The sequence below is a fragment of the Trichosurus vulpecula genome, chromosome 3 (assembly GCF_011100635.1).
Source record: "Trichosurus vulpecula isolate mTriVul1 chromosome 3, mTriVul1.pri, whole genome shotgun sequence".
Lineage (NCBI taxonomy): Eukaryota > Metazoa > Chordata > Mammalia > Diprotodontia > Phalangeridae > Trichosurus > Trichosurus vulpecula.
The window spans coordinates 202,759,200-202,902,022 of NC_050575.1; the positions used below are offsets into that span (position 1 = coordinate 202,759,200).

The following is a 142,823-nucleotide window of genomic DNA, read 5'->3' on the forward strand; positions in this document are numbered from 1 at the left end:
TATAAATGCAAAGAATTGTAATTAACATTATTCTTCCTGGAACAGTTCTTATGGTGGGGTCATTTTCTCTTCCACATTTATTTTTGGCTCTTACAGAAAGCTGGCAATTCTCTGTCTTTCCTTTTTGACTAGATTCATCATCTCCCTTTCCTCTAAGGTCCTCCCAGGTCCTTTTACCCCAAAGGTTATAAATTTAAAGCTATATGGGACTTTAGAGATCATCTAGCCCACCCCCTTGTTTTACAACTGAGGAAACTGAGGCCCAGAGAAGCTGTGACTTTCCCAAAGTCACTCATGTAGTAAGTGACAGAGCTGGGATTCAAACCCAACCCTCTGACTTCAAATCCAGTGTTTTTTCCCTTGCACTTGAATGCCTCTGAGGATCCCAGAATTTCTCATCTGATTAATTAGTCAATCAATCAATCAATCATTTAAGTGATTACTATATGCCAGGTACTATGTTAGGCATTAGGAGTACAAATACTAAGAATTTAACTATCCTTATTTGCAATGAACTTAATTCTAAAGGGGGCAGACAACTATATGTATGTATATATATATGTATATATATATCATATGTATACATATATATACATACACACACATAGCAATCCAACAATACATTTATACAGCAATGATAAATATATACAAAAATAAATATATATATAAAATATATATATATAATAACATAAAGTGAATAGATACAAATATATGCACACAAAGCAGTTAAATACCACATAGTTTGGGAGGTAGGGCACAAGCAGTCGAGAAGATCAGGAAATACTTCATTTAGAAGGCGGGACCTGAACTGAATATTAAAGGTGAAGAGGCATTGAATGAGGTCGAGGTAAGAAAGGACTGTATTCCAGACATGTGGAAATAGCTGGGGCAAAGAGGTGGAGTTAGGAGATGGAAGGCTGTGAGTGAGAGACAAAGAGAAAGCCAATTTGACTGGATGGCAGAACTTGGGAGGAGGAATAATGTCCAAGGAGGTTGGAAGGATAGTTTGGGGCCAGGTTGCTTGGTAGACAAAAGCTAAACAGATGGTCCTATTGACACCTTCCCTCACCCCGAACGTGGAAGATAAGCCTTTGGGGAGATAGGAATCTTCCCCTTCTCTTTTTCTTGCGGGAAGTCTGAAATTCTGTAAAGGCAATTTCACTGGAAGCCATGGAAAGATCTAGCAGGATCCCAAAGACTGTGATTTGTGTAACTCCCAATAGGTATTTCCCTCTCGGAATGATAATAATTTTCCATGAGATATATTGTAGAGATGACCCTGAATTCTAGAAAGTCATGCTGGTGGACTTTACTGGGAGAGCTAGCAGGCCTAAGCTAAGTTCCAGGGTGTTTTTTTTTTTTTTAAATTTCTCTCTCTCCATTCATTCATTCATTTTAAAAGCCTGAAGATCTCCCGTAGATGGAAGGCTTAGAGGGGTTGCGGTCTGGTACCAGCGACAACCCCTATCCTGGATGTCTTTGTTAAAGTTACAAAGCATTCTGGCCTATATCGTTTCATTTGATATTCAACAAACATCTAGTGAAGAAAGTACTAGTTCCGTTTTACAGATAAGAAAACTGAGTCTCAGAGAAGAGAAGTGACCTGCTCACAGTGTAAGACGAAGCAGTGTCAGAGCCGAGACTTGAACCCAGATCTCTGAACTGTAGGTCCAGGTCTATTTGGCGCCGCAACACCTGGCCACTCCAGTCCTAAGAGGTTCTTCGGCTCCAAGGGATCCTTGGGGATCCCATTGGGAGAGATGAGGAGCTCTATCTCCAGGGCCCTTCTCGCCAGGGACCTGCTGTCCCCGGAGTGGGTGGAGGGAAGGAGGGACGAGGGGGCGGGGAGATCCGGGGCTGCCCCGCAGCAGACCCCTCCTCCCCGCGGACCCTCCCCCTGGCCATAAAGCCGCTGCCCCGGCTGCAGCCCCACTCCCGCTGCTGGCCCCGCGCTCAGTCGGGCCCCCGGTCCGGATTCTGCCGGACTATGGCGGCGCTCGGGGCGCTGGCTACGAAGTTGTGGTGCATCCGGCGTCTGCTGGTGCTGGTGGCCACTCCGCTGGTGCTGCTGCCCATCCCCTTCAGTCTCCCGCCCCAGGTAACGCCGGTCCCCAAGCCCAGCTCCAGCCCGGGGCGCCAGAGCCTGAGTGCGTTCTGCCTGTCACCTACACAGGTGGCCCAACTTGCGTGTCCCTTCCCCGCGGGAAGCTTCGCCCCCGGCCCAGATCGAGAGCGCCAGACCCGCGGGCGAGCCGCCTCTCTCCCCCGCTGCTCAGGGTGCCCTCTCCAGAGTCCTCCCCCTTCCCGGTTCCTGCCCTCCCCATTGGGGAATCCCAGTACCGGCTACCGCGGGAGAACGTATACCTTTCTCTTCGACGATTTCCCCCATGCTCTTCTGTCAGTCAGTCAGTCAGTCAGTCAGTCAGTCAGTCAGTCAGTCAGCCTGTCTGTCTGTCTGCCTGTCTGTCTCTTTATCTTTCTGTCTTCTTGACATCTCTCTCCTCAGGTCTCTTATCAGGCTCTGACGTCTCCACAACCAAGGAGGTCTCTGGGTCTGGGTTTACTTTGTGGAGTTCTGGGGGAATCCTGGAACCTTGATGGGAGGTGAGGGTTTGGGGCTGTGGAAAAAGTGTTCTGCTGCGAAAGGTTCTTCTGGACAGATTTTCTTTAATGGGAAAGAGCCTCGGATTGATTGGGAGTCAGGAGAGCTGGGTTCTAGTCCCAGCTCTGCCTCTAATTATAGTTGTATGACCTTGGGCACTTCCCCTCCCTGGGCCTGTTTCCCCATTTATGAAATGAGGTTGTTGGACTAGGTGATCTTTAAAGACTTTTCCAGCTCTGATATAATCTGATTTCAGATCCCTTTCTTGTGCCCTGCCAACCCAGCTCCCACCTGCTGTGGGAAAATTACTCTCCTTACTCCTCTCCTTCCCAACTCAATGCCATGTCATATACTATTATTGGTTCCACTTGATAGGTCCTTTCACCTTCAGCTTCCCTTGCCCCCTGAAGAAATAACCCCCTGATCACACTAGTTTCCAGGGGTTCCTCCCACTCTATTCCATCAGTACCTCCCTCCAGTGCCCAGGGTTCACCCACCTAAACTTTCCTGGGAATGGAGTGCCTGTCTTCCCACATTTGGACTAACTAACCCCCAATTCTGTCTCCTTCCCTCTCTTCACATTTGAGTCTATTGTCTCCTAAGCCAACACCGCATTTAGACATCTTTGGACTTCAAAGTCAGAAACCACAGCACTCTTGTCTTCTGACTCCCATTTCCATCTTCTTGGTCCTCCTTGCTTCCCTGGAACAGATTTATTTGGATCCCAAAGGGATAGACTGACTTCCAGAGCTGGCTTAAAGACCACTATTTGGGAATGGCAAGGGGACTCTTGCTTGTCTGGGGAGATGCATTACAAATGCATATGTAAGTGGATTCAGGAGTGCCTCAGCAGAAGAAATTCCCCTTTGACTCTGTTGGGGGCTTGGAATGATACATAAGGAAAACAAAAATGAACAGACTTTATAAGACACCAGCGTTTTAACAGGGGCTTGTCTCATACTCAACAGCTGTGAGCAAATCATCTCACCTCTCTGAACCTCGGTTTTCTTATATGTAAAATGGTCATGACAATACTTGCAAAGAGAAAGAGCACAGAGTTGGGAAGACCAGGTCAAAGACTCACATCTGACACTTTCTGTCCAATTGTCCCTAGATGAGTCTTTTCATCTCTCCATGTCCCAGGCAACCAAGACTATAAATTATAGAATTGTCACTAATCTTTATTGGTGGAGGGAGCTCAGCAAGCAGGAACCCTCTGATACCAGTGAAATGACAGGTCTGGATCTCTGATTACCTTCCCCCCAACCCCCCACTCTAACAGCTCATCTTACAGAATTGTTGTGAGGAAAGCACTTTATAAAATGGGAAGAACTATTCAAAGGTGATCTAACATTTACCTCTGGGAAGCCATAAACACCATTTAAGCAGATAAGCTGAGTCCACTCACACTTTTTGCTTCAGTTCCTCATGGGGAAGAAAGACAATTGTTTTGAGTTCCAGAGCCTTTTATTTTCTCCACTAATGAATGAAGGGTGCAACTGAAAAATAAGTAGGCAGAATATTCAGAAAGGATTGATATAATACGTCTCAGTAATTTGCAGTACAGATAATCAATACATGGATGTTTTTTTTTTAAAGCAGATTTTCTTCTTTTCTCCTTTGTCCCTCTCCTCTCCTCCCCCTCCCTCTCCTTGTTTCCCTTGTCCTCTACTCTTCTCTTTTATTTCTCCTTTCTTATCCATTGTTCTTTTCTTTCTTCTCTTTTCTCTCCTCACTTCCCTCTCCTTCCTCTTCTAGTCTTCTCTATTTTTTTCTCTCCTTTCCTCTCACTTCTCTCTTCCTTCCTCTCCTCTCTTCATTTCTTCTCTCCTCCACTCCTCTCTTCCTCTTTCTTTCACTCCTCTTCTTTCTCTTCCTCTCTCTTCTCTCTCTTCCTTTCCTCTTATCTTTCTTTCTTCTTCTCCTCCTCCCTTCTTTTCTTCTTTCTGCCACTCCCCTACCCCTCCCCTCCTCAACTCCTCTCTCCTCTTCTCTCTCTGTCCCCTTTCTCTCCTCTTCTACTCCTCTCTTCCTCTTTCCTCCAGTTCTCTCTCTATCTTCCTCTTATCTCTTTTCCTTTTTTCTTCCCCTCTCCATTTCTCCTCTTTTCAACCTCTCTTCTCTTCTGATCTCTTCTCTCTGATCTCTTCTCTCCCTTCCTATCCACTACTCCTATCCCCCCACTTTTCTCCTTTCCTCCTCTCTTGTCTTTCATCCTCTCCTCTCTATCCCTCCTTCTCTCCTCTCCTGTACTCTTCTCTCCCTCTCCACTCTCTTCCCTTCTCTTCTCTCTGCCTTCCACTTTCTCTCTTTTCTCTTCCTCTCTTCTCTCCTCTCTACTTTCCTACTCTTCTCCTTTCCACTCCTCCTCTCCCTTCCTGTACTCCTCTCCCCTTTCTTCTCTCCTCCATTCTTCTTTTCCTCTTTCTCCCTTTCATTTCTTCTCTTTACTCTCTCACTTTCTTTTCCTCCCCCTACACTGTTTCAACCCAATCCCATCAAAGTAGTACTTTTCATTCCAAAGTTATGAAGATGGAAGCATTAAGCATTATTTTTTAAAGTCCCCATTTTTAAGACAAGAGAAGAGGCCTGGAGAGGAGTTTGTCTTCTCCCAGGTTAAGATGCACAATCTACGCAGAATTTAAGGAACCAATTGGCTCCATATGAAAGGATAGAATTACCTGAAGTCCGAGACTATACCTTAATATTTTTCAACATTAATTTCAAAAATATCCATCAAGAACCTACAATACAGAGTATTCAGGCAGCTAGGTGGTACAGTGGGTAGAGTGCCAGGCTTGGATACAGGAAGACTCATCTTCCTGAGTTCAAATCTGGACTCAGACACTGTTTGCCTCAGTTTCTTCATCTGTAAAATGATGTGGAGAAGAAAATGGCAAAGCACTCCATTATCTTTATTAAGAAAATCCCAAATGAGGTCACAGAGAATCAAATGCGACTGAATAACAACTCAACAACAACAACAAATACTGAAGTCTTGGTATGTTTTTTTTTTAAAGTCTGAAATTGCACTAGGACCTTGGTGTATAAGTACTGGGCTAGCTGTTATGAGAGATACAAGATATGCTGTGTTTCTTGCCTTTGAGGAACTCATAGGCATTATTTTTACTTGGGGGAGGGAGTTGGGACAAGGAGGGATAGATCTATGTACGTGTGTGTGTGTGTGTGTGTGTGTGTTTAGTGCTCTGAACTTGTCATTACATTGGCATGTAGGTAACTCTTCTGTACCTTATAGTCTTAGAGAGTTGTCCCAGGCACTGAAAGTTTAAATGAAGTTTAAATGACTTGCTCATGGTCACACAGCTAGTATATTCCAGAGGTAGGATCTGAACCCAGGTTATCCCTAAGTCAAGAGTTTCTATCTGCTATCACACATACTTATACCAACAAATCAGATAGAAATTAGACCATGATAAACAGGTGAGCAGAGTATAAAGTGCTATGAGTTCAAAGGAGATACAGAGCCCTTCTGGTTTGGGGCACCTGGGAAGGTTGATAGTTTATTCAGATGTCACTTGGGGTGTCTAGAGGGAAAAGTGAGTCAAGCAAGTGTTTCCTGAAGGCCTCCTCTATGTACCTTCTCGTGCAAGGCTAAATTGTGGGCAGTACAGAGAAAGAGAAGACAGTCGCTTCCCTCAGGGTATTTGCAATCTCGGTGGTAAGACAAGATAGATACTTGGGAAATAGCGAAAAGATTCTAGATTGGTTATAACTAATTAAATTAGAAAGCACAGACTCCAAGTACAGTGAAGGGAGAGGAAGAAAAATGTGGGCTGGGATGGTCAGGAAAGCTTCATGAAGAAGGTGGTGGCCATTGGCCCCTCTACGCAACTGCCAAATAGGATTTCCTTAAGCGCAGGTTTGACCTTGTCAGTCTGCTCATCAGACTTAAGTAGCTCCCTATTGCTTTGGGAAAGAAGAGTCCTATAAAATCCTTTGTTTGGCTTCTAAAGCCAATCTGGCCACAACCTACCTTTTCAGCCACAATGCTTTCCCTTACTCTACAATCCAACCAAACTGACCTTTGTGTTCTTCACACACAACACTACATCCCCCATTTCAGTGCCTTTGCTTTGGCAGTCTCCCATGCACTTCTTTCCCTCCACTTCCTAGAATCCTTTACTTTTCTTCAAGGCACAGTTCAGTAAAGTGGTGCTTCCTAAATGGTACAGGAAGCCTTTTCTGATTCCCTCTGTCCCCCTTCTCCCATCCAGCTATCACTACCTTCCTTCCCCAAGCTCTCTTGTATTCACTCTATCTATTCTTCTATATGTATATATTATCTCTTCTGATAGATTATAAACTTTTTGAGGGCAGGTGCTACTTTGATTTTGCCTTTGTATCTGCAGTACCTAGCACAATGCCAGGCACATAAGCACTGAATAAATGCTTATTGATTGATTGAAGGATTTTGATTGATAGGCTCTATATGGGTGATGTCTACAGAACCAAAGAGAAGTCAAGATGATGGAAAGAAGGTGGCCCAGGCTTGAGAGTGGAGCTCACGGGGCCGCTCTTCTTGGGACACAGCTATGATAGTGGTGGAAAACCCCCCCACACAACTTTAGGGGTCATAGGTACCAGGTTCAAATCTTGACGCTGCTACTGATTCTCTGGATGGCTTTGGGTAAGTCATTTTCCCTTCTTGAGCTTCAGTTTCTTCACCTGTAGAACGAAACTAATGATACTTGCTTTGCTAACTTCACAAAAGTTATCGTACAAGGAATGAAGGAGAAAATAGGCACCAAAGTGCCTGAACAAACAAAACTATCCTGGAGATGTATGAGGCCATGGTGTCAGAAAAGGTGCTGGGTTTGGCACCAGATGACTTGGGTTCCAACCCTGATTCTGTTATTACTCATGTGGTCGTGTCACTTCCCTGAGCCTCAGTTTCTTTATCTGTAAAATGAAGGGCTAGAGCAAGCAATTTTCATCAGGAGTCTATGAACTTGGTTTTAAAAAATATTTTCATAATGATATTTCAATACATTTTTTCTTTTTTAATCCTAAGTATTTAATTTTACTCATTTAAAAGACATTATTCTGAGAAAGGGTCCATGGGCCTCATCTGATTGCTGAAGGGGTCCACGACACACACACACACACACACACACACACACACACACACACACAACTTAAGAAGCCCTCTTAGATCTTGGTTAATTCCAACGTGCCAAGGTTGTAGACTCCTGAATCCATACACAAGGAGTGAATCTCATTTTTGACAAATCTCTCTGTACTCAAACTTGGGATGGTCATGAGTCTACAAAACGATCCTCCCAACCTCCCATCCTACCAGGGGCATTTACTAGTGAGTGCCTTTTAGGCAATGTCAGGTATACCACATTGTCCACTGCCATTCAAAGAATAATCATAGCAATAGCTCAAGTTTTTATGCTCACCTACAGGTAACAAAACACTGTCCTCACGTCTTCCTTAAATGTAGATTAGATCATATCACATACCCTTGCCCCCTCACTAACCTCCAGTGGCTCCCTATTACTTCCAGGATCAAATATAAAATCCTTTGTTTGGTTTTAAAGTCCTCCACAACCTGGTCCCTTCCTACCTTTCCTGTCTTCTTATACCTTAGCTCCTACTATGTACTCTGTGATCCAGTGACATTGACCTTACTGTTACTTGAACAAGACACTCCATCTGATTCTAGGCATTGACATGGTCTCCCTCCCCTTCTCTGCCTCTGGCTTAAGTCCCACTTTCTGCAATAAAACTTTCCTGATCTCCCTTAAGTCTAGTGCCTTGTCTCTGAGATTATTTCCAGTGTATCTTGTATGTGTCTTGTTTGCTCATGGTAGATTGCATTAGACTGTGAGCTCCTTGAGAACAGGGATGTTTCCCCTCCTTTTTGTGTATCCCCAGTGCTTAGCACAGTGCCTAGTACATAGAAGGTGCTTAATAAACACTCATTGCTGACCGACTGATCCCCCGAGGTTGTTACAAAGGTATATTGTTCCTGTTTTACAAAGGAGGAAATAGATTCACAGAGGGGGATTTGACTTGCCCAAGGTCACTTGGCAGAGCTAAGGCTAGTTGATGTTGAATGTAATTGACTGTCTCTCTTAGACAGTAGCCTAAGCTGGAAACATAAATAGGTTCAGAGAAATCCCCAGATGACAAGCCTCAGCGAGGCCACTGAAGGGAAGTTTAGGATATGTTACGAAAGCTTTTGAGGTAGGTGGCACTGAGGGCAGCTCTACCTTCCTGTACCCTGCCGCCCCCTGCCCCAGCAGTCCCACCACAGACAGAACTCAGGACTATGAGAGCAGAGACTGACCCAGGGGGAACAATTCTTACATTATGTCCTAGCTTGGGAATGTTGTCAGCAGGGATGGAGAGAGAGTGGGATGCCGAGTTGGAATGCTGAGATCACAAGTTTCCATCTCACCAGGAGAGCCTGCTTTCATTACAAAGAGTGCCTTAACTCTGCCTGGAAGGGGTGAAGCCAGTTCGGCTGGAGGGTAGAGTGTGTGATAGGAGTGTGTGATGTGAAGCACTTGTAAGCCTGGGAAATTCTGGAAGATATGAGTTGGGGAATTGGCCTTGGGTGGATAATAAGATCAAGTAAATTACACCCTTGCAAATAAGGAACCCAAGTTTACCAGCCTGCATTTCCAAAGCAGCTTAATTGCCCTCTAGAAAATCCACAGAGAGCAAAATAACTCAAACTGAATATCTTTATTACGAGTCTGGCTGAGTCATGTATTTGTCAGAGGTGTATGGGCAGCTCTAGGTGATATAGTGGATAGAGTGCTGGGCCTGGAGTTGGGAAGACCTGAGTTCAAATTTGACATCAGATGCCAGCAATGTGACTGGGACAAATAGTCTAATCTCAGTCTCCCTCAGTTTCCTCATCTGTAAAATGGAGCTAAAAATGGTACCTACTTCCCAGGGTTGCTGTGAGGATCAAATAAGATAATATTTGTAAAGCACTTAGCACAGCGTCCAGCACATAGTAGGTGCTTTATAAATGCTGGTTGCCTTCCTAGAGAGATAAGGGTATGCTGTAGTAGGAAGAAGGCTGAGCCTGAGTTTGAATCCTGACTTTGTCACTTATAGGCAGGGGTCCTTTGGAAATCTAAGCCACCTTCCTGGTTCTCAGTTTTCTCCGCTACAAAGTGGGCCCAATGATACTTGTACTGCCTATCTCAGGGTTGTGAGGAAAGTGTTTTGTAAATTGTAAAGTGCCTTTGCAGAGGCCATGTAGTACAATGGAAAGAGCGCTAGATGTGAAGTGAGAGGACCTGGGTTCAAAACCAGCCACTGTCGCTTAGGACTCATGTGATCTTGGGGATATGACTTAACTTCTTGAGACTTCAGTTTCCTTATCTGCAAAACAAAGGCGTTAGACTAAATGATGTCTGAGTTCCCTTCAAGCTCTTAAATCTACAATCGTATGGTCCGACGCTATAGAAATCTGCTGGGATTATCACAGATAAATTGCTACTTATGGCAGCTCTGAGGCTTAAAACAATAGGGGAAGGCAGGATTCCCCCTTTAACGGGGCTGACGGATCCATACAGTGGTAGGCTTTTCTTTCCATGCTAAATTGTTTATGGGACAAGAGGATGGACAAGGACAAGGGTCTTAGAGGGTCATGGTGTCAGAAGAGAGGTAGGTTTGAAACCCAACTCCAACACTTACCGGCTGTGTGACCATGGGTAACTTACACTGCCTCTCTAAGGCTCCACTTCCCTGTTCATAAAATGCGTCATAGGATTTAGAGCTTCAGGAGACCTCAGCGGTGGTGCAGAGGACCTTCTTATCTAGCAGGTGAAGAAAGCGCTGCCCAAAGAGGGTCACAGCTGGTCCAAGGCCCCACAGATGCTCACTGAGCTACGGACGTCTGGTCTTCCCTCTGACTGTAGATCTGGCCCTCTTTGGGGCTGAGGATAACATCCTTAGTGCAGTGCTCGGCACATAGTAGGTGTTTAATAAATGTTTATTGACTTGCTCTGCCATTGTCTAATGGTTGTAGGGGTAAAGGATCAGGATTCAAGTCCTCACTCTGTTTCTGACCCCCTGTACCATCTTAGGCAATCCATGTCCTTTCTCTGGCCCTCAGTTTCTCCATCTTTAAAATAAGAGAGTTGACAATTCTTGGTAAATTAGATTACAACACAAAGCATGTGATCCTACCAAAAAAAAGTTGGGAAGGAGGAGTTGAACTAAAACGATCTCAGAGATCCCTTCCCAGCTCTCAATCTTGTGATCTTACTTCTTAGAGCATTTTACAAACACTAATATACTAAACACTCATAGTGTGTTGAGGGGCACATCATAGGATTACAGGTCTCAAGACGGAAGGGACCTCATAAGCCATCCAGTCCAATGCCTTCATATTACAGATGGAGAAACTGAGGCCCAGGGAAGTCAAGGGATTTGCCCAAGGTCTCAAGTGTTGTAGGCATTCAAGGCAGGAGTCAAACCCTGGTCTTCTGGCCTTTTCCACAGCACTATATCATTACTATTGTTGTAATTACATTTGGAGACTGTTTATTAGAAAAAAGATCATTTGAGACCATCTTCAGATATTCTCTTCTTTGGTGGAATCACTCCCAGGTTGAAAGCTTCTGGGACTGGTCCTCTCCCAGTTCTGTGTTTTGGCAGTGAGGTGGTTTGGGACTCTCATTCTCTCTTTCTGTGCAAACAGAAAAAAAAAGTCTGGCCTTAGCCCCAGGCTGCTGGGGGACTGGGCTCGAGGTAGACTGGGGGAAGGGAGGGCAGAAGCTGGCAACCCTAGGACTGCAATAGAAGAAGGTGCTAGGGGAGGTGGGGTGTAGAATTGTGTGTCCTGGCGCAGAGCGAGCTTGGGAGCTAGAATGGCAATGGGTTGGGGTGGGGGAAGGGAAGAAGTCCACGGAGGGGGGGCTTGGCAGGCCTGCGTGGGAGTTCAAGATCTGAATAGCAGAGGGTGCATAGTTTAGGATGCACGAGGCATGATCAGCACCACAAGTGAGAACGGGAGGGGGAGAAACCCACGGGGCTCCCTCCCACCATCCTTCCATCTTGAATGGGAGAAAGAAGTGCCAAGGCCAATGGGACTCATGGAAGCTGAACTTTGTTCAGCTGCCATGCCTTAGAGCTCTCTGCATTTCCTAAACATGGTGTTTACTTGGCGTATTGCAGAAATAGAATCACTGGGGCCACCAGTATCCAACTGCCAATAAGGAACCAAGAATGTTAGTAAGCTTCTTGAGAGCAGGGCCTGTGTCATTTTTGTCTTTGTGTGTGTGTGTGTGTGTGTGTGTGTGTGTATATATATATCTCAGGCCCCAGCACAGTGGCAGGTAGATAGTCGGTGCTTAATAAATGCTTATTGATTGATCGATTATCTGTTAGCCTTGGGTAGTGGGAAGCATCCTGGATTTGGAGGAGAACCTCGTACTGGTCCTGGCTCTGCTATCTGCTATAACAGGGCTAGCCACGCTTTCTCTTTTCATGTGACCTTGGGCATGTTGCTTCATCTCTCTTGGCCTCTGCCCCCTCCTTTATAAAATGAGGGGGTTGGACCAGAGCAAGAGTTCTTAACCAGGGAGTGTGGATAGATTTTGGAGATCTGTGAACTTGGAAGGGAAAAAAATAACATCTATATTTTCACTGACCTACTATAGAAATTTAGCATTTCTTTCCATTTTGAATGAAACAGCAATAACAAAAACAAACCAAGCATGTTCTGAGAAGGGATCCCTAGGCTTCCCCAGACTACCAAAGGGATTCCTGACACAATAAAGGTTAAGAAGCCTTGGACTAAAGTATCCAGCTCTAACGTCCTATGGCAATTAATGGTTAGATAGGTGAATGCATTGGTGAACCACAGTATTAACATACATAGAAACAGATCCTGTTTCTTCTACTTGGATTCTTTTATGTTCAAACCACAGTATTAACATGCATAGAAACAGATCCTGCCTCTTCTATTTGGATTCTTTAACACTCAAATGCAAAACTAGGGAAGGGTAACTGGGGCCTTATGCCAGGGCACTGAAATTTAGAGGGTGCTGTTTGTACTTGCAGTCCTTCAGAAGTATATAAACAACCAAGTTTAGTGCCTAATGCCAAGAATAAGAGGATAAATTAGGAGGCTGCTATATGGCATACTCCCTCCTCCATATAGCCCCAACCATTTGTTCCTGTTTTCCATTCCCCGCTCCCCCCACTTTGAAATAGGCTCCTCAGTGGTGACTGCACAGTGACACTCCCTCATGGTGGATCAATTTGTCTTTAAAAATTGATTTAAGTGGATAGAGCACTGGTCCTGGAGTCAGGAGGACCGGAGTTCAAATCTGATCTCAGACACTTACTAGCTATATGACCCTGGGCAAGTCACTTACCCCTGATTGCCTTAAAAAAATTGATTTAAGGGCATATTTTGGGCTACTTGTCCTAGGTGCAAAAATTTGTTCATTATAGCTCCCTGGGAGACCTTGCTTCTAGTCCTGATTTAGGCTTTAACTTGTTATGTAAGCTTAGGTGAATAACTTCCTTTTGTATACGGACCTTCATTTTCCCATCTATAAAATTGGAAAGTTGAGGTAAATCATCTTGAAGGTCCCTTTCACCCTGGACATCTGATGATTCTAAGTCAGAGTCTATTTAGGTCAAAGGCTTAACCTCGATCTGATCAAAATCAGACCTGTGCTTCCAGGAGAGGGTTTGGTAGCTCAGTCCCACACCCAGTCGCAAAGCCACCTTTGGGTGTGAGTTCTCCAGCCTGCTTCTGCTTTCTCCTTTTTCACACTGAGTTTTATCATTTGGGACCCTAGGCAAATCACTTTCCTTGTCTGGGCTTCAGTTTCCTCCTCAGAAAGGCAGGAACTAAATGATCTCCATGCGCTCTGACACTCCATGTTCTAAGATATGGACTTATTGGTGTTGGGATAGAAAATAGCGGGGTTTGTTCTTGTTGTTAGTAACATGTGTTTCACAATGGACCCTTTGACTCCAGCTCTGATGGAACCCCATGTCCTGCTGGGGATGAAAACTAAAATAACTTCCCCGGGGATCAGAGTACATTGAGTTGGATTTATCTCCTGCTATCCCTTAGGTCCTAGAGCTCTCAGCTCCATACTGAGCTTATTTAACAGAATGTTAGAGGTTAGAGAACAGTTTGGAGGAAGCCCCTTCTTTTAAACAAATGGGTAGCCCGAAGACAGGGAGAGACTTGTCCAAAGTCACTCAGTGGAATGCAGAGCAAGGCTTAAAGTCAGGTTGCCTGATTCCCTATCCTGGCCTCTTTCCCCTTTGCAGAGATGTTGGTTTCAGCCACAAAACTCTTGTAATTGAGAAATGTTTGACAAAATAAATAAAAATACAATATAATATAATGTTAATTTGTGATTTTTCAAGTCAATATATCCCCTCCAACAGAAATCGTTTCTATTTGAGTTTGATACTACTGCCCACAGAATAGTGTCCTTTCTTCCTAGTAAATGGTTATCTAAGTAAATGGAGCCTAATTTTTATCACTAGATGTCCCCAACATACCCAAACTGATGAAAAAACCCCTATTCATCCTAATTCCTGTACATGACTGTCTCAAATTCAATCAGATACTGGGCATGGACTGGCACTCAGTCTTCTACTCAACTATATGGGAAAAACAAAAACATATAAAAAAATCTCTGCCCTCGGGGAGCTCCCTCTCTAGCTGGAAAGATAATGTTTACCCACAAAACAATTAGAATTGTGATATAAGGTGGAATAACACCATTTACTTGTTAAACCCACAAGGTACAATGGAAAGAACACTCATTCTCAAGTCAGAGGGCCTGGGTTCAAATGTCACCTTTGGTGTTTGCTCCCTGTGTGACTGGGTAAGTCATTTCATTAGTCTAGATCTGTGAACAAAATGGGTCGGACAAGATAGGCTCCAAGGTTTGTCCCTGCTCCAAGTCTACGGTCCCAAGTTCGGAGGTCTATGTTAGGTGCTAGGGAAGATACAATTTAGAAATGCACAGTAATTGTCTCATGGAATTTATAATTTAGGATCACCGTAAGATACCAAACACAGATGATTCTGTTGTCTTTTGCATATTGTAGTTAAGTGTCAGAGGAGTATTGGGAAGTGGGAGGTCAGAAAAAATTGAACAAAATATCTGTGGCCTAGTGTGGTCACTTTGAAAGTGTGACTGAGCATAGCCTTGAAGGATGAGAAAGGCTTGTGAAGGAAGAATGCAGAGAGGTCAGTCAATAAACATTTATTAAGTACCTACTACCTGCGAGGTGCTTCATAGGATATGGGCTTACCAATGCCAGTGTTTGCTCTTGTTAATAAAATCTGATTCACAATGGACCCTTTTGACTCTGGCTCTGATGGAACCTCATGGCCTGCTGGGGATGAAAACTAAAATAACTCGCCCAGGGGATCAGAGTACATTGAGTTGCATTTATTTCCTGCTGCCCCTTAGGTCCTAGGGCTATCAGCTCCATTCTGAGCCTTAAATAATAGAATATTAGAAGTTAGAGAACAATTTGGTGAAAGCCCCTTCTTTTAAACAAATGGACAATAATCCCCGGGGATACAAAGAAAGGCAAAATACAGTCCTTGCCCTCAAGGAGCGTACAGCCTAATGGGGGAATGGAGAGAACAGAGTGGATAGAAGGATGGAGATGAGAACTAGCCTGTTTGAGGTTGGATAGCAAGGCAGATGATAGAAACACAGGCTGAGGGGAGGTGACCCTGGAGGGCATCTACTAGCTGGCGGGAGAGTTTGTCTCTTTTCACACCAGATCCCTGGGGCCAGGAAGGGAAGGAGCTTCAACCTTCCCAGACTCTGAAAGATACTGTTGAAACTCTTTGCCCCTTGATCTTGACTGCCCTTTCTGGCTGAACAGTTTTTGTTCTGTAGCTCCATGCACTTTCTTAAACAATCCCCTACTTTCTTCATGGGCCCTGGCCAGATGGGTAAATAGACTGGCTTAATTCATGGGGACACCTGACTGTTTAGCAAGTGGCTGCTTGCTGTTTCCACTGCAGGAAGTAAGATCACATTTCATAATCGAGCCAGCAAGACACTATGCACAAAATTGCCTGGGAACATGCTTCGCATCCAGGATTCAATCTGCGGGGATCCGTATGCAGCACACAAAGTCAAGGCCCAGCTATCCGTCAAACAGTGGAATCATAGAATGACTGAGCTAGAAGGGAGGATGTGGAATGTTAGAGCTGGGAGGGATCTCACTCTTTCAACAGAGTGCTCACTTTAGCAAAGATGTGGCCCCTGGCCTCATGGAGTTTACAGTCTAGTACAGGGATAAAACACAAACACGGGTAACTATAATCTACAATATTGCATAATAAAGGTATCAGAAAAATGCAAAACAAATGTTTGTGAGGAACAAGAAAGAAGGTTGTTATTGATTAGGCAAGAATTTCTGAAAGGGGTGGTATCTGAGTTGGGCTTTAAAGAAAGTATAGGAATTCAACAGGGAAAAAAGGGAGGGAGGACATTTCTGGTATTAGGAACAGCCTGAGCAAAGATGTGGAGGTGGGAGATCCTAGTGCACTTTTTGGGGCTGGAGAATGGCTTAGTTTCACTGGACTATAGAATTCAAGGAAAGGCAGAACAGTGACTTGCAATTCTAATGCCTAGTTTGAGCTTGGGGTCAGGGAGACTACTGGGAGAGACTTTTTTTTCGAATATTTTATGTTCTTTCTAATAACTTGTAAATTTTTTTAAACATTCATTTTTAAAAAGTTTTGAGTTACAAATTCTCTCACTCCCTCCTTTCCCTCCCCTCCTCATTGGGAAGACAAGCAATTTGATATAGGTTATACATTTGCAGTCATGTAAGACATTTATATTAGATCAAAAAAAAAAAAACCCAAGTAAAAGAAAGAAAGTTTAAAACAAGGATGCTTCAATCTGCATTCAGACTTCATCAGTTTTTCCTCTGGAGGATGACAGCATTTTTCATCATGATTCTTTTGGAAGTGTCTTAGATCATTGTATTACTGAGATTAGCTAAGTCATTCACAGGTGATCATTGTATGATATTACTGTTACTGTATACAAAATTCTCCTGGTTCTGCTCACTTCATTTTGCATCTGTTCATCTAAGTCAAGGCATCTACTCATCATTTCTTGTAGCACAATAGTATTCCATTACAGTCATATATTACAACTTGTTCGGCCACTCCCTAATTCATGGGCATCCTCTCAATTTCCAGTTCTTTACTATCACAGAAAGACTGCTATAAATATTTTTGTATATGTAGGTCCTTTTCCTTTTTTTAAATCTCTTTGGGATACAGACCTAGTAATGGCATTGTTGGGTCAAAGGGTATGCACAGCTTGATTACCCTTTGGGCTAAATTCCAAATTGCTCTCCAGAATGGTTGGATCAGTTCACAACTCTACACCAACAGTCCATTAGTGTCCCAATTTTCCCACATCCCTTCCAACATTTGTCATTTTCCTTTTCTATCATATTAGCCAACCTGATAGGTATGAGATGGTACCTCAGAGTTGTTTTAATTTGTATTTCTCTAATCAACAATTATTTAGAACATTTTTTCATATAACTATAGATGGCTTTGATTTCTTCATCTGACAACTGCCTGTTCATATCCCTTGACCACTGATCGATTGGGGAATGACTTTTATTCTTATAAATTTGACTCAGTTCTCTATATATTTGAGAAATAAGGCCTTGTAGACACTTGCTATAAAAATTGTTTTCCAGTTTTCTTCTTTCCTTCTAATCTTGGTTGCATTGGTGTTGTTTGAGAAAACACTTGTTAATTTAAAGTAATCAAAATGATCCATTTCATATCCTGTAATTCTCTCTATTTCCTGTTTGGTCATAAAATTCTTCTTTTCTTCATAGATCTGATAGGTAAACTATTACTTGCTCTCCTAATTTTCTTGTAGTATCACCCTTTATGTTTAAATCACATACCCATTTTGATCTTATCTTGGTATACAGTGTGAGATGTTGGTCTAGACCTAGTTTCTTCCAAACTGTTTTCCAGTTTTCCTCTGGGAGAGATCTTAGAAAGCTCAGTGCTAGGAGGGTGGGATCCTGGAGGGGAGGGGAGGGGAGACAGAGGCTCCAAGAACCCCAAGGCTGCTTCTGGAGGGGTTGCCACTGAGGGAGAAATCAAAGGCCAGTCAAGGAGGAGCTCACCTGCAATCCATGAAGGCTTCAGGATCCCACCTTGGCTGGTGTCCACTGACTTTACCTTTATTGAATCACAGGTGGCTTCATGTAAGCAACTCACCGTTGGGTGCAGTTATACCAAGAAAAGGGTGGCTCATTCCACAGAGAGTCTTATCTGTATCTCTGCACTACAGCCAATGACCCCTAGATCCCATAAGAATCACAAAGAATGAAAGGAAGGCAGCAAGGTGGGAGAGGGGTCCAGCAGTGAAGCTGGGGAAGGAGGGGGCAGGGAGAAAGGTATAGCTGAGCACCTGTTTCCCTGGACTCTAGAATTCCTTGAAAACAAGCTTTGGTTGGCCTCTAGACCCAGGACAGTGGTGGTCTAGGGCAGGATGAGGGAGTGGTGATGTTTGGGTCACAAGTATGGAGGACTGAGCAGCGGAAGGAGAATTGTGGGGCTAGGAAGTGTGCCCTCTCTCGGACAGAGCACTTGCCACCCTTCTCTGGTTACAATCAATCAATCAACAAGCATTTATTATAACAGTACCTACCTCCTAGGATTGTTATGAGGATCAGATGAGATAATAACTGTAAAGCTCTTAGCATAGTGCCTGGCACATGGTAAGCACTATATAAATGTTGTTATAATAATTATAATAATAATAAGTATCATTATTTATATATTTTGTGGAAGATGCTGTGCTAAGCACTGGAGATGCAAAAAAATGAAAAATCTCTCAAGGAATTTACAATCTAATGGGAAAGATAATATATATGTAAATGGAAGATACATGCAGTGTAGTTATAGGTATACAGAGGGGGATAATATGGATACATAATACATACATATATAGATATATTTATATATAATAACACGCGCGTGCACACACACACACACTCACACACACACACACAGAATGTTAAGAGTTGCCTAGATTGTGAAGGGACTGGTAAAACAGGGAGAGGAACCCTTGAGCAGGAGAGTAACATGATGAGATCTGCAGAGATATAAAAAATCTACTGAAGTAGAGAGCAAAGGTGGAAAGACTTGTTAAGAGGCTACTGTAGAAGTCTACATCAGGAGTACGGAATCTCTGGCCTTGAGGCCACATATGGCCTTCTCAATCCTTAGGTGGGGCCTTTTGACTGAGTCCAAGTTTTACAGAACAAATCCTTTTATTAAGGAGATTTGTTCTGTGAAGTTTGGATTCAGTCAAAAGGCTGCACCTGAGGACCTAGAGGGCCATATGTGGCCTCCAGGCAACAGGTTCCCCACCCTTAGTTGGTTATAAGGGCTGGCACTAGGCTGATATTGGCTAGAATAGAGGAGATGGATATGAGGGATGTTGGAGTAGTGGAAATGATGGGACCTGGTAACTGATTAGATTGAGAAATGAGGAAGAAGAAAGATGAGCCCAACTTGAATATTAAAAATCATATCATGGAAGAATTAGAAGAGAAACATCAAGAACCTTTCATAGCTATGACTAGAAGGTGATTTCTTGACTAAACAAGAGATAGATGCTATAACAAGAGACAAAGTATGAACAACATTGATGCAACAGAATAAGAAGAGAAGCAATCAACTGGAAAAATATTTATTTCAAATATCTCTGATATCTAGTCTATACAGACAACTAGCAAATATATGAAAAAACCATTTTATGAAAGATAAATGGTCTATGGATATGAACAGATAGTTCTTAAAAGAATTTCAAACTATTAACAACCATGTGGAAGAATGCTCCAAATCACTGATTAGAAGAGAAATTAAAAACCTCTGAGGTTTCACCTTATGCTCAAGAAATTAACAAAGCTGATAAAAGATAGGAATCGGCAATAGTGGGGGGCATTATGGGAAAATGGGCACACTATCAAAGAAGTTAACAAAAATAAACAGTTTTTTTTTAAATTTAGTAGTTTGATTCTTAATGGGAGTAGAGATATAGGACAAAGCTTGAGGGGGTGTTTGGGTCTAGAGAGATCTCTTTAAATATGAAGGAGAGTTGAGTGTATTTGTAGGTAACAGGAAAGGAAAAATTAGATAAGGAGGGATTTAAGATAAGGAGAGAGGGAATAATTACAGGTTCAATTTTCTAGAGAATACAGGAAAGGATATGTTCAAGGGTTAGCATGTAGAGCAGCTGGCCTTGGCAAGAAAGGTCACTTCATCAGAGTGTAAAGGAAAAGAGAATGAGTGATGATGTGAAATGGAGATATGTGTGATGCTGTGTTTCATCAACTGTATTCAGTACGGGAGCAGGCAGAGTACTCACCTGCGTGGGATAGTGTGGGGGGCTTGAGGAGAGAAGGAAAGGTTTGGAACAATTGTTAGGAGTAATGGGATAGAGAATCAATTAGGAAGGGGCGAAAGGATTGTTTTGCTGCAGTGATACCGCAGTGCTCCCAATCAAGTTCGTAGTACGTAAATTTGTAGTGGGCCCAGTGAGTTCATTTACATGACTTCCTCCAACTCTGATTAGCAATGGAAGGGACCTTAGTTAGAACATTGAATTCCATCATCAAGATCAACCTTAGAACATTAGAGCAAAAAGAGAGATTCAGAACAAAGAATATTGGTTGGAAGGATCCTTAGAAGAGTAAACATAAGAACTGGAAGAGACTTTCTTATGTAGACTGTCAGAAATAGAAGCAACCTTACAAATGCCCTAGTCCAGCAGCTCTCAAAGTCTGGTCTCTGAGACCTCTCAGGGGGTCTATGAGCTCAAATCTGTTTTCACAATAATGCTAAGACCATTTGATTTCTACTATGGCTAATATTGATAGAAACAACACACATGAACCAAAGTTCTCTAGGGAGTCTTCAATAATATTTAAGAATTTAAAATGCTTTTGAGACCAAAAAGTTTGGAATGGCCCACCTAGTCTATCCCTTTCATTTCCAAAGAGCCCAACTTTTTGAAAAAGACCCAAAGAGGGGAAGTTATTTGTTCAAGGTTCCACAAGAAGTCAGTAGCAGAGCTGGGACTGGAACCCAGGGCTTCAGATTTTTAGGCCAGTGACCTTTTCCTTGTTCAAGGCCACCTCAACACTCTAATATTAAGGGATCCAAGTTAGAATGAGCAACATCAGTTTTCTCATTCAGGCAAGCCCTGTGGGTACATCAAAGACTTGACCTTTGCCCCTATTTTGTCTTGTATTATAGGGCCCTTATCAGCAATGGGACACTGGTAGCCCTGAGGATTCAGTTTCTGCAGCATTAAATGCTACCACCTGAATTAGTGGTTAAAGTAATACAAGAACCTTAGCCCATTTGGGGACCACGACACCTGAGCCCAGAAGGTGTGAGGGTGGGTGCCAATCTTTCCTTCTTCCTCTTTCCAGGTTTAATGAGAAAGCACAGTATTTTTCTTCTCTAGGTCAGGGACAGGTCATATCTTACCTTTTATTTCTGGCCAACTTTTTTTTTTTAAATAGGACCTGGAGTTTGAAACTCGATCAATATATCAGCAGCTGTTTTTATCCAGCGCCTGCTATTTCTTTTGCCCCCATGCTGGGCACCATGAGTATATAAGAATTGTAGACTGCTAGATCAAATTTGCAGTGGGACCATTTGGGAGAAGTAAGTCATTTACCCTCTCTGGGTCCCTGTTTCCTCATTTGCATTATGATGGCTTAGATTAGATCATTGTTAAGGTCCCTGCCGTAGACTCATTGAATGTTGAACGTTTAGAGTTTTTGTTTCAAGTCTCTCCCCACCTCTAGTCCATTTTCCACTTAGTTGTCAAATTAGTCTTCCTAAAGCCCGAGTCTTACCATTTCACACTCTGTGTCCCAAATAAGTAAACTCCCATGGCTCCCAATCACCTCTAGAATCAAGTATAAAACCTTCTGTGTGGCCTTTGAATAGGCCTTCATAATCTTGCCCCTTCCCACCTTTCCAGGTTTCTTATGCCTTCCACTCCTTCTCTCCACAATCCAGTGACAATGGCCTCTGCTGTTCTTCATACAAGACACTCCATCTTCTGACTCCAGACATTTTCCCTGGCTGATCCCCATGCCTGGAATCTTCTCTCTCCTCATTTTTGCCTCCTGACTTCCCTAGATTCCTTCCCATTCCAGCTAAAATCCCATCTCCAACAGGAAGCTTTGCTCAAACCCCCTTAGTGCTTGTGACTTTTCTCTCCAGTTAATACTGTATATAGTTTGGTTGTAAATAGTTGTCATCAAGTGGTTTCCCTCATTAGTCTTCGAGTTTCTTGAGGACAGAGACTGTCTTTTGCCTTTTTTGTATCCTCAGAGCTTAGCACATTGCCAAGCACATAGTAGGCTCTTAATAAATGCCTGTTGACTTGTTGACTAAGAGCCCCTTGCGATCTTGCTTGGGCTCATCTTTCCAGAGTGATTTCAGGTTGCCTTTCCTCCTGGACTTGACATTGTAGGAAAGGTGGCCTACTCACTGAGTCCTGTACAAGACAGCTCACCTCTGGCCTCCATGCCTTTTCCTTCAATGTCCTCATTGCCTGGAATACAATAAGAAGAATTTTTGAGTCAACAATCATTTATTAAGCACCTAATATATCCCAGGAACTGTATTAAGCCCTGAAAATTCCAAGAAAGGCAAAAGATAGTCCCTGTACTCAAGAAACTCACAGCCTAATGGTACAATGCAAATAACTATACATTCAAGTTATAGACAGGATAAATGTGCTCCATTTGGCTTGGGCGCCATGCCTCTGCCCCATCCCCACCCCCAATTACTTTGCATTTATTTTAGATATATTTTGGCTTATCTGTGTACTTATTATTTCTCCCGAGTAGACTGTAAGCCTGTCAAAGGCAGGAACTATTTACATTTTGGCTTTCTATTCATAAAATCTAGCACACTGCCCCATTGGGTTTTTTTTTTTGGCAAAAATACTGGAGTGGTTTGCCATTTCCTTCTCCAGATCATCTTACAGGTGAAGAAACTGAGGCAAACAGGGTCAAGTGACTTGCCCATGGTCACACAGCTAGTGACTGAAGCTGGATTTTAACTCAGGTCCTCCTGACTCCAAGCTTAGTGCTGTATCCACTGTACCACCTAGCTGCCACTTGACATATAGTAAATGTTTAATAAATGTTTATTGAATAAATTAATCTTAGTGCTAAAGAGAGCTCAGAACAAGAGCCAGAAGGAACCTCAGAATGTAGAATGCCAGGCCTAGAAGGGACCTTCCAGGTTGTTTGACCTTACCTTTTATAGGTGAAGACACTAAGGCCCAGAAATGCCCAAGGTCACACAGCTAATTGAGAAAGAGAATATGGAGTCACTGCCCTTAATAATAAGCTTGCAGCATCATTAGGAAGGCAGGACTCAGTCTTTTACAGGTGAAGACGCTAAGTCCCAGAGATGCCCAAGGTCGCAAAAGCCAATCGAGAAAGAGTAGATGGAGTTTCTGCCCTTAATAATAAGCTTGCAGTGTCATTGGGATGGTAAGACTCAACATGTATGAAGCACAACTATGTGTGATACCAAATACTAAATTCTGAGGGGACAATTGTAAATGCCATCTGAGTCCTCATGAAAGGGGAGCTCAATGAAGGCTCAAACAGGGAAGGCAGACTGACTAGAGGAGGTTGGCCTTGAAGGATGGGGAGGACTGGTGCTATACAAAGGAAGTTAAACCTACTGATGTTAGTGTTCTAATGATGTTGAATATGTAGTAAGGTAGAAAACCAGGTTAAATTCTTTCTGAGTGTATGAATAAGAATAAAAGATTTCAAATAACCTCATTTCCATGCAGCATTTTTGGGGGAAAACAAAATAGATGCCTTTGCTGATTTTAAGGCATGAAAAGCTACATAGCTCAAACAACATAGTACAATAGAATGAAGGCTGGATTTAGAGGAACTGAGTTGTCTACCTACTATCAATTTAATTATGGGTTAGTCATTTATTCTCTTTGTGCCTCAGTTGCTTCATCTGTAAAATAAGGAGGGCAGACTAGTTTATCTGCTAGGTCCTTTCCAGCTCTAAATCTATGGATGGACAGGGAATTTCAGTAAGAAAATAACAACTTCCGTCCCTCACTTTCTCTACCAGAAGCATCTGTGTTCTGTCTCTGATGGAGGATGGATGGAGTTGAGTGCTTCCCGTCTCAATTCTGCTTTGGCTCCTGAGGGACAAGATTCTAGAATTTCCCCCTTTCTCAAATGAATAAGAGAGATCCTTGTTAGGCTGTCCCTGTGGTCTTGAACACTCTGCTTACAACCTTAACAACTTTTAATAGGCTTTGCCTGCTTTTCTTGATCGCATTAAGAATGAAAGGCCATTCTCTTTCTTCTCCCAGCCATCCACTTTTCCAGAGGTCTTGGAGGATAAACTCCAGCTAGAGTGAGCCAGGATGGTTTAGATGCCATCTGGCTTGGAGGATGCTGGGGGCGGGGTGGGGAGCAGGGGTGGTAGGGAGGGTGGTGAATTGCAAGATCACTCAAGCTTCCTTAATAAGGAAGACTCACATTTTTATAGCCCTTTGAAGTTTACAAAGCACCCTCTTTGTAAGACCCCTATGAAACACAAAAGGGGGAACAGAGAGGGAACAAGCATTAAATGCCTTCTGTGTGCCAAGCACTGTGCTAAGTACTTTACAAATATTATCACATTTGATCCTCACAACAGCCCTGGGATATAGGTATTGTTTTAATCCCCATTTTACAGTTGAGGAAATTGAGGCAGACAGAAGTAAAGTGGTTTGCCTAGGGTCATACAGCTAGTAAGTGTATGAGGCTAGATTTGAACTCAAGTCTTTATGACTCTACATTCAGTGCTCTTATTCACTGCACCTCCTAGTTGCCTAGCTAGGAGAACAAAAATTATAATTTCTATTTAATAGATGAAGAAAACTGAAGCACAGAGAAGTCAGATGACTGGCCTGTAGGTGTCAGATCCAGAATGTCATTGATTCATTCAATAGTATTTACTAAGCACCTACTATATGTAAAGCACTCCGCTAGGTACTAAGTATCTAAAGATATCTTTGACATGGTCCTTGTTCCCAAGAAGCTTACAGTTGCATAATAAGAGCAGTAATAATAAATGACATTGACTCTTTTAATTTTGCAAAGTACTTAACATACATTATCTCAGTTCATCCTCATCATGACCCTTTTAACTAAGTACTACAGGTATCATTACCCTATTTTACTGATGAGGAAACTGAGGTTCTCAGAGCTCAAGTTCTCAAGAGTTCATGGCTACACAGCTAAAAAGCATCAGTGGCAGAATTCGAATCCAGATCTTCTTGTCTTAAAGTCCTATACGCTATATCCACTATAAGACACTGCCTCTGATAGAGAGGAAAGACTTATGTTCAGATAGTTATGATACAAGGGAGAATGAGACGTATATAGTGGCAAGGTCTATGCAAAGGGCTATGGGAAATTTTAGGAGGGAGGGATCATCTTTTTTATATATTCAATAAACATTTATTAAGTAACTACATTGTGTGAGGCACCGTGCTTAAGCATTGGGGTTGTTGTTTGTCCTTTGTTTTCAAAGAGGACCATGACATCAGGGAGGTGATGCCATGACATGTCAGTAAATTGGATTTAAGTGAGGAAGGGCTGTGCAAAGTCACCAGCCTCACTCTGTCCTCTGGAGCCATCTGGGTACAGTGGCAAGATATAGATCAGGATGACTAGAGATGGCCCCCAAGCACTGGGATACAAATAAGAAAAAGAAAGACAGCCCCTGCCTCTAAGGAGCTTACAGTCTAAGAGGGGAAGATAACACACAAAAGGAAGGTGAAAGGGGGAGGGGAGTTACCTTGGGGAGTGAGGATGTTTGGGGGCATGTTGTCAGTGGAATAGCATCCAAAGTGAGCAGCTAGTAGGAAGTGAAGAGTTGGCTGGCCTGAGAGTCCTTTTAATTTTTTTAAAATAAATTTATTTACTTTTAGTTTTCAACATTCACTTCCATTAGTTTTAAATTTCTCCACCTTCCTCCCTCCACAGGAGGGGTCATCTTTACCTGGGGCTTTCTGCGAAGGTTTCATGGAGGAGTTAGGACCTCAGCTGGGTCTCGATGGAAGGCAGGCAGATCAATAGATAGAAGGGAGAATCTGTTCCAGATATGAAAAATGGCGAAGACACATAGAGAGGATAAGGCAGATCAAGAACGTAGGGATAGGGATTCATCCAGCTGAGTTGGCGTGCTGGGTATGTGAAGGAAAATAATATGAAATATAACTAGGAAGGTAAGTTGGGCACCGATTGTGGAAGACTTTAAATGCCCAAATCATGAATTTACACTATTTGATGCTCAATGAGAAGTCTATGTCTCCATAGTATAATGGAAAGATTTCAGGATCTGGAACCAGAGAGTCTAGGTTTGAATCCTGGCTTTATTACTTACTCCTTAAGTACATCAACCTCTCTGGGGCCCAGTTTCCTAACCTAAAACCTGAAGGTATTGAACTTACTAGACAATTTTTTTAGCACTATATTTTATATAAAATTTTGATTTCCAAATTCTCTCCCTCCTTGCCTTCCCTTCCCTTCCCCCTTCCCCGCAAGACAGTAAACAATTTGATATAGGTTATATATGTACAATCATGTAAAATATATTTCCATAAAGTCATGTTGTGAAAAAACCAACAGAACAAAAGGAAAAAACCATGAAAAACCGAAGAAAGTGAAAATAGTATGTTTCAATATGTATTTAGATGCATGCCATCAGTTCTTTCTCTGGATGTAGATAGCATTTTCCATCAAGAGTCTTTTGGACTTGTCTTGGATCTTGTATTGTTGAGAATAGCTAAGTAATTCATAATCAATCATCGTATAATATTGTGTTATTGTATACAATATTCTCCTGGTTCTGCTCACTTCACTTTGTATCAGTTTGTACACCTCTTTCCAAGTTTTTTTGAAATCTTCCTGTTCATCATTTCTTATGGCACAATAGTATTCCATTACATTTGTATATGACAGCTTATTTAGCTATTCCCCAACTGATGGGCATCCCTCCAATTTTTAATTCTTTGTCATCACAGAAAGAGCTGCTATAAATATTTTGTACATGTGGGTCCTTTTCCCTTTTTTATGATCTCCTTGGGTTACAGAACTAGTAGTAGTATTGCTGGATCAAAGGGTATGCACAGTTTGGTTGCCCTTTGGGCATTAAACTAGACAATTTCCATGGTCCTTTCGAATTCTGGAGCGTATGTCTCCTGTCTTATTCTATTATTTGTCTTTGTGACCTGTCCCTGGGTGATTCTAAGTCTCCAGTTCCTCTGACTTTGCAGGAGTAGATGCAGCTTACTCAGAGGGGATCATGCCACTACGAGAATGTTCTTAGATCCATGGGGTCTTCAAGATGGGCAAAGCTTGCATTTTTTTTTACCTTGGAGCAGAGGCCCCCAAGAGTCTGAGGAATGAAGATTTGAAGACCACAGCTCCACATGCGGCTAGATCTCTGCCATGGTCACCAGTGAGGTCCCTCTCATCCTCCAGGATCATCAGGGAAGAGACACGAGATTCATTTTTGATACTGACTCCAATAAGGGAACCAGCTGAAGTAGTGAAACTTCAGTGGTGGACTGGTGAGGGTTCCTGAACAGGCTTAAAACATTCCAGGGACTGTGTCTCCTTGTCACTTACCTTCCCAAAGAAGCCATATATCTTGGCCAGGTGGCACAGTTAGAAGGCATCAGAAGCAGTACTTGAACTCAAGTCTCACTTGACTTCCTATCCAGCTTCCTTCCAACTTCACCCCTCTCATACTGCTTCTACAGATGGGGGCTGAGCAGTTTAGTCTGAGTAAACAGTGTGATGTGGCAGCCAAGGAGCAAACACTAACCTGGCTTCATTAAGAGTCCAGAACAGTGTCCAGAACAAGGAAGTTACTATGTCCACCAAATAAAAACTACCTGGGTCTGACCCTACTGAAAGTAGTGTGTCCAGTTCTGAACACTCTGTCTTAGGAATCTTAGGACAAAGAAAGATGCAACCAAGATGATGAGTGTCCCTGTCCAATGGTTGTGATACTTATCTGTATATAGGGCTTTGTAAAAGAATCCAATTTGTCTCAACAGCTTAGGCTGCAAAGTTGATAGAGTGCTGGGCCTGGAGTTAGGAAGATCTGAGTGCAAATTCAGCCTGTGATACTTTGTGTGTGACCTCAGGCAAGTCATTTAACCTCTATTTGCCTCAGTTTGCTTGGATGTAAAATTAGGATAATAATAGCACCTACCTTGAAGGGTTGTTGTAAAGATTAAATGAGATAATATTTGTAAAAAATATGTGGCACAGTTCTTGGGCACATACTAGGTGCTATGGAACTCCTTGCATCCCCTGGCTATGCTTCTGGGAAATGGTCTTGAAGTAGGCCATCCCATGGGCTTTTCAGAAAATAGTCAGATGTGAATATTCTGTTCCAGGAAGAATTTTTAAGAATGGGAAAGAGCTGGCAGCGAGCACTCATTAAGCTGTGATGAAACTTTTCCTGGGCTTGCCCCTTGCCCTGGCTTTTCCTGGCAGACTTATACATATACCTCCTCCCCCTCCCACATACTGTCAGTGTAGGGGCAGCAGCTCTAAATCAGGCTCCTAGGCTGGGAGCCAAACAACATGACCCTCCCTGATTTCTGGTCACTTGTGAATGATTTGTAAAGGCTGTGGCAGGGCTGTGGGCATCCAGGGCAGAAGTGCTGGTCATAACATCTGCTAATGAGTCTGGTTGGTCATGCTCTCTCTTGGCAACACTGGCTTGAACCAGACTGGATCCTTGGTTAGTTGGAAAAGTCCTTGGGGACTTATTTTACCTGCTACAGTATAGAATGATCCTATTGGGTTTGTTTTCTACATACTATGTTCTAAGCTCCCTCCCAGCTCTGACATTCTGTGTTCTAAGGACCCTCCCAGCTCTGACGTTCTGTGTTTTAAGGACTCTCCCAACTCTGACATTCTGTGTTCTTAGCACCCTCTCAGCTCTGACATTCTGTATTCTAAACATCCTCTCAGCTGAGAGTCAGTGCCCCTCCCCACTCTTGACATTCTATGTTCTAAGGACCCTCCCAGCTCTGACATTATGTTCTAAGCACTCTCCCAGTTGACAGTCTATGTTTTAAGGGCCTTCCCAGCTGACAGTCTGTGTCCTAAGGGCCCTCCTAGCTCTTACATGCTGGCAGTCCACTAGACTAGAATGTAGAAATGTCCCCAGTCTCTTATAGACAAGATATATTCTTAGAGCTCTACTTTCCACAAATGAATCCTCATCTGGAGCTGTCTTCAGACTCTCTTCGAGGCAGAATTTCTCTACTTCTGTCATCTGCCAGGACAGGGGTTTTTGGCCTCTACCCCTTATTAATCACTATCATCATCAAACACTTCTTTCCTATAGCAAGCTCACCTCCTATTTTTCTCTTTGGAGGATATTTTCCCTTCTTACTATTTAGAAACATAAGACCATATAGAATGTTAGAGCTGGAAGTAACCACAGAACATAGAGTCTAGATGGTCAGTGCTGGAAGGCACCTTAGAAATGATCTAGCTCAACCTCCTCTAAAGGGTGAGTCCCTTCTTCCTTGCCTCTGTTTCCCTTACTATGCAGTGGAGCCTCTGAATGTGCCCTCTGCCAGTGGGAAAGCTGGTACCAGGTCCTGATACCCTGCTCATAATCCTTCAGCTCAAACAAAGCTCTCACCACAGGCTTGGGAACATGCAGGAAGAGGAAAGGTTTAGGACAGGTTGATGTGGGGCAGGGGTGGATGAGAGGCAGTAGGATATGGGATTTGTTAGAGCTGGTTCAATCTTTGGACTTGTAGTTCAAGGAAAGCTGGGCTCATCTTACCATTTTCTCTTTTTCCAGGGAAGGGGCAACCTTGGGGGTATTGGAAAAACACCAAACTAGTCCTTGTGGCAGTCTGGCAATCATCTCTAAGCTCAAAAATTAACCACCTGACGTGGCATTTTCCCTTTTCCCCCCAGGTCTGCTTATTCTGCCCCTAAATACCTAGACTTTAATCTCTCTATAATTGTGTTTTTTAAATGACTGGAAGAGATTTAGGGTTCGGAAAATTGTAGACCTCCCTGGAAGAAATAGGGCATAGTGGAGAGTCAGGAGACCTGTGGTCAAAGTCTGGGGACCTTGTGCAAATGACTTCCCTTTTCAGTCCTCAGTTTTGCATTCTGTAAAATGGAGGAGTTAGATGAGACAACTTTTTTAAAAATTATTTATTTGTTTTTAGTTTTTGACATTTGCCTTTGTAAGACTTTGAGTTCTAAAATTTTCGCCCTTTCCTTCCCCCCCCTTCCCAAGACAGCATGCAATCTGATATAGGCTATACATGTACAATCATATTAAACATATTTCCACATTAGTCATGGTGTGATAGAAGAATCAGAACAAAAGGGAAAAACTATGGGAAACAACAAAAAACAAACAAACAAAAAAGAGAAAATAGTATGCTTCGATCTTCATTCAGACTCTGTAGTTCTTTCTCTGGATATGGATAGCATTTTCCATCATGAGTCTTTTGGAATTGTCTTAGATTATTGCAACGCTGAGAAGAGCTATATCCACCAAAGTTGGTCATCGAACAATGTTGCTGTTACTGTGTACAATGTTCTCCTGGTTCTGCTTACTTCACTCAGCATCAGTTCATGTGAATCTTGCCAGGTTTTTCTGAAATCCACCTGATAGATAAGACATCTTCTAAAGTCCCTTCAAACTTTGACATTCTGAGTTCTAACATCCCTCTTGGCTCTGGTGTTCTTCATTCTATGGTCCCTTCCAACTTGGACATTCTAGGTGCTAAGGTACCCTCTGTGTCTACTGTTCCTTCTTCTATGCTTTAAAGTTCCTTTCATGTCCAACATTCTAAGCTCTTTGTTCAAAAGTTCTTTCTAGCTCTGATAATCTCTGTTCTGTGTTCCAAAACTCTTCCAACTCTGATTTTCCATGATTCTAAGTGAGAACAGCTTTCTTTTTAAAAATTATCTTTTTATTGCAAATGTAGCAATATCAATAAACATAGATGTCAATGCTACAAAGAAGAAAAAATATTCTATATGAAACCGTGAACTTGTTACATAGTTTGTTTTTAAGTGTACATTAAATTTAAGGGAATAACAAAATTACCTTTTGTGTCCCCTTCTGGAATTCGTTTTGTTTTCCTTTCTCCTTTCTGCTTCCCTCACTCACTTCCCTTCCTTCCTTTCGTCCTCTCCTCTTCCTCCCTTCTCCCTTTCCTTCTCCTCTTCTTCTTCCCTCCCTCCCTCTTTTCCTCCCTCCCTCTCTTCCTTCTTTCCTTGCTTCCTTCTTTCTCTCTCCCTTCACATTTCTAACACTACTCACTAATTCATTCCTCACCAACAGAAACCTTCCCTTGTAACATATAAGTTTAAAATAAGTGTAGCTAAGCAAAACCACATGGGCCATGCCATGTCTGTAAATGTAGGTTTTATTTGGCACCTCTAGTCCATCATCTCTTTGTTAAGACATGGGAAGCTTGATTCTTTATCAGTCAGAACAACTTTCTAAACCACAACAGAACAAGCCTAGGGAAAATGAGTCAGTTCTCTGGGCCTCATCAAACTTTGTTTTCTTGAAACCTAACCTCTGGAAAGAAAATGGTAAAAACAAAACAAAACAAAAAACCTCCTGATTTGAAGATCACTTGAAAAGTGACTAAGTGACCAGTAGAGTTAAAATGAAAAGTGGAAACCTTCATTCTCACCACAGTCTAGACTACCACATAGGCTGCTGCCTGGGCTTCTCAGCACTTAGAAGTCCACCCTTGGATTCTCTTTTAGAATGTACCACTTGGGAAGGAGGCAGAGATTCCTAACTCTAATGATGAGCACTTTGAGCTTTGGATAGGTGAAGGAGCAGTAGCTAGTATTAGAGTACTAGAGTACTAGGGTCATCCAGTGAGTCAGCACAGAGCAAAGAATGGATAAGAAATTTAACAGAAGAATTTTAACAACCTTCACTTGTTCAGAGAGATTTCTTCTCAGTGAAGAGGCTAGATGATCCTGTCACTGAAAACCAGTGCCAGCCTCTGCCCAGGAGGGGCCTGGGAAAGTCTGAGGGACAGGAGGAGCTGACCAGGGTACAGCTCTTGTTAATTCCAGATTAGTTGCCTTGGACAGATTTCTGGCCTAAACCTTAAAACCCTCTGTGAGTCTGGATTCCCTTCTCCATGGGAAGCCCTGAGAGGGCTAGGAAGCTATGTGGGGGTCACTATGGCTGCACTCCAATTCCTAACCTGCTCATGTAGAAAATCTCTCCAGACTCACTCACTACAATAGCCTGAGTGTGAGCAAAAGGATCATCGGCACCAGCCACAGGGGCTAAGGATGTTGTGATGCTGTGGAAAGAGCCCTCGACTAGGAGTCAAGCAGCCTTGGTTCAAGTCTTGACTGTTCCTAACTGGTTGTGTGCTCTTGGGCATATCACCTCCTATCTATGGTCCTCAGTTTCCTCCTCTTTAAATTAAGGGGGTCAACTTTCTCATTATTAGGGTAGTTAGAAGCAGCATATATAGACAGAGGGCACGAGTGTGAGTTGAATATGAACGGATGATATCCAAAAATAAAATTAAGGGGTGAGAGAGGAATGTACCGGGAGAAAGAGAAAGGGAGAGGTAGAATGGGGTAAATTATCTCACATAAAAGAGGCAAGAAAAAGCTTTCACAGTGGAGGGGAAGAGGGAGGAGGTGAGGGGGAGTGAGTGAACCTTACTCAAGGTTTGGCTCAAAGAGGGAATAACGTACACACTCAGTTGGGTATAGAAATCTATCTTACGTTACAGGAAAGTAGGAGGGGAAGGGGATAAGAGGAGGGAGAGGAGTGATAGAAGGGAGGAGAGATTGGGGAAGGGGGTAGTGAGAAGCAAAACGCTTTTGAGGAGGGACAGGGTGAAAAGAGAGAGAGAATAGAATAAATGGGGGAAATAGAATGGAGGGAATTACAGTTAACAATAGTAACTGTGAAAAAAATTTGAAGCAAGTTACTCTGATAAAGGCCTCATTTCTCAAACATATAGAGAACTGAGTCAAATTTATAAAAATAAAAGCCATTCCCCAGTTGATAAATGATCAAAAGATATAGTCAGTTTTCAAATGAAGTAATCAAAGCTATCTATAGCCATATGAAAAATTCTCTAACTCACTATTGATTGGAGAAATGCAAATTAAAACAATTCTGAGGTGCTATCTCATACCTATTAGATTGGCTAATAGGACAGAAAAGGTAAATGACAAATTTTGGAGAGATGGTGGGAAAAATGACTTTAATGCACTGTTAGTGGAGTTGTGAATTGATCTAACCATTCTGTAGAGCAATTTGGAACTATGCCCAAAGGGCTATAAAACCATGCATAACCTTTGACCCAGCAATACCACTACATACCCTTTGATCTAGCAATACCACTACTAGGTCGGTATGCTAAAAGAAATAAAAAACAAAAAGGAAAAGGACCTATATATGCAAAAATATTTATAGCAGCTCTTTTCTGGGGGTAAAGAATTAGAAGTTGAGGGGATGCCCATCATTTGAGGAATGGCTGAACAAATTGTGGTATGTAATTATGATGGAATACTATTGTAATATAAGAAATGATGAGCAAGATGCTCTCAGAAAAAACCTGGAAAGACTTACATGAGCAGATGCCAAGTGAAATGTACTGTATACAGAGTAACAGCAATATTGTAAGATGATCAACCGTGAATGACTTAGCTATGCTTAGCCATACAATGACCCAAGACAAGTCTGAAGGACTTATGATGAAAAATGCTATCCATATCCAGAGAAAAGCTGTTGGTGTCTGAATACAGATTGAAGCATGCTTTTAAACTTCACATTTCTTGAGTTTTTTCTTGTATATGTTTCTTTCACAACATGACTATTATGAATATGTTTTGCATGACTACACATGTATATATGGAATATTTGGAATTGCTTTCCTTCTCAATGGGGGTGGGTGGGGAAAGAGGGAAGAGAGAGAATTTTGAACTTGAAGTTTTAAAAAACAAATGTTAAAAATTGTTTTTACACATAACTGGGGAAAAATAAAATAATAAATAGAAGCTTAAAAAAATAAGAGGTCAAACTGTATGACTTCTAAGGTCCTTTCCAGCTATAACATTCTTTGTTCTAACTCTCAACTAACTTTTTACGTTTTGAGATCCCCCTTAATTCCAAATTTTTATCTTTTAAAATCTCTTCCAGATCCAACATTCTCTATTCTAAAGTCCCTTCCAGTTTCAACATCCTATGTTCTATAGCTCCTTCAAGTTCCAACCTATATTCTAAGGTTCCTTATAGCTCCAACATTCTATGTTCTAAGATCTTTCATGTTCTAAGGTACTTCATAGCAACAACATTCCAAGATTCCTCCCAAATCTAACTGTTTATGTTCTAAGGTCTCTTCCTTCTCCAACATTCTATGTTCTATAGTTCCTTCAAGTTCTATGCCCTAAGATCCTTCATGTTCTAAGGTCCCTTATAGCTCCAACATTCTATGTTCTAAGGTTCCTTCAAATTCCAGCATTCTGTGTTCTAAGATCCCTCTCAATTCTAAGTGTCTATGGTTTTTTTTGGGGGGGGGACAGGGCAATTGGGGTTAAGTGACTTGCCCAAGGTCACACATCTAGTAAGTGTGTCAAGTGTCTGAGGCCAGATTTGAACTCAGGTCCTCCTGACTCCAGGGCCGGTGCTCTACTCACTGCACCACCTAGCTGCCCCCAGTGTCTATGTTTTAAAGTCCCTTTCAGCTCCAACATTCTGTGTTCTAAGGGACTTTCCCAATCTGACAAGAATTCTGTATTTTAAGGAAGTTTCCATCTCTAAATAGTCCATGTCTTCTGATCCACAACACCCTTTTCATCTGTTCTTTTCCTCTAGGAAGGAAAATGCCTCTTTGTCATCCTGCTGATGGCGCTCTACTGGTGTACAGAGGCCCTGCCTTTGTCGGTGACTGCTCTGCTCCCCATCATCCTCTTCCCCTTCATGGGCATCTTGCCCTCCAGCAAAGTCTGCCCCCAGTATTTCCTGGACACCAACTTTCTCTTCCTCAGTGGGCTAATCATGGCCTCTGCCATTGAGGAGTGGAACCTGCACCGGAGAATTGCCCTAAAGGTGCTGATGTTCGTTGGGGTCCAGCCAGCCAGGTAATAGGCCTTCCCCTCCTAGATACAAAACCTAGCTCATGGCCCTTCTGGGCAACACTGCCTGATGGAAGGAGCTCTAGCCTGGGAGTCTGCAGGACTGGGCTGTCATCCTGAGACCAAAAAGTTTGAGGAATGCTGCTTTAGAAAATATAACAATGACAACAAGTAACATTCACATGGAACTTTTAAGGTTTATGAAGCATTTTACATATATCATCTTATTTGATTCTTACATGAAAACTATGGATTAGATGCCATCGTTATCCTTTTCAAGTTGAGTGACTTGCCCAGGTCACAAATCCAGTATAGCTGGGTCCCGATTAGTGGGATTAGTACGTAAATGAATACTGTGAAGTGGGCACCGGTACTCAATTCACACTATTTGAAGGTATAGTTATGCAAAATATGGCCATCGGTTCCAGCTCAATGGAAATATGCAGTGCAACTTTGACTACGGTGACCACTTCAGGGGGTTGGCTATTCATACTTTTGGGGGACCTCACTTTTCTCAGGCTGTAGGTCCAATGCTCTATCTGTACTGTATCATACTATATTGCTGTCAGAGCTGGACTCAACCAGCCCATCAAGCAGCAAGTATTTAAGTACCTACTATGTTCCAGGCACTGTGCTAAGCACAAGGGTTACACAGAAAAATAGAGAGAAATAATCCTTTCTCTCAAGAAGCTTACATTGTAATGGGGGAGACAACAAGTACATGTATGTGTGTAGGTTTATTTATAGCATAAATGATATATATTTATAGTATATAATATTATATATGTTATCATAACAATTATTATAATAGTATATTATATAATTATAGTATTATGATATTATATATAGTATAATACATAGTATATATTTGTAGCCTAAATAGTATATATTTATAGTATATAATATATGCTATTATAACACAATTATTTTAATAGGATGTTATATAATTATAATATTGTGATATTTATTAATACATAGTTTGTATTTATGGCTGAAATAGTACATATTTATTGTATATAATGTTATACATAATATTATTATAATAAATAATTATGACATTATATAATTATGATGATGTCATACATAATATATAGCATATATTTATAGCATAAATAGTATATAAATAATAATAGTATATGTGTATATATAGCGTATAGTATATGGTTATTTGTAGCATAAAGTGAACAAATACAACTATATGCAAGGTAATTTGGGAAGGAAACCACCAGCAGTTGTGGGGATCAGGATTGACTTCCTGCAGTTGGGGTGCTTGAGCTATCTATTATAAGGAGAAAGGGACCCTATATTGCAGAAGTAACACAACCATAGAGATAATCCCACACAACCCTCTCAGTTTACATAGAAGGAAAGTGACTTGCCCAAAGTCATACAACTCAAATATATTTCCTGAATCATAATAACCACATGCAGAAACAGCCTGAAATAATATATTAATAATAGCTTGCATTTATATAGAACTTTAAGGTTTGAAAAGCACGGTATATAAATATTATAACATTTTATCCTCATAACAATTCTGGAAGGTAGGTGCTATAATTACCCTCATTTTATGGATGGGGAAACTGAGGCAGGCGGAGACTAAGTGACTTGTCTAAGGTCACACAGCTAATGAGTAAGGCTGGATTTGAATTCAGGTCCAGAGCTCTATTCACAGTGTCACCTAGCTCTCTCTGATAATAATAAATATAAAAATAATATATTGATTGTAGAATATGAATGCTAGCCCTGTTATAATTCCTATCTAAGGTAAAACTCTGGGCTAAATAGACTATGGCACTGACTCAGGGGACTTTTTTAGGCTCTTGGACATTAGTGATATCATTAGGGTTTACAGTACATATGAATTTTGCAAAAGAAGCAAGTCCTTTCCCCTCTCTAGGCCTTAGCATCACCATCTGTAAAAGGGTGATCTCCAAGGTCTTTCCAACTCTGACATTTTACGATTCTAGTCTCTAATTATTATTAATTCAACAAACATTTATTAAACACCTGTTGTATGTGGAGCACTGTTTTGTGATGGGAATAAAGAGATGAGTTAGATACAATCTGGATTCTTAACAAAATTAACAGTCAAGCAGAGATGCTCTAATGAATATGATGAATGCACGAGGAGTACAGAGTGCTTTGAGATAAGATGAGAGAGATCATTTCTAGCTGTGGGGATAAAGGAAGCCTTCATGAAAAATAGTGCCTGATGGGTTAGTAAGCTTTAGGATTCTCCATTTATTGCTGAGTAGAGACAACATTCTCTTACTTATGGATAGGGCATAGAGTTTATGGTGAGGGTGGGGGAAATAGGAAGAAGCAATAAAGCAATAACCGTTTTCTGAGCCTCCAGGGCCCATTCTCTGGTTCTTTGCCCACCAGACTCATCTTAGGAATGATGGTGACCACCTCGTTCCTGTCCATGTGGCTCAGCAACACAGCCTCCACTGCCATGATGCTCCCCATCGCCAATGCCATTCTGAAGAGTCTGTTTGGGGAGAAGGAGGTTGTCAGAGACCTTGGCCGGGAGAACGAAGAGAATATGGGTGAGATGGGCAAAAAAGGATGTGGCGGGCCCAGCCAGACTGTTGTTAATTCAAGTTGACAAACATTTATTCAGTATTCTACACGTGAGGGTCACTGTGCCAGCCAGTGACTCAAAGATAAGAAATAACACACAGTCCCTGCCCTCAAGAAGCATACATTCTATCTAAGGTAGAGTGGGGGAGGGGGAGAGGAGAGTCAAGTGGTGCGGGCAAAGGGAAAGAAATACAACACATTCACATATAAGTATATGTACAAAGTAGGGTGTGATAGGGACGAGAGCTCTGGAAAATTTCTGGAGGCTGAAAACACTTTTATTTGGAAGGGAGTCAGGGAAGATTAAGCAGAAGTGAAATTAGCTGAGCTGAGTCTTAGAGATAATAGAACTACAACTACTTCTATTGCTGCTGCTACTACTACTGTTACTATTTCTTCTTCTTCTTCTCCTTCTTCTTCTTCTTCTCCTTCTCCTTCTCCTCCTTCTCCTCCTTCTCCTTCTCCTTCTCCTTCTCCTTCTCCTTCTCCTTCTCCTTCTCCTTCTCCTTCTTCTCCTCCTTCTCCTTCTCCTTCTCCTTCTCCTTCTCCTTCTCCTTCTCCTTCTCCTTCTCCTTCTCCTTCTCCTTCTCCTTCTCCTTCTCCTTCTCCTTCTCCTTCTTCTTCTTCTTCTTCTTCTTCTTCTTCTTCTTCTTCTTCTTCTTCTTCTTCTTCTTCTTCTTCTTCTTCCACTACTACTACTACTACTACCACCACACCACCACCACCATCACTACTATTACTTCTTCTTCTACTATTACTACTACTACTACACTACTATTACAACACTACTACTAGTATTACTTCTACCACTACTACAGCTAACATTTATGTAGCCACTTTTAAGCTTAAGATGAGACATGGGGGGATAGCCTTCATGAGTACATGATTAGAAGTCAACATGCCATCTGTTCCCAGTCCAGTTTGGCTGGAATGGAGAATGGGTGAAGGGGAGCAACGTTACAAAGGCCTGGAAAGGGAGCCATGTTATGAGGACTCTTGAATGAAATGCCAAGGTGAGGAGTCTGAAGGGCTATGATGAGGAATTCTGGTGCATGGAGGAAGGAGGGGTCTTCAGGGAGAGATCTTCTGTGTGGTGAGAAACCCTAATGTGATGGGGAGACAGAGATTCCCCTCCCCCTCCCAGATATCTAAAGGCTACTGCTGGGGAGGTTGGCATGGTAGAGGGGATGGAATGGGTCTGGTCCAGGCCAGAAAGGAAGGCCTTAGGATTCTCCCTTTGTTGCTGAGTAGAGACAACATTCTCTTACTTATGTATAGGGCATAGAGTTAAGTTCTCTCCAGTCAGGTATAGTCATGCCAAGGAGGGATGGACCAGGCTCCCAGACCTCCCAACCACCTAGAAGAGGCAGAGGTAATGGAGGAAGATATATCAATAGGACCCTTGACCCTAGTGGGATTGTCAGAGGGTGGTGGCTGGGCTTAGTTGTAGGAGCAGAAGTTATGCCATGGATACAGAGGACTGTGGCATGAAGCTAGCAAAGGATTACAAGGTGTGTGATCTGCAGGATGGAAGCATGTTCCCTGAGGCAAAAGGCTGCCTTCATTATGGATCATAGGAGCATAGATAGAGAGCTGGAAGGGCCTTCAGAAGCCACCTTCCAGGCCCCTCATTTTACAGATGAAGACAACCGAGGTCCAGGAAGGTGAAGTAAGAATTCTTATTTTATCTTACATATAGTAGGAAGCCATTGAGTTTTTTGAACAAGAAAGTGACAGGGTCAGATCTGTGCCTTAGTAAGATTATTGGGGGGTGGGCAATGAGAGGGAGGAATAGATACTAATAGTAACCTCTCTCCCCAAAAAAGGAAGAGAATGTTAATGAAACATTTATAATCCACAGAAGAAAGCAGATGGAAGCTAAAAAAGAGACACATATAAGCAGGACAATATTGGAATAACTGCTGTACTTATCATATTGCATGTTATTACATATACTATATATAATATATAAAAATAATCTGTATAAAATTTAGTGTCATGATTTCATAATGCAATTCTTTTTCTCTGTTGTATGTGGGGATAATCATGCTTGTTGATATATGACAAATTCATAATAAAAAAGAAAATTGAGGTCTTTTTAAAAAGAATTATTTTGGCAGCTGGGTGGAATCTAGTTTGGAAAGAAGAGTCCCTATTTTTTTGAAATAAGTTTTTACTGATGTCTTTTTTTACGTCACCATAGTTTTGCCCAATGTGTTTCTCTCTTCCTATCAGAGAGCCATTCCGTATAACAAAGAGTATTTTTAAGGCCAAAAAAAGGAGGAACAAATGATCAACATAACTGATTAATTCTTTGAAAAAATCTGAAAATATGTGTAATGGGCAACACTTGCAGATCTCCTACTTCTGCCAAAGGGTGGGGTGGGAACATCTCCAGTCTGTTTTTCTTTTTGAGAATGCTTGTTCTTTATAATTTTGTGATATTGACCTTGGTTTTTGTGTGGGGAATATATAGGATTCTTTCCATTTACATTGTTGTTATCAGCGTGTATGTATTTTCTTGGTTCTGCTTACTTCACTATACATCAGTCCATGTAGCTCTTTCCATACTCTTCTGGATTAATACATTTATCATTTCTTATAGCCCGATAGTCTTCCATCCCATTCAGGTACCACAATGTGTTTAACCATTCCTTAGTCCATGGGTACCTACTTTGTTTCCATTTCTTTTGCTGTCGCAAAAAGTGAGCAGAGATGCAATTAAGGAAACTCTTAAAGCAGTCCAAGTAAATTTGAATGGGGGTGAGGGTAGGGAGATGGCAATTTGAGTGGAGAGGTAGGATGGATGGGAAAGGTGTGAAAATAGAATCAATAGGACTTGGCAAGTGATGGGGCATGGGGAATGAAGGAGAAGGAAAAGCCAAGAATCAAGGTCAAGAATCAAGAGTCAAGATGTCTAGGTTTCAAGTTTGAGTGCCTTCAAGGATGCTGATGCCATCAGCAGCATAGAGAAGTTTGAAGGGGACAAATTGAGAAGGGTAAGTTAACAAGCTCAGCTCTGCATGAATTGATTTTGGGATGCTGATGGGACATCCCCATGGAGACGTGCACTAGGCAGTTGGAAGTGGAAGACTGGCATTCAGGGAGAGGTTAGAGCTGGATCTATAGATCTGAGAGTCACCTGTATAGAAGTAATCATTAAATCCATGAGAGGTAGGTGACAGAGTGGAAAGAGAGATAAGAGGGCTAAGAACAGCAGCCTTGAGCACGCTTTAGGGGTGCAAGCAGGGGAGAAGGTAAAACCAATGAGAGATTTAGGATGACAGGTTAGAGAACCAGGAGAGTACATTTGGTAAGGGGAGCATCTCCAGGAGGAAGGAGTGATTGGCAGTGTCAAATGTGGCAGAAAGTTGGGAGGAGGATGAGGACTAAGAAAAAACCATTGGCTTTTACAACGAAGTTGTCAGCAATTTAGTCACCAACAAGCATTTATTAACTGTTTACTATGTGCCAGGCACTGTGCTAAGCCCTGGGAATACAAATACAAGGAGAAAGAAAGAATCATTGCCCTCAAGGAGCTTCCATTCTGATGGAGGAAGTCAATACATCAAAAGCAGTTGGAAAGTGAAGGGGGAGGTCAGGGAAGGGAGGTGCCCACTTGGGAACATGGCAAAGAAAGTTCAACTGTCAAAAGCAGCACCTGAAGAAGAATGAAGACATGGCTGGCCTGGTTATCCTCCTTAAAATGGAGATTTTGGGAAAAAACAACAACCAGTCAAGGGAAGAGGCTTCAGGGGACCTTTGAAAGAGCAGTTTTAGTAGAATCGTAAGGTAGGCTATCTGACTTCAAGCAGTTTAAGGGTGAATAGATGGTGAGGAACTGGAGATGGTCAAGGCTGTTTATTCTTTCTGGGAGTTTGGCAGTAAAAGGGAGGAGAGATGTGGCATGAAAATTTGAGGGCATAATAGGGTCAAGGGAAAGTTTTTTTTGTCTTTTTAAAAATTTATTTTTAGCTTTCAACATTCACTTTTATAAGATTTTGAGTTCTAAACTTCCCCCCCCACTTCTCTCCCTCCCCAAGATGGCATGCAATGTGACATAGGTTATACACATATAATCATAGTAAACATATTTCCACATTAGTTATGTTGTGAAAGAAGGATCAGAACAAAAGAGAAAAACCACGAGATAGAAAAAAAACAAAAAACAAAAAAAGAGAAAACAGTGTGCTTTGATCTGCATCCAGACTCTATAGTTCTTTCTCTGTATGTCGATAGCATTTTCCATCGAGTCTTTTGGAATTGTCTTAGATCTTTGCATTGCTCAGAAGAGCTAAGTCTATCAAAGTCGGTCACTGCACAATGCTGCCATTACTGTGGACAACGTTCTCTTGGTTCTGCTCACTTGGAGAGCATTTTTTTAAAGATGAGGGAGACTTGGGACTGTCTGTAGACAGTGCGTAAGGAGCCACATGAGAGAGATGGAGAATGATTAATGGGGCAAAGAGATAGGAAGGGATGAGATTGGGGGTACAAAGGCGGGCAACCAATCTGGGCAAGAAGAAGGGCCACTTCGTCCTCTGAGACTGGAGCAAAGGAGAAAAGAAGGGAGGAAAATGTAAAAGAAGTGTAGAGATGAGAGAGCTCAGAATGGGTGGTCTCAATCTCAGCAAAATGGGATGTGAGAAGTGTGGAGGAGTGTGGGGAGTGGGTAGGTAGACGGGTGTTTGTGTACATTTGGATGGTTGGTAACAGAATCAACAGAGTACTAAGATACCGTTTCAACAAGTGGTGGGATCATAGGGCAGTCTATGGATCTGGGTGTTATTAGGTCAAAGATAGGGCCAGGAAAAGAAGATTCATAGCTAATCCTATTGCAAAGAGAGACTGACTTTTACCCCATTTTTAAGGACAGGATGAGGCAACTGTAGTATAGATGGAAAAGAACTGGTTTGGGAGTCAGAGAAACCTAGCTTAAAGTCCTTGCTCCAATACTTACGTAGCTGCATGACCATAAGCAAGTTGCTCATAACTTCCCCAGCCTCAGTTTTCTCATCTGTAAAATGGAGATGATGATATTCAAACTACCTACCTTGCAAGGTTTTCATGAGGAAACGTTTTGTGAGCTGCAAAATGCTATGGAAATATGAGCCATAGTTCTTTTTAGGGAGCAGGTGGAGAATGCTGATGGTCTGAAATGAATAGGCTTTATAGGGTCACAGATCCAGAGCTGGAAGCGAACTTATGAGGCCATAGAGTGCTATCTTCTCATTTTACAGATAAGAAAACTGAGGCACAGAGAGGTTAAGTGATTTGTCCAGGGTCCCACAGACAATAAGTTTCTAAGGCAAGATTTGGACCCTGGTCTTCCTAACACCAAGCCTTGTGCACTAAGCTATATTGACTGTTCATTGGCTAGATCCAGAACTATGGCAAAAGGTAAGAATGAACCTCTGTGGGCATTCTTAAACCAATGAGTGGTGCAGTTAACCTCTCAGAGCGCAAGACTAGGAATCAGAAAGACCTAAGTTCAAACCCTGCCTCAGATAGTAGCTGTGTGATCCTAGGCAAGCCATTTAAACTCTGTTTGCCTCAGTTTCCTTATCTATAAAACAGAGATTATAATAGTACCTACCTCAAAAGGTTATTGTAAGGGAGCAAATGAGTCAACACAGATAAAATGCTTTGTGAACCTTAAAGTGCTTTATAAATTCTAACTATTATTATTCTTTTTTTTTTGGAGGGGGAGGGCAGGGCAATTGGGGTTAAGTGACTTGCCCAAGGTCACACAGTTACTAAGTGCGTCAAGTGTCTGAGGTTGGATTTGAACTCAGGTCCTCCAGACTCCAGGGCCAGCACTCTACTCACTGCACCACCTAGCTGCCCCTAATTGCTATTATTCTCGAAGTTCAGGGGCAGTAAGGTAACAACCTAAGAGTTCACTCAGCGGTAGTTCATTTGAAAAAAGATATGAAAGTGGAGGTTGATCAAGAAACTTCAGAAAAATCGACAGCAGGACAAGGCTTCTAGAAAAAGTTAGTGTAACCTTGGGCCACGTGAGCTGTCTGGTGTTCAGATAAAGGGATGGATTCACCTTATTGGGCTCTGCACAGACCTCCTATGTCTGCGTAGCATCATGGCCAGTCTTGGGTGCCACATTCAGCCGCAGGGGTATTGACAAGCTGAAGTGTGTCCAGAGAGCAACCGGCATCACGAAAGGTCAAGAAATCATATATGTTACACGGGGAACAGTAGACGGTACTAGACTATTGAACCTAGAAAGACAAGACCTAAGGAAGCCATTATCACAGTCTTCATGGAAACAGAATTTAAAGCTAAAAGCGATCTTAGCTATCACCTGATCCAAGGATTCTTCACTTTGTTTGTGTCATGGACCCTTTTGACTATGTGGTGAAGCCTATGGACCCCCTTCTCAGAATCAGGTCTTTAAAGAATGGTGAAAATAAAAATGTCATTTCCCCCTTATCTGAGTTCAGGGACCCCCTGCTTGTTAGAGAGTTCTTCCTTTGATTGGGGTGGAAATCTGCCTTTTTGTAACTCTCTCTCCCTCCCAACCCTCCTCCAAATTAGCAGCCACATACAAGCAGCATTTTGGATGCAGGGAGAAGAGAAGGTTAGGAGAGACTTTGTCCACTTCACCTTTTTCCTCGTGGTCCTTCCAAACCTGAGGGCAAAGGAGAGAAGCAGGGATGCGAGGCCGAGTAAATGGTTAAGAGAGGGCAACACCTTTGCTCTAGCCCAACTTGTTACAAAAGAAGGGTCATTTTGCAGAACGAGGAGCCTCTGATTTCTGGCTGTCAGCAAAGCACCCCATATACTCCCCTGCTCAGTAGAGTGTGACAAAGACTCAGTGAGCCTCTATCACAGACACTTCCAGTCCTAGCGACTCATTACTGCAACCCTCCCCCCCACCCCAAACCCATGGTTTCCACTGGCACCTTGCCACAATACCTTTTACATAGCTGGCTCCTGCTAATTGCTTGTTGGATTGAACTGAAAGCCAGTCCTCTGAGGAGAATCACAATAGCTTCCATTTTTATAGTGAACTATGTACATATAGATACATATACATTTATACATACACGTGTGCATATATGTGTGTGTATGTGTGTGTACATGTGTGTGTTTCTTTTCAAAATTTACAAAGTGCTTTCCAAATAGCAAACCTTTGAGGTAAGGTAGTGCAAGTGTTATGACCATTTTAAAGATGGGAAACGGAGGGAAACAGGATATCGGAGAGATGAAATGCTTTATCCCAGGTCATAAAACTAGGAAGTGTCACATTAGGACTTGAAACCAGATCTTCTCATTCCAAGTCCAGTGGAGAAATCTCTGCCCTACATCAAGTTTCTTCTCTAATAAGAGAGGGCTCCCTGGTGAGTAGACTTCAGTCTCCAGTTGATATCACCTCTCTCTAAGGCTCTCTAAGATACTCCTCTCTCTAAGGCTCATGGGCTTTCTTAGACTTAAAAGGAGCATGACTCATGGAGCACCTACCTACCGATCCCTTGGCCCTCACCTGGCCTCTATTGGCATATTTTACTCTGATCACCAGTCCCCTTTCCTCTACATATCAGTGATCATAAGACTTCGGGGAATTAAGCTTCTTCTCTTAGTCCCAATGTAGGCTGGCCCCTACACGTGAAAGGTGCTTAATAAATTATTGACTTAAATAGAGGCTGCTTTCCTAAAATGAGAGGCACCCATTTGGAAAGAACTCTGAACTCAAGTCAGAAGACCTCAGTACTGGGCTTATCATTGAAACTTCCTAGCTGTATGACTATGGGTATAGTCACTTCTAAACATTGTGAGGCCACGTATTTGACACTTTTGGTGTCAAATCGTTCTCAGTATCAGTCTCAGAGTGGGGATGACATGGGTTCAAATCCTGTCTATGAGAGGCTAGATGGATTTAACCTGTCAGAGTCTCCAGGCAACTCTCTTCTGTATCAGCGCCAGAAATATGCCTTACTAGGAACTCTTAAGTGGGAAAAAGTCCGATATGTATATGTTGATTATAGGGCATTGTCAGGTTTGGGGAAAGGATAGATTTGGTTGCGGGAAAAAAGTGAGCCCTGTATTTGGTCGTTCCTCACTGAGAAAAGACTGAGGATCCCTGAGCTATGGCATTGTTTTCTCCAAAAGGTACTTGTTGAAATCTCAGCCTACTACCTGGGACAGGAAGGCACAGGATAACGCCCATTTTCATAGAGTACTTTGTCAGATTGACTAGCTGTCATTCAATCAAAAGAGTCACTAAGCACATATTAGAGAATTACAATTGTGTAACCAGAAGAGGCCTTAGAGATCATCTCATCCAGTCCCTTCAGTTTGAAGCAGAGGAATCAAGTTGGTTCATAGGAGAGAAGCTATTCTCCCAAGGTTAGTAATTAGTAGCGTTTCAATCAATTCATCATGTGATTATTATGAGGCAGTTAGGTGGCATGGTGGATAGAGCGCTGGCCTAGGGTCAGGAAGACCAGAGTTCAAATCCAGCCTCAGACACTAGCTGTGTGACCTTGGGCAAGTCACTTAACCTCTGTATACCTCAATAATAATAGCATCTACCTTCCAGGGTTGTTGTGCTATCAAATGAGAAAATATCTGTAAAGCGCTTAGCACAATACTTGACACTTGTTTCCTTCTTCCCTTAAATGCCCTGTATGCACTGGGTATCAGGCCTTACTTACCCTGGGATTAGAGCCCAGAGCTCCTGATTCCTATTTTGGTGTTCTTTGTGTTACTCCATAAAATTCCAGCCCTCCCCTCCTCCTCCTTGTGGAGATACAAACATTAGTAAGATACAGGTCCCTGCACTCAGGGAACTTTTATTATAGTTTGGGAGACAGGATATATAGTAGAGGGTGGATAAAGTCTGCCACCAATCGATGCAATGGATGCATTTGATATCTAGTCTAGTTCTGAAAAAATTCTAGGACACAGTATTTAAAGGGTAGTCTGTGAGCACTTAGAAAGGGGAGCGATGATCACTGTGGTTTTTTTTTTTTCGTAAGACTTCTTAAAAAAAAAATCAGACTGTCAGTCGTGGCCAAAGAATAGATTAACTGGTTTTCTGGATTGTTTTTTTCCTCTTTCTTTTTTCATCTTTGCCTTGAGGGATGCTTTGCTGGATACAAGAGAGGGCAGGATACAGTCGGAAATGAATGAGATATAAAAATAAAGTCATCCACAAAAATAAAATTTTAAAAGATAAGAAAAACTGTAAAAAAATGTCAGATTAATCTCGTTTCCTCTTTTGACAGGATTACTAGACTAGTAGATGAAGGGGATGCTGAAAACATAACATACTTCAATTTCAGCATGGTACTCGACAGAATTTCATACTCTACATGCAGAGAAGATGGGGAGACAGGGGCCCAATGAGATATAATAACTAGGTGAATTGGAATCAGGTTGAATGACTGGACTCAAAGCCTAGCCACTTTCAAATGGGCTGAAAATCTCTAGTGGAGTGTCCCAGGGATCTGTCCTTGATCTTGTGCTGCACAACATTTTTCATGGCGTGCTTATTAATTTTGTAGATGAAATAGAGAGATCATTAGTATGTTAGATGACATAGGATTCAAAGGGATCTTGACTGGCTAGAATGGTGGGATGAATTAAATAAGATGAAATTATTACTAGCTAAGTGAAAGTCTAAATTTGAATTCCTAAAAATCACAAAACTGCTAGCTTTTGGAGTGCCTCGTCGCATCATTAACTCCTACTACACTTGCCATCCACTAAACACCCCCAGATCTTTCTCACATAAACAACAGTAGTTTCATTAGAGGTTTTAGTGGATTGCAAGCTTACCGTAAGTCAATACTGTGATGTGGCAACCAAAAACTAAGGCTTAGGAGAAATCCATATCGTCCCAAACAAGGGCAATTATCGTTCTGCCATACTCTCGCTGTCTTGTTCAAACAGTATCTGCCATTCTCTGCTTGGTTCTGGGCACATAGACATAGTCAACCAGGAGTACATGCTGTGAGGATCAGTTAGAAGAGCTGGGGATTCTTAGCTTAAAGAAGACTTGGGGAGATAGGATAACTGTCTTCAAGTATTTGGAGGGCTGTTGTATGAGAGAAGAATTAAACTTGCCCCAGGAAGGGAGAACTAAGAGCAACGTATGTGATTTAGGGTGAGGCAGATTTTGAATTAATATAAGAAAGAACTTTTTTTTTTTACCAATTAGGGCTGGCTGGAAGAATTCAAATGGAAACTAGAAGAATTGCTTTAAGGGGGATTCCTATCCCAATGAGCTTCCTTCCATCTCTAAGATTCTAAGATTCCCTGACTCAGAGGCGAAGAGGCTAATAGGTAGAGCTGTGGACTGTTACATGGAGGGAACAGGAGCCTCAGCTGATCTTGCTTCGCCTGCTACCAGGTCAGGCTGCTTGACTGACCTGACAGCCCAGAACAGGAAGAAGGACAGAGTTCTTTCTGCCCTGTGGTAGAGCTGAGGGGGTGACTTCAGCCACGCAAGGTGTGCTATTAACTCTCATTCCCTTGTGTACCAGTGAACTCAGGACTGTTCTCTTTCCTTGCCACGTAGACAAATCTCTTTGGAATTTAGCTAACCTCATCTTGCCCTCTTTCCTTCCTTTCTCTTCCCCCTCCCTTCCTGCTCCTGAGGGCTAGCTGACCCACTTAGCACCTCAGACCCTAGAGAATGAGGTCAAAGAGATTTTTTTCCTAGCAGGCTATCATACTCACTGACTCTATAATAATAATAACAGCATTTATGTGTTTTAAGTTTTACAAAGGTCTTTTCCCACCACAACCCTATGTGTAGGTAGATAACCTTGTAGTTGACTTTCAGAAGAAATGGAGCAGGATTGAAGGGTGTGATTGGATGCTTTCAGTGAATTCATCCTGTTTGACAGACTACATTCATATCTATGTGTAGAATAGGTGGCATCCTAGTCATCGTCATCTCAGGCACAATAGAAGCCCCCTGCAGGTCTCTTGCTGATCTCAGAAGTTCCTTTACAGGACACAGATTAGACTAAAACTGAAAATCCTCCTTGCAGATGGAAGTAAAGATTGAAATTCCTCCAGGCTAAAATTCAAACGATTAACTCCAGGCCCTCTTTGGAGAGTGGGCTTCGGTCATCACGAATGGAGAGCATTCTGGGATTTTGGGTTTGTACCAGTATTACAGTCTGATTGTTTCCAAAAGAACATGGGGCTGATGTCTTGTAATTCCCTTATTAATCTCCTATTCCCCTAAGTCTAGGATTTTTCTGGACAACCTTTCAAAGGAAAAGATTGCCTATGGCTTTTGTTCCCTGTTTCTATGTAGGACACTTTAGGTAGGTTTACAGATAACTACTGGCCTAGGGTCAGTTCTAATTCTAAACAGGCAGGTAAGGTGGAAGAGGGAGTGCTTCTATCTGATTTTGCACAGGACTGGCCAGAATCCTTGGTGGGAGGGCAAGTTGTCCTAACTCTGATAAGACAATTCAGTCTCTCTTGCTTAAACTGTCTTCAGTGATTGGAAGATGACCTTTTTATTTTCCAGCTGCTGTCCAGAGAAATGGCCTGCGCACCATCCCCACTGAGATGCAGTTTCTGGCCAGCACAGAGGAGTGAGTCCTTGATTAAACTTGCACTAGGGTCAGGGGTGGCTCCTTTACACAAGAAATAGTCCTCTAAAGGGATGGGATTTGATAGGGACAAGGAAGACTCTTCTTTTGCCCCCCAAATCTTCCCCTCTCCCACCATCCAGGATGTGTTAAGTAAAATTCCACCATAGAATGACGGGATGTCAGAGCTGGAAGGACCTTAGAACATAGTGTTAGAGCTTGATGGGGCCTTAGAACATAGAATGTGAGGGCTGGAGGGGACCTAAGTACATAAAATTTTGGAGCTGGAAGGGACCTTAGAACATAGAACCTCAGAGGTAGAAGGGAGCTTAGAACATAGAATGTCAGAGCTGAAAGAGACTTTAGAACATAGAATGTCAGAGGTGGAAGGGACCTTAGAACATAGAATGTCAGAGCTGGAAGGGACTTTAGAACATAGAATGTCAGAGGTGGAAGGGAGCTTAGAACATAGAATGTCAGAGGTGGAAGGGACCTTAGAACATAGAATGTCAGAGCTGGAAGGGACCTGAGAACATAGAATGTCAGAGCTGGAAGGGACTTTAGAACATAGAATGTCAGAGCTGGAAGGGACCTTAGAACATAGAATGTCAGAGGTGGAAGGGACTTTAGAGCATAGAATGTCAGAACTGGAAGGGACCTTAGAACATAGAATGTCAGAGCTGGAAGGGACCTTAGAACACAGAATGTCAGAGCTGGAAGGGGCTTTGAAGATTGTCTAGTCAAACTCCTTCACTTTACAGATGAATAAATTGCGGCCTGGAAAGGGGAAAGGATTTGTCTAAGAGTATGCCAAGTAGGCCCTTTAGTTAGCACAGCCTTGCCAGTACAGGCTGGATAAATTCCCAGGAGAGGGTTCAATTCAGCAACTATTTCTAGAGCTTCTACTTTTCACAAGGCCCTATGATAGGTTTGCAGAGATAGAAGATCAATAAGATCCAAAGTGAGCCCTCAAGTTGTTCACAGTTGAGTGAAGGAAAGTGGACCCTTAAGTAATTATAATTCAAGACAGAATGGTGTAAGTGCCTAGGAGAGGTGTCTCCAAAGTACTGCGAGAATTCCAAAGTAGAAGAGATCACTTCCAGTTAGGGGGAATCAGAGAAAACATGAAGGGGATTCAAATCGAGCCTTGAAGGATGAGATTTCAGTAGTCAGGCCAGGCCAGTGGCATGAGGGTAGGATATAGAGGGAAGAAAGGGAGCAAAGGGGGTTACAGGCCCTGGATGGCGGAGAGGATAATGGGTGATGTATAGAAGAAATCAGGGAAAGATGAAGCTAGAAAGGTCCAAGTTGTACAGGACCTTGAAAGTTAGGCTTCAGTATTTCCACTTAATCTATTAGAATGAAAGCACTTTGAGAGGAAATATATTTTTGTTCCTTGTATGTTTTTATCCCCAATACCTACAGTGCTTGGCATAGCATAGATGCTTAAAAAATATTTGTGGATTGTTACTTGAGAAGAAATTTGGAGTTATGGAAGGTATCTGAACAGAGGGATGACGTGATCAGAGCAGGGCATTAGGAAGATTAGCTTGTGTTCAGGATGAGTTGTGGGGGCACAGGCTGGAGGCAGGGAGACTCATGGGAGGCGATTGCAATGGCCCAGGGCTGAGCTGGGGTGGGGGTGGATGGGGGAAATTTTAATGTAAGTGGTAAGGACGGGATAAGCGCCAGAAATGTTGTGGTGACTAGGCTGCTAGCAGTTTACAGTTTCAAAGATGCTGCTCTCTTTACTCCTCTAAAAGTGGGAAAGAGTACAGGTTCTCTCTAGGGTCTAGGCTCTGATCCCAGTGAAGCCTGAGGGAGGTGCCTCCTAGAATGTAAACCAGCTCCAGGCTTGTCCTGCTTCAAGCCTGAGCCTCCCCTTTGCCCCAGCTCAGGACTGGTTTTGAGACTTTCCTCCTTCCTCCCCCTCTCCTTCTCTCCCTCCCTCCCTTCCTTCCTTGCTTCCTTCCTTCCCTCCCTTTCCTCCCTCTTTCCCTTCCTTTTTTCCTTCCCTTTCTTCCCTCCTTCCTTCCTTTTCTCCCTTTCTCTCTCCCTCCCTTCCTTCCTTCCTTCCGTCCTTTTCCCTTCCTTCCTTCCTTTTTTCTTCCTTCCTTCTTTCCTTCCTTCCCTTTTTTCACTTCTTTGTTCTTTCCTTCCTTCCTTCCTTCCTTGCCTTCCTCCCTCCCTTCCTTCTCATGACTTGGAAAGGCTTTTCAGGATTCTGATTGGGTGCACAAATTTCAGACAGCTTTGTGGGTTTCTAAAGAGGTGAACAGGGTTCTGAGCACCCCAACAGGGATCTGAACAGTTTCTCACTTGGCAATTTTTAAAGCAAAGTCCTACCAGAGGATGTGGAGGCCCTACCAGAGATAGCCCCTGCCACAAAGAAGGAGGAAGAGTACCAAAGAAACATCTGGAAGGGCTTTCTCATCTCCATCCCGTATGCAGCCAGCATTGGCGGTACAGCTACCCTCACTGGCACCGCCCCCAATCTCATCCTGCTGGGCCAGCTGAAGAGGTAAAGGGTAGGGATGCATGCCTAATTCTGGAATTTCTTGCCTTTCCCGCCTCCCAGGCCACACTGTGAGCTTTGGGGAACCTTTATAATAATATCCCAATGCAAAGGGTCAATTAGAGTTGTCCAGGAATATTCTTGACTCTCCCTATTATTTTCTACTGAGAAATGTGGGACCAGGGGATGGAAGGATGTAGATGAATTCTGTCTATAAGATTTGTCCTGCTCTATCCCAGAGAGCAGAACTGGGGACATGGCGGGGTGGGTGGTGAGAGGGAAGGGAGAAGGTATCTGGAGACAGATTTTGGCTCAGTAGAAAGTAGAACTTCATAATTAGAAATATCCCGACATGGAATGAGCTGCTTCAGTGAGTAGTGAGCTCCCCATCAGTGGAAGTTTTCAAGCAAAACTGGTGATCACTTTCTGGGCATGTTGTGAAGAGGATTCCTGTTCAGGTTCAGGTTGGACTAGATGCCCTCTGAGACCCTGTTTCAGCTCTGAGTTTCTATGATCCTATGACTTAAGTGACTAGACTAGCCGATTGTTCTTTCTCTCCCACTCTGAGCCTCAGTGTCCCCATCTATGAATTGGGACTAATAATCCATGCTCTGCCTATCTCACAGGGTCATATGAAGACCAAATCATAGGATCCTGGAAGTTCAGAGCTCAAAGGGACCCCAAACAACCCTAGTCCAAACTGCACCTGAATAGGAGTTCTTTGTATAAAGTCTCCAACAAGTGGCCATCCGGTCCAAAGACACTCATTGCTTCCCAGAGCAACCGGTTCCACTTAGGGGAATGCATGTTGCTAAGGCCTGAAGTGAAGAAATGAGGTCACAGATATGGATGAACCATCTAAACTGTAGAGTGCTGTATAAGTGTTAACAGAATCCTAGACTTCAGAACTGGAATGGAGGTCAGACAGCATCTAGACCAACCCCACTCCCACCCTACAGATAGGGAAACTGAGACAAAATGACCCCCCTAAAGTTAAATAACCACTGTCTGAACTGGGATTGGAACCTAGGTCCTATTTGGAAGAAATTTTAGTGGAGATCTAGCTTCTCATTTTGCAGGTAAGGAAAATGAAGCCCGGAATGGGGAAGATAGTTAATGGTTGTATTTTTGTCATTATTTACAGGCAAGAGTTTGGGGTCCCTTTCAGTTATACAGGGGTTCCCAACCTTTTTTGGTCCTCCTCCCCTTTGACTTTCAGTAAATCTTCCCATACCCCCTATTCAATATGAAAGGAAATAAATTCTAGCCTTTGCCATGATGTATACATGAGACATAAAATAAGAGATTAATAAATTTCAATAGGATAATACAGTTATTGACCAAATATTTCCTCTACCCCTTGGCAAGCTTTTTAAAAAAATTATTTATTTTATTTTATTTTTTGGAGGCAATGGGGTTAAGTGACTTGCCCAGGGTCACACAGCTAGTAAGTGTCTGAAGTCTCTTTGGCAACCTTCTTATACCTGATGGGAATATGTACACTCAGGATGGGAATCCTTACAGTACTGTAGGGAGTAATATAATAATTAAAATATATTATATTAGAATCCTATTATTAATAATATATGATACTAGAATAGAATATTATTATTAATAATATATAATAATAGCTGGCATTTATGTAGCACCTACTAAGCTCCTTACAAATACTGTCTCATTTGATCCTACAACAATCCTGGGAGGTAGGTGCTATTATCATGCCCACTTTACAGTTGAGGAAAATGAGGCACACAGAAATTAAGTGACCTACCCAGGGTCACACAGCTAGAAAGCTATGATAATAGCACCTACCTTCCAGGATTATTGGGTCTGAGGCTACATTTGAACTCAGGTCTTCCTGACTCCAGGTCCAGGGCTCTATACACTTCACCACCAAGGACAGATGAAGGTCCCACCATATAAAATGGGTAATCTGGACCTTCTAGAATAAGCTTGGGAGGAGACAGAACCCTTAGATTTCTGCTGAGAAGAGAGCAGGATGTTGGGGGTCAGGGCAGGACATCTTTCTTCCCAGATGCCCTCGGGGAACCTCCAATGTCTCTGCTCTGTCCTCCCTTATTTCCCTGGAGTTGGCTGCCTTGACCTCACTGATCTCTCCTCTCTCTCCCCTCTCCCTCTCCCTGGATCTGTCCCTCAAGCTTTTTCCCACAGTGTGACGTGGTGAACTTTGGGTCCTGGTTTGTATTCGCCTTCCCCCTCATGCTGCTTTTCCTGCTCACCGGCTGGCTGTGGATCTCCTTCCTGTACGGCGGCATCAATATAAGGTATCAATTCCTGGTTAAGGGGTTTTCTTTATTAAACACTGTATGGAACAGTGGTAAGAGCAATGGCTCTGGAGACAGAGGCCCTGGGTTCTAATCCTACCTATGCTGCTTCTTTCCTGAGTGATGCTGGGTAAGTCCTTTAGCCTCTGCTGGGGTGGGGGAGGGCAGTTTCTTCATCTTTAAAATAAGAGGGAGCACTAGAGGACCTTGTTTCTAGCCTTCAAGCTATGATCCTTTGATCCTGAGTTCGAATCCTTCCTCAGACATTTATATACACACATTACACACTTGTGTACTAATAGGCAAGTCACATGATCTCTGTGAGCCTCAGTTTCCTTGTCTGTAAAATGGGGATAATAATAACACCTACCTCTCAGGGCTGTTTTGAGGACCCAAATGAAGTCACGTGTGAAGCGCTTTGCAAAACTCGAAGCACTATATGAATGCTATAATTCTACCATCAAGCACCCTCTATGATAGATTGGGAGGCAGGAGGGTATGTGGTCGAAAGAACACAAGCCTGAGTGTCGTAAGGCCTGGGTTCAAGCCCTGGTTCTGCTGTTCCCTAATCATGCATTCCTGCACAAGTCACTTCTCCTCTAATCCTCGGGACCCCATATGTTAAATGAGGCTAGCTGTGTACTTGTGTATCTCACTAGGTTGATGAGACAAGAAGGATTTTGTAAATAAGCAACACCAGAAAATGGCCTGTTATGCCGTTTGGCATCCCAGAAGGAGCCCCTATTTCTCACCCTATATCGGCCCCTAACTTGCCGTGTGACCCTGGGCAAGTTTCGTTAACTTTGATGTTTAACCTCATGTGTAAAATGAGGGGGTTGAAGTTAATGATCTAAAAGGCACCATCCACATCTCCCACCATTTATGTTCTAAGGCTCCTTCTAGCTCTGACGTGTTGTGGTTTTAAGATAATTATTAATGGTCTATTAATTTTTTTACATTGTTATCACTTCCCAGTTCCAACATTCTGTGTTCTAAGGTCCTATTCTGTGACACCTCATGGACTCAATACATACCAGATGTTCAGACCAAGGAGATGCCTTTGTTTATGAGAGGCACCCACTTTTCAAGATGAGAAAGTGTGAGATGTCTTCTTCATTCATCAAAGTCCTAAGGCGTCTCTATGCTTTTCTTCAACAGGGTCTCTGCCTTAAGTCAAACTGATACATGATAGGGGAAATTCAGGTACTGTATAGAAGGCCAGTGAGGGAGAAATTTGGAGGTTATAGAGAGGGAGCTCTTTCTGTGACCTGTTGGCCATAAATATAGAAAGCTTCTTGCTTTCCCTACACACGTGGCCAGCTTTTCTAGACTCCTAACTTTATCCTGTTTTGTTTCAACAGGCGCTGGAGGACAAAAAAATCAGAAATCCGAGCAGACGCTGAAGCTCGAGCCCAAGCTGTGATAAGAGAAGATTACCAAAATCTGGGCCCAATCAAGTAAGGGTCTAGGTGTGCTGTGGCATGGGGGAAGGGGGAGACGACCAGAGATGAAGAAAGGGGTAGTGTATTCTTAGGAGGAGAACTCCAGCCTTACCCTAGGCTTAGCACAGTGCCTGGCACATAATAAGCCCTAAATAAATGTTTATTAATTGATTGATTGATGCCTCGATTGATCCTTGGACTTATTTCAGGCCTGGCTTTGTCTATGCTGGCATATGTCCCAGAGTCTCGGGATAGGTAAAATTATTGCAGATTTCCTTATGTTCCTCCTTTCCTTTGACCCTCTCTCAAGATATACCCTTTCCTCATCCTGTGGACTCCTCTCGTGGTGTCCAAATTGTCCTAAGCTGGGTAGGATTCCATATCTTGTGCTTAAGGGAATAGGGAGAGACTCTCAGCATGCCAGGCCAGTGACTGGAAGGTGGGCATTTTAATGATTGGATAGGATCCTCTGTGATGTCACTAAGACCTCATATCCCTTTTAGTTCAGAATATTCTATGTTATATAAGGTCCCTTCTAACCTGCTCTTCAGCCATCTTCCCTGGTCCCATCCATAGGCACCAGCCACCACAAAATGTCCCATCATCCTTTGGGGCTGCCTCCAGGACACCAGCAAATGTTTGCCAGGTCCCTTATCATTTTTCTCATAACGACCTCCTTTGCCCTATGTATGCATGTGTGTGTGTACAGCAGAGAAAGAGCACTAGATTAAAGTAAGAAGAGGGTCCCTAGTCCTGACTCCTCCACTACCTAGCTCTGTGATGATAGATAAGTGACTTCACCTTTCTGGGTCTCAGTTTTCCCATCTGTAAAATGGGGAGAATGATAACTTTCACTCCCTACCTCGATGGGGTGATGAGGCAAAGGTGACAAACCCTTTGTGATCTATAAAGTACCCTGGAAACTAGAAGCTGCTATCATCGTTAGGCAAGATGAGTTCCTTCCTGGGGAGATAGATAGATAGATAGATAGATAGATAGATAGATAGATAGTTTTCAACATTCACTTTTATAAGATTTTGAGTTCCCAATCTTTTCTCTCTCCCTCCCCCCTCTCCAAGACGGTGTGCAGTTTGATAGAGGCTATACATGTGCAATCACATTAGACATATTTGGTAGGTGTGTTTTAAGAAATATTGGGGTGATGAGAAAAGAAAGCAAGTGGAATTGGATGGATCACAATCCCCAGGTTATTCCTATTAGATGCTCCAGAGGCCATAGGAAAAGGAAGCTTCCAGTCCCTTCCTAAGCTGGGCCCAGGCTGGGCCCGCCCCTGCAGAGCTCCTTCGGGGGGGGCCAAGGGTACTTGTCATCACCATCTTTTGTGTGATCCGCAGGTTTGCAGAACAAGCGGTCTTGTTTCTCTTCTGTTTGTTCGCCATTCTTCTCTTCTCCAGGGACCCAAAGTTCATCCCCGGCTGGGCCAGCCTGTTTTCCCCTGGGTAAGATGACATGCATTGGTGCCTCTAGGGATGGGCCCTGGGCTAAGGCTACCAGGGGAAGGGGTACCCTGCTTCCCTGCTTTTGGAGCTTCATGACTGGGAAAGTCTATGTTCGTTCAGAGTGAGGTCACTCAAAAAGCTGTCCTCACTTTGAGGATATTCTGGTATTGTAGGAGAGAGACCTAGACTAGGAGTCAGAACATGGAGATTCTGATCATTAACTTACTTGCTGTGTTGCCTTGAGCAAATGACTTCCCTCTCTGTTCCTCAGTGGTATCAAGTGTACTAAATGATGTCAAAGTTCCTTTCCTTGGATTTGGAGTCAGAAAGACCCCAGTTCAAAATTAGTCTCAGACACTCACTAGTTGTGTGACCCTGGGCAAATCACTTAACCTTTATCTGACTCAGTTTCCTCAACTGCAAAAATGGGGATAAAAATAGCACCTAGGGTCAAATGAGATAATATTTGTAAAATGCATTGCACCATATAAACACTAGTTGTTGTCATTTTTGGAGCAGCTAGGTGGCAGAGTGGATAGAGTGCCAGGCCTAGAATCGGGAAGACTCATCTTCTTAAGTTCAAATCTGGCCTCGGACACTTCCTAGCTGGAGAAGGAAATGGCAAACCACTCCAGTATCTCTGCCAAGAAAACAGCAAAGGGGGTCACGAAGAGTCAGATATAACTCGACATCACTTAACAACAGCCTCATTACTATTTACCTCCTTACACTATGCGCTCTATATCCTAAGGCTTTTTCTAGCTCCCACCTTCTGTGCTCTGTGTTCTAATGGCCCCTTCCAACTCTTACGTGCTAAGCCTCCCATAACTCTCTGATTCTTTAGTGCCTCAAGGCTTGAGGCTGTAAGTTTGCTATAGGATCCTTAGAAACGAAGAAGGATGCAGACTTGGCACTGTTTTGCATGAAATTAAGAAGCATGCTTTCATTCCCTAGTGGAAGAGATTGGCCTACTGAAGTCCACCGGAAGGTTCAGAATGTCTCCTTCTCTCCTGGACAATTCAGACATGTTCAACCCAAAGCCTTCTCTGAACTGGGTTCTTGAATATTCAGTCCTCTGACCCTGACTGTAATATGGCAGGCAGACCTATCAACCAGGCCAAGGAAAGCCTCTACCTTCAGAATGATCTTTGGTTTTCTGCCCAGGAAATAGAAAAAAAAAGTTGGGGGAAAGTTTATCTTCAACTCCTCCATGTTTGTTATAGGCCCCAAGTGTTGGGGAGCAGACCTGGCAGTTGTTGCCTGTATCAGCCTGCTGTTCTCCCTCAGGAATCTTTATACAAAGGTGGACCTTGATCAGGGCCAAAAAGCTACAACTGCCCTTGTAGTGCAATCCAAGGGACCTAGAAAGACAGCCCTGGACAAAATATCTCTTGCCATTTCTAGCTTACTTTGAGAACCGAAATTCCCAAATGTCAGTCACATTGTGGGAAGTGTATTAGTGTGGTGGAAAATACATGAGACTTGAGTGAGGAGGACCTGGATTTGAATCCTGGGCCTGACACTAGCCATGTGACCCTGTATAAATCCTCTCTATGAGCTCCAGTTTCCATATCTGTAAAATGGGGTAATATTTTTACACTACCTACCTGTAAAACTTAAAACACTCTAGAAATATGAGTTGTAGTTATTTTTATTGTAATTGTAATTAAACTGTGTTGTAATTATATCGACAAGATGTTACCTAGAGAGCATTTCACATTAGGTCCCTGTGAGTACTAATTTTCAAATCAGCAGAGAGGTTTTATCCCTCTGTTTCCTAGCAGAGAGATGGCCTGGAGGAAGGACCTGGAAGAGGCTCTGGCCCTTTTCAGGCTTCTTTGTCAAAGGCTGACCCTGTATGTCATTGTTTTGGTGGAGGGGGTGGATTTGGCTCAGATTACTATCACTCTTTGTCAACAGCTCTCATGAAATAGGATAGAATTCATCTAGTCCAACCCCTTCATTCAACAGATGAAGAAATTAAGGCTCAGAGAGTTACTTGACTTCATTTGAGATTCTGAGCTGGGAGGGATCTCAGAGACCATCTAGTCCAGAGGTGGGGAATCTGTGACCTTGAGGCCACACACTTGGACTGAGTCCAAGTTTTACAGAACAAATCCTTTTTTTAAGGGGATTTGTTCTGTGAGGTTTGGATTCAGTCAGAAGGCAGCACTTGAGGACCTAGAGGACCCCATCTGGTCCAAACCCTTCATTTTACAGATGAGGAAACTGAGGCCCAGAGAGGTTATCTGACTCACCCAGAGTCACACAGCTAGTAAGTAGCAGAGCTGAGATTTGAACCCAGGACCCATGACTCTAAATTCAATGGTCTCTCCCCTATGCTATGATATCTCTCCAGTGAAGGATCAAAGTTCATCTTCTAGAGATGTAATTTCTCTTTCTTCATATTCTCCATCCAAGAAACCTACAGAAATATTTGCATGATATCCCAAAGTGGACTGAGACCTTTCCCAACCCTGCATTGCCATTTGAAAGAGAACAGTTCAGAATATTACAGGATAAAATTGTATTAAAATAAGGAGGAAAATGAGACCCTTGAGGAAGCAGCCATTAATCCCAAATATATATGTAAACCTCCAGAATCGTTTACGTCCTGAAGAGAAGGAGCTTTGTGGGAGACGTGCAGTGTTTCGGGGAGGGGAGAAGAGTGCTCCCTCCCTCCCCTTCCCCTTCTTGCCAGATCTTAGCACAATACTTTTCATATAGTGATAGCTTAAACGCTTTTTCATTCATTCATTGTCTGTCTCTCCCTTTCTCCCCTGTTCCCCCTCTTCTTTCCATCCCCCACTCCTCCCTCTCTCCTTCTCTCTGTCTTTGTCCCCCACCTCCACCCCCTCCCGCCGCCTTTCTCTACCCCCACCCCCCTGTCTCTAGTTTCTCACTCAAGGTGGAGATTATTCTCTAAACTTCTCCACTCTCCTGTTGATCTCTTCTCTGAAGCATAAGAGACAAAATGTTTAGCTTAAAAGACCTTTAGAGATTATCCAATCTAGTGTCTTCACTTAACAGATAAAGAAATTGAGGTCCCGAGGTTACATGATTTAACTAAGGTCACATAGCTGCTGATATGGCTGGGATTTAAATTCAGGTCCCAAACTCCAAACCTAGTGCTTCCCCCCTGCCCTGGCCCCCTCCCCCCCATTCATACAGTGCCTTTCCTAGATGTCCAAGGAAAGGGATGACGCATTCAGAGGCTTACTGCATAGCCCATCCCCACTCTCCAGCCCTTCCTGTCCTTTTCTGGTCCCCACAAGTTGGTTACCAGTCCCTTTCATTCCATGTCTGCGTCCTAGCAGACATCATTTCTTCTCCTGGGGTGGGGTGGGAGGAGGAGGGGAAAGGGACAAGGTCCCAGCACTGGGGACGTTATATTTCCGTCCCTGGCCTAGCACTGGGGATGTTTTATTTCCATCCCCAGCCTAGCACTGGGGACGTTATATTTCTGGCCTAGCACTGGAGACGTTATATTTCCATCCCTGGCCTAGCACTGGGGATGTTACATTTCCGTCCCTGACCTCGGGGCTGTTTCAGAGGAGGCGGCCAGTCAGTTCCCAGATTTTCTGGGGGGTTTCTGAGGCCAGCAGGCTGTGTGCTGCAGCAGCAGGAGGCGTGTATCCCAGAGCGCAGCCCAGAACCAGTTTCTGACAATGGCCCCTGTGCCTAGTGAATGGTCAGGAATGCCAAGTCTCCTTTCAGAAATCCTCATTTGCATACATCTCTGCACAATCGCTCCCTCGCCAGGCTTCCCCATGGTCCCTATGCCTTCTTCTTTTCTTTTTGATAGATATCTTTCTGATGCTGTCACAGGCATCTCTATTGTCACGGTACTGTTCTTCTTCCCATCCCAGAAGCCGGCTTTCAAATGGTGGTTTGATTTGAAAGGTAAGCCATTTGAGACTCGGGCCCCAACGGAGGCTGACAGTTACATTCACAGAGATTTTCATTCATACACAACCTTCTCTCCCCCCTTTAAGGTTTGTGTGAAGTGTGTTCCTCATATCAGCCCTGAGACTGTAGTTCCAACATTGTCATATCCATTTTAAAGGTGAAGGAACTGAGGCTCAGAGTAATTAAGTTGATTGGCCCACTTTCACATAGATTGATAGTGTCGAACCCAGTGCTTAAATCCAGATCTTTTAAGTTTAAGTTCTTCAGAGGTCCAGGACTCTTCATATGCTTCCCCTGGCCAGCCATAGATCTAGAGACTGGAAAGATTTTAGAGGCTATCTATGTCAACTACCTCATTTTACAGAAGAGGAAACTGAGGGCCACAGGGCAGGGGAGGAGGGGGAGAAGAAACTTGCAAAGCATCACACAGGCAGTAAATAGCAGAGAGGGATTTAAACCCAGACCCTTAAGACTCCAAAACCTGGTGTTCTTTCTACCACACCGATGAAGCCTTTGTAGGAGCTCAGCTCGCCTCCAGAGATAAAACAATAAACTAGTCATACAGCTTGTGCTATCCTAGCAGGGGTGTAGGGAGGGAGGCAGGTGCAATCAGAAGGAACCTTAGAACAGAGAATGGGCTGAATGGAACTTCAGGGCATAGAACATCAGAGTTGTAAGAGACCTTCAGCTTGGCTTATTCAGGCCATAGCATAAAAATATTCATCCCTGTCTGTCGCAACAAGACCAGAGAGAGTGACTGAGCTGGTACTGACAGGCACATGGCAAGACCAAAGGGCTAGGTAGTGGTACAGGACACGTTGGGAAGGTCAGAGCAGGTCAAGTCAAGAGCCCAGGAAGGTAGACAAAGGCTTAGGAGAAAGCAGGAAGAAGTTAACCAAGCGGGCAGTTACTCAGAAATAGGGGAGCCTGCCAAAGCATGCAAGGCTTAGATTCCTCCTAGATCCAGCCTGGGGAAGCTATGCCTATCCCTTCCTCATTTCTAGGGCCTGAGACTTGCTTGGGGTCACATAGCTAGTTAGCTACGCCATTCAAACACACAGATGGTGATGTCTCAGGACCGTGTCTCCTGACTGTAGGATGTGGTCAATTTTGGTATTTTGAAGGTCACAAGTAGAAAGAATTCAGGACTTGCATCCAGGAGACTTGAGTCTGAGTGTCATCTCTAGTACATCCTAGTTGGGACCGTGAGCAAGTCACTTCCCTCTCTGAGTCTCAGCTTCCTCATCTGTGAATTGGGGCTAATAATCCATCAATGATTTACCTTACAGGGTTGTAGGGAAATGAGCATTGTATTGTTACCATAGAATCTCCAAGTTGGAAATTACCCCAGAGGTCTCTAGTCCAACTTACCGCTGACAGGAGTCCTTTCTACAATATTCCAAGTGGTCAACCAGCTTACCCGAAGGCTTCTGGCGATGGGGATCCCACCACCCCCCAGGACAGCCCCAAATTCCCCTTAGGACAGTCAGTCAGTCAACCATGTCGTAAGCACAGGGTATACAAAGAAAGGCAAAAAACACTCCCCCTGACCTCAAGGGGCTCACATTAGAATGGAAATATATGTAAATGACATGCAAATATGCAAATAATATGTAAAACATGTACATAACTAGGCCCCAATAAAATTTATACAGAATAGATTGGGGGTGGTTTTGAAAAGGGAAAGCAGGAGCAGCAGAGGGCCCCAGGAAAGCCTCCTGCATGTATGAGCTGAGTCCTGAAAGAACCAGGAAGCTAAGACACAGGGCAGGGAGGGTGAGCCTGCCAGGAGATGAAGAGTCATATGCAAGGGACAGCAAGCAGGCCAGTGTCACTGGAGGGGGTATGCACAGGGCAGTAGAGGAGGACAATTGTCATCACTGGAAACTTTTCCATATGTTGAGTCTCAATCTGCCTCCCTACCACACCCATCCCTTGCTCCTTTCCCCTTTGGAGTCAAACAGAATAAATCAAATCCTTCCACATGGCAGTCCTTTAAATATTATTGTTAGCTAAGGATATTTAAGCTTGGCAGATCGTGGTTTCATCGCTTTGGAAAAGAGTTATCCTAACATCCTGACATATTCATGAAAAGTCAATGTTATTTGCTTGGTCCCTGACCCTAGCTGTGCATTGGGTTCTACCAAGCACAAGCTGCAGTCTTAGATTATGATTTCCTTGGGTGGGTGGGGTGTTGTTTTTCTGCCCAGCTCCCAACACGGAGATGGTGCCCCTGCTGTCTTGGAAGAAGGCCCAAGAGACAGTGCCTTGGAACATCATCCTCCTCCTGGGTGGGGGCTTTGCAATGGCCAAAGGATGCGAGGTAATGTCCTCCTCCCAGTGTTTGAGAGACCCCTAAACAGCCCCTAGAGCTGAGGCCTGACCTCAGGACAGACTGAAGAAAGGCAGCAATTTTTGGTTTGGTACTGGCTGCGGGAAGTTCTAGGGACAAGGATAAGGGGAAAATCTTTGGTAATTGTGTGGATTTCCCACTGCTTCCCTAAGGTGCATTGTTAAGCCAGGAGTCCTCAGCTGATTTCCAGAAGCTTGTTGGCTAAAGCCTCAGAACTGGTGCAGGGTGGGGTTCTGGCTTCTGAGGAGGGAAGGGAAGCCTCAGAACTGGTGGGGGGGTGGGGTTCCAGCTTCTGAGGAGGGAAGGGGTGATTTTTGGTTAAAAAGAGCCCTGGACTTGGGCATCAGGAGTCCTTGAGTTTGGGACTTGGTGCTGCCACTTAAAAACCATGTGACCTTGACCGAGTGATTTCCTCTTTCATGATCTGTTTCCTTGTTGAAAAATGGTAGAGGAGATTGGACAGCATCACCTCCAAAGTCACTTCCTGATGGACATTCTGTCTTTTATGTTCTACAATCTCTTTCGGTTCTAACATTCTATGTTTCTATGTTCTAAGATCCTTTCTAGTTTTGGCAATCTGTGATTAGAAGTCTGCAATAACCAGCCATGATCAGCAAAGGGTAGAATCAGAAGCCCTGGGTTCGTCATTTAGATACCTCTGTGGAAATCATTTAACCTCTCTAGGGTATAGTTTCTTCTTCTGCAGACAGGGCTAATTACACCTGTCCAGCCCCTGACGTAGAGTTGTCATTAGGATCAAATGACATAATGGATGTGAAAGGCTTTTGTAAACCGTAAAGGCCCCTATGTATGATTATAGATCACTTTTCTTTGACACTTTACAGTTTATGCAGCACCTTCCTTCCAACAGTCTTGCAAATTATCTCCCATTTTTGTTGTTGAAGAAGCTGAGACCCAGAGGGAAGAAGTGACTTACCCGTGGTCACCAAAGAATGAATAAGCATTTTTACTTGCTTACTCTCTGCCATGAAAAATGCTAAGTCCTTGGTATACAAACTCAAAATATAGGGGGATGGTGATCAGAAAAGGCTGTTTTGGTTGAGGGAGTCACAGAGATAGTGAGTTGATTGGCAAGCCTCTTAGAAGCAATAGGATCATGGATGATTGGGATGAAGCAGTGTGTGTGTGTGTGTGTGAGTGTGTGTGTGTCTTTGTGTGTGTCTGTGTGTGTGTGTGAGTGTGTGTGTCTGTGTGTGTATGTGTGTGTGAGTGTGTGTGTGTGTCTGTGTGTGTGTCTGTGTGTGTATGTGTGTGTGAGTGTGTGTGTGTGTCTGTGTGTGTGTCTGTGTGTGTGAGTGTGTGTCTGTGTGTGAGTGTGTGTATGTGTGTGTGAGTGTGTGTGTGTGTGAGTGTGTGTCTGTGTGTGTGTGTGTGTGTTGGGATTGGCTAGGTAGAGTGTGCTTTCACCAGTCAGGACATCATGGCCCCAGGGCCAGAGTCCCAAAGCTGTGGGCCTTAGCTCCTCTAGGGCATAGTCTCCAGAGACTCGGTTTTTGGGGCAAAGCAGTAGCAGGAGACAAAGGCAGGAACAAGACCAGAGTGAAGCTTGGTTGCCTGTCTGGGGCTGGCTAGATACAGTATGCTCTCACCAACTGGGACAGTGCAGCCTCAGGGCAGAAGTATGTCTGAGCAGAAGGGACACACAGCTCAAGTGGGCACTTCCATGCTCCCCAGATTAGGGGGAGATGTGGGCAGCCCAGCTCAGCTCAGCTATGGTAGAACTGACCCTGCCTCCCTAGTAGATGACTTGGCACCCAGCCCAGGAGGGAAGTAAGCCACAGGAAGCCTGATTTCAGCAAGTGATTGTGATTGGTAAGGCTCGGGGGTGGGGGTGGGGGGCACAACATGTCCTAGGAGAAGGACCTGCATGCTTGTCCCCATTCTTCCTCTGCTAGCCAAGGACCAGCCTCACCAGGAGCCCAATATCCAAACCTGCTTACCTCCCAGTGCATCCCTGAATCTCAGGGGCTTGCCCCAACCCCCGGGAGAGGAGAATTGAGAGCCAATGTGAAACAGGGTGAAGGGTATTAGAATCCTGTGTTTGAGGTCTGTCTCTGCCACTTGTGAGCTGTGTGACCTCAGGCAAGCCACTTTACTTCTCGATCTGTAAAATGAAGGACGGAAATATAGGTCTGAACAGGTGATCTCTACAACTCCTGCTATCTCTGAATCCCAGGATCACACCTTGTCTCTCCACTTCATATTCCTTTGAAAACCTTGTTCCCAGTTTCAGAGAAAATGAAAAATGACGGGAGGCAGTTCCTTTGGTCTCCCTTAGAGAAGTAGTGTGCCCTAAAAGGGAAAAGACCCCAGAGCTAGAGTCACAAGACCTGAGTTCAAGTCCCAGTTCTGATGCCTGGTGGCCATGTGACCCTAGGCAAATCTCTGGAAAATTTTTTCATCCGTAGATGAGGGGGTTAGAGACTCGAACTTGAAATCGGAAGACCTAAGTTCACATGCCAGCCCTGCCCTTAATTTCTTTATGATCCTGAGCAAGACATTTGACCTTTCTGAGCCTCAGTTTCCAAATCTGTCAAGTGGGGATAGCAATATTTGCATTGGCATCCCAGCAAGGTTGTGGTGAGGAAAGTTCTCTGTGTACTTTAAACTGCTACAGAAATATAAATCATCATTCAAATCAAACCAACATTTGTTAAGCACCTACCGTATGTAAGGCCCTGTGCCAGGCAAAGGAGGTCCTAAGGTTAGATCAGGGGTGGGGAACCTGCAGCCTCGAGGCCACGTGTCACATTGACTGAATGTCAAAGGGCTGCACTTGAGGACCTAGAGAGCCACATGTGGCCTCCAGGCTGCAGGTTCCCCATCCCTGGGTTAGATCAAACTTGGTCTCTGCCCTCACAGATCTCTAGTGGAGGAATAAGACAGAAGCATTACATGATAAGTACATTAGAAAGGTGGAATAGGAAAGAAGAGAGGCCTGGATTGAATGTTATCGTTGTTATGAGGAGCCCCGTCTTCTCTGTCACTTAAAGGCCTAACAGAACTATCATTCAGAGTCCCAGAGCTGCCAAACCTTTGTTCTCAGGGATGCCACATGTGGTTGTCAGCCATGATCCCATCTATTCTCTATGTGTAGAAATTGAGGCCTAGTGAGAGGTGGTGGTGGCGGTGAGCTGCCTCATCCCCAGGAAAATCAGCACATGGGATTGTGCACAGAGGGGTGCACTGGGAAAAGAAGCCCTCCTGTCCTAGGGTCTAGCTCCAGGGAAGATCTTTGGACTGATGCCCTCTCCTTGCCCTGTCATCCCCAAGGCATCAAAAGCCTTGGTCATTAACATTCTACTTTGGAACTTCTACTATTTAGTTAATTGGATGCCATGTTGGTCTCTTCTGGGCCAGAGCCAGGGGCTGACAGAGAGGGAGCAGAGGCCACATTCCTCATCCACCTCTCCCTGGGATCCGGAGTGGGGTGTGGGGTGGTGGAGAGAAGGCTTGTTCTCTCTCCATTCACTGACTATTTCCTTACTAACTCAGCAGTCAGACAGTGAATGAGTCATGGGAAGAACACTGAGCTCTGAGCCACAGGAGGTGATGGGCTCATAGGATTTTAGAGAAATCTGAAAGGGTCACAGAACCACAGAGCGACGATGCTGGAAGGGACCTTGGAGGGAATCTAGTCAAACACTGGCATTTTACGAATAAGGAAACGGAGACCCAGAGAAATCAGGTGGTTTGTGAAAAGTCCCAAAGGATCGAGGGAGATGTTATCTGCAAAGCACTTAGCACAGTGCCTGGCACATAGTAGGCATTTAATAAATGTTTGCCCCCTTCCCCTACCCCTGTCCCTACTGCCGAAGAAATTAATGGTAGAGCTGGGATGTGAACCTGCATTTTCTGATTCTATTTTTTTTTGCAGGGGGGAAGGCAGGGCAATTGGGGTTAAGTGACTTGCCCAAGGTCACACAACTAGTGAGTGTGTCAAGTGTCTGAGGTCACATTTGAACTCGGATCCTCCTGACTCCAGGGCCGGTGCTCTACTCACTGTCCCACCTAGCTGCCCCTGTGTCTTCCGATTGTAAGCCTGGTTCTCTAACCCCCTTCATTTTACAGATGAGGGGACTGAGGCCCGGAGAGAGAAATGGACCTCCTCAAAGTCACACAGGTAGCTAGCAGAAAATCCAAGACCAAAGCCTAGATTTCCCACACTCTTTCCACCAATCCATATTGTCATTCTATCCTCTCCTCCTCAGCCCTGTGGGAAGCCACAGGGAGCCAATACATTAAAGGGCAAGTGAGCCTTACCTTGTTAATTCTTGGAAGAGTCAGGATTTGAACCCAGGTCTTCCAGTGCCAAATAATTTTTCTTAGGTTTGAGTCCTGGCTAAGGCAGTCACAATGTGTGACTTTAGGCAAACAACTCTCAACTCTAAGTCTTCAGTTTCTTTACCTGTCAAATAAGTACAGTGCTATCTGCCAAACAACTTGGGGAAAGGGTACCTATGTGTGAAAAATACATAGCCCTCTATAAATAATAGATAGGGATGGGGACTAGACATGTGATTTCATTGATATAGGGAAGTCCAGGATAAGGAAACTCCCTCCACCAATGCAGGTGAGCACCTTCTTTGCTACTTAGAGACTTAGTGGTTTGCCCAGCGTTCTGAGAGATTGTGACTTTTCCTGGGGTCACACAGTCACTATGTGTCAGAGACAGGACTTGAACCCAGGTCTTCCTGGCAACAAAGCCAGCTCTCTACATTATACAAATGCAAAGAATTATCATGTGAATCAATAACCATATGAATCCATATAAGAAGTATTCAATTCTTTAGCACTTTAGTAAATTGCTCCCTTTGCCAATGAGGAAGCAGCCATATAGCCAGCGTAGAACCAGCCCAGTGCTTCTTCAGACCCGGTTAGTAGTGGGAACATCAGTGGAGGGGTGAATGTAAGGTCCTCTCTTCCCTTCCATGGCAGGAGTCAGGCCTGTCGGCATGGATCGGTGGGCGGCTGCATCCCTTGGAGAATATGCCACCTGCCATCGCAGTCCTGCTTATCTCTGTGGTCATCGCCTTCTTCACTGAGTTTGCCAGCAACACAGCCACCATCATCATCTTTCTCCCGGTCCTCGCTGAACTGGTAAGTGCCCCGAGAGGAGGTCTGAGAAGTCGTCATCCTCTGCCCCAGCCCCTGCTTCTGGAGCACAGTCAACGGGGTAGGAGGGTCTCTCCTCAAGGAAGACTGGCCTATTCCTCCAGAAAAGATATTAGGAGAAGCCAAGGCCACCCTTGCCCTCATGCAGACCCCAGGGTTTTGTTTATGATGATCTGGTTTGAAGAAGCATCAGGAAGTCCCCTCCAACCAAAAATGCTTTTCTATCTCTTGATGGGCAGCTAGGTGGTACCAGTGGATAGACTGCCAGGGCTAGAGTCAGGAAGACTCATCTTCCTGAGTTCAAATCTGGGCCTCAGATGCTTACTAGCTGTGGGACCCTAGGCAAGTCACTTAACCCTGTTTACCTCAGTTTCCTCATTTGTAAAATGAACTAGAGAAGGAAATGGCAAACCACTCCAGTATCTCTGCCAAGAAAAGAGAATTGCAGAGAATCCTACTTATGGTGTTAGTTTTGGGTTGTTTTTTGTTTTGGGGTATTTTTTTTCCTTTCATAACTTTGCTCCAGCTTGTTCATGTTAGGATCAAGGTAAAACACCATTCACTGGGGTCCAGAGAGAACAGAGAATAACATGAGAGAATAGAAATTGCATGGAACTTGGGTTTGGTAGCCCTGAATTATTAGAATTAGAATATCAGCCCCATTCACTGTTAACCAGCTTGGGCAAGTCAGTCCCCATCTCTAAGTTTTATTCCTTCCTCTGTAAAATGAGGGTGTGAGTTTTCAAAAGAAGAAACACAAATTGTTCATAACTGTGCCCCAAAATGCTCAGTTTCACTAATAACCAATGGGATACAAATCATGGGCTGTGTACTATCTCATGCATCAAATCAGTCCCTCAAAAGCAACAAAGATCACAACTGGAGTGAAGGAGAAGAAAGTGCACTCATACTTTGTCGATAGAATTGCAAACTTGAAGAATCTTTCAAGAGAGTAATCTGGTAGTGCACAGTAAAAGTTACAAAAATAATTGTTCCAGTCTTGGGATTATAACCAGAATGTGTTATCAAAAACAACCAAAAAAGAGCCATCTTTGCAGAGATTTTTTAGTAGCATTGTACATAAGTGAAAAAACAAAAAAGCAAATTATAAACAACCTAAATGTCTAAAAAATAGAGGAATAGTTAAAGAAGTTATGGTATGTTGGTGAAAGGGGAGACTATAACACAATTAAGACCACCAAATATGAGGAATGCAAAAAATTTAGAAAACCTTTATGAAATAATGCAAACTAATAAAAAACAGAACCAGCAAATGAAATTCACATTATCAACAACTAAGCAAGAGGAAAAGTCACTAAGAATTAATGATTATGTGAAGAAACGGAGCATAAAATATTAGTTAGTAAAAATAAAATAAAATAAAAAGGAGGGGGAGATTAATATGTCCATACCTTTCTGACCCAGAGATTCCATTGCTAGGCATATAGCCCAAGGAGGTCAAATGACAAAAAGGTCCCATAATCACTAGAATATTTATAGCAAAAAAGAACTGGAAACTAAGTAGAGACTCATCATGTGAGGAATGAATGAGCAAGTTGTGGTGGACTAATATAGTGGAATATTGTTGTGCTATAAGAAGTGATGAACAGGATAATGGCAGGGCATGGGAAAACTTAAAGGAATTATTGATGCAAAATAAAGGGAACAGCAACAGGAAAACTGTATGCACAATCCCTACAACAATGGAAATGAAATCAACAAGAAAACCTGAAAACTGAAAACTATGAGATGATAATGACCAGGCTTGGCCTCAGAGAAGAGATATGAGACGAGGAGAACTATGGGTGAGGAACACTACGGATAAATGTCAGACTTTCTGGCTAATTTTGAACTTTTAAAAAAATCTTCTCATTTTTTGCCGTAAGGGATGACTCTCCAGGAGGAGGAGGGGGAGGGATACACTGGAAACGCTGCCGATGTAGAAACAAAAGACAGCGGCCAATGTCGTGGCTCATTCCTGTAATCCCTGATACTGGGGCAGGCTGCGACTGGTGGCTTGATTGAGTTTAGGAGTTCTGAGCTGCACTGGCTACAGTCAATTTGGCACCCTCACTAAGTCTGACACTAAATATGGTGAGCCCCCTGGGGGAGAGTTCTGTCAGGCTGCCTAGGGAGGGGCAAACAAGCCTTTTCTGGAAAGACAGCAGTGGGTTCAAGGCTGTGGGTGACTGCTGATACTTCCAGCCAGGGTGAAATAGGGAGACCCAGTTTCCAAAAAAAGAAAAAAGAAAGAAAGAAAACCCAAAAAACAAAACAGTTTTTAAAAGAATAAATTGACAAAGAAAGAATCCTGATAAAGACTTGGGAATGGCTGAAAAGTGATAATACTATATCTGTTGGAATTAATTTAAATGCAGTTACTAAACAGGTTTAATTGACTATGGATGTTCAATGTTAAGGTTTTTAGAAAATATTTAATTAACAAAATAGAATAATCAAATGAGGAGGTTGTACTGGATGATCTCAAAGGTCTCTTCCAGCTCTGACATTCTGTTTGATGTGTGTTTCCTCCCTCCCTCTCTCCGCTCGGGTCAGGCCATTCGCCTTCGAGTCCATCCCCTGTATCTGATGATCCCAGGCACAGTTGGCTGCTCCTATGCTTTTATGCTTCCAGTGTCAACACCCCCCAACTCCATCGCCTTTGCTTCTGGACATCTGCTGGTCAAAGACATGGTAACTTCCTAGGAGACATTTGGGAGCTTCAGCAAGGAGGGAGAGGCGGGTTGCTTAGAGGAGCCTGTGAAGTCAATGCCACTTCAGTGATCTCCAGGGTTGGAGCCCAGAAAACTTAATTGCAGCTTAGTGAGCCTATGGAAGAGAGCCAGAAGAAACCCTGGCCTCGGAGTCAGAATACCTGAGTTCAAATTCCGGCTCTGCACTCAGTATCACCTGTAGGACCTTGGGCAAGCCCCTTCCTCTTTCTGGGACTCAGTTTCCCCATGTGTAAAATGAAGAGTTTATACTAGATCAGGGTTCTTAACCTTGGGTTCATAGACTCCCAAGGGGCAAGTGAATAGATTTCAAGGGATCTGTGAACTCCAACCTTTTAGTATTTTGATTTCCTGCATTTCTGTGTAATTGGTCTTCTTTGAATTTTGTGTAATTAATTTTCTGCATTTAAGATCATTCTTCTAAGAAGGATACCATAGGTTTTACCAATCTGGCCAAGGGGTCCATGCCACAAAAAAGCTTGAGAACTCCTAGTCTAGTGTAACTAGATGGTCTTCAAATTGCTCTGATGTTCTGTGTCCTAAGGGCCCTCCTCACTCTGACAGTCCGTGACTCTAGGACATCCCTGACTTCTTGAACAGAGCAAATAATATTATTTAAGACTAGATGTACTGGAATCTTTGGTGTGGTGTAATGGAAAGAGCACTGGGTGTGGAATCAGGGGATCTGAGCTCAAATCCAAGCTTTGCTGCTTACTACCTGGACAAGAAGGCTTGCCTCTCTGGGTCTCAGTTTCCTCATCTGTAAAATGGAGTTGGACCAGATGATGACCCCTGAGGAATCTTCTTGCTCTAAATCTATCATTCTCCTCTCTTCCTATCAAAAACACTTAACTTCCATCTGCCTCAGTTTCCTCATCTGTATGACGGGGTTAATAATAGCACCTACCTCCCAGCTTGTAAGGATGAAGTGAGATAATATTTGTGAAGTGCACTGCAAACCTTAGGGCACTATAAAAATGCTAGCTGTTATTATTGGTGGACATTTGGGGGCCATAGGTTTGTTTCAATATTCCCCTAAGTCTAAGAAGGTTGAAGAAGGCAGATTGTCTTTAAAAGCCCTCATCATGTGTAATATAAAGCCAAACATGAATGGTTTATTCTTAGCTGTGGCCCTATGCCCCTACCCTCTGTGCAAGAGTCTGATAAATGATTATACAGAAAGTCATCAAATGATGGACAGCAGAGAAAGCGTGCCTTAGTTTCCTTAGCTATAAAAGGGTGGGGGGCTGAACTATGGGGTCTTTAAGGTCCCTTCCAGAGACACAGATGACCAAAGGGAGAAAAGAGAGAAAGAGAAAAAAACCTCTGTTTGAATATCACATACCTCTGTCTGTTCTGTTTCTAGGCCTGACGTAGCTTATTTAAGTGCTAATTAGTGTCAGGCAAGGGCCAGGAGCCTGGGGAACACTCATTAGTGCCTTTCTCACTCTCTCCAGGGAGGCCTCTGTGCTGGAGTGTCCTCCCTGAATCTGGGCTGCATGTTCTAGGGATGGCCTTTCCTCTGGCAAGCACCTCGGGTCTCTGTACTGATCACCTCCACCTAGATCACCCCAAGAGCAGACAGGCTTCAGGCTTCCTGGATGACTTGTCTTTCAGATGTGGCTGCTGAAACAGTAAGGCAATGATAACAACATAGATAACAAGGGTCAAAATGCCTATGTAATTCTGTATCGCAAAGTATAGGAGACTCTCCACAGAGAAGGTAGAAGAAGCAAACCGTTTATTCAGACACCAGAGGACCATATCCCACAAGACATTTATCCAGTCTATCACAGCAGTAAAACATTCCATACACAATATCACAACCTGGAGCCTAAGCATCCCAAAACCTCTCTGACCCCCTGCTGGGGTCTTCCCAAAACAAACTCACAGTACAGCTAAGTCAGCCTGTTCAGTTCTAACAATCATGAGGGCGGGCGGCCATTAGCAGCCATAACATCTCTCTCTCTCTCTCAGCATTTCCTGTGACATAACTTCCTTTTCCTGTTAGGAAGAAGTTTCTCCCACCATGTAACTTAGGCTTTCAGCCGGTCACATGGCCTATTAATGGGCGGGAAAGATCTTCAGATCTAATTGCTACTACAGCAGCCCTCGAGCTTTGGAGCTGGAAGGACCCTACACAGTTTAAAATTCAGAGTTTCTGAGTGACTTTTAGAATGCACAGTGTTAAAGTTAAGAAGGGTTCCTAGGGGTCATGCCATTCAAACCCTTCAATTCATAGATAGTAATTGAGGGAAACTGAGGTCAAAGTCACAAAGGTAGTAAGTAAGCAAACTAGGGTTTGAACCCAGGTCTTCTGACTCCAGATCTCATGCTGTTTCCATTATGCTGGCCTACACGGCTAGTATCTAATGATCAGACTCTTTGGAACTTAAGGATTATGACTAGAGATACCATAGAAAGGATACCAATCAGAATGTAAGCTCCTTGAGGGCAGGGGACTGTCTCTCTTTTTGTTAATTGTATCCCCAGCAGTTGCCACAGTGCCTGGCACTTAGTTCATGAAGAGGACCATGACATCAGGGAAATGATGACGTGACTTGCAGTTGACTTTGATTTGAGTGAGGGAGGGCTGTGCAAGGTCTCCAGCCTCACTTTCTCCTCCAGAGCCATCTGGGGCCAGTGGCCTGATACTCACCAGAATGACTGGAGATGGCCCAGGATGTCTTGGGAGACCCTGGCCCTGTCAGGCTAAGGTCTTCTCATGTACTCAGAGTGAGGTAATAATGCCCATTCAGTGACTAGGCCTCTTTAAGAAGTGAGTCAAGGGATGGCCTGTTTAATTAGAAAAAAAAGGAAAAAAAGTCAACTCGGGAGGGGAAGACCCTCAGGGTTGCTGTTCTAAGGTGCTTAACAAATGTTTATTGGATTGGTTTGGACTTTCAAAGGTAGAGAGCAGAGAAGGAACTTAACTTTTTGAATAAGTTGTCTGGAGGTTCTAAATCTCTTAAAGTGAAAGTCATTCCACTATTTTGTTCCTACTGAAATCTTTTGTTCAGTGCTGTGTGGGTTCAGAAGTATTACAAGACTCCTGCCCTCAAGGGGGTTAGAGTCTAATGGGGAAGACAAGTTGTACCCAGGAGGGCTGGTTTGGGAGTCAAGAGACCTAAGTTTTGTTCCCAGCTCAGCTGCTAGGCTGCCATGTGATCTTGGAGAAGTCATTTCTGCTCTGTTTTCTCATCTATAGAATGAGAGGTGATCAGGGCTTCTTAACTTGAGGGCTGTGGACCCACAAGTGGTCAATGGATAGATTTTGGGCAGGGGTCTGTGAATTTAGTTTTAAAAAGTTTTGATATCTGTATTCTAATATAATTGGGGTTTTTTAAAATAATTTTTGTATATTATTTTATGCATTTAAAAAACACTATTCTGAGATGGGGTCCATAGGCTTCACCAGGCAGCTAAGGGAGTCCGTGTCACTAAAAATGAATCCTGTTGGTCTCCAAGAACTCTAACTCTGACACAGTCAGAGAGGGATTAAGTAATAAATTATATGGTGATGATGGTAAGGACAATAGGAATTCAGAGAAGGGCAGAGATCAGCATGGGCAGCAAAGTCAGGGAAGAAGGAAGGGATTTGAGCTGGGCCGGAAAGTTTTAAGCAGCTACCCAGGTTGAGACCTTCAGTGCATCTACCTTCATTCCCTGTAAACGCCTCTCTACTCTGACCGACAGAGAAAAAGGTTTGACTGACGACTAACTAACCCACAAAGGGGAAACTGAGGCCCAGAGAAGAAAGTAACTTTCTCAGATTCACAAAGATTCAGTAAATAGATGAAGCAGGATTTGAACGCAGAGGCAGCTAGATATTCAGTGGATAGAAGGCCGGGCCTGGAGTCAGGAAGACTCATTTTCCTGAGTTCGACTTTGGCCTCAGACATCTATTAACTGGGTTACTTGGGCAAGCCACTTAACCCTGTTTGCCTCAGTTTCTTCATCTGTAAAATGAGCTGGAGAAGGAAATGGCAAACCACTCCAGAAACCTCCAAATGGGGTCATGAAGAGTCAGACATGATGGTAACAACTGAACAACGGTAGTTTCTGATCCCAAATCTTGTGCTTTTTCCACTACACTGGGCTATGTTGCTAGAATCTAAAGATCTGGGGTCAAGCTTATTCAGCAGAATAAACTCTCAAGTCAAAATATTGACATTGGAAATATGTTTAACAAGATTGCACATGCATAACCTATATCAGATTGCTGGTTGTCTTGGGGAGGAGGAGGAAGGGGAGAGAGGGAGAAAAATTTGGAACTCAAAATCTTATAAAAATGAATGTTGAAAACTATCTTTACATGTAATTGAAAAAACAAAATACTATTAAGTGGAGAAGAGGAGGAGACCAAGTAGGCTGAGAGGCTCTGCAATCTTTCCTCATGCATTCAAAAGGGATTGTACCATAGGTATGGAAGTTCCAGCTCTAAGTCATGAGGTCTTGATTGTCAGCTGAGGCCCCCCTGATACATCTTCTGCTTAGCCCAGAAATGTTTAACTTGGGCAAAAACCACAGCTTGTCTTGTTGCTGTCATACTTTACAGTTTACAAAGTGCCTTTCCTGATATAGCCCATCGAGGTTCCCATAGAACAGATGAGAAAACTGAGGTTCATAGAAATGAAGGACTTGTCCACAGCCACACAAGTGACACACACTGGAGTTGTCCCTCAAACTTGGATTTTCTGATTCCTGGTCCAATATTCCTTACCTTATGCTAGGCTGCCACTCCAAGGACTGAGAGACATTTGATCACCAAACTCCCGCCTGACCTTCCACCCACTTTCCTCAGCCGTGGGTTCATCCCTTCTTGGGCCTGAGCAGCGGAGCAGAGCATCCTGTTTCACAAGACATCTCTGGCCCTCCACTACTTCAGTCTTGGGTACCTCTGTTTCAACCAGGGCCAAGTTCACATCTACCCTGGGATGAATGGAGTGAATACCTTTGCCCTCCTCCCAAAGGGTATTCAGAATATGTAGAGCAAAGTTTAACTGCAAATAAAGTTTGCCAGCTTGGAGATTCAGCCCCATGAGAGGCACTATTACATCATGGAAAAATACCTGGACTGGGGGTCAAGGGGCTTGGGTTCTAGATCCTGCCATTTATAAGCTGAGTGACCTTGTCATTTCCTCTCTGAACCTCAGTTTTTCAACCTGGAAAATGAGAAATCTAAGCTAGATCATCTCTAGAATCCCTTCCTGCAACCAAGCTCTGTGTTCTGAAGTCTTTTCCAGCCCTGCAAGCCTGCGTTCTAAGGCCCTTCCCAGCCTTGCTAGTCTATGTTCTAAGGCCCCTTCTGGCCCTGCTAGTGTGTGTTCTAATGTCTCTTCCAAGCCTTGCTAGTCTATATTTAAGGTCTCTTTCGGCCCTGCTAATTTGTGTTCTAAAATCTCTTCCAGCCTTGCTAGTCTATGTTCTAAGGCCCCTTCTAGCTTTGCTAGTTGGTGTTCTAAAGTTCCCTCCTTCATTCAGGTTCTACATTCTATGCTCCACGTTTCATTCTAGGTGACATTCCATTAGTATTAGGGATACATTTGTTTCATTCATTAAGCAAACAGCTTACTTACTTACTTACTTACTAAGAACCTGCTCTATGTAGGGGCCTGTGTTAGGAGCTTGGATGGAACAAAGACAAGGAAAAGGAAGAAGCATTAAGCACCCACTATCTTCCAGGCACTGTGCTAAGCATTTCTACCAATATTGTCTCATTTGATCTTTACAACAACCCTGGAAGATAGGTACTATTATTATCCCATTTTACAGACAAGAAAACTAAGGTTAAATGTCTTACCTGGGGTCACACAGCTAGTGCCTAAGGTCAGACTGAACTGCTGTCTTCCTTATTCCAGGCACAATGCTTTATCCACTGTGCCACCTTTAAATAAGATAAATAAGTCTTGGTTCTTGCCCTCAATGGGGCAATGCCCTTAAATGAGTCTAAGAGGGATGTTAAAGTTCTCATACTCTTTCCTATAAAAACAATCACAATTCTCTTTGTATATGTATGGACAGCACTTACCATTATATTTCTTCTCATATATTCATTCCCCTTAACCTGAAATCTGTGAACTTGGTTGGGTTTTTTTTTAATATTTTGATAAATGTATTTCAACACAAGTAGTTTCCTTCATAATCTTATGTATTTTATGTACTTATGTACTTACGTATTTTATGTACTTAAAAACATTCTTCTGAGAAATGGTCTGGGGGCATCACTAGACTGACTGCCCAAGGAGTCTATGATATAAACAATGTTAAGAACTCCTGTCTTACAGTCTTACTGTTAAGGAGGTAGGTCCAGGGTTATTATCCCCATTTGACTGATGGAAAAACTGAATGCTAGAAAATTTAAATGACCTAGCCATCAAGTTAATGGAAGAAGCAGGACTTTGCTTCAGATTTCCTAGGTTTGAACCTTGGTCTGAACACTAGCTGACTGTGGTGACTGCAGATGTCCCATAACATCTCCAGGTCTCAGTTTCCTCATCTCTAAGATGAGGGGTTTGTACCAGATGTCCTTTGCATCTCTCTGCCAACCGTATGACTTTTTCTGAACTCAATCCAGAGCTGTTGAGTGAACCTTTTGGTCTTTGGGGTTTTGTGTGTTTCAGGTACGGACAGGCCTCCTGATGAACCTTGCAGGTGTTTTGCTGCTTAACTTGGCCATGAATACATGGGCCCAGAGCATCTTCCAGCTGGGGACCTTCCCAGCGTGGGCAGAGGACCACTCAAGCAATGTCACGGCGCTGCTCCTTGACGAGTACAACAGTACCACCACCCTTCAGCCCCTCCTCAATGTCTGAGCCCCTCCCAATGGGGTTGCTCGAAGGACTCACTTGGGATAGGGCCCTTCCCATCCCAGCCAGGCCCTCCCAGAGGGCATCCCCCACACCTGGTGCTCATCTCCAACTGGCCAGCAAAGTGATTTTGTTTCTGATCAAATAACTGCCAGGTGAAGGAGACCTTCAGGACTCCTGCAGAGCCTCCTACAGAGGATACATTCCTCCTCTACCACCACCCTCCACTCCAGCCCCCAACTCCCACATGACAGAGCACAGCTATGCCTTGAACCAGATATTCCAGGAAGCTACTTCCTTTACCCCCAAGGTCTCCCATTAGTATTCAGTTGGGCCTTGTTTTTGTAGGCCTCAGCAGCTGTTGAAGGATTTGGGTTCCAAGAAGTCTTCTTTTTATGCCCCATGAAGGTTTACAAAGTATCACGACAAGTATCTCAAGTGTTATTATGCCTATTTTACAGATGGGGAAACTGAGGCCCTGAGATGGGAGGCTACTTGTCCATGGTCATAGTAAGTGTTAGATGCACTTGCTGGGGTTTTTTTTTGGAAGGGGGAAGGCAGGGCTATTGGGGATAAGTGATTTGCCCAAGGTCACACAGCTAGTAAGTGCATCAAGTGTCTGAGGCTGAATTTGAACTCAGGTCCTCCTGACTCCAGGGCCGGTGTTCTACTCACTGTGCCACCTAGCTGCCCCAGATGCAGGGCTCTTGACTCCACATCCTGTTCTCTGTCCGCTACACCATGTTGCCTTTCCAATGAGGCCCAAGAGCTCCTACAGATTTAGGTTAAGCTCATTAAAGATCAGTCAGTAGCTCTCCTGCCACAGCCACCTCTGCTCCTTCAGCTACAACAGACTTGAAAATATTATCTGACGGATAAGAATTTGCATTTCTTTTATAGGACATTTACCTCATTAGATTGTTTCAGTTCCTACAATGGCTTTTAGGACTATCGTTTTTATATCACAGTGCCATTGAATTTCAGAAAACCTTTTTATTTTGGAGCCAAATTAAATTCTAAGCACATAGGCACATGTATGTATATGCATACACAATGCACACACACACACACACACACACAGATTAAGTAGGCTTTTGTAGAATGCCCCATATTCCATGAGAATGCCCCATAGTCAATCAAGCATAGGGCCACAAAATCATAGACTTCAGCAGCCACCTAGTTTTACTCCCTCCTTTTACAGATCAGGAAATGGAGGCATGTCAAACAGACCAGTGTTTCAAGGGAACAAGGGGATAGTTAAAATGAAGTACGGTGATTTGGAAATCAAGGCTGTGGCATCTCTTGTGCAGAATCACACAGATGGCAGGAACCTTGGAGATTTCAAATACAGCCCTCCCTGAGCAAGAATCCCTTCTTCAGCATCTCACTGAGGGATATCTGGCTGTTGCTCGGAGCTTGCCAGTGACAGGGAACCCCCACCTCCCAAGGCAGCCCTTTCCCACTTTAAGACAACTCCAATTATTGAAAAGTTTTCCCTAACATGAAGCCAAAATCTGCCCAACTTCTCCCAAGTGCTCTTAGTTTTGTCCTCAGGAGCCAAAGTGAATGAGTCTCACTTCCTTTCCACGCAACAGACCTTCAAATGCTTCGAGGTGATAACTGTGCCCTATCCCCTAGGTTTTCCTTTCAGGCTCAACATCGTCTCTCTGGTTAGTGCTCCCGTGGCACAGTCTCTAATTTCCAGACCTTTTAAAAAGAGGATTAACAAGCAATCTAGAAGACCCACCCAAAGGGCTTGTCCCCCAAGCAGGAGATCATCTGAAGATTTGGTGACTAATTCCAAGTCCAAATTAGGCATTTTAGATGGGGCTGCCCTGCCATCTCTGGGATCCTCCTGAGCAGAAAAGGCTAAACCCTTAACTGAAGGACCAATCTGGTTCATTCTGATTTTCAGAACTTCAAGTCCTGAGTCAGAATTGTGACTTGGACACCCCCACCTCTCCCGGGGAATCACGTTTCATATTTTCGTGCAAAGCACTGTGATACTGGCAGATTTCTGGAACATATAATCAGGGAGGCAGCAGAAAACACATCTATAGTAGGCTTCTCACACCCAGAGCATCCAGGAGCAGAGGGTGAAAGAGACACAATGCAGCTTGGAATTCCCAGTCTGAGCCAGTGACTTTCTCTTTCCCCCTCAGACGTGCACACTGACTTCCCCCCTGGAGTGTTTTTGGAAAGGAGAGATGAGTTCTAACCTTTCTGGGTCATACCTTCCCCCTCCTAACATACTTCCTTCAATGGGATGCACCTTACTGGAAGTTAGCACATGCTATCCCAAACAATGTTATTTAAATTTATGAGAGGAAAAAAATTGCCGATCTACCACAAAGTCTCATCTGGTTGATTTTTTGTACTTTCAATGAAAGGACTTATAGGCACCAGTGATTTCCACTTATTCTTCATCTCCATTTATAAATCATTCTTTCTTTTTCACTCAGAATCATAGAGTCAGAGAATGTCAGAGCGGGGGTGACCTTAGAACAGAGAATGTCAGAGCTGGAAGGCGCCTTAGAGCATAGAATGTCAGAACTGAGTGTAATGACAGAAGTGGTTTTTCATTTTTTATGTCACAGGCCTTAGAACACAGATCGTCAGAGCTGGAAGGCCCCTTAGAACATAGAATGCCAGCTGTAAAGGACTTTCCATCACAGAACAGTAGAATTGGAAGAGCTCTTAGAACTGTGAGTTCAGAAGAGGGCTTTCCAGCAATTCCGTCTACTCCAACCCCTCTTGCACCCTATAGAAGAAGAAACTGAGGCCCACAGGAACTTCCCCAAGATACCATAGTTAGTAAGTGGCAGAGCCTGGATTTTAACCTTCGTTTCCTGGCCTGAAGCCTGGGGCTCTGTGTAGCACACCTTGCACTTTGTGTATGTTGGAAAAGACCAAGCTTTCAGGTCATGAGATCAGTGTAGAACTAGCAAGGCCTTAGCTTTATGCGGGCTGGTGGCAGCAGGAAATCACTGCAGGGGTTTATTTCTATTTTGCTTTAATATAAATATGCCTGTAGGGGGTGCCTACCCTCCCTCTCCTCAATTTACCCCACCTACTTGTTTACCAGTACCAGAAATTGTATAATGTGGGACAAGGCCTTCCCTCCTACAGTTAGAAAAGAGGCTAAAAATTGTCAATCTTCCTAGAAGGGGGAAACCAGGGACTAAAACTTAGTTATACTGTGGGATAAACGACTGCTATCGCAACCTTTCCAGGGGAAGGGAGAGGACAAGAGAGAACTAGGAGCCCTGCAACTGTACCGACAGACACTCAGTCTACGTTTAATTACAGTTACTGTTGATAAGGCAATTCCCTCGTGGTCTTCTTACATGTGAAGGGGTGGGAGCGTATCAACAATCTGCTCCAGAGCCCTTTTCTAGAGCCCGGGTGCAGGCATCTAGAGATGTCTTGACTTGCAGAGCATTCTTGATTATAAAACCTATATAATAAAAGACCTTAATTGGAACCTTACACTGCTGTGGTTGGATCTAACTGAAGTAGAATAAGCATAAAACGGTCTCCATTTCTACCGCATTTTATGGTTTACAAAGCAACTCCCCCCCAGGCCCCCCCATAACCTGAGCTGGGAACAGAGAAAACCACTAACTCGGGTAGTTAGAAGATCTTCATTCTATAGATGACGGAGCAGGCTAAGAAAGATAAAATGACTTTTCCAAGGTCATACAGCTAGTAAATGGCACAGATTCATGGATTCACCTTAGAGCTGGAATAAGCCTCAGAGGTTAAGTCCAGGAATCCATACTTTGCTATCCCTGACATATAATTAGCCTCTTCTTAAACATCTCCAGTGACAGGAAACTCACTGCCTACAGAGGCAACCTATTCCTTTGTCAGCCATTCTACTTGTTAGCAAGGTCTTCACTATGATGAGCTGAATTTCAATGTTCTGCTCCAGCTTTGTCCTTTGAGGCTAAGCAGACTGAGTCTAAGCCCTCATTCACTGGGATTATTTTCAGGTACTATTACGAGGACACCCACGGTGTTGTTCCCCTTCTCCTCACCCCAACTCTTCTCTTTTCCAGGCTAAACATCCCCAGTTCCTTCAGCTAAGACTCATACAACAGTCTCTCTCTCTCTCTCTCTCTCTCTCTCTCTCTCTCTCTCTCTCTCTCTCTGTTCCCGTATCTGTCTCTGTCTCTCTCTGTCTCTGCCTATCTGTCTCTCTGTCCCTGTCTCTCTCTGTCTCTGTCTCTCTGTCTCTGTCTCTGTCTCTGTCTCTCTCTCTCTCTCTCTCTCTCTCACACACACACACACACACACACACACACACACACACACACGCACACACATCTCCCTATCCTGGTGACCCTCCTCTGGTTGAATTCACTCCTTCTTAAACTTTGTTCCCCAGTTCCAGATACATTATTCCAAGTAGGCTCTGAGCAAGGCTCCCTGAAACCCCTGGGCTGGAATTTTCTCAATAGCCATGTCTGGGCTGCAGTGGCTGGTGAATGGGGGCAGCACAGGACCTCAGACTTGCAGCCAACAGCAGGCTCTATTTTGTATTTTAACACACTAACGGTCCCTGACACACTGGTGGCTTAAGGCCAATCCCAGTCCCTCTCTACAGCTCACATTTCCCTGGCTACGCTCATGCCAGGCAATAGCTATGTTTTCTGAAACTCACCTGCCTGCTGGGAGCCATTAGTGTGGGGTCTGTAAAGAGCTTTGAGGTTTGGGGGGAAAGCATTGCAAAGAGAGATGGCACTAACATTATTATAAGCCTGTTAATGGCAGCAGAGAGATGTGATTCCCTACTGAACCCCATCAGGAGACCCAGTGTCCTAGGTCACGCAATGCCTGGCAGGGGACTTTCCTTTTGAAACAGAAACCAGGAAGCAGCTCAGAAACCCCATAGCCAGATTTGTTGTGTTGGTCACAATGTAGTCTTACAGCCTTTCATCAGATCACACAGGGCAGGCAGGGGACTAGAAACTAGGTCATATCCTACCCCAATGGACATTCTTTACTGCACACCAACTCTCAAACCTCACTTAGATCTTATCCAACACTTACTTTTACTGATTTCACCCACATGTGGACCCAAAACAGTTCTGATTTTTCCTTCTATGATACCATGCTTACATCTCCTAGGCAGGTCTTCCAAACCACTTATCAACATACCCTTGCCCTGAGACTATGTCCAGATACTCCTGATATCAACCCCATCAATAGAATTACATACCCTTGTTTCTCCTGATAGTTGCCCTGATCCAGTGGGAGACTTGGAGGGAATCTTCTATGATGGGGTACACATTCCTTTTCTGCTTCAGGCCCAGAGCACCTTAAAATCTTGACAAACTCAAAACTATAGTTTTGCTCCCTCCTTTTCCTCTTCCCACGGGTAGAGATGCTGCTAATGAGCACAGTGGGTGGTGGGGGGAGAACCCAAAAGTTCAGAGAAGCCATACCTGCCCCCACAAGTTTCTGGCTTGTCCTGAGGTAAGGGCCCAGCTCTAGGCATGGGCAGGTTTGGCAGATGCTGCAAGATATGGGGTGAAAAGCCCTGGAATCTATGATCCAGCTTCATACATAGGCTCCGACTCTTTGTGACCCCATTTGGCATTTTTTTTTTGGCAAAGATACTGGAGTGCTTTGCCATTTCCTTCTCCAGCTTATTTTATAGATGAAAAAACTGAGGCAAATAGGATTAAGTAACTTTCCCAAGGTCACATAGCTTGTAAGTGTCCAAGGTCAGATTTGAATTTAGTAAAATGAGTCTTCCCAACTCCAGGACCAGCACTCTTTCCACTGTGCCACCTCCACTTACATACAGCTATCACAAAGCCTAAAATTCCACTGTTCCTTCTCGGTGGTAGGGCAGGAGTAGGGGGTGCTATAGAGGCTCTTCCAGTTGTCCAGAATCAGTTACTTATCAGTCACTCAGGAGGGCTCCTGAGAGGGAGGCATACATTCTAGCTTTTTCAGGCAACACTTTGGGTGGGGAGATCTGGGGTCGGGGTGGGGGTGGGAGAGATGATTGTGGTAACAATTGTTTACCATAGACTCATAGAATTTTTGCTAATATCCCACTTTCCAGATGTCTGATATCTGTCTAGTTCTCAAAGAAACTTTGGTCTTAGTAGATGAGTAACCTGACTAAAGACCCAGTATGATCACAGGATCAAAGATCTAGGGCCAGAATGGACTTCAGAGGTTATCTAGCCCAACCCTCCTTGAACAGAAGTCCCCTCAATAACGGCTTCATCAAGTAGCCATCCTACCTTTGTGAGTCTCCACAGGGGAGAAGCTCACAGCTGCTCAAGGCAGACCATTCCATTTTGGAACAGCTCTAATTGTTGGGAAATTTTCCATATATCAGACTGAGACTTGCCTCTCCACAGTGTCATCCTATTGGCCTTCTGAGGCCAAGCAGAATAAATCTAACCTCTCTTCCATATTTCTACATGAAAGTATTTACATACTTGAAGACTGCTCTCATGAACAGGACTCTCCCTCCCTCCCTCCCTTCCTTCCTTCCCACCTTCCTCCCTTCCTCACTCCCTTCCTCCCTTCCTCCCTTCTTCCCTTCCTTCCTTCCTTCCTTCCTTCCTTCCTTCCTTCCTTCCTTCCTTCCTTCCTTCCCCCTTCTATAAGTATTTATGAAGAGCTTATTATAGGCAAGGCTCTGTGCTGGGCACCATGCCTGCTTTCATAGAACCAGCCAGTTTGAATGAGACAAGTCTCACACACATGAAAAAATAATTAGCCGTCTTAGGTGGCATGTGGGTGGGACACAAAAGTCAGGTGCATAGGAGTTCATAGAAGAAAAAGATTATTGACAGTTCAGGTAGTCAGGGAAGACTTGCAGGAGCAGGTAAAAATTGAGTTTAGCCTTGAAGGATGTAACGGGTTTTCCTATATAGAGAGGATGAAAGGGCATTCTAGGTGGGGGAAATGGCATAAACCATGACTGCAATGAGAAGTGATATTTGGGGAACAAGAAAGCCAGTTTGATTGAAGAGGAGGGGATCAGTGGGAAATAGGAAAGGTATGTTGGGACCACACTGTGAATGGCCTCGAATGCCAGAATGAAGAATTTGGCCTTCATCTTCTAGGTCATTTGGAGGCATGGCAGTACTTTGAGCAGGGAAGGAATGTGATGGAAGTATAGGATTTTCAGAAGATGACTCCTACAATGTGTGCAGCATGGAAGGAAGGGAGACATCAGAGACTGAGAGACTGGTTAGGATGAGCTGTGATTATAGAAGGAACCAATGAAATCATTGGGTCTAACTGTCTCATATTACAGGTGGGAGAAATTAAGACTCAGAGAGGGACAGTGACTGGCCCAAGGTCACTCAGCAAATCAGTGGCAGATGAAAACTATGTCCATGATTATTGTAGCTAAGAATGCCTCTGTCTCAGGGCAGCTCCTTGTCTGGTTCACCAACCACAGCTTCTTTCTGCCTTGGATCTCGAGGCGGGTGACTGAGTGGGGAGTTTGAGAACAGACTGCTGAACAAGAATTTAAGATTTCATGGGATTTTTTAGGAGAAAAGGAGCTCAGGGGCCATCTAGTCCAATCTCAATCTAAACAAGCATCTCCTCTGCAATATCCAGTGGTATATTAGCACCTGCTTGAAGACCTCCGTTGACAGGGAGCTCATTACCTATTGAGGTAGCCTATTTCATTTTTAGATTCTTTTAAGGATTAGGAAGTTTTTTTTTCTTTCATCAAGTCAAAATCAGCATCTCTGTAATGTCTATCCATCGCTCCTAGTACTCCAGGAGCAATAAGCAGAACCAATAAACTCCCTCTTCTCCATAATAGACCTTCAAATGACAATGGCTATCATATCTTCCCAGGTCTTTTAGGAAGAAAAATCCATGCAGTGGTAGGCTTTCAGAGAGGGCAAGGAGGCAGCCTGTTACCTGTAGGGGGAGCCTGGGTCTGCCTGTTCATCAGCAGGGCTACTTCCCACCAAGCCTTCGCAGGAAACGGCCTGTTGAGGATGGAGGTGGGGTGGGGACTGTGAGCTGCCCCTCTTGCCCTGGGTTTCTGAGCAAAGGCTACACTGCAGGACTAGGCACTCTTCGCAAATACTAGTAGGAATGACTGGAAGAGGCTATTGCACTACGGAGTGTTCCTAAAGTCTGGACACATAGGCAAAAATGCATATTTTCAAGAAATGAAATGAAAGAAAGTTTCAACATTTTATTTAATTGGAATGTTAACGAATAACATCTTCAATATGATTTCCATCATTTGTGATGCAAAGGTTGATGCGCTTTGCAAAATTCACGTGAACTTGATGCAAAGCTCCACATGACCATCAATTTTAGCACATCCACTCTTTATGTGTTCAGTTAAGTGTGTTGCATTTGTGATTTTCATTGAGTACACCTTCTCCTTTAGCATACCTCAGAAAAAGAAGTCAGGGGGACTAAGGTCTGTTAATATTCCAAATATTGCCAAATATGTGTTTTTGCCTATGTGTCCAGACTTTAGGGACACCCTATGGAGGCAGGGGCTGTTTAACAACTGGCTCTCCAAAAAGCACAACACACTTTTAGGTTGAATTTGCATTATGAAAATTTTCTCCATCACTTTCTTTAAATGTAGACCATTCAAACAACAGCCCACGATTAGACTACACCTCAGAGCTGACGTTTGCTCAACCCTAGTCTAGACTAGAGATATCAGGCCCACCCAACATTCTAAAGAGTGCAGGAACCAGATTAAAATGTAATCAGGCTATGTTTAATAATAAATAAAAACACTACAAAACATAGATAATATCACATGTAAAAACCAAGCCAACATACACTCAAAGGGATACTTATGTATGGATTAAGTGGCCCCATTTCTATTTGAGTTTGACACCATTGGTCTAGGTAATCAACAAAAGAATATACCAAGCCCTGATTTGTAGCATCTGCCCATTTCTGAGGTACAGATGCTCACATGGAAAATTTAACTCTTGAAAGCTGGTTCCAGCCGGCTCCAGCACACTCCTGGGGCGGGGGGAACAGGGCTCAGTGGAAAGGGTGTTGGGAGGCAGAATGCTTGGTTGGGAGACCTCTTCCTATCACTGATTCACTGTGAGACCTCAAAGAAATAATTTTATTTCTCTGAGCTTTACGCTCTTCCACTGTAAAACAGGAGTAATAATATTTAAAGAATCATAGACTTAGAGATTGGCAAGGACCTTAGGGGTCATCTATCAAATCCAACCTTATTTTTAAAAAAAGATGAGGAAGAAGGGAAGGAAGAAGGAAGGAAAGCAGAAAGAAAAAGAAAGGAAGAGGGGGAGGGAGAGAGAGAGAAAGAAATGGAGGAAGAGAGGGAGGAAGGAAGGAAAGAAGGGAGGGAGGAAGAAAAGAAGGGAAGGAAAGAAAGAAGGGAGGGAAGGAGAAAGGGAAGAAGGAAGAGAAAGAGAAAGGAAAGAAAATAAGAAGGAAGGGAGAAAGAAAAGGAAGGAAAGAGAGGGGGAGGGAGGGAGGGAGAAAGGAAGGAAGGAAGGAAAAAGGAGAGGGGGAGGAAGAGAAAGAAAGAGAGAAAGAGAAAAGGAAAGAAAGAAAAAATGAAGGAAGGGAGAAAGAAAAGGAAAGAAAGAGAGGGGGAGGAAGAGAGAGAGAAAGAAAAGAAAGAAGGAGGGAGGAAGGAAGCAAGAAGGGAGGGAAGGAGGAAGGAAGGAAAGAGAAAGAGAAAGAAGGAAAGGAAAAAGTAAGAAGGAAAGAAGGGAGAAAGAAAAGGAAAGAAAGAAAAAGGGGGTAGGGAGGATAAGAGAAAGAAAAGAAGGAAGGAAAGAAGGGAGAGAGGAAGGCAGGAAGGAAGAGAAAGAGAAAGAAGGAAAGAAAGACTGGGTCTCCCTATATCACTCAGGTTGGAAGTACAATGACTACTCTTGGGTTGAGCCCACTACTGATCCACATGGAAGTTTTGACCTGTTCCATTTCCCCATTGCCCCTCCTTAGGCAGCCCAGTGACCCTCCACTCTCAAGGGTCACCATATTGTTCCTTCCTTGTTCAAAGTCCTGTCACGCCTCCCCGTGACCTAGAAGATGAAATCCATTCAGACTTAGTTCAGACACCTCATTGGCTCAGCCCTACTGCAGCTCAGAATCCTGAGTCTGGGAGATCCCCAGCCTGGGCCTCCCCAGCAGCATCCCCAGAGATATGGGTATTTTCATTAGGATCAAGTGTTCTCTGACAATCAAGTTACAGTCAAGTGCTACCATCTTGGCTTCCAATCTCTTTATTTTAAGCAGGCCTGAGAGTTAAGTGACTTGCCTGTGATCACACAGCAAGTGTAGGAAGGAGTCTTCCTGACTCCAAGTTCAGGGCTCCAGTCTCTACAGCCTGTTTGTCTCTTTTCACTTTTCCATGCTTCAGTTTCCTTCTCTGTCAAATGGGAATTACGGTGAAGATGATGATGATTTCGATGAAGAAGATGATGATGAAGATGACGATGATGATGATGACGATGATAATGCATGGAGAAATAACATCCTCCAACTCTTTCATGTTTACAGATTTGGAAAGTGAAAGCCTTCTGACTCTAAACCCAGTGTTCTTCTCATTGTACCACACTGCCTCTTCCTTTCACAAGTCAACCCACCTCAGTGGATCTCATTTTATTCCTCTGTAAAATGGAACTAATTATACTTGTGCTCTCTGGACTATCGTGAAGGAATAACGATGATGGTGGTGACGGTGATGATGATGATAGCTAGCATTTATAATGTCTATTTATAACGTTTGCAGAATGCTTTACAAATATTGTCTCACTATATCTTCATCACAACCCTGGGATGTAGATGCTGTTACTATCCCCATTTCACAGGTGAGGGAACGGAGGCAGACAAAGGTCTGGTGTCAGATTTGAGCTCAGGTCTTCCTGACTCCAGAGCCAGTGCTCTATCTATTGTAATGCCTAGCGGCCACAGAAAATAATGTGAAGAAAGTGCTTCATAAGCTGCAAAACTCCTAAGCAGAAGTTCTTAATCTTTTTTGGTGCATTACGGATTCATCTGGCAGTCTGGTGAAGCCTGCAGACCCTTTCTTGGAAGAAGATTTTTAAATGTATAAAGTAAAATACATAGGAATCTAAATATGGAAATAGTTACTGAAACATTAAAAAAAAATACAACCACAAGGTCATGGACCCCAGATTAAGAACTCGTGCTCTAGGGGCAGCTAGGTGGCGCAGTGAGTAGAGCACCGGCCCTGGAGTTGGGAGGACTTGAGTTCAAATCCAGCCTCAGATGCTTGACATGTTTACTAGCTGTGTGACCTTTGGCAAGTCACTTAACCCCAATTGCCCTGCCTTCCCCCCTGCAAAAAAAAAGAATCACAGAAAGAACTCTTGCTCTGAAGAAAGGTGAGCCTTGTTCGCAGCCTGTCATGTGAACTGATCTCTGTGACCTAGTCCACTCTAGCATAAAACTGGGGTGGCTGGAGCAGGTGCTAGCACCTCCAGGCAGATGTCACCATTGGCCTTTCCTCTTCCTCTATGCTCTATGCATGGCTGTACTCTAACGTCCCCCCCGGCTCTAAAGCCCAGGATCCTATTTCTGGAGAAGGCTCTTTTACCCCAAGTAGAATTTGATTTATTACTTTAAGATGTTTAATTATCCACTCAGGCTCAGCCCCACGGTAACTCCAAGCCAGAGGTCTAGGGGATGGGGAGGGTCAGGAGGCCCACAAGAGAGGGTATGGGCTATGAAAGGACCAGGTTGTGTTCCTCTGACATCATCCTCACAGGTCAACAACCATAACTTCCCTTCCAAACCAAGATACAGATGAGTACCCTGGGAGCTTAGCAAAACCTTCCTTGGCCCCTCACGTTCAACATCGAGGCTCTCTGCCTCATCGAATTTAGTCCTCCCTTGATGATTCAGAAGGCAATGAACAATCTCAAGGGCTCTCAGGGCCTAAACCAGCTTAGTCTATAAGTTGGGGGATGGCTACCTATCTGTCCTTACAAAGGAAGGGGAGGACATCCTGGAATTCTTAGCCTCAATATCCTTCTTTGGAGGACTTGTAGAGATATGGGTATTTTCATTAGGATCAAGTGTTCTCTTACTTAGGCCGGTGATGAACAGGTCGGCAGGAATTCCTTTGGCTTTCCCAACCCATCTCCTTTTCCAGTCACATCTCTCTGACGAGACTGGGAAGTTTTTCATTCCTAACATACTGTCCTGAAGCTGCCAAGGTCTCTAAAGAAGTGGAGAATTGGAAAACAACTTAAGACATTATTAACAAAAAATAGAGATACAAATGTTTCTAGAAATTTTTATAATAACAATAACAGAGAAATTTTTGTTCAATAAATCTGTGTTTATTAATATCAAATAAATCATAAAATAGAGATATGTATGCCGGCCTAAGGTATTTGCCACCTTCCTAGAAAGGGCACAGGGTGAACGAGACTTTACCCCAGGTTGCCAGCATGTTGTAATGTGCTTCTCCGTAAGTCATGGAATCTCGGTGTTTAACAAATCAGAGGTGAGGGTCATCCAAAAGATAACAGGAAGGTGAATGTGCTTCTCCATAAGTCATGGAATCTCAGTGTTTAACAAATTAGAGGTGAGGGTCATCCAAAAGACAACAGGAAGGTGAATTATGTGCACCATTCTTCAGTACAGTATGTTAGCAATGAAGAGCCTGTCTCATCCCTAAATTCACTTGTGATGTTTTTGATTGGTTGACTTTCTCACCAAGCCTTCTGTAAATCTGTTCTTCCATCTACTACTTCTTGCTGTTTTATAAGGTGATACTAGTCAATCATCTACCACCCTTCTCCCTAAGATTTGACAAACACATTTTCATTCTAAGCTGATAAGTGCCTTTGGCTGCCATATTTCTTAGAATCATCAAATCTTGGAATCTCATAATTTTATAGAATGTTCGAATCATAGAACCTTAAACAAGACAATCTTGAAATCTTTGACCCTTAGAATCATAGACTCTAGGAGTGAGTAGAAAGAGTTGTATAGTAGATGCAGATTAGGGGGTTCGATTTCATCTCTTCTGCACCTCCACGTCTTCTCCCCTTATTAACTCTGTGATTCTGGGCATTAGTTTTCCAGTGGGACACCATCAGACAATAACACTTAAAAGAGTGACAATAATACTTATACATCTTACTTCACAGAACCACTGGGAGGAAAGTGCTTTGTAAATTTTAGAGCAGATACGAAAAAAGAATCAATCAAGTATTTTAGTAGTTGATAATAATTTTTAAAAACCTCAAAGCATGATAAGAATTAGTTATAACATAACTCATAGAATGCTAGAAGCTCAGAGTTGGCAGGGCCCTCAGTTGTCTGTAATCCAACCTCCTTCTCAGAGTAGAAACCCCTTTTATAGCATTCCTTACAGCTTCTGCTTGAATACTTCCAGTGACAGGAAGCTCATCACCTTAGGCACAATCAGTCCCATTCTGAACAGGGCTAACTAGTGAGAGCAGACATTTGGAGTGTAAGGTGCTATCAGTGTCACCTAAAATAATTAATTTAGTAATATTATCATTAATAGTAATGTTCACAACTATAATTTTTGTATTTCTCTTGTGCCTTTAACTTTTTAAAGCACTTTTTCATCTTGTAAGCCAAGAATTATCATCATTTCCATTGGACAGATGAAAAAATTTAGGCCTCAAGAGGGATGCAAATTATACAGGGTCACACATGACAGCCTTTCAAATACTTGAAGACTGTTGTCATATGCTCCCTTAATCTTCTCTTCTCAGTGGATGGAACATAGTGGGCCCTTAATCAATGTTTGCTGAAGGGCCCCAGGCTTTTGCACCCAGTCCTCCTACAGCGTGATCTTCAGTCCTTTCACTAACCTTGTTGCTCTTGCCTTGCTCTGGACATTCCTGATTATTTGCTTGGGACGATGCCTACCCCACTACCTCGAGACTAACTAACCAAAGGGTTAAGTGTCTGGAGCAGGGGTGAGGAACCTTAGCATGTACCCCTCCTACCAGATTCAAGGCTACTTGACCAGTGGTATGTTGAGAGGCAGAGTGTTATATAAAGTCACATTAGGTGTCAGAATATTTAGGTTCAAATCTTGGCTCTCCTACTTAATACCTGGGTGACCTGAGAGAAGTCATTTTTAATCTCTCTGGGTCTCAGTTTCTTCCTCTGTAAAATGAGGAGGTTGGGCTAAATGATCTCTTCCCAACTCTAAATCCTATGTTCCAATTTGGAACTCTGCCCAAGAGACCATAAAACTGTGTATAAATACCACTACTAGGTCTGTATCTCAGAGATAAAAAAAAAAAAAGGAAAAGGACCTAGATGTCCAAAAATATTTATAGCAGCTCTTTTTGTGGTGACAAAGAATTGGAAATGGAATGGATGCCCACCAATTGGGGAATGGATGAATAAGTTATGGTATAGGAATGTGGTGGAGGACTATTGTGCCATAAGAAATGACGAGGGGGGTCTTGGGATGGGGTGAAAGGAAGGAGAGGGAGAAAATTTGGAACTTGAAATCTTATAGAAATGAATGTTGAAAACTAAAAATTAATAAATTGATATTTTAAAAAATGACTAGGGGAATGATTTCAGAAAAACCTGAGAAGACTTATATGAACTGATACGAAGTAAAATGAGCACAACCAGGAGAACATTGTAAACAGTAACAGCAATATTGTAATGATGTTCAACTGCGAAAGACTCATCTGATTAATACAATGATCCACAACACTTCAAAGGACTCATGATGAAAAATGCTGTCCACTTTCACACAGAGAACTCATGAACTCTTAATATAGATTAAAACATATTTTTTTCTTTTTTTGCAATGAAGCTAATTACAAAAATATGTTTTGCATGACTTCACATGTATAGGTGATATCCTATTGCTTGTCTTCTCAATGAGGAGGGGAGGGGATGGAGAGGGGGGAGAAAAAAATGAATGTTTAAAAGAATAATTTAAAAAACCCTATGGTCCCTGACAGAAGTCTTAAGAAGTTTTTAGTTTTTCATCCACACTGTTTCCCATCAAACCCCTTCCTCTTCCTACCCAATGCCTAGTGATGTCAAACAGGACATACAGGATAGGGTGGGGGAGGTAACCATTTTTAAAGGTCTGTAAAGCAGAAGTGGTTATTATTCCCACATCCTAGCTGATCAGTTCCACACACATATGTACTTCCTCTTCTGCTAAGGCACATACCGATCTTCTGTCTGATCTGTGGACAAGTATTTTTCTAGGAGTATGAGGAATCTCCAGGGGACTGAGGAGCAGCTGATCAGAATGGGGTAGGTTGGAGTATGGGAATGGGGAGGTTTGGACTACAGGATACTGGCCCAGCAGGTGCCCCTCTGGAGCTGGTCCTAGACAAAGGTGAAACCCACAGGTGCCTGCCTGGTGGTTTGTGGGATATCCCAAGGCCACAGTAGCCTAAAGTATCATTCCCTCAGCTGGCCAGGATATTGTCATCCTCTTCTGCCTGAACAAAAACAGCTATCCTCAGAGCCATCTGGAAAGCCTCTTATAAAATAAACATAGCTTACCTGGGGGATGAGGGAGTTCTGGGTGGGAAGTTCTCCTATCCATGACCACAATGACAAGAATTATCATATTGGTGTGAAAACACACTGTGACCTTAAAATGAAATCTCTTTGAAAAGAAAATGTGAGTGTGCGTGTGCTTGCGTGTGTGCATACCTGCATGTGTGTGTGTGTGTGTGTGTGTAAATATTAAAATGAGACCAATAATAGGCTACGGTTCAAATTTTATCTAAGCTATACTTGGGCAAAAGGACAGTCTGCATTTGGAGCCACAGGGTGTTTTAGCAGATTGGTTCCCTGTCCGCTTGGAAAGCTGAAAGCAGAACTGGGACCCTGGGGGGAGGCAGGGAAGGGGAGAAGACCTAGAGGGAGGACATTGTAGTATTGAGGATACCTGGCAAAAGGAGGCCATTCTTAGATGGGAGTAGACAGATGCATTAACTGGGTACTATGTGTCAATAGAACATTTGAAACTGGCCTTCAAGGGGAGTGGGGCTCCATGCCCTATTTTGAAGATGGGAACACTGAGGGCTGGCCAATGGAACGAAGGGTGGTTTATGGTGTGGGGTCAGAGTCAGAGATTCCCAGGTTCTGGGCTGCCCCTGAGAGAATTTCAGCTCCTTATGAACATGGGGGGAGATGAGGTCAGCATAGGTATAGTCATGAAGGACAGGTGGGTTCTGCTATTGGGACATAGTGACACTTCCCTGGACTGCAGGCTCCAGGTCTGGAAATTAAGGACAATAATCCCCACCCAGATGACCTCCCAAGGCAATTTGTAGAAAGGTTTAAATGAATCATAGAACTAGAAGAGACCTTGGACCTTAGAGCACAGAATGTCAGAGCTTGGAGGGACTTCAGAGCAGATACGATCAAAAGTGAGAAGTACTCCATTAGATCTTAGAACAAATATCAGAGCTGGGAGGAACCTCAGACTTTAGAGAAGAGATGATCAGAACCAAGGAAGACTTTAGTCCTTAGAATACTGAATATCAGATCTGGGAGGGACCTTAGACCTTGGGACTGAGATGATCAGAAGTGAGAAGGCCTCTAATAGATCTTAGAACATAGGATAGCAGAGCTGGGAAGGACTTCAGACGTTAGAGATGATCAGAACTGAGAAGGCCTTGAAACTTAGAACATACTATCATAGCTGGGAGAGACCTTAAACCATAGATCAGAGATAATCAAAGCTAAGAAAAACTTAGGCCTTTGAACATGGAATTAGGAGGGACTGTAAGTCTTTAAATATAAGTAAAAGCATTTTATAAACTGTAAAGCATTGTACCTATGTACAGCATTGCTATGATCATCTCCAATTCATAGTAAAAGCAGGCCTGTGACTGGTCCACCCACACAACACCCCACACCAATGGCATGCCCCCCTTCCCAGACCACAGGTCACTTCCACATCGCCTTATATGGTCATGTAGAGACATGCCTTTCTACTTCCAGTTAGGGCTCCTCTCTGGGTAGCAGCAGAGTCAGAGGGCCAGAGGATGAGGACAGAAAGTTAACCAGGGATGATGAGAATCACAGTTTCCCCACCCTGAGTATTCACAAAGCACTCTGTTTGTACTAGCTTTAGCAAATAGAAGAGGCTGCCTTCTGGTTGACTCTAAGGATAGTTGTTCTAGGTCGGGCAGAAGGGGACCGGGTCAGCTGAGGGGAGTGATATTTTAGTCTAGTTTTAGATAAAAAGAAATTGAGATTAAGACAGGGCATGCCTAAGGTAACACAATCATTAAATATTACAACCAAAATCAAATTCAGGTCTCTTGGGTAAGTGCTATGGGTTACCTCATTGGGATGAATGATGGAGAGGGGGAAGTTAGGGTCTGGAGACCTAAAGAAGGGGAGATTGGCTAGGGAACAGGGCTTTTCACTCACTCACTCACTCACTCATTTGTCCATTGATTTATGGGCTTCGAGGCTGGGCCTTTCCATGATGTGGTGGTTCCAGGCAAGGATTACCAATAAGCAAGAGGTCTCGGGATGCAGGCAGGTGGAAAGGTAGGGAAACCTAGAAAGATTGTTTGAGGTCAGGTTTCCTAGGGCCTTGAATTCTAGACTGTGGCACTAGAGGCAGAACATATATATATATATATATATATATATATATATATATATATATATATATATATATATATATATATCATCTTAGGAAATCCCAGTTCTGCTTTTTGTTACCTGTGTGCCTATGGTCAACCAACAAGCATTTATTAGGCACCTACTGTGTGCTAGGTGCTGGGGGTGGATAAAAAGACAATGAATGGCAAGACAGTGCTTGTTATCAAGGGGTTTATATTCTATCAGAGGAGAAAACATGTGCATATATAGTTAGGGTAACTCTGGGTGGGGGAAAGTACTAGCAGCTAGGTCACAATCTCTCTGGGCTTCAGTTTCTCCCTTTATAAAATGGGGGTAGGATCTCTAAGATTCCTCTTAGTCTTAAATTTCATGATTTTTTGTCTCTTCCTGAGCTCATGGAGGTTTCCTCCTGGTCTCCCCCATGCAGGAGGTGGCTTTGGCATTCGGGGCTCCCGAAGACCCAGGTGCTGTTGCTGGCGGCCTGGGAGGTGTATTCGAAGCCTGTCCCAGCCAGCTGCGGGCAGCTGTTCATTCAGCTTCTGCTGTGCGCTCTTATCGCTGGAGCTGCCGGTGGACTCGCCTACACCTGGTTGGCTGCTTCCCTGGCGTACCCAGTAAGGACCTCTGCGACAGGAGCCACGGCTTGCGGCTTCTTGCTTTTCCTGGCCCTGGGTCTAGTCCACCCAGCCCGGTGTCTGCTTGCCATCACTGTGCCCACATTAGGCACGAGGCAGGGCCGCCGCCTGCTGCTGTCATCTGCCTTTGCCGAGCTGGCCACCCACGTGGTACCCAACATTCTGGCCAATGTGGGTGCTACCACCCAGGTGCTGAGATGCGTGGCCCAGGGCTCTCTGGAGAGCCTACTCAATTCTACCCGCCAGTTAGAGGCAGCCACAGTGGCCCTGGACCGGGCAGCTGGGCGGGCAGGGGGCCAGGGACTGTCTCTTGAGACCCCCAGCAACTGCTCAGCCCTGTATATCCAGATGCTTGTGGCCACCCAGAGAGTCTACGAGGATGTCTCAGCCCTGGAAGCATTGGTCCAGGGATTGGCTCTGGGCACCAACAGGGTACTGGCTGGAGTCTTCATATTCTCGCTCCTGTCTGAGTCGATGTGCTACCTGAAGGGCTATCTGACTGACCTGCAGTTCGATAACCTTTATAACAGCAAACAGCTGGAGCAGCTGCTCAGAGAGAGCCAGGACAGTCCCCTGGCAGCCTCTCCTCCAGCTCTGGTCCTCAGGGTGACTGGCCTGAGGTTCTCCCGGGCTGAAATTTTCCGCTGCCTCTTCCGCCTGGCATTTCTGGGTATGCCCCTGGGGGCCATGGCTGTGATTGTGGCTGCAGATTATGTGGCCTTCCTTCTGGCAAGCACGGCTATAGACTGGGCCCAGAAGCTCCCCACACTGCCCATCCATCTGACCATCAAGTACGATGTGAGTGGAAGAGAAATTGGAGGGCAGGGGGCTGGGGGCAGAGGGCTGGGAGGGCCCTGGGTTCCTAATACAGTTTGGGAGGTGGGGCAGACCCAGTACTTGAGGGTGACCCTCAGGGTGATCATCTTCAATCTGCACACAAACTTGCACAGTTTCATAGACTGTCAGAGCTAAACAAGGAAGGTCTCAGAATTTTTTTTTTTTGAGCAATTGGGGTTAAGTGATTTGCCCAGGTGTCACACAGCTATTAAATGTCAGAGGCCAAATTTGGACTCAGGTCCTCCTGACTACAGGGCCAGTGCTCTATTCACTATCTGCCCCCTAGACAAGGTTTTAGAACGTGGTACATACACAGGACAGAGAATTGAAATGCTGGCATCGATAGAGTTGGTTCTTGAAATGAGGCAGACCTGGGTCTCTCCCAACTCTCAAATCTATGACCTCCATTTTATAGAGGCCATGTGTCATCCTAGAATGGAGGTGACCCTTGAGCTCCCAAAAACTGGGCTGGCAGAATGTAAGCTCTTGGGGCAGCTAGGTGGTGCAGTGAGTAGAGCACCAGACCTGGAGTCAGGTGGACCTGAGTTCAAATCCAGCCTCAGACACTTGACATGTTTACTAGCTGTATGACCTTGGGCGAGTCACTTAACCCCAATTGCCCTGCCTTCCCCCTCCAAAAAAAAAAAAAGAATGTAAGCTCTTGCCATGCTTAACAAGTGGTAAAGGCTTGAAATTTAGACCACCGGCCAAGCAAAGGACCTCAAAGAGCTCCCTCATCATGGAATTGGCCACCAAGGGAAAGGGTATCAAACTACCTTCAAGGAATCAGAGGATCATAGGTTTAGTGCTGGTAGATACTTTAGAATCCTGATATCAGAGCTAGGAGAAACCTTAGAATATAGAATGTCAGAGCTGGGAGGGACCTTAAAACACAGAATATTAGCCCTGGAATGGACTTTAGAACATACAGAATATCAGAAGTAGGAAGAACATTAGAACACAGAATGTCAGAGCTAGACGGAGCTTTAGAACATGAAACATGGAATTTTACAGCTTGTAGAACCATAGGAATCTTCTATTTCCCCTCACTTAAAAGAAAAGGAAACTGAGCAGAAAATGACTTAGTCAAGGTCACATAGCCAATTAGTGTCAGGGTCTCCTGAGAAATGCTTAAGAGAAATGGCTTCTATACTACACCCTCACCTTTGTTATCTCCTCCTGCCTTTCCAGGCCAAGTACACAGTCCTTGCCTTCATCTCCTTCATCTTCAATCAGCCTTCTGAAGAGAGATCCTTGGACACCTACCAAGACACATATAAGTGGGAGCTACGCTTCACCTCAGCCAGTTGCCAGTTGCACCCAGCTCACCCCCCACAATACACAGCTGCTTTGGCTGCTGGGACCCTCTTCCTCTTTGCTTCTGCCACAGTCTTCCTGGAGACCTATGCCCGCCGGCTGGGCCACAGAGTGGCTGCCTCCTTCTTCCAGGCTCAGGAGGAGCAGAGGGTCCGATACCTGTTTGCCCGGCTCCACCGAAAGCATCAGAAGAGGCAGGTAGAACCCATACATGCCCCAGTTTCCCTCTGCTTGTGTTCCCCCAGTCCTCTAGTCTGGGACCATTCAGACAAGCAAGGAGCTGGGGATCAAGGAGTACCTTAGAATACTGTGAGAATCTCAGGGATGCCCGCTTGGGTCACCCCCTCAGACCTTCTGGAGGACAGAGCTCTCTTTCTAGGATGTCAAATTCCTCCCAAGTAGGATTTGAACCCACCTGGAACACCCAAGAACACCCAAGCTGGAAGGCATCTCAGAATGAAAGTCGGAGCTGGAATGGACCTTGAAACAAACCAATTGATCAGCAAACTTTTAGTAAGCACCTACTATGTTCCGGGCTCAGTGCTAGTCAATAGGGTCATGATGACAAAAAATGAAGCAGGCCCTGCTCTCAAGAAATTTATGTTCTAATCCATCCTGCTCATTTTACAGAGGAGGAAACTGAAGATCAGAGAAGAAAAATTCATAGGTTCAAAGCTCTAGAACTGGAAAGTTCTAGCACCTCAAAGCCCAGCTAGGCCACCCCTGCCATTTTAGAAGTTGGGTTCCAGGTTCCATAGAGATTAATGGGCTTACCTTACCCAAGGTCACATAGATGACAAGTGATGGTGGCATGACTTGAACACAGATAGATACTCTGAGTCTAGAACCAATGCTCTTTCCCTCCTTGAGCAGATAGTAGCAGAGCTGGCATTGAAACCTGACCCCTTTGGCTCCAACACTGGGGCTCTTCTCCCTCCACCACACTGTCTTCCCATTGCCTATTTTAGACCTGCCTGAATTCTCAATGCTCTCTTGACTCTGTATTTTTCTGTTTTGTTGCCTTAGAGCACGTACCAAAGTTTACGGTTTGACAATCTCTTCTAGCTCTTCTGGCCAGTTTTAACCAGGGCTCTGAGCTTTTTTATTTTGCTCTTTGATCATTTCCTGATAGTGACTCATCCCCAAATCAGAGTTCCATGAGCACAAGGCCTGCACCCATTACTTCTGTCCCTACCTTACCTGCCCAGGATGGGGCTGAGCACTTAAAAAATATTTGTCAATAGATGTATTTATTAAACTATGTGTAAGTAGTTCTGGTTTTTATTTAAATTAAAACTGTATCTTTTAAACTTGGTATAGGGAAAGACTAATTCTAGTCTCTTGGAGAATGAGGAATGAGGAATGCTTAGCCTTGAGGAGAGAATGGTAGAGGGCATGATTATTGCCTTCCAATGTCTATCACAGGGAAGAGAAGTAAACTTGTTTTGCTTAGACATGGAACTTGGACTAATGGGGGGAAAACTATAAGGAGACCAATTATGGTATTTTATAAGGAATACTTTTTTAACAAATATAACTATTGGAAAATGAAATGGTTTATTCCATTAGTAGTGAATTCCCAATCATAGGAAGTATTCATTCAGACAGAGGCTGGATGACCTTGCTGGGGAGATGGTTCACGGAGTTCCTACATGGAATAGAAGGTTGGAACAGATGTCCTCTAAGGCCTCTTCCTATCACTCCAAGGTTTTGTGAGCCTCCGATTCTAGAATCCTAAGATTCTGGACTGTCTCTAATAATCAAAGTCTATCTAATGATCACAAAACAGATATCAGAAGTAGGACCTGGAAGGGAACTTAAAAGTCACAGAGTCAGACTATTTGAGAACTGGAAGGGCTTTCCACCCATGAAAGGAATATTTGCTCTAACATACCAAGAAAGTGGTCCTCCAGCCTCTAAGATCTCCAAGATAGGGAAAACCACCACTTCCTGAGCTAGCCCATTCTGCTTCCGGATAGCTCCAATTGTTAAAAAGTTTTGTTTTGTTTCTGATGTCAAGTCTTTATCGGCTTCTTTGCACCTTCCTGTCATTGCTGCTCCTGGTTCTGCCCTATGAGAAAAGACAGGACAATCTAGTTCCTCCTTTACATGACAGCCCTTTATTATATAAAGATAGTTCTCATGGTCCCCCAAATCTTTTCTTCTTTAGCATGAACTCAAGGCCCATCATTATCCTGGTTGCTTTCATCTCTGCTATCATTTTAAATTTGTGATACCCAGAACTCTCCATATAATATCCCAGGTGAGCTCTGGTGGGGCATTATCAACTTCCTGTTCCTAGAAGTTATATCATCTAGTCTAAAACACATATTTGACAGAGAAGGAAAACCGAGTCCCAAAGAGGTAAAAAGTGTCTGCCCAAAGTCACATAGATAGTAAATTACAGAGCCAGGATTTGAATTCAGGTCTGACTCTCAGCACAGTGCTGTTGTTGGCTTGTTTCTGTCATGTTAACTCTTTGTGATCCCATTTGAGGTTTTCTTGGCAAAGATACCGGAGTAGTTTGTCATTTCCTTCTCCAGCTTATTTTTAGAGATGAGGAAACTGAAGCAAATAAGGTTAAGTGACTTGCCCAGGGTCAGAGAGCCAGTAAGTGTCTGAGGCCAGATTCTAACTCATGAAGATAAGTCTTCCTGATTCTAGGCCCAGTGCTCTATCTACTACACCATCTATTTGCCCTTACTTACCCCAGTACTCTTCCCTTAAATACTACTAAAGGCTTTTGAAAGAACCCAACTCCAATGCAGCAGCTCACATAGGGGAAGGAAGGTGAGATTCTTCCTGGGCCAGTCAAAAAAAAAAGGACTGTGCTTTACAGCTTTGGGGGCCAATGAGGAAAGATCACATGTGGTGCAGGAGTAGATACAAGACAAAGGTCTCTTCCAGTGCTAAAGACTTATGATTCTTAATGAAACAGAAATCCCAGGTGGGATCAGAGCCTGGGCAGCCCCATTCACTGAGTGGGGTCCTTTCCTCACAGACTTCCTTCCTCAGCTGCTCACCGTTTATTCTGAGGACCCAAGAGAATGGGAGAGGGGGAGGGGAGGGGCACTGCAATGTAGTGGAATGAGTCCTTGACTTGTCAGGAGATCTGGGTCCATATCCTGGCTCCGATGCTACCGGTGTGATCCTGGATAAGTCAGTCAACATCTCTAAACTTCATTTTCTTCCTACCTAAAATGGGTCTAATAATAATAGCCAGCATTTAGAGAGAGCTTTAGGCTTTTCAAGGCACTTTCCATCTGTTCCCTTATTTTATTTTCACAATGATCCTGCAAGGTCAGTAATATGATTATGCCCATTTTACAGATGGTGAGGAAATTGAAGCTGAGAGAGGTTAAGTGACTTGACCAGGTAGGAGTGTGCTAGAGTCAACTCAAACTACCTCATGAGAAGGGATTTAAAAAATTTTTCAGTATGATCATTTATACCCAGAAAATTGGCAAACACTACAAATCAGAGCTTGTATATTGTTTTATAGATCATTTAGACAAAAGGAAGTAATGGAGAAAATGTTAATACAGGTTAAACTTCTTTTTTCTTTCAGGTTAAATTTAAGAGTGGGTCTTGTGTACATGCCCCACCCCAAGAGCTGGTTGTTAAACATTTACTATTGTACCCCAATGCCCAAGGTCTCCACGGCTATTAAGTGTCTGAGGCAGGATTCAGACTCAAGTCTTTCTGACTCCAAGTCTAACACTCCATCCATTTCACAAGCCAGTAGTCCTATGGAGTATATTCCTTATATTACCTACCTCATAGGGTTGTTATAAAAATGTGAGTTATTATTCTTAATGAATAGTGAGGAGGTTGATTATAGTTCCCTAGTCCCAGGGGAGAAGTGGAAGGATGATGGAAAGCAGAGGTGGATTCACCCTATTGATGAGTCAGGCCCATCAGGACTGACTGAGCAATGGAAACAAGGCTGACTGCATCTAGGGAAACTCCCTACTTAGGGGAAAAAGTTGATCCCAGGATCAATAAAGGGTGGGATCGAATGAGCTCTGGCCCCCAGAATAGTCTTGGTGCTTCCTCTGTAGTAGGGCTGGCCCCCACAAGGATTGTAGGGCCCAAGGTAGAAAGAAGTCCTTTCCATGGGATATTGGATATCATGGGACTTGGGATTCTATGGATTTGGAATCATGGGACCATGGGACCATGGGACCCATGGAATCCAGTTCCAACTCTTCCCCTCCCTTGCTGTGTGACCTTGGGCAAGTCACTTCATTGAACCTATTTCCTCATCTGAAAACTGAGGGAGTTGAATTAATGGACCTCTATGATCTTACCCAGCTCCAAAATTCCTGTGGAAATATGGAATCTCAGAGCTGAAAAAGATTTGAGAGGGCTCCCTCTACAAGATCTCTGACAAGTGGTCATCTAAAGTGAGCTTGAAGATTATTTCACAATGGAAAGCTCTCTATCTCCTGAAGCAATCCACATTGGAATAGTTCTCATTGTTAGCAAATTGTAAGACCTTGGGCAAGTCACTGAAACTTCTGCAGAGGCTTCTGCCTCTGGAGCCAATCCAGATGAGTCCAATTCCTCTTCCATGTGATAGTGCTTCAGATACTTGAAGGTAGCTATCGTATTTCTCATTCCTCCTCCCCCAGATCCCCACCAGGGGTATCTTTTCTTTTATTGGGTAAAATGATGCTAGTTTCTTCAACATATCCTTGTATGGCATGTCTATCCTCTAGGTACTCTCCAGTTCTGCCCAGAACTGGACATGATATTCCAGGTGTGATCTGACTAGGTCAGCATACAGGGAAATTATCATTTCCCTAGCTCTCAACCCAAGATCACATTCCATGGTCTTGTGTTTTGGCTTTGGTCTCCCAAATAGCCAGTGAGATCACAAAACACGGTACAGTGAAGGAAAAAAAACCTCACTGAATCACATGACCAGAGTGCAAATCATAGCTCTACCATTCACAACCTGTGTAACCTTAGTCAAGTAATTTAATCTCTCAGTTTCCTTAGCTGTAAAATGAGAGTGTTGGACTAGGTGACTTCTGGGCTCCCTTCCACCTCCAGAGTTACAGCCCTATGGTCCTACAGATTTTAGGCATCATCTCAGCCAACCCTGGTCCAGAGGGTGGAGGTGCAAGTGCTCTAGGTCACACAGCCAATAAGCAATAAAGTTGAGATTTGAATCCATCTACATTTTTTTCAAATACAGTAAGTGACATTTCCGTGACCCAGAGCTTTACTGAAAATACTACCAGGGATCAAAGTGAAGAAGGTCCCTGTTGATCGATCAGTTTATTGGACTCTTCATCTTGTCTCTTTCTCTCCCAAATTTCCCTTCTCTCCACCTACCCTCCTCCCTCTTCCCTCCTGCCTCTCCCAATCCCACCATTCTCTGACACCAGAAATAGCTTCCTTTGGATACACTTGGGATCTGTCCAGCTAGAAGGGAGAAAAGGGAATGGGGAGGGAACGTGAGGGGGAGGTGACATGTTGTGGAAAAAGTGACACAGTTTTCACTGAGCCTCTTCTCCAAAAGGCTTCTCACTCTTCTACTCCCACTCTCTCCCTGCTTCTTCCCTCCAGCTCCAAACTCACCTCTGGATCTGTCCTTGGTGTTCTTGGTGGTTCAGGCCAAGAAGACTCCATGCAGAAATAAGAATAACCAACCCGCCTTCGTGCAGTCTTTGGGTTTTCTTTATGATTATCATCCTGGTTTTAGCCATCAAGTTATTTTAGCAGAATCACATCTGTAAACCCCTCCTGGGAGCCATGAGATATTTTTGGGCCATGAATCACCAGCTGCTGATGAGCTGTGATCAGCCCTCCAGTCACTTTGCCACCCACTCCCCAAGGTGTTTGCTACTCATCTCTGTGTATTATATTCAGGGCTCCATAGCACACTTCTCTGTCTCCAAGATGGCAATAAGTCTGCCCTCCAACCCTTCAGGTCTAAGGCTTGATTGGCACATTGGTCCCCAGCTACCCACAGCTCTGCAGTAACAGTCCATTCTATCTATCCCTCATGCTGACAGTCGGAGGATGGGATCTGACTATTTCCCCAGGCTGGGCTAACCCAACCTAAGCCAGTAGGAGCCAAGAGAACAGAATGGAACAGAGAAAGTTTAGGGACATTTGGAGTCCAATTATATTGAAATAGTTATTAAAATATTGGCAGAAAAAAGTTTACTACTAACCACAGGTTAAGAACACCAAACACTAGATAGTCCCTAAGATTTCTCCTAGTTTTGACATTCTATGTTCTAAGTCTAATGTTTGTATGATGTGAGCAGCATTGGGAAGACTACTTTAGCCAAGAGACTCTTTTTCATCAATGCCTGAAATTGTGCCATTAGTATTTTATTCCCTCTCTTCCCATTCCTCACAACTAATTTAGGGAGAACACACAGAGAGAAGGTAGGTAGCCCCAAGGCCTAATGTTATCAAGTTCAGTCTTGCTGCCTAGAGGCTGCCTCTGGCTTTCTTCCTTCTGAGTATAAGCCCTTTGATTCAAAGACCTCATACCTTCTCTTCCTTGGATATTGTAACATCAAGCACCCTAGCATGGCTGTAATAGCAAGCAATATTGTAACAGCAAGCACCCAGGATGGGTGTTAGCACAGGTCCTTAGATCTGCTTTTCTAGGAAAGAATGCTCAAAAAGGGGTTAACAATCCTACTTTTAATGACATTCGCTAATTTAGGGGAAAAATCAGCACCCTGAACGTCAGAGAAAATACAAACAGAATACAGAGAAAATACAAGCAGAGAAATTAGCATAAAGACCAACAGACAGGGCTCTGACTGCCTGAATCAAAGCAATATTGCTATACACTTTACATACATCACTGGATTGAGAGTGCCTTTACATCTGAGCCGACAGAGGGTTCCGAACATATGGCTACTCAGAGTCTCAACCAGGAAAGCAAAAGATCCTTCTCATAAGCAAACCCCCAAAGCAAAATACCAACTCAGAGTATATATACGCTTCTCAGAGCCAGAAGGCATCACAACCCTCTAAGCAAGCTTCCCTTAATGGGCTCCACCTGAGGCCTATTAATGGTTGGGGAAGATCTTCATATCCCATTAATATTACAGATATCTCCCCATGACACCTATCGAAAGGTTGGGTGCAGTGCTGCTGGCCCACGGAGCATCTCAGGTTCCTTGCTTCCAGACTTTCACACTCTTTGCTACTGGAAATGCAATGGGACGACTTGCTTTGATGTCAAAAGACCTGGGTTCTAGTTCCAGGTCCTAGACTGGTTTTCTTGGGCAAGGTTATGAGGCAGTTTGAGATATAGTTTGCCCATTTGAAAAATGAGAAGGGAAATGACCTCTCTGCACTACTCCCTTCCTCAAACTACCAGAGCACTTTAGCTCTCTCTTAAGCGCTTAGTGTGTCTTTGTATACCTTAAAACACTAAATAAATGTGAATCGTTGGTATTATTCTTCATTTTAGTTATTTATACACATGCAGGAACCCTTCCTGAGAGGCAGTATGGTGGAGTAGATAGAAGGTTAGCTAACCCCTAGAGTCAGGGAGGCCAGGTTTCAAGTACAGCCATGACACATACTGGCCACATAGTCACTTGGTCATCGTGGGCATGGTGCTACAGAAAGGACATTGAATTTGAAGTCAGGGGATTTCAGTTCAATCTCAGTGTTGGTTGAAATCCCAGCTCTTCTACTTGGTACTTGTGTGACCTTGGGCAAGCCATTTAACTTCTCTGGTCCTCAGTTTCCTTATCTGTAAAATGAAGACTGATTAATTAAATGACTTCTAAGGCTCTTTCAGTTAAAAATCTGTGGTCTGAAGATCTTGAGTCATTCGACATTCAACCTCTCATTGTCTCATTCATCTCTCTAAGACTATAAATAATTATGGGGGAATTGCTGCTCTATATCGATGGAGTTTCTTTGACACCCAGAAGCTCCCTATATTGACAGAATCACAGATCTGGACAAAAACAAAACAACAAAGAACAAATCAACAAGAACATCCCCTTTCAGATTTCAAACTCCATGAGGACTTGTGTTATCTCTGTTTTTGTATTCCCTAGAACTAAGGATGGGCACTTACCTAAGGCAGATGCTTCTTAATGTTGACTCAGTAACCCTGGGCTTTGTGGCTAGTTAAACAGTAAGAGAAAGGAGGTCAACACCAGGAGGCAGGAGGGAAGACAGGGGAAGGAGTAGGTCCCAGAAGCCTCAGCCCAAATTTCAAAAAGAAAAACAATTACCTGTTTTTGCCTTGGGAGCTCCTTTGGCTGAGAACCTCCAGGTGTAACGTGTCAAATTTGTCTGGTCTGTTTATTCAGGAGCTAAGGCAGAGCTTTACAAAATTTATTCATTAATTATTGCCCATTAATTTTGTCCCTCTTCACACACAAACAGCTCCTGCTCTAGTCACACATGCAAACACACATACCCAGCCAAATGCTACACTGCACATTGTACTAAACACCCAGAGCTCAGGAGCCCCTGTCCCACCCTCCTCCTCCCCAACCTTTACCCCTGATCATTGTGATGGAATAAAAAGAGCCCTGATTAGAATACAGGGGTTCTAGTTCTGGCTCTGGCTGACTATCTGACCATGAGCAAGGCTCTTCCCACCCCCAGGCCTTATTCTTTCCCTTTCAAATAAGGGCTTGGGCTAGATCAGGTGTTCTTATCCCTTCTTTTGAGTGTTATCCAGGGGTGTGCTGGAATCGATTGCTAAATTTTCACTGGGAACATTAACACCTCGGAAATTATCAAACACTACAAATCAGATTTATTGTGTTGTTGATTGGCTAGACTTAAGAAAGTGTTAATAATGCAAATTATACTTAGAAGTGTGTTGTGCTTTTTGGAGTGCAGATTCTTAAACATTTGCCAGCACACCACTGCGTGGATCCCTTTGACAGTCTGGTGAAACTTACTAACCCCTTCTCAAAATAATGTTTTTTAAATGCGTAACATATATAGGATTACAAAAGAAATCAATTTTATTGAAATAGTTATCAAAATATTGAAAAAAGTCCATTACTAATCACAGGTTAGGGACACCAAGCATTAGATAGTCCCTAAGATTTCTTCTAGTTTTGACATCCTGTGTTCTAAGCTCCTTTCTAGTTCTAATATTCTGTGCCCTAGAATCCCAGATTCTTAAACATTTGCCAGCACATCACTGCATGGATCCTTTTGACAGTCTGGTGAAACCTACTGACCCCTTCTCAAAATAATGTTTTTTAAATGCATAACATATATAGGATTACAAAAGAAACCAATTATATTGAAATAGTCATCAAAGTATTGAAAAAAAGTCCACTATTAATCACAGGGTAAGAACACCAAACACTAGATAGTCCTTAAGATTTCTTCTAGTTTTGACATCCTATGTTCTAAGTTCCTTTCTAATATTCTACGTCCTAGAATCCCAGGTCCCGCAGTCCTTGTTCTAAGATTCTGGGCTCCTATATGATTCCTGTACAGGTTTATAGCTGAAAGACACGATAAATAGCTCCCTCTGCTGGTGACAGCTAGAATTGGGAGGGGTGAGGCTAAGATGAGCCAGATGTGCAGCCTCTGTGGTTATCACTGCTTAGAACTGGCCTGGGCAGGATCACCAGAGTTAGCACCTAATGTTCCCTTACCCTTCACCTCCCCACTAAGGGAAAGCCCACAAAGCAGATTGGCCCCCACTACCCACCCAGCTGCCAGCTGCTAGATTGTTACTGCTAGTACTGTTTGTTACCCAATGATAGCAGACACTTTCTCAGACACAGGCCTGGAGCACTCCGAATGTAGACAGATGCCTGCCAAGCCCATCTTCCCATATCATTTGGTTGGTAGCAAGATGTTTTGGCAGGGGGACAGAGTCAGGTGAAATTATTCCCAATGACTGGAGATGGAAGGGACCTTGGCATATTGAAACTGAAAGAGAATTCAGAAGACAGAATGTTAGAGCTGGAAGAAAACTTACCACCCTGTAGGATGTCAAGAAATCATCTGTTCCAACCCCTTCATTTTTACAAAACAGAATATTGGGTCCCAGAAAGGTTAAGGGGCTTGCGTATATCACAGCATTTTGTAGCTTCTCCTGGGTATCAGACAGCTCAGAGCAGGCTAACAGTCTAGGTCAGATTCCCCCTCGCCTTGAGCAGGGGCTCAGCTTTTAGTCTAGCTGGAGAAGGTGGAGCTCTCCAGAAGGTGGAGAGGCAGTTGGGACAGGGTGGGGGTGGTGCATTCAAGAAGCAGAGCTTCATCTCTCATATACATCCTCTTCTCTCTACTTACACAGCAACCGCTCTGGTGCAGGCCCTTAGCAGCTCACACCTGGGTTATTGCAATACACTGCTGGGTTGATCTCCCTTCCTCAAGTCTCTCCCTACTCCAAACCATCAGCTGTCATAGCGATCTTCCTAATGAATATATCTGACCATGTTGCTCCCCTCAGCCCCACTCAAAAAACTCCAAGGGCTTCCTGTTACCTCTAGAATTAAATATAAAGTCTTCTATTTGGCTGTTAAGGGCAGCTAGGTGTTGCAGTGGATAGAATGATGGGCCTGGAGTCAGGAAGACTCATCTTCCTGAGTTCGAATCTGGCCTCAGACACTTACTAGCTGTGTGACCCTGGGCAAGTCACTTAACCCTGTTCACCTCAGTTTCCTCTTCTGTAAAATGAGCTGGAGAAGGAAATGACAAACCACTCCAATATCTTTGCCAAGAAAACCCCAAATGGGGTCATGAAGAGTTGGACACAACTGAAAAAAGACTGAACAACAACATTTTGGAGTTTAAAGGCATTTAACAATCTGGCCCCTTCCTGCCTTTCCACTATTCTCACACTTGACTTCCCTCCATATACTCTAAGATCCAGTGACACTGACTTTCTTAGTGTTCCTCAAGCAAGATATTCCATTCTACCTCTCAAATCCATGCTTCTTTATTGACCGTCCATTGTACCTTAGTTAAATGACTCTCAATAGGATGTGGAAGGGAGCGTGTGTGACAGGTCACCCATCAGTCCCAGTGCTCAGTGGCTACTCTCTAAAGGCTGCTGGCTTTGGACTGGGCCTTCAGACAAAGCTGGGAGCTCCTTCATAACCATTCTCACCATCAAGGAACCTTCTTTCCCTCATTTAAAGGATGTGATGTCATCCTCATCACCAATCATGCTCATTCTCCCATCACCTGTCCTCATTCTACCTTGGCCACAGTGCTGGAGTGGGGACAAGACCTGTGATAGAACTGTGATAGGCTCATCAGATCAAAGCACTTTGCAGTGGAAGGGACTCTTGAAACTCTAGAGGAGGACTTTAGAAGGCATCTAGTCCACACGCCTCATTCCATAGATAAGAACATAGATTCAAGAAGAGACTTCAGAGAACATCCTGTCCAGCCCCTTCATTTTACAGAAGAAAAAGCTCAGAGAGGTTCTAAGTGAGTCCCAAGGCCACATAGGTGAGTTGGTGGTTGAGCTGAAATTTGAATCAACTCCAAATCCAGGATTCTTTCCACTGTACCAGCTGCCTCTTGATCCTTAGACAAAGGCTTGGAGGACCCATAGAATGTGAGTAGCAGAATTAGAATTCATCCCCAGGTCTTCTGATTCCAAATCCAGTGAGTTTTATTCTTGCTTCTCTATATACTCCCTTGACTGTCCAGAGCAGGGAGGATGATAAGTCTCAATGTCCTCTGCTTTGTTCAGAACACATCTGTGTGTGTGTAATGTTGGGCACCATATTTAGGAAAGATATTAAGAAGTTGAAGTACCTTGTGACAAAGTCACCTTGAAGGCAAGGACTGGGGATAATTTTTCTTGGTTATATCCCCAGAGTCTAGTAGAGTGCTTTGTGCATAGTAGGTACTTCGTATGGTTTCTTTAATTGGAGCTAGAAGAAACTGGAGGTGAGGAGATTTTGCTGCTTAGGTAGGAGGTGACAATGGGACAGGAGTAGAGTGATATTTGTAGTTATTACCAAAGCTAATTGAACCTAATTTGTGCAGAGTCATAGCAAAGTGGCTAGCTCCAACTCAGCAGGCTCGTCATGAAGCCTGGGGACTTAAAGGAGACATGATGGCCATTTTCAAACGTTTGGAGGGCTCTCATTCACATGGAAGAGGTAATGGATTTGTTTTGCTTGATACCAAAGGGAAGAACCAGAAGGTATGGGTAGAAGTTACAGAGAGCTCAATACATGAGTGCTGATAAATTTTTTTTAACAACAGACTCTCCAAGAAAAAAAAAGTATGGCACAATTTGAGCTTTATTAACATTTTCTTCATCATTTTCTTAAGGATAAGCAATGAACAAACATTAAACTAAGACCTCACTTGTATTGTTTACTGATTTCCCAGGTGTAAAGGCTAGCCGAGAAAATTTAGCAATATGCTCTTAGAGAACCAGTTGGAGCTGACTCCAGCAAACCTCTGAGTAGATGTCAGGTTGATATATACGTATACGTATACGTATACGTACATACACGTGTACATGTACACATACCTACATACTCACATATACATATGTGTGTATACACACATACATGTATGTATATTAACATATACATATATTTAATTTTTAAAACATTTTTATTTAAAGTTTTGAGTTCCAAATTCTATCCCTCCCTCCCCTCCCCCCTCCCGGAGATGGTAAGCATCCAATATAGTTTATATATGTGCAATCATGTAAAACATTCCCATGCTAGTCATTTTGTACAAGAAGACTTAAACAGAAAGAGAGAGAAATAGCATGCTTCAGTCTGTATTCAGACAATATCAGTTCTTTCTCTGGAGGTGGATAGCATGTTTTTATGAGTATTTTGGAATTGTCTGGGATTATTGTATTGCTGAGAATAGCTAAGTCATTCACAGTTCTTCGTCATAAAATATTGCTGTTACTCTGTGCAATATTCTCCTGGTTCCGTTCATTTCACTTTGTATCAGTTCATGTAAGTCTTTCCAGGTTTTTCTGAAATTAGCCCCTTTGTCATTTGTTAGGCAGGTCTCATCATATTCTGCCTTATTCTCAAAGACACTGCTCAAATGTTATTTCCTCCAGGAAACTTTCGCTGACTATTCCAGCAAACTGTCATCTCTCTTACCTTTGGATCCTCACATCACTTTGTACCCCACTTTGTGAAGTTGACCAAATTCCACCAATGTTATGCTTACTGGCATATGTGTCCCTTATTCAATTATAAGGCCCTTGGGGGCAAGGATTCCAGCTTATTTATTTTTGCATCCCCCTTCTTCCCCTCCTCCCCACCCCACAGAGCCTTGCACTCAGATGAACATCCAGTAGGGGCTTAATAAATGTCCTTTGAATTTCATTAAATGGGAGTAGGGGAATGAGTGGCTTAGAGGGTGATGTTTGATGTCCTAAGGTCTCACAAAGGTAGGGCATGTGACATGACAGAAAGAGCATTGGTTGTAGTCAGGAGATACGGGTTCAAGTCTTGGCTTTTTCACGTCCTATCTCGGTAATGATGGATATATCATTGGCTCTTTCTATGCCTCCATTTCCCCCTTCCTATTTAATCTAGATAATCTCTAAGGGCCCTTCCAACTTCATCCTCCTCCTATGTTCTATTTTCTAAGGTCCTTTCCAGCTTTATCATTCTATGCTCTAGCTCCCTTCCAACTCTGACACTCTCATTTCTAGGTTCTAAGCCTTAGTTCTAATGTCCTATGTTATGTTCTAAATCTTAATGGCCTTCTCAGCTCTGACAATTTATGTTTTTAAAGTTTCTTCTTGATTTAACTGTCTAGCTTGAGTGTTCATTCAAAGTATGACTTTCTAGGTTATATATTCTAAGTTGTGTCTGTCTTTTCCAAATTTATTCTCCTGTGATCCACATTTTAAGGTTCTTTCCAGCCTTTATCATTCTGTGCTCCAAGGTTCCTTCCAACGTGGACATTCAAGGTCCTAGATTCTAAGCCCTACCTCTAATATTCTATTTTCTGTGTTCTAATGTTCCTTCTAGCTCCAGAAGTCTAGGTTCTAAGGTTCTTCCAGCTCCAGCAGTCTAGGTTCTAAAGTTCCTTCCAGCTCTAAGAGTCTAGGTCCTAAGGTCCCTTCCAGCTCTAAAAGTCTAGGTTCTAAGGTCCCTTCCAGCTCCAGCAGTCTAGGTTCTAAAGTCCCTTCTGGCTCTAACAGTTTATGTTGTAAGGTGCCTTCTAGTTCTAGCAGTTTAGGTTCTAAGATCCCTTCCAGGTCTAAGGGTCTGGGTTCTAAGGTCCCTTCCAACTCTAAGAGTCTAGGTTCTAAGGTCCCTTCCAGCTCTAAGAATCTAGTTTCCAAGGTCCCTTCCAGCTCTAAGAATCTAGTTTCCAAGGTCCCTTCCAGGTCTAACGGTCTAGGTTCTAAGGTTCCTTCCAGCTCTAAGAGTCTAGGTTCTAAGGTCCCTTCCAGCTCTAAGAGTCTAGGTTCTAGGGCCCATTCAAATTCTGACATTTTATATCCTAGGTTCTATAGTCTAAGTTCCAGCTCTGACCTTCTATCTTCTATGTTCTAAAGGCCTCTCAGTTCTGATTAGTCATTAAGAATTTGTTAAGTATCTACTGTGTTCCAGGTCCTGTGCTAATCCTTGCAAAAGCAAAACTAGCTTTAACCACAGAAGAGCTTACATTCTAATGGGGGACAATATACATGTATCAGAACACAAAGACAAAGGCACAGTAGATAGAAGGTAGCCTTGGGGGGAAGGTGCTAGCAACAGTTCTGTGCACTAAGGAGGCCTCTAGCTCTCACATTCAATGGATCTACAGTCTCTGAGCTTCAGTGTCATTTCAGGAGAGTTTGGAGAGAGGAGGACTTGGCCGAGATTTTAGCCTGGGGTTGCAATTCAGGCTGCCCAGCTGCTTCCAAGTTCAGGATAGTGCCGGGGCCAACTGACACATTCAGTTTATTTATTGGCCATCAGCAGAAAAGAGCCCTTCAATGGGATATGGTTTTTCTAAATGACTTCCATTTGAAGCTATGCCTGAGGGAAAAATAGAAAATCAGGTTTTATGTGTTGGGTAAAAAAAAAAAAAGGAAAAGCAGCTTTGGGCTACCCCAAGTTCCTGCACAGGCTGCCAGTCCTGAAGTCTAGGTGGGGTGGGAATGAAGCCAAGGGCTCCAGGGCGAACAGTCTGCTTTCTCATTGGCTATGTGGAGATCCACACCGAAAGCAGGCCTGATGTAGGGGAGAGGATAGGGGACTTGGGAGTCACAAGCAACAGGAAAAGGCCGACTTCTCCCACTAACATGCTAGATGATCTTGGGCAAGTCATTTCCCCTCTCTGGGCCTCAGTTTCCTCATTAATAAATTAAGGAGTCAGGAGATCTAGTTTCCAGAACTACTCCCATTCATACACACACCATACACCACACACACACACACACACACACACACACACATACGCATAGCACATACACACACACCTCATTAACTGTGTGACCCTGGGCAAGTCCTTTAACTTCTCTGGGCTTCAATTTCTTCATCTGTAAAGGAAATAAATGAATGAAGAGGCATTTATTAGATGCCATATGTCAAGTACTATGCTACGTGCTGGTGACACAAATAATTAAAGCTAGCATTTATTGGGGGCTTTAAAGTTTTCAAAATGCTTTACAAATATCTTATCTGATGCTTTCAAAAACCCTGTGAGGTAGGTGCTATGGTTATCCTCATTTAACAGATAAAGAAACTGAGGCTAAGTTAAGTGACCTGCCCAGTGTCACACAGCCTAAAGGAGAGAATGCTAATAGCACATAAGCCAGGAGAGGAGAGGTGGGAGGCTGGAAAGCAAGGGTTAGGAGAGATGGCATAGGAGGTAGCATCTGAGCCATGAAGCACTGGAGAAAGGACGGCCAGGTGATGCCATAGTGCACAGTGCTGGGCCTGGAGTCAGGAAGACTCATCATCCTTAGTTCAAATCTGGCCTCAGACACTTACTAGCTGTGTGACCCTGGGCAAGTCACTTAACCCTGTTTGCCTCAGTTTCCTCATCTGTAAAATGAACTGGAGGAGGAAATGGCAAACCACTCCAGCATCTTTGCTAAGAAAACCCCAAATGGAGTCATGGAGAATCAGACATGACTGAACAACTGTTTCCCTCTGAAGGGAAAGAACAGTAGTATCATAGATAAGAGCTTGAACAGACCTCTGAGGCCACCTAGTTCAATTCCATCACTTTACATATGAGGATAATGAGGCCCAGAAATGATCTGCCCAAAGCTGCACAGGTAGTCAGTGACAGAGGCAGGATTCTAGCTCAGAGCCTGCGTCTCCAAGTTCAGCTCTCTTTCCATGAAAGACTGTCTACATCTAACATTCCATGAATCTCTGGCTTAAGACATTTGACATTGTCAGTCTCTCTCCAAGGACAGGGCCAAGTGCCTGGGGAGTTGGAGCCCACCCACTGTTGGGCAGGAATTCCCATTTGGGATTTTCTTGGCAAAGATCCCGGAGTGGTTTGCCATTTCCTTCTCCAGTTCATTTTACAGATGAGGAAACTGAGGCAAACAGGGTTAAGTGACTTGCCAAGGGTCACACAGCTAGTAAACATCTGAAGTCAGATTTGAACTCAGGAAGATTCCTGAGTCCAGGGCCAGTGCTTTGTGCACTATGCAATACCTAACTGCTTTTGACCTCAAATACAACACTTCATCTCCCCCTTTGCTTTGCATCTGCTCTCCAGCCTGGTTTCAACTCCTCAGAACAAGCTGTTTCTCCCAGGATAAGCCATCACTTCTAAACTTACCACCAAGCTGCTAATTCAGCCTTAATTGACATCACCTCCCTCAGCCTCCTCTCCCCTCTGACTGGAGGGCCGGAAGACAAAGTACCAAGGTCCTCCCAATGCCTTCCTTTATAGAGACAGAAACTGCATTCTCAACTCCCCCTACTTTGCATCTGCTGCCCGACCTGGTTTCAATTCCATGGAAAAAGATGTGCTGTGCCAATACTCCCTGGCATCCCTTCTCTCCCTGCCCCGCCCCCCACTTTCCTGCTTCCTTTTGTGTATTGTCTCTGCCTTTAGATTGTAAACTCATTGAGGGCAAGGACTGTCTCTCTTTTTATTAATTGTAAACCCAGCACTTACTCAATCAAATTACCAAATCCCACTTAAAATTTGGGATAAGATGTTCAATCTACCAGTCTCAGTGACAGGCTTTGGATTATATGTGAAGAGCTTTTGAAAGCATTGGATGAAGTGAAATGACTCCAGACAGGAAGTCTACTCTAGTTAGCCAACAGATGGTAATACTGCCTCTGGGCTCTGTATGTCTGAACACACAGGGTTACTGGAAGCTTGGAGTTCCTTGATCCCTGGTGAGACAGGAGTGAAAGCAAGCTCCAGCATATCCCTGAAGAAGAACCATCATGGGAAGGGGGGAGAATAATGGAGGTGTTGGCCTAGGTCTCTTTCCTACCTGCCCCCTCCTGCCTTGGCCAGACTCTGTAAGCTTTGCAGAGAATGAAGGGTGTTGGGCCTCCTATCTCCCCATCGGCCACATCCTCAGATCAGCTCATGGCAGTGTCTATATTGGAAGCCAAAGACAGACTGAATACAGGTCCAATGCTCCACAAAGGAGCCCAGTGAAGAAATGAAACCACACCCAAGGGGAAGTTCTTCAGCACCCCACAAACAGGAGAAAAGGACTCCCAGTAACTGAAGCTATGAGTCATCCCTTTTGCCATGTGTATTCTCTAAGTTTGATTCTATTTTCCCCTGGCTCCTTTATGTACTTGTGAGAGTACATCACAGACTTTGGGGAGAATGTTTTGGGCCAAGTGTTCTTAAAGCTGGCTGACTAAATGATTCTCAATGGATCATCTTGGGAGTGATGGAACCCACCAGTGGGGGCTCAAGCCAATGTCATTAGATAATCAACCCTAACTCCTTGGGGGTACTCCTAGAACTCTGATCAGGGAGTAGTAGCTTTGCTTTGGAACCCAAAGCTCATCTGTGAGAGTGAAATAAGGATACTCAAAGCTTACATGGGCTAAACTTGGAATGCACTACCTCTTCCTCTTTGACTCTCAGAATCCTTCAAAGCTCAATCCAAATTCTATCTCCTAGATTTCCCAGTTCTACCACCTATTAGTACCTCCCTTTCCAAAACATTACCATGTATTTATTTTGTGTGTGTGTGTGTATATATAGCATATATTTTCTATATATATATATATATACATTATAGATGCACATAGTATAATATATACATCTATTATAGATGTATACATGATGTATATATGATTATATAATATATATATATATATATAATAAACCTCATTTGATCCTCACAACAACCCTGAGAGGTAGGTGCTATTATTATCCCCATTTTACAGATGGGGAAACCTAGGCAAACAGATTAAAATGACTTGCCCAAGTTTACACAGCTAGTAAGCGTCTGAGGGCCAGATCTGAACTCAGGTCTTCCTGACTCTAGACACAGTACTCTGTGTGTACACTGTGCCACTACCTGCCCACATATCATATAGTCCATAGAATGTCAGAGCTGGAAAGAATCTTAGAATGTAAAGGCAGCTGGGTATCACCACGGATGGAGTGCTAGACTTCTTATTCAGGAGGGCTGAATTTAAATCCTGCCTCATCACCTTAGTACCTTTGTGACCCTAGGCAAGTCTCTTTATTTTTCTCAGCCTCATTTGCATTCTCTGTTAAATGGGGTAATAAAAACACCCACCTCAGCGGGTTGTTGTGAAGATCGAATGATACATAGAGTGCTTCACAAACTTGAAAGTGCTGTAGAAATGCTAGCGATCATCCTCCATCAACATTATTAAAGTGTCTCGGCTAGAAGAGACCTTGGAATATGGGACGTAGAATGCCAGAGCTGGAGGGGGTGGGACCTTAGAATGTAGAATTTGTTGTGTTGGAGAAGGAACCTTTGGAATACAAGATGTCAGGACTAGGAGAGAGCTCAGACTAGGTGTCATGGAAAGAACTCTGGACTCGGAGTCAAGAGAAAAGACCCATGTACTTACTAATCCTGCTTCTACCACTTACTAGCTTCACGTCCATGGGCAGATCTCTCCGAGCCTCAGCTTTCTCATCTGTAAAACAGGAATGTTAGTACCACCTTCCTCTAAGGGTTGTGGTGAGGAGCAAATGAAACATTCTATGTAAAGTGTGCTAGAAACCTTAGCTACAGAGGGTCAGCCATTATTATTATTATTATTGGGACAGAGAACACCAAAGCTAAACAGGATGTTAGAATTTAGAGCATAGACTATCAGAGCTGGAAGAACCTTGGAACATAGGTCATGGAATATCAGACCTAGACGAGATCTCAGATCATAAAATATCAGAATTGGAAATACCTTAGAGATCATCTAATCCACAGAAAAGGAGAGTGAAGCCCAGAGAAGGGAAGAGACTTGCTTGAGACAACAAAGCAAGTTAGTTGCAAAGCTGGACCTCGAACTTGGATCTTTTGACATTGGTGGGATTACAAGATCATAGATCTAGTTTTGAGGTCATCTAATCCAATGCTTTCATTTTACAAATAGGGAACTGAAACTGAGATGTTAAATGACTTGCCCAAGTTAACATGAGTAGAAAGCTGCAGTCAGGATTTGAACTCTGCTCCTCTGACTCCAAATTCAGTGCTCTTTCTATTGCACCAAGATTCATTAAAGTCTTCTTTCTCATACATTAGCCCAGGGCTTCCTGCTGGCCTATAGTCTTTCCCTAGGACCTTTGAGGTCACAGAGTTTGACAGTTATTTATCCTGCTTCTGGGTAAGGGAGGCCCTGCCGCATTGCCTCCTGGGCGGCTTTCAGGCCATTTATCGATTATTTAGATTATAGCTAATTCAGCCTGTGGGGTTTGGGGGGTAGAGGGATGGTCCTAGGTCACTTAACCTCCTCTCTGACTGCTGGCAGCTGGAGGTACCCAGAATTCCAATTATCTCTTTGGTTGTAGTGAGGCCCAGGGAACAATTTGTTTTTTATATCACTATGTGACCCTGGGCAAGTCACTTAACCCTGTTAGTTTCAGTTTCCTCATCTGAAAAATGACCTGGAGAAGGAAATGGCCAACCCCTCCATTATCTTTGCCAAGAAAGCCCCAAATGGGGTCACCAAGAGTCAGACTGAAACAACCAAACAGCAACAGCAATAGTTTAAAAGGTTAGCCTGGACAACTAGCCATTGAAATGACCATCAAAGCCTTAAAAGGTAGGGGATAGTGCCCCAGGCACAAATTTGTTGTTTGGTTGTTTCAGTCACGTCTCACTCTTCATGACCTCATATGGGGTTTTCTTGGCAGATACTGGAGTGGTTTGCCATTTCCTTCTCCAGCCCATTTACAGATGAGGCAACTGAAGCAAACAAGATAAAGTGACATACCCAGTCACAGCTAATAAGTATCTGAGGCTAGATTTGAACTCAGAAAGATGAGTTGTCCTCCTGACTCTAGGCTATCACTCTATGCACTTCACCACCTAGCTGTTCTCTATCCACAAACAGGGCCAGGAAAAGAGAACTAGTTTTAAAGGTTCAGGAATCCTGGTTTATAGTCCTGGCTCACCACTAATCACGTGACCTTGAGCAAGTAAGCCGCCGGGCTTCAGTCTCATCAGTTTAATAAGCATGGTAATATTTGAAAGGTGCTAGACAAACATCCTGGATGTTTAATTTCCAAAGGACTTTTCCACAGCTTCCCTTTGTTGGTGGTAGCTGACAAGGATTCCCCATGACACCAGTTTACTGGTGAGAGAGTCTCTGGCAAGGAGAGGAAGGGGTATGGGACAGGGAAGTATCAATGAGAAAGAATTAGAAGTGGTGGTGTGCTGAATCATTGTGAAAGCAGATTGTTAAATTTTCAGCGTGATCATTTACACCTATGAAATAAGCATACAAACAGGGCTTGATTTATTGTTTGCTTGGATTTTTAAATTGTCTAGACTTGAGAACAAGCTGTGGTGTATGAATGTAATGGAATACTAATTGTACAAAGAGAACTGATGAGCAGGCAGATTTCAGAAAAACCTGGAAAGACTTATATGAACTGATGCAAAGTGAAATGAGTAGCATTAAGAGAACATTGTACACAGTAACAGAAACATTGTTTGATGATTGGCTATGAATGACTTCGCTCTTCTCAGCAATAAGAATGATCCAATTACAAAGGACTCAGGATAGAAAATGCTATCCGGATCCAGAGAAAGAAGTGATGGACTCGGAATGCAGATCAAAGCATACCATTTTCACTTTATTTTTTTCGTGGTTTTTGTCCTTTTGATCTGTTCCTTCTTTCACAGCCATAACTAATATGGAAATATGTTTTACATGATTGCACACATGCAACCTTTATCAAATTGCTTACCGTTTTAGGAAGAGGGGAGGGAGAGAGGGAGAAAAATTCAGAACTCAAAATTTTGTTAAAAAATGAATGTTAAAAATTGTCTTCATGTATAATTGTAAAAAAATAAAGTACTATTAAAAAAGGTGATGACTAAAATGTTCACAATGCAGATTTAACTTAGAAGTGTGTCGTGCATACTTTTTTCCCCTAGAGAGCAGGTTGTTAAATATTTCTCAAAAAACTCCTAATTCTCCAATCATTCTCTAATTGACAATAGCCCAATAAGCCCTGGGTCCTGAAGAGCAGTATTAATGAGGGCTTTGGGGTAGAGTGAAGAGATGCTGAGAGACAGAAGACCCCAAGTGGGGCCAAGTACAGCAGAATATATTTCTCTCGGTAAGTGGAGAGACAATTAGATTTGTAATTAAGAACTGTGTTAAAAAGCCTACCTTCGTCACTATGTGATCAACGTGGACTAACTCGAATAAGCCTTGGTTTCCTCATTTGTAGAATAAGGATAATAACCCACTTACCTACAGACTGGTCATGAAGACAGCAATTTGTAAAATGGAAAGTTTGGAGGATGCTGGGATGAACTCAACTCCAAGCCATTAAAAGGTGATTTGATTCATAAAATGAACTGGGTGAGATGCAGAAACATCCTGGTAGTGGTCGAAGAAAAGGGTCAGAGATAAGCGCAGAGTACTTAGCTGGTTCATTAGGCCAGGGATATCAAACTCTTCCTCTACTGGGGTCCCCTGGGCTCTAAGCTTCTCTGGCTGGAGAGCTGAGGTTGGGGGAAGCTGGGGGAGGCGCTAGAACCCCAGCGGGGCGGACCCGCGCCAAGGCTATGAGGGGCGGAGTTGAGTAGGAGCCGGTCAAAGACTGAGGAGGCAGCCCAGCTCCCACCGTTAGCTCCAGTACCCTGCTTGTGGTGAAGTCCAGCTCCAGAGAAAGATCACAAACGGACCCGACGTCCTGCGGTGGGAAGGTAGAAAGGGAGAGAAGGTAGGCTCTAATCCTGCTTTAACTCGGGTCCTGAAAACTTGGGGAAGGGGGAAGCTAAGGGGCGCTAAGGGAAGCTAGGAGCTTGGAGCCAAAGGAAAGGTGATGTCCTAGCTGAATCTATGTCTTGGGAAGGGGAGAGTTGGAGGAGACGCACAGCTGGATTTATGCCTGGGTGATCCTCGTGGAGGCCAGGGCAGAAACAACTGAACCTGGGGGGCCACAAGCGGGGTCGCCAACTGAGCAGGGTTATAGATGGATCTCATAGGATCAGAGAGAAAGAGCTGGAAGAAGGACCTCGAGTCTAACAATCTTATTTTTACAGATCCGGAAACTAAACCCAGAGAGGTTAAGTAACTTGCTCAGAGTCGTACAGTTGGTAAGTGTCTGAGGCAGGATTCAAAACCTGTGTCTTATTAATTCTACGTCCAGTAACCTCCTCAGAGGACGGGGTAAAGGGGAGGGAAGGCGGGTAACAGTTGGAATCTGTGCCATGGGAAGTGCCTAGAGGTGGACAATTCTTCACCGGTCTCCTCCTGTCTCCTCCAAGGGTAGTTCGACCATGGAGAACGGAACGTGGGAAGTCGGCGACCTCTCAGTCAACGACTCGGATCCTGGGAGGACCCTGGCTCTGATGCCTCGGACGCCCCTGGCTGTTCAGGTGGTGACCATTGCGCTGGTGCTGCTCATCTGCAGCGTAGGCATCGCAGGCAATGCCATGGTAATCCTGGTGGTGGCCCGAAGTCGCTATATGGTCACTCCCACCAATTGCTACTTGGTCAGTCTGGCAGCCGCTGATCTCCTAGTGCTGCTCGCGGCTGGGCTGCCCAATCTGTCCGACGTGTTGGCCTCTTGGGTGTTTGGCCACGCGGGCTGCCTGTGCATCACCTACCTCCAGTACCTGGGCATCAACGCGTCCACGGGCTCGCTCACGGCGTTCACGGTGGAGCGCTACCTGGCCATCTGCCACCCCATCCGCGCACAGTCCCTATGTACGGTGGCCCGGGCCAAACGCATCATCTCACTTGTGTGGCTGGGCACAGCAGCCTATTGCGTCATGTGGCTCTTCCTGGTGGACACGAGCGAGGTGGTCTTCGCCGATGGAGTGCGGGTGCAGTGCGGCTACCGAGTGTCGCGCAAGCTCTACCTGCCCGTCTACTTCCTAGACTTCGCACTGTTCTATGCGCTGCCGCTGGGGCTGGCCACTGTGCTGTACACCCTCATCGCGCGCATCCTCTTCCTAGGTCCCCTGCCCCGCGCGGCCTACGTGGACCCTGCGGGCTCCTTCCACCAGGGCCGCCCCCTAGAGCTCCCTTCCGGCTCCGACGGGTCAGTTCGCTTTTCGTGTCGCGGGAACAGGGGGGCCCTGAGCTCCAGGAAGCAGGTAAGGGTTAACCCTAATCTTTCCCTTTTCTCCTTTCCCCGCCGGGTCAAGAGGGGTAGCGAATGCGGGAATGGGAAATGCAGCCTCAAAGGCGTATAAGGAAGATTTCCTGGGCGGGTTAGGGTCAGATTTAGGGAACTCGGTGGGTCTGATTGTGGCACGTCTAGGTGGAAGTTTCGAAGAGGGCACTTTGGGAAAACAAAAAGCAAAACTTCTAACAATTGGAGCTGTCCAGAAGCGAAACGGGCTTTTCTCAGGAGGTGATGGGTTCCCTCTCACCTTGGAGGTCTTCAAACGGAGTCTCGATGACCACAAAATGGATGTGTTGTATTAGGGAGTCTTTGGGGCACGGGTTAGATTAAATAGTCACTGAATTAATTCTAGCTCTCAAAATTCTGTGATTCTGTGACATGTCCAGTTTGGTTTTAAAAGCTTAAAGGGACTCCTTTTTGGGGGTCTTGACAATTGCTTTTTTTTTCCAAGTAGTGAGAAAAATTGGGAGGTTTGGGCTTTTTCCCCATAACAAATGAATCGGCCACGAATCACTAGACTTTGGATTTTCAAACTTTGTCAAAACGCATTCACTCCCATTATTACATCTGACCTTTTATGATGTGTCTATAATCTGTGTCCTCTTCTTCCTCTTAGCTACCACCCTAGCCCAGGTCTCCATCGCGTCTGGCCTGAAATGTTGCAGCAGATTTCTTTCTCTTTGTCTCCAGCCTCTCCCTCTCCTGAAACAAAAACCTACATCTAACTGCTATAATAGCTGGCTTTATAATTGCAGCATTTGGTTACACTGTATCTTCCTTGCAAAAAGCTCCCTGCCCACTTACATGCTAGAATTGGAAGAGACCTTGGAATATGGAATGTTACCCCTGAGAGGTACCTTAAAATTTAGTAGAACAGAGCTAGGTGGGATCTTAGAACATATAATGTTGGAACTGGGAGGGAACTTAGTCCAATCATTTACAGATAAGGAAATTGGGGCTCAAAGAAGGCAAGTCTTGCTCATGAACATAATGTGAAACTGTGGCTATATTTGGGTATGCTGTGGTGCCTGACCAGCAGTTTGACTTCACAGGAATTTCTCCAATGGCTTTGCAGATGATGTTCCATTCTGGCTGCATTTCTCTTAGGGCCAAGGGGTAGGAAATAACCTGGGGCGAGGGACTGATAATTTGTCCTTCATGCTCTATTTCCAACAACTCACCAAGCACCAGAATGACAGCCCCTCCAGGATTCACACCACCAAACCAGCTATTAGAACTTCCAAGTGGTGTTGGGGGAGGAAGGTTGAAAGGCTGGCCTAATTAGCAAGTTTGAAGTGCTAATGGTGGGCTTACTCACTGCATCTGCCTGGGCCACCCCCACTTTCACTCTCCTGGCTTGTTTATAAACGATGCAGCTAGTTGGTAAGAGCTCCGGAGAGATTCTCTGCACTCTACAGAGTTGCTGTCCAGCTCAGCAGAGAAGTCCTCAGTCACTGCAGGGCAGAACGTGAAATGGAAGTGAGGCAGAGGTGAAGGAGTGACCTGGTGCTGGACAGAGCACAGGTTGTGAGGAAGCAGAACCTGGAAGCCTGGAAGAGGGAGTCTCAGGTAGAGACTCTGAGGACTCAGATGGAGGGAGAGAAGGACAGTCTCTTAGGGAATTTCCAGATGGAGGAGAAATAACTTGGAGGGAGACATGAGCTTTGAGGGGAATCACAGAGTTAGATCCATTGGATCGTAGAAGAATTGGACTCACAAATTCATCTTCCACTCACAGACTCTCAAGTTAGACAGTAATCTTGGAGGTAATCTGCTTAGTCAGTTCAATAAACATGTATCTCGCAAGCACCTGCTGGTAATACAAGGACAAAAGAGAAGCACGCTTTCGGGGAGCTTACACATCTATCTGGGGAAACAACATGCACATACATCAATACACATGTATGAAATCTAAACCAAAAAAATACAAGGTAACTTGAGGGGAAGGGGAGAGGTACTAGCACTGGAATGAAACCTAAAAAGCCTATGCAGAACATGGCACTTGAGTTGAGTTTTGAAGGAAATTAGAGATTCTAAAAGATGGAAAAAAAAAGAATGCATTTCTGGCTTGGGGATCAGCTTTTGCAAAAGCATAGAGAAAGGAGATGGAATACCTTGTGTGAGGAAAAGTAAGAAGTCCAATTTGCCTGGAATGTAGAGTTCTTGAAGGAGGTCATATAGAATAATCTGGGAAAAGTAAGATGAAGCCAGGTTGTGCAAGGCTTTTGTTGCCAAACAGAAGGATTTGCATTTCATCCTAGAGGTAATAGGGAGCCAGTGGAGTATATTGAGCAGGGTAGTGATTTAGTAATATCACTTTGACAGATGTGTGGAGGACAGATTGGAAAGGGGAGAGAAATGAGGTAGGGAGACCAATTAGGAGGCTCTAAAGAAAGAGTTAATAAGCATTTGTTGAATTGAAATGAATTGAATCAGGTAACGGAATGAAACCATGCCTACAAAGCCACCAAATTTTCACATTTCATGGTTAATAAGTTGGGACTCCAAGGGCTTGGGGAGGGGTTATGGAGTGGAGAGGATGGAAAGGGATCAGCCCATTCCTGAAAAGAGGCAGAGAAATGTTGACAATATGACCCAGTGAAGCTTCCTAGTCACCACTGAGATGATACATTGTTACTCACACACTCCTTGAAGTTGACAAGTGCTCCCATATTGCTTCCATTTTGTAGATGGTGAAACTGAGGCTCAGAGGTTAAGTGACCTACTCAAGAGGACCATAGCTAGTAAACCCAGATCTCCTGCTTCCAAGTTCAGTGCCCTGTCTCTTCTATAAAACCTGAACCCAACTTCTTATCCCTTCCTTACCTGGCAGGTCACCAAGATGCTGGTTGTGGTGGTAATTCTGTTTGCTCTGCTCTGGATGCCGTACCGCACCCTGGTGGTGGTCAACTCCTTCCTCAATCCGCCCTATCTGAATCCCTGGTTTCTCCTCTTCTGTCGAATCTGCATCTACCTAAACAGCGCCATCAACCCAATTATCTACAACCTCATGTCCCAGAAGTTCCGCACAGCCTTTCAGAAGTTGTGTAGGTGCAGGACAGCCCAGCCCCAGCCCCAATCCCAATACATGGCCCCTGTCTACTACAGCATCATGAGGAATTATTCCCGCAATAACTCTGACTCTATTGCCAACCAGTGCAACAGCATCCCTGGGCCTGGACAGGGGAGCTAACTGTCCAGATCAGATAGTGGCCTAGGTGATGGGAGCCTCGATGGGCCAAGAGCCCCCCACCTCACCCCCAATGCCATTCCACATAGGTTGGATTGGTTAGTCCTGGGGGGACCTCTGTAACAAATGCATGACATGAGCATGTTTGGTTGGGCTGGGGATGGGGATGGAAATGATCAAAAGATTTCTAACTTTAAGGGACCCTAGAAGTCATCCAGATGAATAGCACTCCTTCATTTTACAGATGAAGAGAGAGAATCCCCAACAGGGGGAGGAACTTGCCCAAGATTACCCAGAGAGTTAAGAAGAAAGTCAGGATTTGAACCCAGGTCTTTTGGTTCCACTAGACTATAATGCCTGTCTTCTTAAGGAATAGAGGAGAGGGATATAGGGTTGGAGGAGCATTTCTACATTCCAAACCCTCCAGTTTCTTGCTGCTTGGCCCCCTCTTTCCCAAGGGATCACAGCTAGGTCAGAGGCCCCAGAAGGAGTTCCGCGGAGCAGAAGGAGATAACACTCTTCCATCTCCAGAGTTTTCCATAATTGGCCCAGGCAGCTTGTTGAAGGGAGACTTCCATGGAGCATGCTTTGAAGAATAGGAAGGCAGGCCATTATGGCAGAGCCAAACCAGTATCCTACCTAGATGGGCATCCCAGTCCAGTCACTGCTCACAGATATTCCTGGATTCCCAGGGTCAGTTTGGTGAATCCTAAGTGTGGAGGGGGAGTCATTCTACTCTCTTAAATTTGCCCAGAAGTCAACCAGATAAGGCAGTCTGGGCGAGGGAGAATGATTTAGGAGTTCTCTAATATCTTGCTGGCCTGGAGAAGGAGCATGCTGAAGACATTTTGGAAAGGTGAACATTTTTTGTGGAGTAAAGGGATGGATCTTTTTGCATGACTAAAAGCCATGCTTATTCTTCTATTCTTGACTAAAACTAATAGTGGACTATTCATTTCATAGAGCTGCTGCCCTCTACTCCAGGAGCAGCTGCATTTCTATGTATAGTGAGACATTCTCTAGGCTTAGGGGAGCCATTGATGACATAGAAGCCAAGGGAGAGCTCATAAGAGCAGAAAGGATCCAATGGGGAAAAGGATGAGAGAGAGAGAGAGAGAGAGAGAGAGAGAGACAGAGAGAGACAGAGAGAGACAGAGACAGAGAGACAGAGAGAGACAGAGACAGAGAGACAGAGACAGAGACAGAGAAAGAAAAATCTACTCTCATCCAACCCACAACTCGTGATGCTCCCTAGCTCACTGGGACCCGCCAAAATAATCCTCAATGCCTTGAGAGAAAGGAAGAGTGCCTGGAGAAAGGAGAAGTGGAAATTGGACAGATGTGGCCCCTCGCCCCAACTTGAACTATTCCCTAATCTCTGGGACTCTGAGTGACTGAAGTCATTGGGAAGAGGGATTCAACAAATGTTAAAAAGAAAGCATCAAGGCTTCTGTTTCTGTGTCCCTATACCTGAGGCTGCATGCTATAATCATATCTTTGTAATTGTGATAATAATAGCAATGATTCACATTTCTATAGTGCTTTAAGGTTTACAAAGCGCTTTCCCAAAATAGTTGGGTGAAGTAGGCAATACAAAATAGTATTTTCCCATTTTGAAGATGAGGAAACTGAAGTCTGCAAGGTAAAGTGACTTGCCGAGGACCTGAGCCCAGGCCTTTCCTGACTCCAAGCCCCATGACTTGCAACTATGTGGTTGCTGAGATGTCAGACCTTAGGACTCAGATGCAGTCACCACGTAGAGTGTGTTAATCCAAACCTTGATCAGAGGAGAGGGTGGGAAGGATGGTCAGGCTGGGTGGGGATGAGCCAGTGTCTGGATGTAGGAGGATATTAGGCAGATGCCTGGGGATTTGAAACATCCCAGCAGCCCAGGGACACATATGTGGGATTTAATGGCCCTTAGAGGTCAGCTAAGCTAATGCCCTTCATTCATTCAGTCAATATGCATTTATTAAGTACAGACTATGTGCCAAGCACTGTGGTAGGGATACAAGGACAAAGAATGAAACAATGCCTGAGGAAGCTGAAGCCCAGAAAGAGGAGGGGATTTGTCCACGGTCATAGGAAGGAGCTGAGTGGGGATTCAGAACCCAGATTCTGTTTGCTCTGTCTGATGATTCAGACTTATTCAACTTCCCCTCTCCCCTCACCAACCTCCCCTCCATCACCAATTGACCCCAGCCAGGATGGTTTGCCATGGTAATGGGAAAGCAGCTGCCCTTCCTTTTCACCCTGACCCCAAACCTTCTAGAACCAGAGTATCTACAGACCCTTTCTCCCAGAAAGCAAACAGCTGCTTCTCACTTCACACACAGACTTAATTGGCCCCTGTGAAAAGGCTTAAACTGATGGCATCAAGGGAGAGGAGCCAAGGGACCCAGATGACTCAGGCCATCAGGCAGGCAGTAAAAGGGATAGTAACAAAAGAGCACCCTTTCATAGTCTACACCCACCCTGGCCCTGCAGAACTAACAGGTGCCACCCGGTTGAGGTTCCAGCAGGTGGAGAGAGAGCTCTGATGATATGGAGGAAGGAACCCGAAATACAGTCCCCACATAGCAACTCTCACCGTGTGCCCTCAGACAAATCATTTCCCCTCTCTGGGACTCAGTTTCACCACCTGTAAAATGAAGAGGTTGACTAAATGACCTTTTCTTTCTAATTCTAACATTCTAACTTTGTAATAATATGATGAGAATCTCTTGCATTTATAAAGAGCTTTATAGTTTATGACCACCTCATATAATCTTCATAATAGTTCTAAATATCCTAGCACTATTATAGCAGGGCAGGCATTGTATCCATTTGAAAGATGAGATGCTTAATGTTCAGAGGATTTGAGACAGGTGTCAAGTCTTAAGTGCTAGTAATAGCTAGTAATAATAGACCTACATTAGTATAGTGGTTTATGGTTTGCAAAGTATTCTTCTTACAACAGCTTATTTGGACCTGACAAGTGCCCCATAAAATTAGCAAAGCAGGTCTCATTTGACAGATGAGGCTTAGAGGTGAGGTGGCTTGTCCAGGGTCCCATCACTAATAAGTAGTGGAATCAGGACTCAAGCCAGGCTCTCTTGACTCCTAGTCACTGTGTCAAAACACACTCCTATTTGCTCCCCCTCTCCCATCTGGAGCAGGATAGTCCCTTTGGCGTAGGAGATCTGGGGACAGTAGGTAGAAAAGGATGAAGACAGGCAAAAATTGATGGAGGAGTCCCAAGAACAAATCTAGAAGCTTCATCCTGCTTTGGAGTTCTATACCTCCAAAGCAGAATAACTGTAAGGACGCTAGCCAACCATCCTCCTGCCTTCCATCAGCCATCTGGCCAAACTGCTATTTCATGCCCCCATTTGTCCTGATGCTTCAACCTTTGTACACTGTCCCCTGCATCTGAGAGGAGACCAGATCGATAAGTAATTCCATTAGAGTTTCTGGGAACCTGGCTCTGGCAGCCACCAAGATGAAGATGAATGATGCTGGGTTCATTGCCCTGCTCTGCCCACTGGATGGACAACAGTTACCTTGTGGAGAAGGAGTCATTTCATTGGGAAGCAGCCTGGAAGAGGATGTGGCTACCCACAAGCCACAGGGTTGTGGGGCTGAGAGGGGCCTTAGAACATAGAATGTCAGAGCTAGGAGAGTCCCTGGAGCATAGAATGTAGAGTGTCAGTGCGGACAGAACCTGAAGAGTTAAAATAACATTTGTTAGTTCCCAGAATACTGGCTGCTTGGGAACTATTCCATCATGCACCCACATTAAGTGCCAGATTTTACCTGGCTATCTCTACGTTTCTAAATCCCACTTGTACTTTCAGTTTATGCCTTGGAGTGGGGGAGAAGGGAATCCCAAGGGCTCCACCTCCCAGGAAAAAGGAGATTCGGCTCTGTCAGCATGGCTTACCCTTCCTGACACTTGGTTTTTTTTTTTTCTCAAAAAAAAAAAAACCCCACCACACACAGAGGAAGACAGAATGCAATCCTTAGTTTAAAAGGGAAATTGAATCTCCATTAGAAAATTGAATCTCCAAATGGGGTAGATTGACCAGCCTTGCCCTCCCCCCACAATTCATCCTCACTGCCTGATGGCCCAGGGGTCTGATCACCAGACAGTACCCAAGGATTAGGATCATAGGGTTAGGACTGGAAGAGACTTTAAAAACCATCTTGTCCAACACCCTCATTTTATAAGTGAGGAAACTGAGTCCCACAGAGGTGGGTGATTTGCTACAGGACACATAGATAGTAACAGAACCTCATCCTCTAATGCCATGTTCACTTGTAACACACTTCCTTCAGGAAGCTACCAAAGTGCTACTGCTAAAAATATTGATGGGACCCAACGCTATAGAAACTGAAGCCTAGTGTCCAGAGTGAGGGCAATGATAGTCTCATGGTCCTCTGCCATCCCTGGTCAGACCACATTTGAGGTATTACATTCCTTCTGGGGCAGCTAGGTGGCACAGTAGATAGAGCATCCGGCCTCGAGTCAGAAAGACTCATCTTCATGAGTTCAAATCTGGTGCTTTAGACACTTAATAGCTGTGTGACCCTGGGCAAGTCACTTAACCCTGTTTGCCTCAGTTTTTTCCTCTGTAAGATGAACTGCAGAAGGAAATGGCAAACCACTCCAGTATCTCTGCCAAGAAAACCCCAAATGGGGTCACAAAGAGTCAGAGATGACTGAAATGGCAGAACAACAATTCCATTCTGAGTACAACATTTTAAGGACATTGTCCAAGGTCCAACTTCTGGCATGCTTCCAGTGATTTGGAGCTCACTGCCTCATGAGGCAATCCATCCCATTACTGGATCTCTCTAATGGGTGGGAACCAAAATCTTCCTCTCTACAACCCCCACCACTATTTGTGATACAGTTAGTTTATGACCAAAGATTAAGAGGAAGCATTGTGCAGTGGAGAAAGTGCTAGATCTGGAGTCAGTGGACCGAGGTTTTATTTTCAGCTCTGCCATGTTCTTGCTTTTCATCACTCTTGGCCTCAGTTTCCTTATCTGCACAATGAGGGGATTAGACTGGATGTCCTCGAAGGTCCTTTCCATCTCTCTATCTATGATTCCATAATCCAGGTTTTCTGATTCCTGGACTTGTACTGGCCTCTGCCACTCCTGGAGGACCCAATTTTTGCTTCCTGGGATCACTAAGACTCCTAAGACTTCTCATCCCCACCTCTTTTAAGGCAACCAACAGATGATGAAAAGGCACAAAAGCAGAGGCAATAGGAGACAAGTGATAGAGTAGAAAAATCCCTGTACTAGCTTGGTCACTTATGACTCAGATAAATTAGGACAAGTCACTCAATCTCCCTGGGCTCAATCTCCTTAAACTCTTACCCCCACCCCAGTAAAATAACCATAATTCCTGTCCTGAAAACTCAAAAGTATTGTAAAGGGTTACAGAAAAGTGAGCTGCTCATTGTTATTCGGTAGCATCTTTTCCTTTCAAGATTTAAGATGTTTAAGGACCCTCTGGAAGTGGCTGGACCCATAGGCAAATATCCATCTGCTAGATTGGGGATAGAGGAGAAGCATGGTAGCAAGGAGAAGGATGGTAGCGAGTCTTAGTAGATGGGAAGTGGGATGGTCTATGTCTTCTGGGGGGTTGTGGGAGTGAGGAGGGTAGGAAGAGCGCCCATGGAGGGGCAATGATCCCAAGGTGGTAAGAAAACTCTAAATCTGCCGACTAACTGGGTGGAAAGGAAATGGAATTCCCAGAGCTAGGGAATGGTTCATCAAAGAGACCATAAACACATCAATAGTCTAACAAATAAAAACCAAGAAGAAATACACCCAAGGGATTCACTTTAATTTGAAAGAGGAATTGTTGGAAACATAAAGAAGCCCTAGTGAGCAGGGCCTGGGCTCACTGTTGGCCTGGGCTGATGGCCCTTTGGGGGCCTCCGTCAACTGGAAGGGGAGCCCAGGGACAGTTCCTGACTTTTCCTGGTGAGTTTAGATGCTTTCTTGCTGCCTTTTTTCCAGCCTCTAGGCAGGGAGGGGGCTGAGGGCTCAGGGACCCACTTGGCTAAATGAATTTTAGTTTCTATCTTCTCCCACAACCAAACTTAGTTACTCCCTAATGGAAAGAATACGTGGGAACCAACATGAATAATGTGGAAATATATTTTGCATGACTGCCCATGTATGACTTATATCAAATTGCTTGCCTTCTCAATGAGGGGGAGAGAGGAGGGAGGAAGAGAATTTGGAAGGTGAAATTGACAAAAAAGAACATTAAAGATTGTTATTGCATGCAATTGGGGGAAATAAAATATTAAATCATTAAAAAAAGAACATGTGGGAACACGGAGAGTGGTGTGGGGGTGATCATCCCTTGCCTTTGCTCCATGGCTGAAGTTTCCCCAAGCACACTTTCCCAGTGCCTTGCACATACTTTATACAACAATCCCATTTGCTTCTCACAACAGCCCCAGGAGGGCATCAGGGCAGGGGTGATCATCCCTGTGTGATTTTGGACATGGAAACTGAAGCACAGAAAAGGGGAGTACTGAGAAGTGTGACAGACAGAGAAGCTGAGTAGGCCTCGCAAGATTAGTGCTGGTGTCCTTGATCTATTATTAATTAGCTGTGTAACCTATGGTAAGTCATTTTCATTCCCTGGACCACAGATTCTTTATCCATATGTAACCAATGAACCTGAGGTTCTGGGTTTATCCAGACTATGTTGGGTGGGTGGGTGAGGGATGTAAATAAGGGAATGGGGGTGGGGTGAGGCAGGGGTATGCTGGAACTAGCTAAGATGGCTATCTGCAGCCCTAGTGAGCAGGGTCTGGGCTCACTCTTGGCCTGGGCTGATGGGCCTTTGGGAGCCTCCAGTAGCTGGAAGGGGAGCCCAGGGACAGCTCCCGACTCTTCCTGGTTAGTTCTAAATGCTTTCTTGCTGCCTCTTCTCTAGGCAGGGAGAAGGCTGAGGACTCAGAGAACTCCTTGGCCAAATAAATTTTAGACTCTATCTCCCTAGAGCTCATAGTTAAATTTTTTGTGTGAGTTTTTACACCTAGGAAATAAGTAATGCTACAAAGCAGGGCTTGATTTATCGTTTTGTTGATTGTGCAGACTTAAGAAAGTATTAATGATGAACTCTCAGTGCCAATTGAAGCATACTTTTTTTAATTTCTTAATTTTTATTGTTTTTGTGTATTTTCTTTTGCAACATGCCTAATATGGATATATGTTTTGAATAATCACATCCTTCACATATATAATGCCTTCTTAAGGGGTGGGGGAGGGACAGGAAGAAGGGAGAGAATTTGGAACTCAAAATGTTCAAAAATGAATGTTCAAAAAATTTTACATGGAAATGAGAAATATTTAATGAAATAAATAAAAAGATTTTAAAGCATAAATAACAGAGATTAAACTCAAAAGTGTGTGTATATACACATACACACATTATGTATACACACACATGCATACACATATACATGGACCTACACATATACACACATACATATATACACACACACATATACACATACACACATTATATACACACACACATGCATACACATATACATGGACCTACACATATACACACATACATATATACACATATAGATATCTATAGACATATACATATACATACATATGTACATACATATGCATATACACATACATATACACACACACACACACACACACACCAGCCTGGCTGTTAAACATTTACCAGTGCACCCCTGTATTTCTCTAGAAACACCACTTGAATTTAGCAGGAATGCTGTAGAAGACTCAGGGAATGAAGTCATCACTATACCAGAAACCTAGTAACTGTAGGCTAAAAATAAGGATGATTACAATAGTAATAACTAAAATTTACATAATGATTTAAGGTTTGCAAAGTACATCCACTCTCTCATTTGAAGCCTGGTGACTCAGGCTAAAAAAAAAAGACAAGAATGATACCTGGAATTTATACAGCAATTTAAAGTTTGCAAAGTGCTTTATGTTCGTTGTCTCATCTGAGACTCCCAACACTCCTGGGTTAGGAGGACTTCTGGCATAAGTACTTTTTTTGGCTTATACTCTTGATTTGATTTCCTCTGGGAAGATCAAAATTTTGTTCATCTTTAGGTTTCTACAGACAAAGTAAAGGACCCTTGGCTCCTAAGTACTTGTTGGCACTTGATCCACAAGTGATTAAATATAGGGAAGATTTTATTTAATTTGGCATACTCTCCTGGATATGCACAGTCCACAAAACTCAAAATACCAGTGGAAAAAAACCTCCACAAAAATACCAGTGGAGGACAAGTACCTGGTTTATTCCTCCACATCACAGTGAGCAACAAGACTCTTCAGTTCTGGTCTCAACTGCTTCTTGGTCCATGAACTCATTTATTAGATTTAAGGGGCTTAATACCAGAATTCTTTAATCAAGTGCTGAAGTGCCCAGCCTGAACAAAGATTTCTTCATATCTTGCCACTGTCTCCATCAGCTGCTCTCTCTAGGACCTCCTGGCTCCCTGCTGGGGATCCCATGTTTCCCTCTTGCACATGGTTCCCTGGATGGGTCCCATGGATATGCAAGCATGCAAGCCTTCCCTTCAGGAAATGAAGTCCAAGCGTCTGTAGCTCCTCTCCTCTCTGTCCCTCTCACTTCTAGTTTTCTATCTCCTCTCCATTTAAAAATTTTTTTATTCATATGTTTTTGTTTTTATATTTTCCTCAGTGTCCTTGCCCTTCCAGAGAGTCATCTCATGTAACTAAGAATATTTTTTAAAGAGGAAGAGAAAAAAACCCCAGCAAAAACAATTTGTCAAAAAAAAATCTGATAATATGTACATCTTTTCACACTCAGAAACCTCCCACCTCTGCAAAGAGGACCAGGGAGGTGTGTTATAATATCTCTTATTTGGGGCCGTGTTTGTTCTTTGTAATTCTACAGCATTTACTTTCAATTGTTTTATTGTGGTGGATCTTTCCATTTACATTGTGGTAGTAATCACGCATATTCTTTTTTGTCCTTGTTTACTTCACTTTGCATCAGTTCACTTAAGTCTTTACATGCTTCTCTGTACTCAACATAGTCATCATTTCTTAGAGCACAGAGATATTCCCTGACATACATGTACCATTTAGCCATATTCCAATCAATGAGAATTGACTTTTTTGTTACCGTAAAAACTGTGGCTATAAATATTTTGGTGTATATGAGGACTTTCTTCTTATTAATGATTTCCTCGGGGTAAATGCCTAGTAGTGGAATCTCTGGGTCAAAGGGTATAGACATTTTAGTCACTTTATTCGCATAATCCCAAATTACTTTCCAGTACGGGTGTACAGTAATGATTCACTTCTCCACCAACAATGCACTGGTGTACCCATCTTCCTACAGCCCCTCCAATACTTGACTATTCCCACCTTTTGTTATCTTTGTCAATTTGCTAGGTGTAAGTCGAAGCCTCAGGGCTGATTGCTTTGCTTTTCTCTTATTGTTAGTGACCTGGAACGTACTTTCATGTAGTTTTTAATAGTTTGCAGTTCTTTATCGGGGTAGTGGACAGAGCCTTAAGGTCAAATCCTGCCTCAGACACTTACTAGCTGTGTGAGTCTGGGCAAGTCACCTAGTCTCTGTCTGACTCAGTTTTATCTTCTGTAAAACAAGGATAATAAGATCTCCTCGTCCCAGCCTTTGTAGTGGGGATAAAACCCAGTATTTGTAAAGCCCTTTGCAAACCTTAAAGCGCCATTTAAATGCCAATGATTGTTGCTGTGGTTGTTCTCTCCTTTTACTACTTATCTATTGGGAAATCTCCTCTCCCTTTCAAAGACCAAGTCCTAGGTCTAAGTGTATGGGCTGGTCATAGATCAGTCGACCTTAGTCAACGTGGCATTAGGGGCAAGATGAGTTTCATGCTTAATCAAGGAGTCGATCTCTTTTTTGTTTGTTTGTTTAACTTAATAGTATTTTATTTTTTCCCAATTATATGTAAAGATAGTTTTCAACATTAATTTTTTGCAAGATTTTGAGTTCTAAAATTTCTCCCTCCCTTCCTTCCCCCCTCGCTGAGACAGCAAGCAATCCGATATAGGTTATACATGTATAGTCATATTAAACATATTTCCACATTAGTCATGTTGTGAAAGAAGAATCAGAACAAAAGGGGGAAGGCATAAGAAAGAAAAAAACAAAAACCAAAAAATAAAAAGTGAAAATAGTATGTTTCAATCTGCGTTCAGACTCCATAGTTCTTTCTCTGGATGTGGATAGCATTTTTCATCATGAATCTTTTGGAGTGGTCTTAGATCCTTGCATTGCTAAGAAGAGCTAAGTCTGTTAAAGTTGGTCGTCAGACAATATTGCTGTTACTGTGTACAGTGTTCTCCTGGTTCTGCTCACTTCACTCAGCATCAGTTCATGTAAGTCTTTCCAGGTTTTTCTGAAGTCCACCTGCTCATCATTTCTTATAGTACAGTAATATTCCATTACATTCATATACCGCAACTTGTTCAGCCATTCCCCAGTTGATGGGCATCCCTTCAATTTCCAATTCTTTGCCACTGCAAAAAGAGCTGCTATAAATATTTTTGTACATGTGGATCCTTTCCCCTTTTTTATGATCTCTTGGCATAGCAGCATCACTGGATCACAGTGTATGCACAGTTTTATAGCCCTTTGGGCATAGTTCCAAATTGCTCTCCAAAATGGTTGGATCAGTTCACAACTCCACCAACAATGCATTAGTGTTCCAATTTTCCCATATCTTCTCAGACATTTATCATTTTCCTTTTCTGTCATGTTAGCCAATCTGATAGGTGTGAGGTGGTACCTCAGAGTTGTTTTAATTTGTATTCCTCTAATTAATAGCGATTTAGAGCATTTTTATGATTATAGATAGCTTTAATTTCTTCATCTGAAAACCACCTGTTCATATCTCAAGGAGTCAATCTTGACAAAGAAATTCTTTATCGTTTCTTCTTCAGTGGGTTCCAATCAGGACTTTTGTCTTTATTCACTGAAAAATCATCAAAGCTAGAACAAAGGCCTCATGGGATAGTCATGCTAGGCCTCAGGACAATGTCTGAAGGATACTCACTACATGTAAAATGAGGGAGGTGGACTAGATGATGTCCAAAGGCCCTTCCAGCTCTAATATTCTCATTCTGATTATATGAAAGAGATCACATGGACTGGCAGCTGACCCAGCCAAATACGAGGGAGAAGATGGGAAGGCTCATAGCTCCCTCCCCATCCCCCTCCACGCCCTGGTGCTGAAGTCAGGGAGAGATCCATGAGGAAGGAGCTTCCCTCTCACAGAACTCACTGAAAATCCGTGCTTGACTATCCATTTTGATCTCCACAGTTCACTTCTGAAGCCTTGGAGTCAAAAGAAGCTGCCTGGGAACTAGAAGGGATGAGAGGGATGGGGAGGTAGAGGGAGAGGGAAGGAGGGACAGGGCTACTGCTGAGCAGGCAGACCTTTCCTATGCAATCAGGGGATTCTATTCACGTTTGTGCCTTGTTCTTTGATTCCAGGGGTGGAGGTGGGAGGGATGTTCTACCAAGCACTTCCCTTTCCTGGCCCAGCTCTCCTCTTCCTCTCCCTTATCAGGACACTCTTCTAGGTAGAGATGGCAGTGGGTGGAGGGATCCCAGAAAGCTGGAGTTGTCAGAAACAAGGGACAAATAGGAGGGGGACAGGCAGGGGCAGCTGAGAACCTTTTGCAACAATAACAACTCACATTTCCGTTGTTCGTTAAAATTTACAGAAACCTTTCCTCCTAAGACTCCTGTGCAAAGGGCAAAGCGAGGATTATGCTGGTGCCTTTGAGAGTGTCTCCAGTTTGTCCTAATAATAGTAGCTGGCATTTCTATAACGGGCTTTACAGACATTACCTCATTTGATCCTCACAACAACCTTGAGAGATAGGTGCTATTATTTTAGAGATAGGGAAACTGAGGCAGATGGTGGTTAAGTGACTCTCCCAGGGTCGCTGGGTTTGTAAGTGTCAGAGGTGGGATTGAAACTCAGGTCTTGCGGGCTCCACACCCAGAGCTGCACAGCCCATCTGCCTCGTCTTGTTTATTTGTACACAGCTGTTTGCATGATGTCTCCCCTATTAGACTATGAACTCATTTACAGCAGGGACTACGTTGTGGGTTGGGGTTTTTTGGTTTTGTTTTGTTTTGCCTTTCTTAGCATCTCCAGTGCTTGGTACATAGTAGGAGCTTAATAAATGCTGGCTGACTTAATTCATCTTATAAATAAAACCGAACTTCAGAAAGGTGATGTGAATTCCCAAGGGCATATAGACAGTCAGCGTTGGAGCTAGGTCTTGAAATCCAGTATTGAAATCCTGACTCCGGGGCAGCTAGGTGGTGCAGTGAGTAGAGCACTGGCCCTGGAGTCAGGAAACCTGAGTTCAAATCCTGCTTCAGACACTTGACACACTTACTAGCTGTGTGACCTTGGGCAAGTCACTTAACCCCCATTGTCCTGCTTTCCCCCCCTCCAAAAAAAAATGAAACCCTGACTCCAAAATCTCTTCATTACACTCACCTCAAGTGTCCATCCAAACTAGGCTGTGGTCCGTCTTCCTATTTAGGGTGGGAAATCTCCCTGCACAGCTTTCTTAGGCAGACCAGGAGCAGTTAGTTGTATCTTTCACTCCTGCTTGGACTTGTACAAGGACATCTTCGGCTTTTCACCTTTCTCTATATCCCCAGAACTGGCACAGTTCCTGGCACATAATAAGTCAGACTAACAGACTCATCATCAGGGGACAGGCCTGGGAGGAGCTAAGTCACTTGGCTGTGCCCTGGACAGACGAGTCCTCGTTTTCAGCCCCTTCCCAAGTACCACCCCTTAAACACACCTCTTTTTCTAAGACCCATCACCAAAGCAAAGGTGTGTTCATGGACAGCTCTGACATTTTCACTCGCCATTACTGTGACTTGCCAGACCATTATTTCTTTCCCTGGTTACCATTCCCCTGTTGAAGGCAGAAACTATCTCCACTTTGAATTTGTATCTTCAGGGCTTAGCACAGTCCCTGGTACACAGTAAGTATTTAATAAATATTCTGTTTTATTCAATCATTCATTCATTCGTTTCTGTCTCCATTCCGCATATTCTTTCTCCCCCCAGTCTTGCAGTGAACATGGCGACAGTATCTCCTCAAAGCCCAGGACTGTCACTGGATTCAGTTGTGACAGAGGTGAAACCTGTCCCTCTGCCCTCATGGAGTTCCTTGGATGCCCAAAGATCCCCACTACTCCACTCACTTCTCTACTTTCTCAGTTTTCTGTGCCTCCTTGACATATCCCTAAGTCAAAATTAACCCCTCCAGTGTCCCATCCTCTGGAGTCCCTCTGTTCTTTCCTGATTTCAACGTGGCAGATCCTCTTAAGGGACCTCAGGTGAGTCACTTTCACTTTCCCCCTCCAGGTTAGCTCTTATCTGAGCTACTCATCCAAGCCTTGGTTTCCTCATCTGTAAGAAGGAGAGAATAATATTCGGACTGATTGACCTCATTGGACTGTTTTAAGAATCAAAGGAAAAAATGAATGTAAAATGTGTTGTAATTTTTAAAAAGCTATTTGCAGGGGACAAGGGAATGGTCATTCTTAATTAGCCCTTGCTGCCCTTGCATACTCCCAGGACCCATTGCTGTGGGTGTTGCCTCTGTCTCTATAGATTGCAATTTAACCATGCCTTCTCATGCTAGGGCATCCCTGTCCATGGAGCAGGAGGTCTGTCCATCTATTCTCTTCTGCTTTCAGTACATGACTTCCCCCTCTTCTTTTCTAATCAAGCCCATAAGTGATCATCAGAATGCGCTTCAGCCTATCTGGGCCCCAATCCTGGGTCTCTCAGCCACCACTATGATTCTTCAGACACATAACATGACGAGATCACACATATGCAGCAGCACCAGGAAAATGATTGTGTTAAAGAAAAGATGGGTCATGACATCAAGAAGAAGTTTAAGATTATGAAAATTATGAAAGATTATAAAAATTAAGAAAATGAAAAATTATGAAAATGAAATTACCCAGATTCAACCCTTCCTGCTTTTCTGGAACTGCCTCATTTTTTCTTTTTGCATCCCTGGTGTTCAGTGCTTCAAACATGATAAGGGCTTAAGTCAAGTCAGCAAACATTTAATGAGGCCACATTATGTGCCAGGCGTTGTGCTAAAGGCTGGTGATACAAAGAAAGGCAAAAACAGTCCCTGACCTCAAGGAGCTCACATTCAATGTTTAGTAAGTAACTATTCCTTCCTTCCTTCCTTTCTTCCTTCCCTCCCTCCCTCCTTCCCTCCCTCCCTCCTTCCTTCCTTCCTTCCTTCCTTCCTTCCTTCCTTCCTTCCTTCCTTCCCTTCCCTCCTTCCTTCCTTCATCTTTCCCTCCTATACAGTGCTGAGCCCTGTTCATCTTCAGGGCCAGCCATATTCCTGTTCCAGATATACTATTGTCAAGAATCCGGATGATAGCTATTTTTCATCCATATAGTTTTTCCTGTATGGATTACTACGCCAATATTTTTTGAGTAATTATAGATTTCATTGACAAGGCCCCTTAACGTTCTGAGGCTTGACACAATTAGTATGATATCATCTTTAAACAGGAGAATCTCTCCAGAGGATTTAATCATCTATAGGAAATATCTCTTCTATTTGGACTTTGCTCAGGATATCATTCACCACGTATTCCTGGGTAACATTGCTGCAGTTTGATAGGGGTCTTCTGGAGGCAGAACCTTAGGCCAAAGCAACAGCCCTAAAGGGGGACAGACCTTTCATTGCCCTTCAGATCACCTCTGGAATCATGAGGGCTCCTCTCTTCTTCGTGTATTACTGCTACTCATTCCCTTATTCTTTTGGGGGGGAGGGGGAAGGCAGTGCAATTGGGGTTAAGTGACTTGTCCAAGGTTACACAGCTAGTAAGTGTCGAGTCTCTGAGGCTGGATTTGAACTCAAATTCTCCCGACTCCAGGGTCAGTGCTCTATTCACTGCACCACCTAGCTGCCCCTTAAAGGTTTATTCAAACGCCACATCCACCAGGGAGGGTCTTTCTGATGCCCCCCAATGCCCTCATCAATGCTGATCTTCCCTCTTTGACCTCATATAACACTTTGCACACCCCAGCCCCAACACGCTCCTCATGTATTATAGCCATGTGTATTGCATTCCTTTCCTCTTACTAGATTATGGACTCCTAGTGAGGAGAGCTCCGGCCCTGGAGTCAGGAGGACCTGAGTTCAAATACAGCCTTAGACACTTTGACACACTTGACACACACAGCTAATAAGCTGTGTGACCTTGGGCAAGTCACTTAACCCCAATTGCCCTGCCTTCCCCCCTCCAAAAAAAAAGATCATAGACTCCTTGGGGGTGATTTGGTGTAGTAAGTAAGTACTGCGCTGTGTTGGGAGTCAAGCATTCTATCTGGGTACAAATCCTGCCTCAGACAATTCCTGGTTATATGGTCACTGGAGAGTTATTTAATGTTTCAAAGCCTCAGTTTTCTTATCTGCAAAGTGGGGATAATACCACCTTACCTGTCTCAACAGGGTGTTATGAGGAAATTACCGCAGAAGTGAACTGTCATGGTTATGTCACAGACCATGTCTTGTCTACACCTTGTAGCTTTTCCAGTACTCTGGACACAGCAGGCTCTTAGTGTTTTAAGGTCTGGAAAGTGCTTTCCTCACAAGAAACCCATGAAGCAAACACCTGAGATTTGGGATATGATTTAGGGCAGACCCTCAGCACCCCCCTCCCTTTGGCTGGAGATCTCCGCCCCTTTCATGGACTAATCCTATCACCTAGTTCTTGCCAACTGAGCGCAGCTGAGAAGGGGCACAGTGTGCCAACTGAGCAGTCTAAATCTCCCCCACTCTAGTTTTTCATCTGTAAAATAAGGGGTTGCACCAGATGGCTTCTGGGGTTCCTTCCAGCTCTAGAAAACTTGCAATCCTTCCCCTCCTCTCTCTCTCTCTCTCTCTCTCTCTCTGACACACACACACACACACACACACACACACACACACACACACACACCTTCCTTTCCCCCAAAGCCCTTTTCATGGCAGGGCCTGGGAGGCAGGAGGGGAGCAGGGGGGCTGGGGAGCTCTGGCGGCAGTGTAGTCTTGTGCTACAGTGGAAGGAGAAGCAGGACCAGATGCCGGGAGGGCTCATGGCCCATCAGCCAGTTAGACGAGCCAAGGCTGTTGGGAGAGCCTGGCCTCTGCAGCATCAGGATGCCCGGCAGGGGGCTCCCACATGTCATCCTCATCCCTCTGTACTCCAGATAGGGAGCACTGAAACCTTAACGGGGAAGCTGGAGCACAGCCCGGGGAGGACCAGCCTCTCACACCCTTTCCCCATCAGCGAGTTGGAGAGCTTCCCTCCGCTTTGGAAGGGCCCTTAGGGATCTTGTGTCCAGCCTCTCTATTTCAGAGAAGAGGGGAGCGAGGCTCTGACGCTTGCCCAAAGTCCCAATTAGGGGTCAGGTCTCCCACCTGCATGGAGCAGGCACCTTAGCCTACGGGAGAAGATTGGGGTCGAAGACCTTGACCTCCTTTCTCTTCCTCTCCTTGTCCACCTTCCAGCACTTAAAATAACCATAGCTAGCATTTGCACAGCGCATTAAGGCTTGCAAAATGCTTTACCTGTGTTATATCACAACAATCCCGTGAGGTAGGTGCTATTGTCTTCCCCATCTTACAGATGAGGAAACTGAGGCAGACAGAGGTTATGTGATTTCTTGTTGTTCGGTTGTTTTTCAGTTGTGTTCGACCCTCCGGGACCCCATTTGGGGTTTTCTTGGCAAAAATACCAGAGTCGTTTGCCATTTCCTTCTCCAGCTCATTTTACAGATGAAGAAACTGAGGCAAACCGAGTTAAGTGACTTGCCCAGGGTCACATAGCTAGGAAGTGTCTGAGGTCACGTTTGAATTCGGGTCTTCCTGACTTCAGGTCCAGCATCTATCCACTGTGCCACCTAGCTGCCCCAAGTGACTTACCTCTCCCTGGTCAATATAGTTAAGTAAGTGTCTGAGGCAAGATTTGAACCTGGGTCCTCCTGACTAGCATTATATGCATTATACCACTTGTGACCGCTTGATGACTGTATGGTCAAGCCTTGGCCTGCTTGACCTACTATCTTTATTTCTAGCACTTTCTTCCTCCTCACCCAGTGGTGCTGAAATCAGTTCCTATAAGAGCCCGTTGTTAAATTTTCACCTTGGAAATCAGCAAATACAAATGGGAACTTGATTTATTATTTTGTTGACTGTTTAGACTTGAGAAAGTCATGAAGAGAATGTTAATAATGTTGATTAAACTTAAAAGTGTAGCATGCATACTTTTGGTGGGAGAGCTGGGTGTTAAATGTTTTTCCGGAACATCCCTGATACCTCACACTCACACTGTATTTCTAGGGCTTTTAGACTGAAGCCCCCTTAGGACCACTAAGCCCCTCCTTCCCCAGGACAGGGCCAGCCTGACTCTCTCTTAGCCCTTACTGGACACTGGCAGGCCTCCCTGACCCCAATCATCTCCCCAGGTACTTATTACAGATGCCTGAAATTTTTCTCTTCTTCTGGGTCTCCATGAACACTGGATTGGAAATCAGAAGACCTGCATTCAAATCCCAGCCAGTCACTTACTAAGTGACTTTGGGTCAGTCATATTTTTCTCTCAGACCCTTAGCTTCTTCCTACACAGAAACAAGGGGATCTGTGAGGCCCCTTCCATCTCTAAAACTCTTCTCTTGTGTTACCACCTCTCCATCCTCCCTCAACCCCCCCCCCCCCACACACACACCCTATGAAAATAAAAATAGCTTAGG

General features: G+C 43.8%; 3 protein-coding genes across 3 annotated transcripts; all 3 read left to right on the forward strand.

Moving 5' to 3' along the window:
* Positions 1 to 1,937: 1,937 nt before the first annotated feature.
* Positions 1,938 to 81,150, forward strand: SLC13A3 (solute carrier family 13 member 3). The gene is made up of 13 exons (XM_036750874.1): positions 1,938 to 2,098; positions 34,602 to 34,867; positions 37,250 to 37,413; positions 48,957 to 49,023; positions 51,356 to 51,541; positions 53,695 to 53,820; positions 55,182 to 55,277; positions 56,618 to 56,722; positions 60,528 to 60,625; positions 62,842 to 62,954; positions 67,944 to 68,105; positions 70,677 to 70,814; positions 77,476 to 81,150. The coding sequence occupies exons 1-13, from the start codon at positions 1,988 to 1,990 to the stop codon at positions 77,665 to 77,667; spliced, it is 1,824 nt and encodes a 607-aa protein (XP_036606769.1). The 5' UTR covers positions 1,938 to 1,987; the 3' UTR covers positions 77,668 to 81,150.
* An 11,731-nt stretch (positions 81,151 to 92,881) lies between these two features.
* Positions 92,882 to 98,360, forward strand: LOC118842366 (osteoclast stimulatory transmembrane protein). Its single transcript, XM_036749908.1, has 3 exons — positions 92,882 to 92,925; positions 95,696 to 96,701; positions 97,932 to 98,360. Exons 1-3 carry the CDS (start codon positions 92,882 to 92,884, stop codon positions 98,358 to 98,360), a joined length of 1,479 nt encoding a protein of 492 aa, XP_036605803.1.
* Positions 98,361 to 120,996: 22,636 nt separating this feature from the next.
* On the forward strand, positions 120,997 to 124,971 carry LOC118842368 (thyrotropin-releasing hormone receptor-like). The gene is made up of 2 exons (XM_036749909.1): positions 120,997 to 121,746; positions 124,612 to 124,971. Exons 1-2 carry the CDS (start codon positions 120,997 to 120,999, stop codon positions 124,969 to 124,971), a joined length of 1,110 nt encoding a protein of 369 aa, XP_036605804.1.
* The last annotated feature ends 17,852 nt before the right edge of the window (positions 124,972 to 142,823 follow it).

What these genes read in the sequence shown, in the direction of transcription:
- LOC118842368 (XM_036749909.1), top strand. Translation starts at nt 120,997, where the DNA reads ATGCCTCGGACGCCCCTGGCTGTTCAGGTGGTGACCATTGCGCTGGTG. An exon ending in CCCTGAGCTCCAGGAAGCAG is followed by an intron (nt 121,747 to 124,611) that starts GTAAGGGTTAAC and finishes CTTACCTGGCAG; the next exon opens with GTCACCAAGATGCTGGTTGT.
- LOC118842366 (XM_036749908.1), top strand. Translation starts at nt 92,882, where the DNA reads ATGAGGAATCTCCAGGGGACTGAGGAGCAGCTGATCAGAATGGG. An exon ending in GAGCAGCTGATCAGAATGGG is followed by an intron (nt 92,926 to 95,695) that starts GTAGGTTGGAGT and finishes TCCCCCATGCAG; the next exon opens with GAGGTGGCTTTGGCATTCGG. An exon ending in ATCTGACCATCAAGTACGAT is followed by an intron (nt 96,702 to 97,931) that starts GTGAGTGGAAGA and finishes CTGCCTTTCCAG; the next exon opens with GCCAAGTACACAGTCCTTGC.
- SLC13A3 (XM_036750874.1), top strand. Translation starts at nt 1,988, where the DNA reads ATGGCGGCGCTCGGGGCGCTGGCTACGAAGTTGTGGTGCATCCGGCGT. An exon ending in TTTCTGGCCAGCACAGAGGA is followed by an intron (nt 49,024 to 51,355) that starts GTGAGTCCTTGA and finishes CAATTTTTAAAG; the next exon opens with CAAAGTCCTACCAGAGGATG. An exon ending in GCCAGCCTGTTTTCCCCTGG is followed by an intron (nt 56,723 to 60,527) that starts GTAAGATGACAT and finishes TCTTTTTGATAG; the next exon opens with ATATCTTTCTGATGCTGTCA.